This window comes from Manis pentadactyla, chromosome 5 (genome assembly GCF_030020395.1).
Source record: "Manis pentadactyla isolate mManPen7 chromosome 5, mManPen7.hap1, whole genome shotgun sequence".
In the NCBI taxonomy this organism is placed as follows: Eukaryota; Metazoa; Chordata; class Mammalia; order Pholidota; family Manidae; genus Manis; species Manis pentadactyla.
In genome coordinates, this window is record NC_080023.1 from 151,565,492 (window position 1) to 151,685,460 (window position 119,969).

A 119,969-nucleotide genomic window follows, 5' to 3' on the forward strand; every position below is an offset into this window, starting at 1 on the left:
TTTCCTGGTCATGCTGGAGTGGACATAGCCTGCGCTACCAAGGGCCTCAGCCTGCCGAATTTGGGGCAAAACTGGCACTAGTAGGAGCAGCCCCTCTGGCCATCCACCTCTAGCCTTCCAGAGCCCACTCTGGGGACGCCCACACTCTCAGGAAGTGGCTGCTGGACTGTCGCTCAGTCTCATTAGGACTGGCAGAAAGGGGGCCACCTCCAGGTGCTTGTGCTGGAGATGGGCCCTCTGGGAATGCACAGGGCTTGCCCTCCACAGGAAGACATCTGGGTGAATCAGGGATGCGGGGAGTCGGAGAAACCCGTTCTCAGTGCCGAGGTGTTCTTCTCTGCTGCCTGGCCTGTGGGGTCCCAGCCACATCTGATCAGACCAGCTTGGGGCCCCAGTCACCAGGCCCAGCTGCCCTTCTGACTGATGGAGGGACAAGGATCTTCCCCGCCATGCACCTGGGGACAAGGAGAATGCCTCCCCCGGCTGGGACAAAGTGGCTCGTAAACACCCAGGCCCTCCACAGCTGGACCCTCACACGCAGCCCATGGGTCCGCCCTAGCAGCAGGGGTGGCTGTCTACATTGGTGTGCTGGGAATGCACAGAGACTCGAGAGCCTGGAGTCTGTTTTCATCAACCAGAAGCTTCTCCTGCAGCCTCTCAGCCTCCTGCTTGCTCTGGGCTTCTGCCCACTGCAGCACCTGCTAATCCAGCATCTTCCTCTTGGCCACGGAGATCTGCTCCTTGGGAGACTCGATGGCCTGTGCCTGCCCCCGGTACTCCGCATCCAGCTTCTCCAGCTCGTGCACCCGCAGGTCGGCATCGCGGCACCCGTCCTGGGCCTCCTGCAGCTCCAGCCTGCACCTCCAGCTGGGCCCACCAGTGCTGATGTAGCCCAGCCACCTCATCCTGGGCCTCCTGCAGCTTCTGCCGCAGACCCTCCTTCTCCTTCATGTGCATGGCCGTCTCGATGCGGCGCTTGGCCCGCAGGTTGCCTGGCTCCAGCTGGTGCTCCATCTTGATGCCCTCCATTCCTACCTTCAGCTCTCCATTCTCCTTCTGCTGGGCCCCAGGGCCTGAGTCCAGCGTGGCCTTGAGGTCCTCCAGGGACTTCTGGTGGTCCGAGGCCAGTGAGTCCAGCTAGGACTTCCAGTTGTCCATGAGCCCCATTTCTCGCTGGTGGCCTGCTGGACCTTCCCCCACTCCTGCGTGTACTTCTCGTTGGCCACCCGGAGCTTTCCCACCTCTGCGTGGTAGGCGCTCAGGGCCTTCTCGTTCTTGTCCCGCAGCACCGCTCTCTGCTCTCCCTCTGGTACTCTTTGCTGGCCGACAGCAGCCGCTCTCGCAGCTGCAGTGTCTCGGCAGCCTCCGCGTGGGCGGCGGGGGGCGCGCCCGGGTGCGGCAAGCACTGCGGCAGCTCCTGGATCTCGCCGCGCCGCAGAATCAGCTCCTCCTCCAGCTGCGGCACCCGCGACTTCTCGGCCACTGTGCTCAGCCACCAGGGAGAGAGGAAGGCTGGGGTCAATGGGCTGTCTGAGGACTCCACAGGGGCAAGGCGGGGCCTCCCCACTCAAGGGCCCCAGCCCCAGTCGGGGTGGGCCACAGGAAGGGCGCCCACCTCCACCTGAGTGCCGGCTGTCTGTGGCCCTGCCTGCCACAGCCTCCAGGAAGACTTCCCTGGCTTATACCCCAGTGACTCAAGGAGTCAACTGTCCCTGCTGCCCAAGGTGGCTTGGACAAAGCAGCAGTTATGGCTTTCTCTACGTTCTTTCTCTTTTTAAAGAGCAGAGATGACAGGGAATTTTGCATTGTCCTGCTCTTGGAAGGTCCCCAGACAGTTGGGGTTGAATCACAGGAGCTGTCCGGAGGCCGTGGCCAAGGAAGGGTTTAATGCCTAAAGCAGAACAAAATTCGTGCTCCCAGACCCACCTTCTGATGGAAAACCCTGAGATGAGAAGCTTCATCCTCTAAAACTCCATCCTGACCTTGTCAATGGCCATCAATTTGGAAGCAATGTATTTAAAAGTTTTCAATCTTTTACCAGCTTAAAAAATTTTGTTTCTGAAAGTGATCTTTAGAGTTCAGTAAACCTGTTTTTGTTTTTGTAATCAGGTTGAACCCTAGCCCAACATGCCCGTGTGGAGGACTAACACCTGCTTACCGCCTCTCGGTCAGTTTCTGCAAGCAGCCTTCATGCGCATGCGTGTCTACTGCATGACACACCCTGTCACCCAGCAATGGCCAGTGCGTGCAAAGGGACCCAGTTGCCAGTGCATACACCATTCACTCGTGGGCTTAGGACGACCTACAGAAACTGACTGCTGCCCACCTCCCAGCCACATGCTGTTTGTGGTGATTTTTCCCAATCACTGCCTGCCGGCTGTTTGGCTGCTTTGCCAAGACAACTACAGCTGGGCTATGTGCTGGGCAGGGCTGGCCAGCTGTTTGGATGTATGTGCCTGCACAGGGGGCCTGCCCTGGCACATGAAGAGGTCAGCTGGGCCCAGAGCCTGGACTCAGAACCAGGCCCTGGCTTAGCAGGACCTCACCCCCAAGCAGAGCTTCCCTGGCCTATGACCCATGCCCTGACCCACTGTATCTTAACAGCCAGACCCTAGGGCTGACACAGAGCCCCATGTCCTTCAGGCTGGCCCCTCCTACCACCATATTTAAGAGCCCCTGGGCTAGAGAGACCTGGGTCTGCGGCCCCTGACTTCCCAGCCTGGGGAGAAGGCAGGCGTGGACACGCTGTCCCCATGCCTGCCCACATTTGGGGCAGAATGTGCCCAAGAGGTCCCCGATTTCTGGCCATGACGAAGCCCATCAAGGCAATGGATGGGGAGGGAGGAAGAGGAGGGTCTCACAGGACATTCCCAGCCAGTGGGACCATGAGCTGGCCCCTCCCCACAACAAGTACCATGTGGCAGAGAAGCCTAAGCACGTCCCTAATCCTCTACTTCCCTCCTGGAAGGGGCGCAAAAGAAGGAAACAATGAGGAGAGACGTTAACGTTCATAAAAACATGGTCAAAGTGCTCAAGGCAGCATAAGGGTGGGTGTGATTTTGCCCCATGCGCTGACTCCCACAGGAGGGGTGGGCACGGAGCCGCGAGCCCCGAGGCGGCCTTCGCGCGCCGTCTCCCGGCAACTTGGGAACGCGCGCGGCCAACGCACAAAGCTCGCCTCGCCTCTGGCCCAGGCGCGCCAGCGAAGGGAGTCAGTCTCTCAGAGAGCCTTGGGCTCCGCTCGCCCGGCAGATCTCGCCGATCGCCCGCATGGGAAATTTTCTCAGCAAGCTACGCCCCCCGCAGCTCGGCCCCGCCCCGGAGGCCGGGAGCCGCCCACCCGCCCGCCCCGCCCCGCCGGCTCCCGCGGCCCATCGCTATCCCGTTCACCCCTCAGTCCCCACTCCTTTCCTCCGATCCCCTTGGAGGCCTTCCTGCTGGTAAGATACGCTGACCCTCCCCAGACCGAGGACTCGACTTCGTTTTTTTGTTTTTTCTTTTTATTCTGTTTTATTAAGGTATTACTGATATACACTCCTAGGAAGGTTTCACATGAAAAAACAATGTGGTTACTACATTCACCGCTGTTATCGTGTCCCCGCCAAACCCCATTGCAGTCACTGCCCATCACCGTAGTAAGATGCCAGAGTCACTATTTGCCGTCTTTGTACTAAACTGTCTTCCCCCTGATCCCCCCCACGCCGTGTGTGCCCATCAGAATACCCCTGAATCCCCTTCTCCCTCCCTCCCACACCCCTCCCCTTTGGTGATTGCCAGTCCCTTCTTGGGAGTCTGAGAGTCTGTGTTGTTGCGTTCCTTCAGTTTTGCTTCGTGTTATACTCCACAAAGGAGGGAAAGCGTTTGGTACTTGTCTTTCTCCGCCTGGCTTATTTCACTGAGCATAATATCCTTCAGCTCCTCCCATGTTGCTGCAAATTGTAGAATCTGTTTGTTTCTTATGGCTGAGTAGTATTCCATTGTGCACATGTACCAACTCTTCTCTATCCATTCATCTCCTGATGGACACTTAGGTGGCTTCTGTATTCTAGCTATTGCAAATAGTGCTGAAATAAACATAGGGGTGCATATGTCGTTTTCAATCTGAGAATTCTATTCTTTGGGTAAATTCCTAGGAGTGGAATTCCTGGGTCAAATGCTATTTCTATTCTTTGAGGAACCTCCATATTGCTTTCCACAATGGTTAAAATAGCTTACATTCCCATCAGCAGTGTAGGAGGGTTCCCCTTTCTCCACATCCTCACCAGCATTTGTTGTTCTTAGTCTTCTCATACTGGCCATCCTTACTGGTGTGAGGTGATATCTCATTGTGGTTTTTACTTGCATTTCCCTGATGATTAGTGATGTGGAGCATCTTTTCATGTGCTTGTTCACCATCTGAATTTCTTCTTTGAAAAGTGGTCTGTTCATATCCTCTGCCCATTTGTTCATCAGGTTATTTGCTTCTTGGGTATTAAAGCATGTGAGTTCTTTATATATTTTGGTTCATAACCCCTTCTCGGATATGTCATTTACGAATATATTCTATACTATAGGATGCCTTTTTGTTCTGTTGATGGTGTCCTTTGCTGCACAGAAGCTTTTAAGTTTGATGTACTCCCATGTGTTCATTTTTGCTTCTGTTTCCCTTGCTCGAGGAGATGCATTCAGTAAAAAGTTGCTCATGATTATATTCAGAATATTTTTGCCTATGTTATTTTCTAGCAGTTTCATTGTTTCATGACTTACATTCAGGTCTTTGATCCATTTTGAGTTTACTTTTGTGTATGGGGATACACAATAATCCAGTTTCATTCACCTGCATGTAGCTGTCCAGTTTTGTCAACACCAGTTGTTGAAGAGGCTGCTATTTCCCCATTGTATGTCCATGGCTCCTTTATCATATATTAATTGACCATATATGCTTGGGTTTATATCTGGGCTCTCTAGTCTTTTCCACTGATCTACGGGTCTGTTCTTGTGCCAGTACCAAATTGTCTTGATTACTGTGGCTTTGTAGTAGAGCTTGAAGCCGGGGAGCATAATCCACCTGCTTTCTTCTTCCTTCTCAGGATTGCTTTGGCTATTCGGAGTGGAGGACTTGACTTTGAAATCCTTTTTTCTTCTTAAGTCCTAAGTGGGTTTGTGTGTCTCACATGCCTCTCAACACCCAAAAAACAAGGTGTTTGACCTCTTTAAGCACCTTGGTGTGTATCAGCCATGTCCTGCCTTCCTTTAGCCTTTGCTATGAGATGTGCTGCCAGAACTGTTCCCTTCCTTCAGTTCTTAAAGCTCTTAGCTTTAATACAGTATGGGTTTAGCAGAATACTTGGTAAATCACTTAAAATATCCCTACTTCAGGTGAAAATATCGTCTGTCTTTAAAGCATAGTACTATAATAGGTTTTGCTACTTTATTTCTTTGGGCCAATACATTGTATCAGCGGAGCTCAAAGAGGTGTACCCAGGAAACCTCCTTGATGGATATCACTTGGGATAAAGATGATTAGATTAAAAGACTTGAGTTTTCATTTGGTCCCAGGAGCTGAGTGATAACAACAAAATTCAAAACGTGGGTGGCAGCACTAGATCCTTGATAAGTACATCTATTTGAAAAGGTGAACATTCAGGTTTTTAAAACATTTGACTTTGGGTGTGTATTTCTGATGACTTAGCATAAAAGATTGAAGGATTCTTGTGGAGGTCAGAGAGAAAATTACTATTATTTTGGTCCAAACAGGTTTCTCATGTTCTCCAGGTTGGTAATTTTTCTAGACCCCAGTGAGCCTATAACTGAGGGCTCTGTATTATCTTTCCCATAATTGGAATAAACAGTGATTATGTGCACCATGCACAGGCCCTTATGTGTAATATGTGAAGTTCTTCTCTTACAGACTGAACTAAATGAGAGCACTGGGGGATGTGTGTAGTTGGGTCACTAAAGTGTTTTTTGGTCTTTAATTTATGGGTGGGGGGATATTAAATTTGTGATTGAAGTGCTTTGGGGAGAAGTTAGCAAATAATCAGTACACCTCAATAGTTCAAAAGGTCTTGAAGCATTTTTATACTTTTCTTATTAGTTTAGGACAGGCCTATAATAAATTTACCTTCCTGAATCTTTGAGATTTGAAGCAATCTTTTCTCGTCTACCATGAACCTATGTTCCATAGAAAGAGTGTAAGATCTCAGGAATATGAGTGTATGCTTTAAAGAGAAAGTCATATCATCTAACTGAGGGTTTGTGATTTGTCACAGGTACCAAGACAGCAGTGTGAGGTCAGCTTTTACGCCCGTGCTGACCAAAGGAGTCCGTACTCCTTTTGTGCCTAAGTAAGTGAGAATCCATCTGGGTGGGATTTCCTATTTGAAAAAAGGTCATTATCAGAGTTATTGTCCAGTAAATTTTCCTCTTTCAAATCAGAGAGGAACATTTTGATGAACTAGCCACAATAACTACTTTGTCTAAGTCCTTTTACTATTTTTCATTAATATGCATAAAATATGCTAAGGCTAAGAGGGTTTGTAGATACATTGAATAACCAAGTATGTAACAAAAAGATCACAAGGTTTGTGCAACGGATAACATGCAACAGTACAAAATTTAAGAAAAATGTCAGATTTCTGCAGTTGAGCTTCATTATACTTGAGGGAGAATTGGCTGGGAGAGAAAGAGGCTGCAAATGTGCGTGAAAAGACTTGGGGTAACTTACATCTTTAATTTGGGTCAGCACAGTGTCACGGCTGCCAAGAAAGCTTAACGTGCTCCTACTCTGTGCTGATAGAAGAACAAAGACGGGGAGGAGGCCGGTCAGTGGTAGTGCTGAATGCCTTAGTCCCGTGGTCCATGGAGCACGGTTGGTGGGCTGTGCTGCCCTGCAAGACGAGGCAGACACAGACCGAAATTCACTGTGAGAGAGGGAAGCAGCGCAAGATGTCCCGGGGTGGCGGTGGCGGGCAAGGGGCTTCCAAAGGTACGTAAGTACTGGCCCAGAGGAGAAAAACCTGAGGGGCGCAAGGAAGTGAGGGAGGGAAGGACAATGGTCTGCCAGAGTCTGAAGGGCTATCACAGGAAAGGAGGACAATTGGCCTGGTTTGGCTCCAGATGGGATCCACAGGTGAAGTAGGTGAAGGGGGAAGTATGTTTCCATCCAGTGTAGGAATAAACTGGCCTCTGGTTGGCATTCATCAGCCAGGAGATAGTGAGCTGTCTGTGCTGTCACAAAGGTTGAATGACTAGTTCACAGGAAAGATGTTTAGGAAATTTCTGTTTCAGTTTGAATCTTAGAAAAAGTGGTTGGTTCCTCCTAATTTTTTTTAACAGCTTTATTGAGGTACAATGGACATAAAATACTGTGCCTCTTTAAAGTGTACAATCTGATAAATTTTGATACGTATCCTTATCAGAATTATTGTCCTATACATTTTCCTCTTTGAAATCAGAGAGGAACATTTTGAGGAACTTGCCACAATAACTATTTTGTCTAATTTCACACCCATGAAACCATCAGCACAGTCAAGATAATGAACATCATCATTCCTGCCAGAAGTTTCCCCGTGCCCCTTGATGAAGCCTTAAAACCTCCCTCTCACCCTGCCTCTGTTGCCAGGCATCCCTTGATCCCCATTCTGTCACTATAGATTTGTGTGCGTTTCCTAGACTACACATAAGTAGAATGACACGTTTAATTTTTTAAATACTTAGCTTTCCCTTTCTGACTTTGTGAGACAGGTTTAGCTGAATTAATAGTAAAATTAACAACATTATCCTTTTTCATTACATTAGAATGATTTTGTGACCATGGGATAAAGCCCTAAAACAATGTTGTTGCCTTTCAGTAGCACATCTGTGTTTTTCCCTTTCATTTCCCTTTTAGGCCTGGGCCTCTGAAGAGTGGCCTCAATGTCCAGAGCTCAGATGGCCACCTAAATAAGAGATTCCGCCCCTACAAACGTGGCATCCCTATGTCTGGTCGCAGTCACAATGCCATTCCCAGCGACTACAGCTCGACTGGAGGGGTGTCTCAGGTACATTCACCCGGTGGTGTGGAAGAAGTGGGTTCTTTGCATTTATTAGTTGATTATGCAGAGTTTACTAGCCGCCTTCTGTCAGATGCTGAGATCACCTCTAAGGTAACAGCAGTACCAACCCTTGAATGATCGCTATAGACCAGTGGAACAAACTAGAAAGCCCAGAATGCTTATGTGGAAACCTGAATACAAGACACAGCCATTATTATAGATAAATGGACAAAGGATGAATAATTCAAAAAATGGTACTAATTTGATTAAAAAGGCAGATTGAGTCTGGATTGCATTGGGTCATAAATTAATCCTATAGGCACTGGGAATTTAATGAAAGTTTTTAAAATAAGTGGTTATAATTCTTTTTAGAAAGGATGTAGTGTAGACCGGAGAACAGATCAAGTTTTGCTACCAGAATGACTTGGGTTCAAATCTTGGCTTTGGCACTTAGTAGCTATAGATTCTTGGCAGGTAAATGACTCAAACTCTCTTTTTCTCATCTCTAAAGGACTGTTGTAAAGATTGAAGGTAATGTTTGAAAAGCACCCATTACAGTGCTTGTCAGTAAGTGGGCACCCAATATATAGGAGCTTGAAAAAAATAATGCATGTGTGGAGGAGGTTTTTGAGAGGAGAAAGAACTTGACATAAGTTTTCATCCATACAGAGGGCTCTTAGAGTAATATAAATGACATGTTAATGATAAATGACAAATATAGGAGATGAAGGCCCAGCCAGGCAGTTATGGCAATGCAGAGGACAATAGTATGAAGTCTTTATTCTGCACTAGGCCCTCTGATGAGCACTGTACATACATTTCCTCAATCACTGATCACAACAGACCTATGAGATACACAGTCATTGCTCCTCCTTACAATTTCACATCAAATGTCCTACATACACAAAAGGAAGGGAAAATATCATAATGAACCTCCATGTAGCTCCAGCAGTTAACTGTTTTATCAGTCCTGTTCGATCATTACCCCCACCCGACATTGGTTTTGCTCTTGTGTTTTAAAGTACAAACATGTTGTTTCACCTGTAGGTACTTCGGTGTACTTTTTTAACTTTTTGAACATTAATCACCACAATACCTTTATTCCTCTGAATAATTATGACTTAATGTTAGTTATTATCACTCCAATTTGCCCTTATTACCCTGTCTTATTATAGTTACTTTGAATCAGGGACCAAAAATCAACTCACTGTATTTGGTTCACATGTCTCTTATACTCTTTTTTTTTTTTTTTTTTGAGCATTCAAGGTATGTAATCAATATATGTAACAAAAAATCTGAAGGTAAGACTGTACACTTATGGAAATAATGATTCTGACCTACTTCATAAGGTAGTTGTGAGGTAGTACATATAAAGTGTTCAAGACTTTACACTGTCCATAGTAAACATTCAAGAAGTGCCACCTATTACTATTATTTTAAATAAGTACAGTCATTTAATTTCAGGGAACTTAATTCACACTCAGAGCTTCAGACTTAACATTATACAGTGCTATGTATGGTGGCCTAACAAGCAGGCAGGGTAACAATATTCTTAAACTTTTCAACAGGTTGTTTTATATTTTTCAGATGTACCCTTTTTGGCTTTTAATCTAATTATAATGCTTTGAAATTATGCATGTTTTCACATAGTGTAACTTCAGTCTTGAGCAATAGTTATGTTTAAATTATTATGATGTACTTTTGTATCACAACAAAATTACATTGTCCTCATGGGATTGAATTTCAGTCATAGAGAAAATGAAGGACTCATAATTGTAAATTATCTTCACTTTAATCAGTAGCATAATGTACACTATCATTTTATTTAAAAGGTTATTCATTGAAAATCATGAGGTATTTATTGTATAGATGCCTTTAAACTTGGGTTTTAAATATAGGTTTTGTTTTTTCTTATTCTAGAAATGTTCGTTAGTTTATGTTAATGTGAATTAATTGGAAATGGCGGTCACCTGGGGGAAAATGCAGACCTAAATGTAGGCTCGTCTCTGGGCTTCTCTTCTCTGTCTTGTCTCCGCAGTGTCTCACTGCTTTAGCAGCTCTTTCACACTGCCATGCCTCCAAACAGATGTGCTCTTCATCTTCCTCAGCATTTGCTGCTTGCCCTCAGCAGGTGGTTGGTGTGGAACACTGTACTAGGCCTTTGCCACATTTTGTTGTAAAGTTCCCATTACCAGTGGAGCCTGCGGCCTACTGCAAGATGTACACTCACTGACACTGACATTTTTTGGATATTCTGTTGTGAGTAGTTAGCAGCCCCCTATAGATGTGCGATGTTTGAAAATGTAAATTCTCAGAAGCAGGTCTCAGGAAGCAGAGACTATATATGAACCTTCTTTACACGATGCCTCACGGGAAGAACGGGCGGTGAATAGTGAATACAGTGCGATCAGCCCAGATGGCAGCCCTCATGTTTGGAGTGGTAGCATAGCTACTTGACTTAATTTGATTTTTCCAGAGGAACACTCGTAAACACCCAAATCTAAGCTGTGCAAATTAGAAGTTCTAGCTTTGCCATTGTAAATCATTACCAGCATTAAACTGGTACTGATTATGTAAATTAGTACCAGCATCAAACTGGTACTAATTATGTAACAGAGAAGGTGAACAGTCCTCTGACCTCTCTGTGTGTGGCATTGGTGTCTCCATTTGTCTTAACAGGACATACTGTTTTCCAAAGCAGAAGTATTTACAATGGCCTTAAATTGTCAAACCTCAAGCTTGCGTTTCTAACTTCTTATCCCTTTATATATACCCCATAATTAAGGCAAATCAAAATGGCTCCTAAGAGCTCCTAATACTGATACTTCCCTGCTTTCTTGCCTTTCCTTGTTCTGTTCTCTGTCCAGAATGACTACCCATCCCACTGCAAGCCTATAAAGTTTGTCTGTCTAAAAGTGTTCTTTTTTTTAAGTTACATCATGAAGGACCATCTCAAATACCACCTTCATCCACTGATTCTTCTAACTGAACTCTGCATAATCTCTTCTTAGGCTCCGGGCCAGAGACCTTCTTTATCTTTGGTTGCTGTCATCATTTTGTGTCCTGTCCTGTCTCTTCCAGATTGTAAATTTCTTGATGATGGAACCGCCATACTTATCTTCAGATTCTTTGTAGAGTTTGAAGGTATAGTTTGAATCCTTATGAAGCAGGAACTAGGCAAATAAAAATGGAATTCCAATGCAGAACTAACTGCCAGAGACATAGACTGTTTTTATGAGTAGCCTTGTTGCGCATTCCTTGCCCACTTTAGATTTGACACGTTCATTATATTCATATGGAACTGCGAGACTCCATTTTTACATGGTACGGATATTAATTCATCAGTTTAATGAAAAAGACCTGCCTTTTAATGTTGCTTATGGTTTTGTTTTTGTTTTGGGGTGTTTTGGTTTCCTATTTTCTTTATAGTTTATGGAAACATTAGTATGGTTGAAAATTCAAATGGCACAAAGGGTGTACAGTAAAGTCTCTTTCCCATGTGACAATATTTTTATACAGAAAGGTTCCTAGTTTTATGTAACAGTCTGTCAGCTTTCTGTCTTCTCTCTCTGGTACAGTCTCTCCCTACCCAACCTGATCTAGCAGCTTGTCTGTTTTGTTATAGTCCTTTTGTTTCTTACACTTCCAAATGTAAATCTTTTATCACGTCTGTGTTGTGTGTGCATGCACAGTCTATGAGGTAAAGAGAAAACACTTTTCCCCTAATTGTTGAACTGGATTATCCTGAACCCTGGCTAGTCACGGATGGATGGCTGTATGGATAATTATCATGGGACAGTAAATACCATAGATGTTGCAAAAGTCGCAAGTGTCACAATAGCATATTTTTAATACTTAATAAAATAAAACTGAAAATTTAATGAAAGCAAGACCAAACTAGCTTCCTGGTTTATTTTCTGAGTTCCTGAGTTTCCCTTTATCATGTCCATGGACTAATACAGTGACCTAGGATGCATCAGAGCTCGCCCTCAGCCACTACTGAGCATGACGTTCCGCTCTCCAGGATACGCAGAGAGCACGCTCATTCCTCTGCCATTTATTAGCATTCCATTACTTTTTCCGACTTCATTCCCCATAGTTAATACTGGCAATTAACTCACTTTTCAGAAGCCCCTCTTCACAAAGAAATGTTTTTTAGTCACTTGGAGAGGAGACTTTATATACAGTGATGGGTTAGAGCCACAGAATTATGCTGAAGGTCAGCTCCTAAGTTATTACATAGGGTCAGTCACGTGACTTGTGTTTGGCTTTTAGCTCCGTAAGAGAAGAGGTTCCGGTGCCTCATCCTTCTCCATCCCCACCTCGTGCTACATGAAGACAATAGAGAGGCCAGCAAAGAAAATGAGGTAATTGCTGATTTGCTCTGTGGATTAATGAGAGGGTAGGAAAGGAGGGAATTCACTTGGCTCTCAGGCTTTCTGAGACTCCAATTTGGAGAATCAAAGCACTTCACATCCAAAGGACAGCGACGGTGCCTCCCTGAATCGCTCTGTCTCTTGCAGTCGTCACATACTGACCACACCGGCCTCTGCTCCCCCTCATCTTCAGTGTGAGGGGCTGGGGTGTAAGAGGAAGGGCCGCACGGGACAGAGTGAACAGAGTGACTGATGGGAGTGGGCAGCAGGCTTCACATTCTAGACCCCAGCTGACCCTCTAGGAGCCCGACTAGAATGCTGCTTTCTTAGAGAGAGAGCTGTGACTAGAACTCTCAGAAATTTGGCAGGATGTATGTAAGGTTCTGGAGATTGTTTTGTGCTTGTTTTAAGACAAAGGTGTCTCTGTGGCTTCTCTCAACTGCCTCCCTTCATTTCTTTAGGAATTCTCTTTGATTTATTTTATTTGTTGTCTTGACACACTGAGATCTTACTCATGGTTGTTCTAGACTTTGGCCAGTTGGTAGTTAGGAGGGTGTAAGACGTTATCCAGCACTTTTCTAAACTTAATTGTGCCTCTTCCTCCTACAGAGAAGAGGAGCTTCCTCCTAACTCTGGCTCCTCAGCTCCCTTGGGAAGTGACACGCAGTCCCAGGGAGAACAGGGTAAGATGACGAACGCATGGCATGTGTTGGCGGTAGTGTGTATGGAGGGCGCATGGACTACAACCCACCAGAAACATGTACTAAGCGTTGATTTGTGTGGGGCCTGGTAGTTACAGAGATAGATGTTCCTCACCTTCGGGCTTTATGGTCTGGTAAGGGAGAAAGGTGGCCCAGACTCATATAGCATAACCCAGGCCACATGGGGGGTTCAGGGTAAGGTAAGCCTAGGTGGGGTAATCTGCGCAGTCCAGGCAATTTCTGTCCAGTAAGCAACCATGTGCACGCATTTGGAGCAATTACCACCTCATGGCTTCTTGACTGTTAGAAATAATCTTGCCAACACCATCCAAGAACCCACACCATGGAAGATAGAATCTCAGAGACACCTAGTGAAAGTTCAGTATTAAAAACTAGGCTGGCAAGACAAAGAGAAGAGGAAGAAAGTAAGTCTGATATTTTATTTGCAGCTACAACCACATCTGGGAAGGCCAACTCCAGGGATTCTCCACCCAGCAGCACCCGGCCACGCAAACGCAAATTCCAACTGGTGCCCTCCAGGCGAGGGATCCCGCTTATCTTGGTATGGTCTGTCCACCCGCCCCTGCCCACCCCAGCCTGGCTCCCCTGAGTCCCAGGAATGGAAGGGTCAGTGCAGGTTTCTTTCACTGCCTTCTGACTGGCTCGGCTTCTCCTTTTCCTCTTGGTAGCCTGAAACACCCATCCTCGGCTATCCCATCACAGTCGAGGATTATGAGCAAGTTCAGACTGACTGGGTGAAGACCATCTTCGAGGATAAGACTGGTGAGGAATACGGGTTAATTTCACACCCCAGAGATGGTTCCCTTTGGTTTTATTTTGGTCTTTCTCCACTGAGAAATCCAGCTCTTGGGTTCTCAGTGGACTCCGAGCACAGTGAGCACTGACGTTGAGATGAAGCATTTCTACACGAGTTCCCCTGAGTCCCTGAGCCTCCCCGTGCCCTGCGAGGCCCCTGGAAAGAATTCTCCCACCAGGGAGGACAAGCCTTTCTTTCTTTCTTCCTTGGAAACTGCCCCAAACTCGGAGAGTGCGAACCCTCCTGGCCCTCCACCTTCTAATCTCATCCTGCCTGCTGCAGGGACTGCTGCTTCCTCAGCCTCCCTCCCAGCCCCAAGCACTAACCTGCTGCTGGGCAGCTTGGGGGAGTTGGCAAACTCCCTGGGCCTACCATCTTTCCCAGGTGAGCGGGACAGCTTTCTGGGGAGCACAAAGTGTCATCAGCCTCTGCTTAGGTGAAAGCAGCATGCCAGTCAGTCACTGAAACGGTTGAACCTGCTCTGGCTTAGCACACCTGAGCTGGTGCAGGCCTGACGGCTTCAGAACCCTCTCATCAGGAGCGGATTGTAGGGAAGGGGCTGCCATCCTTAAAGCTGGAGAAGGCCGCCTCGTTTTGGTAGTCAGAGGGCTGCTGGCTTGCAGCCCCGTTCCTTAGCTGCTCTCAGCTGTGCTTGGGTTCAGATGATTGGATTTTCCTTAGTGTCCACACATTTATCCCCTGGTAGGCCAAGTTTTATCCCCTGCTGTCTGTCTTATGATCTGTGAAGGGTAGAAATAAAGAGCCCTTCCCTGATTTTCAGCAATGAATACTTTAAGAACCTGTGGTAGAGATGAGTCATAGTTGCTGACACCTGAATCCCTGGCACAGCAAGGCTTCTAGAGCACCAATACCATCACATTTGAGATACCAGAATTCACGTTTTCTGTTCTTCCTAGAATCTGCTGCAGTGGCAGTGTTGGGGGGGAGGCATTGTGTATTTTCCTCGGTCCTTGTCTCCCCTGTGACAAGTAATTGAAAGGCGGAGACACAGTAGTGAAGCAGAGGAAAAGATTTATTTAACGTTACTTAGAGAAAAAGAGCAGGTGACCTCAGAGAGAGCGCAGCACCCTGCAAGGTTCAAAAGAGAGAGTTTACAGTGAAAAAGTCATGCACTTAGAAAGTGCGGGCGACTTCAAGGAGAGGAGTGCCCTGAAAGGTTGGGGGTTCCCCCTTTTAAGGATTCTTCAGGAATGTGACTATGGGCTGGGGGTGCAGACCTGCTAGGTGGTCTTTCTATACTTAGAACTAATGTAGCACAGGGAACTTCCTGCTCTGATTTCTCCCTGGGAGCCCGGCATTTCTTGGCCTGGGAGCGTATCAAGACTGCCTGCCCGGCCCCCAAGGTGGGCTGAGTTATTGTCTGTTTGCTAAAGTGTAAGTTAAGAATCTTCTTAATGTCCTGGCTGTTAAAACCCAATCTTATTTTTAAGATGGAATCCTTCCTGCCTGTTACTGTGTTGTTTATGCTGGGCTTGCTTGTCATTATTAATTGGACAGATTGCAAACTACTTGATTAGGGAAAAACAGTATATAGGTAAAGTTAAAAAAATAAGCTGGGCCTGTATGATTAACACAATAAAGCCATGGGCTCTGCTGAGGTACCCTCCTCTCTCTGGGGAATATTCACACATTCCAGGCCAAACTGCTCCATGGCTTTTCTGAGCTGCAACTGATTAACTCTGGGTCTCCTTTAATGGGCTTTTTTCTGGCCTTATTCTCTTTCCATCCCACTCACATCTAGTTTCCTGCCTATCAGGGTGGGGTCCCTTCCCCTCTGGGAAAGAACAGGATCAGAAGCACGAGAAAGATCTGACCTCGCTGGCAGTCACCCACGACCAAGATCTGCAGGTAAGCAGCAGAGCTCCGAGACTAGCCGTTTCTGGCAGAACTTTTCCCAAACCACAGGAAAGCCAGGTAAAAATATCTTCCTGGGCCTCCTGCCTCCCAAGGAACTCAGCCTGGGAAGTCCTGTTGAAGCACCCAGTGTTCTGTTGGCCTGGCCCTCCACAGCTTAGGGCTCACAGAGAAGCACTTTCTGGTAGAAGCCGTGCGCTGATGAGGTCTTTTTCCATTGGTACAGGATGAAAGCCCCGAGGAGCCTGAGGGAAAACGCACGTGTTTAGATAACGACATCGAAGATAACGACATCGAAGACATCGACATCGGCAGGAACTAGCATACGTCCCTTGCCCCCACCCTGGACCCCTTACCCAGATGGAGACTTCAGCTCCTCCTGGGAAGAGCCTCTGACCTGTTGCATAAAGCAAATTGACTACAGCAGATCTCTGGCTTCAGCTTGCAGGGAGGGAGGGGCAGCCCTGGAGGCCACTGCCCTCTCCTGGAGGAAGCAGTGCCTCTGGCTTTGTGCAGGAGGGGAGGCAGGATGTGGCAGAGCAGAGCCTGATTGATACCTTTGTTTACTTGAACGGTTCCACTGGTGAGGCTGGACAGAATCAAGAAACATCTGGACCACCAGCTAAAAAAATGGCGGCGTGAGAGGTGAGACAGAGGCCTCCTCCTAAAACCACATATAATATGAAAATGTAACTAATACAACTACTCCTGAAAAACCAACAGGAAAGAGGACTGCGCCAAACTACAAACACCTGGAGAAAAGAATAAATCTCACAGAACAGGGTAACATACCAAAGCCGTGGCCCGGCAGGACCCAGGCCCTACCCCCACCCCAGCTCTCAGGCAGGAGGAAGAGAAATGGAGCAGGGAGGGAGTGGAGGCCTGGGACTGCTGAACACCTAACTCTGGAGATTTGCTCTGGGAGCACAAACTTACATTTCATGGTGTTTTCATGGTGCTCTCGTGATTAGGGGGTTGGAAAGCTAAGACAGGCAGAATTCCTGGAGACACTGAGACTCCAGCCACTTGTGGAAAGCAGGGATCCATATCTGGCAGCTCTGAGACAAAAGAAAGGTGGGCAGTCTGAGAGACTTCCTAACAGGAAGAGGGCTGCTAAAGGGTCAAGGATGACACAGAGCTTACTGCTCAGGAGAAAGGACAGGTAGACAAAATTTTCCAGGGTCACTCTGCCCAGCAGGTTGGGAACTTTCACGATCTTCAGGAACTCCAGCTCCCTGGCTGGCTGCACAGCTCCAAGAACCCCTCCGTGATAAGCAGCCTACTGCGCCTTTCTCCCGGCCAGACCCACCTGGCTCCCAAACCGACAAACCGTACCCTGGCATTAGGCCGATCAGAGGGAAGCTGTGTCTACACCAACTACAAATGCAAAGCATAGAGGCTTATACCTGTGTGCTCGGCCCACTGGTTCTGGCAGTGGAGACAGGCACAGCAGCCAGGAAGCGGGAAACAGCTCTTTCCTCCCTCCAGGCATCAATACCACTCCCCTACAACCCCTGACATTGCTTCAGGGGCTGAGCAGCTACAGAGAGTACAGCTTCTGAGCACTAGAGGGCGCCAAATACAAATATGAAACGCCAAAGGAACCTGAAAATTATGAACATGAATACAACCCCTGAGAAAGATTAAAATGAAATCAACCTCATGAATCTGCCTGAAAGGGATTTCAAAATAAAAATCATTAACATGCTCATGGAGGTACAGAAAAATATTCAAGAACTCAGGGAGGAATTCTGGTTGGAGATCCAATCATTATGGAACACAGTATTAGACATGAAACATACAATGAAAAGTTTTAAGAGAAGATTAGATATGGTGGGGGACATGATAAATGAAATAGAAATTAGAGGAGAGGAATAAAAAGAAGCTGAGGCACAGAGAGAAAAAAGGATCTCTAAGAATAAAAGAATATTGAGAGAACTGTGTGACCAATTCAAATGGAATAATATTTGCATTATAGGGGTTCCAGAAGAAGAACAGAGAGAAAAGGGGATAGAAAGTGTCTTTGAGGAGGTAATTGGTGAAAAATTCCCCAATCTGGGGAAGGAGACAGTCTCTCAGGCCATGGAGGTGCACAAATCTCCCAAAACAAGAGACCCAAGAAACGCAACAACAAGACATATAATAATTAAAATGGCAAAGATCAACGGTAGAGACAGAGTCTTAAAAGCAGCCAAAGAGAGAAAAAAGATCACATACAAAGGAAAGCCCATCAGGCTATCATCAGACTTCTCAACAGAAACCTTACTGGCCAGAAGGGAGCGGCATGATGTATTTAATGCAATGAAGCAGAAGGGCCTGGAACCAAGAATACTCTACCTGGCAAGATTATCATTTAAATTTGAAGGAGGGATTAAACAATTTCCAGATAGGCAAAAGCTGAGAGAATTTACTTCCCATAAACCATCTCTGCAGTGTATTTTGGAGGGACTGCTATAGATGGAAGTATTCCTATGGCTAAATAGCTGTCAACAGAGTAAAGAAAATAAAACCAGAGTAAATAAAACCACAGTAAAGAAAGTAGGCCAATTAATTACTAAGCCGATGCAAAATCAGATCAACTACCCCCAAAGACGGTCAACGGACAAAGAGTACAGAATACGATACCTACTATGTAAAGAATGGAGGAGGAAGAAAAAGGAGGGGAAAAAAAGAACCTTTAGATTGTGTTTGTAATAGCATACTAAGTGAGTTAAGTTAGACTGTTAAATAGTAAGGAAGCTACCCTTGAAACTTTGGTAATCACAAATCTAAAGCCTACAATGGCAGTAAGTACATACCTCTTGATAATCACCCTAAGTGGTGATTATGCACCAATCATAAGTGGTCTGAATGCACCAATCAAAAGACACAGAGTCACTGAATGGATAAAGATACAGGACCTGTCTATATGCTGCCTACAAGAGACTCACTTCAAACCCAAAGACATACACAGATTAAAAGCGAAGGGATGGGAAAAGATATTTCATGCAACTAATAGGGAGAAAAAAGCAGGAGTTGCAGTACTTGTATCAGACCAAATAGACTTCAAAACAAAGAAAGTAACAAGAGACGAAGAAGGACATTGCATAATGATAAAGGGGTCAGTTCAACAAGAGGATATAACCATCATAAATACCTATGCACCAAACACAAGAGTACCTACACATGTGAAACAAATACTAACAGAATTAAAGGGGGAAATAGAATGCAATACAATCACTTTAGGAGACTTCAACACACCACTCACTCCAAAGGACAGATCAACCAGACAGAAAATAAGACACAGAGGCAGTGAAAAACACATCAGAACAGATGGACCTAACACACATCTACAGAACATCCCATCCAAAAGCAGCAGAATACACATTCTTCTTAAATGCACATGGAACATTTTCAAGAATAGATCATATAGTAGGCCACAAAAAGACCCTCAGTAAATTCAAAGAGATTGAAATTGTACCAAACAGCTTCTCAGACCACAAAGGTATGAAACTAGAAATAAATTACACAAAGAAAACAAAAAAGCCCACAAACACATGAAGGCTTAACAGCATGCTCCTAAATAATGAATGGATCGAAGACCAAATAAAAACAGAGATCAAGCAATATGTGGAGACAAACGACAACAATAACTCAACACTGCAAAATCTGTGGAACACAGTGAAGACTGTGCTAAGAGGGAAGGATATTGCAATACAGGCTTACCTCAGGAAAGAAGAACAATCCCATATGAACAGTCTAAACTCACAATTAATGCAACTAGAAAAAGAAGAAATGAGGCCCAAAGTCAGTAGAAGGAGGGACATAATAAAGATTAGAGCATAAATAAATACAATCGAGAAGAATAAAACAATAGAAAGAATCAATGAAAGCAGCAGCTGGTTCTTCAAAAAAATAAACAAAATAGATAAACCCCTCGCCAGACTTATCAAGAAAAAAAGAGAGTCTACACAGGTAAACAGAATCAGAAATAGGAATGGAAAATCACTACAGACAACACAGAAACACAAAGAATTATTAGAGAGTACTATGAAAAATTATATGCTAACAAACTGGATAACCTAGGAGAAATGGACAACTTTCTAGAAAAATACAATCTTCCAAGGCTGACCCAGGAAGAAATAGAAAATCTGAACCGACCAATTACCAGCAACAAAATCCAACTAGCAATCAAAAAACTACCTAAGAACAAAATCCCTGGACCAGATGGATTCGTTGCTGAATTTTATCAAACAGTTAGTGAAGACCTAATACCTATCCTCCTTAAAGATTTCCAAAACAGGAGAAGAGGAGAGGGAATGCTTCCAAACTCATTCTATGAGGCCAACAACACTAATACCAAAACCAAGCAAAGACATCACAAAAAAAAAAATTGGAGACCAATATCCCTGATGAACATACATGCAAAAATGCTAAACAAAATACTCCAAATCAAATTCAAAAATACATCAAAAAGATCATCCTTCATGATCAAGTAGGACTTACTCCAGGAATGCAAGGATGGTACAACATTTGAAAATCCATCAACATCACCCACCACATCAACAAAAAGAAGGACCAAAACCACATGATCATTTCCATAAATGCAGAAAAAGCATTCAACAAAATTCACATTCATTCATGATAAAAACTCTCAACAAAATGGGTATAGAGGGCAACTACCTCAACATAATATAGGCCATATATGACAAACCCACAGCCAACATGACACTTAACAACAAGAAGCCGCAAGCTTTTCATTTGAGATTGTGAACAAGGCAAGCACTCCCTCTCTCCCCACTTTTATTCAGCATAGTTCCGGAGGTCCTAGCCATGGCAATCTGACAACACAAAGAAATAAAAAACATCCAGATTGATAGGGAAGAAGTCAAACTGTAACTGTTTGCAGATGACATGATATTGTACGTAGAAAACCTGAAAGAATCCACCCAAAAACTACTAGAATAACTGAATTCAGCAAAGTTGAAGGATACAAAATTAATAAACAGAAATCTGTTGCATTCCTATATACTAATGATGAACTTGCAGAAAGACAAATCAAGAAAATAATTCCATTCACAATTACAACAAAAAAATACCTAGGAATAATCCTAACCAAGAAGTGAAAGACCTATACCCTGAAAACTAAAAGACACTCATGAGAGTAATTAAAGAAGATGTCAATTAATGGAAATGCATCCCGTGCTCATGGATAGGAGGAATTAATATTGTCAAAATGGCCATCATGCCTAAAGCAATCTACAGATTCAATGCAATCCCTAGCAAAATACCAATGGCATTTTTCAGTGAACTAAAGCAAACAGTTATAAAATTCATATGGAAACGCAAAAGACCCCAAATAGCCAAAGCAATCCTAAGAAGGAAGAATAAAGCTGGGGGGATTATGCTCCCCGACATCAAGCTCTACTACAAACCCACAGTTATCAAGACAATTTGGTACTGGCACCAGAAGAAACCCATAGATCAATCGAACAGACTAGAGAGTCCAGATATAAACCCAAACATATATGGTCAATTAATATATGATAAAGGAGCCATGGACATACATTGGGGAAATGGCAGCCTCTTCAGCAACTGGTGTTGGCAAAACTGGACAGCTACATGTAAGAGAATAAAACTGGATTATTGTCTAACCCCATACACAAAAGTAAATTCAAAATGGATCAAAGACCTGAATGTAAGGCATGAAACCACAAAACTCTCAGAAGAAAACATAGCCAAAATGTCTTGAATATAAACATGAGCAACTTTTTCCTGAATGTATCTCCTTGGGCAAGGGAAACAAAAGCAAAAATGAACAAATGGGACTACATCAAACTAAAAAGCTTCTGTACAGCAAAGGACACCATCAGTAGAACAAAAAGGCATCCTACAGTATGGGAGAATATATTCATAAATGACATGTCTGACAAGGGGTTAACATCGAAAATATATAAAGAACTCACATGCCTCAACACCCAAAAAGCAAACAACCGATTAAAAAATGGGCAGAAGATCTGAACAGACACTTCTCCAAAGAAGAAGTTCAGATGGCCAACAGGCATATGAGAAGATGCTCCACACTGCTAATTATCAGGGAAATGCAAATTAAAACCACAATGAGGTAACACCTCACACCAGTTAGGATGGCCAACATCAAAAAGACAAGGAACAACAAATGCTGGTGAAGATGCAGGGAAAGGGGAACCCTCCTACACTGCTGGTGGGAATTTAAATTAGTTCAACCATTGTGGAAAGCAGTATGGAGGTTCCTCAAAAAATTAAAAGTAGAAATACCATTTGACCCAGGAATTCCACTCCTAGGAATTTACCCAAAGAAACCAAGTTCTCAGATTCAAAAAGATATATGCTCCCCTATGTTTACTGCAGCACTATTGATGGTAGTCAAGATATGGAAGCAACCTAAGTGTCCATCAGTAGATGAATGGATAAAGATGTGGTACATATACACAATGGAATACTGTTCAGCCATAAGAAGAAAACAAATCCTACCATTTGCAACACCATGGATGGAGGTAGAGGGTATTATGCTTAGTGAAATAAGCCAGGCAGAGAAAGACAAGTAACAAATGACTTCCCTCCTTTGTGGAGAATAACAATGAAGCGAAACAAAGGAGGAACAAAACAGCAGCAGACTCACAGACTCCAACAAGGGACTAGCAGTTACCAAAGGGGAGGGATAGGGGAGGGATGCGAGAGGGTGGGTGCGGAGGGAGGGAGAAGGGGATTGAGGGGTATTAGGATTAGTACACGGTGTGGTTGGGGCATCACGGGGAAGACAGTGTAGCACAGTGAAGACAAGTAGTGACTCTGGCATCTTTATTTTTAATTAACTTTTTATTAAGGTATTATTGATATACACTCTTGTGAAGGTTTCACATGAAAAAACAATGTGATCACTACATTTAGCCATATTATCAAGTCCCACCCATACATGTCCCAATGCGGTCACTGTCCATCAGTGCAGCAAGATGCCACACTGTGGCAGTGACTTAAGGTAACCCAGTGGTGTCTATCTCGTGGTGTTCAGCGCCTCCGTGATCCCCTCCCCTTGAATGTGGCAGAACTTCTGACCTGCTTCTAACCAACAGAATATGGGAAAGGTGACAGGATATACGGAATTATGTGTACATGATTACATTATAAGACTGAAGCACACCACATCTTGCTGGAGTTTCCATTTCCCTAGCTAGTTTGAGCCTTGAAATTAGCTATGTTGCTGAGTCCCGTGTGACCAAGAACTGTGGGCAGCTCTAGGAGCTGAAGGCAGTCTCCAGCCAATAGCCAAGAAGAAACAGCAGCCATCAGCCCGCAGCTGCCAGGAACTGAATTCTTCCAACAACCTGAGTGCACTCAGAAGCGGATCCTTCCCCAGTCAAGCCCCAAATGACACAGTGACTACAGCCTAGTGAGACCCTAAGCAGAGGAGCCAGAGAAGCTGAGCCCAGACTCCTCACCCACTGGAACTGTCATGTAATAAATGTGTGTTGGCTTAAGCCACCACGTTTGTGGGAATATTGTTAGGCAGCAATAGATAATAAATCAGACATATGAAATCATTTGGAAGAAAATATACTGAAATGATGATAGTGGTTACATGTGGGTATTGGGATTAGGGGTATCTTCCTAAGGAGGATATAGCCTCCAATATGCTTATAATACTTAGATAACAACAGAAAGTTTTAAAGGAGACACCAGGAGAAAAACTACTTGCCACATCGAAACCGCCCACACACCCAGGGTACTGGGGCACCCGCTGCACAGAAGCCACAGAGACTAAACCTCCAGTGCAGCTTTACCTGCAGGAGAGTGAGTGTCCTCCTCAAACACCTTCTCCATCTCAGCCAGGTGCAGCTGGGCAAACAGCTGGGACTCTTCTTGGAAGTCAGACTTCTGGCTAAGAATGACGGATGGTGTCCGGGAGCTAAGAACCTCCTTGCACTCCTGGGATCCACCTGTGGGGACATCTAGAACAAATATGACTACAAGAACCAGGGACTGAGAGGGTTGGTTTCCTGAACTGAACATTTTAAAGCACATCTTACTAAAAGAGAGACTCTTTGGGGAAGGTCAGAGCATGGTGTATTACAGAGTGTTGCTTACCGATGCAAACACCTAAGTCTTTATCACTTTTAGACCTAGAAAGACGAAGGAAGATCTAAACTGCTTCTCCTTCCTTTGGAGAGTTAACTACTCTTCCCCTTTAACAGACGTCACAACTGAGGCTCAGCCAGGTTAGTGGACACAGCTGAAGTCCCACCTCACACTTAAAAGGACTCTAATTTATAAGGTGCTTCAGTTCAGTAACTGTATTTTTTCAGATCTCCAGTGCTCAGAATTCAAGACCCCAAAGAATCCAGCTTCATCTTCCCAGCCAGGTTGATTTCATCCTGACCAGCCCAGATTCCCCTGGGTCAGATCTGATCATCTGTGCAGACCCCACCACCACCCCCGTCAGGGGCTCTCTGCTGCCTCCTCCTGCTCACCGCCCCACGTCCCCCATGTAGCCTTCCCACCCCTCCAGCCCTCAGCAATGTCTCCACAGCCCCGACACCTCACTTAGCACAATGCTTTAAGCCGCTAAAAGCTCAGCTCTTCAAAGGCTGCCTCCCCCAAAAGACTCCAGGGGTGGACGACGGGATAACCACTGAGTGTTGCTCACTCTTCCACCCCAACTCCACCGAAGGAGAAAATGTGCTCAGCTTCCCAGGAACTGTCATTCATTCCCTCATGGTCTATACACACTTGCTGAGCACCAGGCACTGTGGACACAGGGGGGAACAGAGCGGAGACCTGCCTTCACGGAGCCCAACAGATGAGCTAATTAATGGTCTCATCATCCATGTGCGCCCCTGGCTTAGAAATCTCAGCACCATCTGTTTCTCTTCCCTCCTCCCCCTACGCATTCCTACTGCCGCTCCTATTGATTCTGTGATCCATCTCTCATGTCTAAAACCTCCTCTCCCAAATCCCTGCCCTACTCCAAACCCTGCCCTGTTGCTGGGACAAGCATAATGACCTCCCCTAACTGGGACAAGAGTTTGGCCTTCCCTTCCATCCACCTCCCAACACTGGCACCAGCCCTCTTTCTGAAAGGCAAATCTGATTACCCTGGCTCTGACGCATTCCAGGTGATCCCTGCACCCCACCTCCTGAGCTAGGCATGCAAAGCCCTTTGCTACACAGCCCTGACATGTCTTTCTAGTTGCAATGCACACACCATGGCCCATGGACAACAGCTGCTCCCCACCATCCTGGACACAGCAAACATTCCACTTTACTCACGTTGTTCCCCCTAATACAGACCATCTCCCCCAGAGGTGAACGCCTACCCATTCTTCAAAGTCTGGCTCATATGGCACCTCCTTCAAGGAGCTTTTCCATTAAGTTTCAGGTGAGAGTCCTCACTATCACCTCCATGCTCCCAAACTCTTTGTTTCTATCTGCCAGACATACATACTTGTGCATGTCTGTCCATACGTGTAGACAGCAAGATGTGATGGGAAACCCATGCTGCTGAGTCCCAGAGCTCTGGGTTAGAATTCTGCCTGGCTCTCAACTTCCTAGTTAATTCATCTTGAGCATATCACATCACTTCTCTGAGCCACAAGTTTGCTCATCTGCAAAAGAAAATCCACAGTACCCACCTTACAGGGTTGTGGTGAGCCCTAGATGACACCCGAACACAGGTGAAGCCCCAGCAAACTGGAGTTGCACCATAAATGATAGCTCCTGGGAAGCTCCCAGCCTCAGAGAGAACTCTCTGAAGGCAATGGCATGTTTATCTTAATTTAATCCTAATTTAATTTATACCATTTATCTCTAATAGATAGTATCTCTAATAGATAGACAGCCTCAAGCATGTCATAGACACTAGATACTTATCTGGCTTGATGGTAATTTGTACAGCCCACCACACCATTATCACAACTTGGCGGGACGAATTAAGTATAGTCCATGTGGAGACTGTAAATTGGTAGCCTCAGACTCATTGCATTTGGCCAATGCAGTGTTTTAAAAGGAAAAACCAGCCTGCTGCATGGCACACTTAAGTTACCTACATGGTCTTGTAAACATGGCAATATGCAACCCCTGGCACAGAGACTGAGAGCCAATAGACTTCTATGCTGATGAGCAATTGGGTAGCTCTAGAATGTTTCCTCTCGTCATCAACTCAGACAATTTTCTTACCGCTTTAGGTTGAGGGTTCTCTTTCAACTCCTTGGAAGACACTGGTTTTGACCTAGAACAGAGAATCAGAGTTGTTTTAACTCCAGTTTTGTAAGGATTATGTGGGTGGCTTACCTACTCCGGTCACACGGGGGTGGAAAAGAAGTCAGGGTCAAGGTGGGGGTGGGGAGTGCCGCCACATACCCATGGACACCCAGAATGCATTTGATGAGCATCCCTTTCCCAGGGGCTTCACCAGCAGGGAGCTTTTTCCAACCTTACACCTGTGAGACTCCTTTCCCCTGATGGAGTGAAGGTGTCCTGCTGAAGCCCTGGGGCTTCTCCAGTTACTATACTCCCGGCTTAATGCCAGAGGCTTCCTAAAAGACCACAGGTTTTACAGAATTAGAAGCAGCTTCGAGGCCATGTGGTAGTCCAACTATATTCAGATTAGGAAAACAAGGTCCCAGGGCAGGCACGTATCCAAAGGTTTTAAACACATGCTCTGCGATGGGGCAGGACAGTACAAACACCCTCACCTGCCCTCCAATACCCCTGGAGACAGGAGTGCTTTGGGAGAGCTGGCAGAACCCTGCGCACAGCAGCGGGAGAGGTCCATGCTGCAGAACTCTGCTCTAGGAAGGGCATGCTCCTGGGACAGTGGCACCTCCATATGAGATGGAAGACAGGATCTGGTTAGAATTATCGGACTGTCCATCCACCTCCTCAGCGAGTCCCACCAGCAAGCATGGAGAGGGCACTCTAGGATGGCAGGGGATGGCCAGGAAAGAGTCAAGCCCAGACACGCTCAGGACACAGAGAGAATGAGCCAGCTGGGTGTGACACAGAGCTCCCGGCAGTGGGGGAAGGCCTAGTGAAAGAGAAGAGGGAAAAGAGAAGTGGAAGCAGAATGTAGAATCTTATCTTTCACCAGGGAGTCTGAGCAGGCTGAAGGGCATCATGAAATTCCTCAGTGCAAGATGCAGAGAGGAGGAGGAGGAGTGCTGACGAGGGCCAAGGGCCTCTAATATAGCAGTGCCCCGGCGGAGCTCCGGTGCGAGGACCAAAGGAGAGAGCGGGGCCAGAGGAAAGGAGATTCGGGAGCAAGAACCAGGGCAACCCAGGGAAACGCAGGAAACATTCCCAGAGAAGGGAGCAGAGAGGGAAAGTGGCCTGACGCCTGCGATGCAGGGCTGTCCAATTAGAAACAAAGCACAAATACCTGGAAATATGGGAACTGAAACTTGAGGATTGGCTACAGTTTAGGGGATAGAAGAGGAGGAGGTACATACAAGACAGTGCGTCACTGAGGAGGGCTGGGTGTGTCCGGGTGGGCCCCGATGGTAAGAAGAGGGCCACTAAGGTCAGCAGTTAAAGACCACCACTGAAAGAAGCTGAAATGAATGCGTAAGTCCATCTCTGTTAATATGTGCACGTGTATGTTGGCACATGCATAGAAAGAGAGCTTGGAAAAATATACTCCAAATGTAATGGAAGTTATCTTTGGCAGGTAAGATTATGGAAGGTGTTTCTACAGTCTAAATCATGCATTTCTCTATTTTTCATTCAAAAAAGATTCATGGCATTCGTTAGGATTTATTTCAGTGGAATGGGTAGAGTGGTGGGTAGTGACGTAAACTGCTCATCTATGAAGACCATCTATGAAGACTAGAAGAATCATTGCGATAGCATTGTTCATAGAGGCAAAAATAAATGGCTATCAGAATAGGAACGGCTGAATTAATACACCTGCACTCAAACATCACCAAAGCACTCAAGGGGAGGAGTCTGACTCCAGCAATTAGGAGGGATTTCCATGAAGTACTAATAACTAAGGAAAGATACAGCAAAGGGTACACAGAACGATGCCAGTTTTGACAGAAGTGACAGGTACGTGTTTACACATATAAGAACACGTGTGTATGTATATACACACACAATTGCAAATAGGACTACCTTTAATAATTATGGGCTGAGGGCAAGAGAACAAATATAGGTCCACATCAGTAAGTCTGGTTATTTTAAATGTTTATAAATCTAGTTAATATACTACTACATAAAATTCATTCTATTGTCTATGAACATGAGCAGTTTTTTCCTGAGCACATCTTCTCAGGCAGGGGAAACAAAGGAAAAATGAACAAATGGGACTGCATCAAACTAAAAAATTTCTGTACGGCAAAGGACACCATCAGTAGAACAGTAAGGCATCCTACAGTATAAGAGAATATATCTGTAAACGCCTTATCCCATAAGGGCTTAACATCCAAAATATATAAAGAACTCACTCACACACCTCAACACCCAAAAAACAAATAACCCAATTAAAAAATGGGCGGAGCAGGGCATCAATCTGCAAAGAAGTAAAAAGCTAACCTTTTCAAAGAATATTGCTTCTCTCTCACTTACCAACTTCACATTTCCCTGTATGGCCCCGGAAGATGGCTGGTTAGCCAGAGACGGGTAAGATTCCTCAAGGGAGGAACAACCTAAGACAGGCACAGTCGCAGGGGGGCCATCAGGTGAGAAATTGGGGATCAACAGAGGTGAGGCTTAGAACCTCACCCCGCGTTTTGAGAGAAATCTTCTGCATCCGTGGATGTTCTGTTGCACTTGTCTAGCTTGGATTTATACTTAGTCTATAGGCACAGACCTGACCATCTATCTACATTTGCCCTCTTACAGCACAAAATTATATTTTCCACCTTTATCTTGCATCTACCTACCACTTCAGCATTTTATTAAAAAAAAAAATAAGGGAGAAATGTGGGATTCACATGTAAATCAAGTATAAAAATCAAATGAATAATCATATCTGCCTTGTTTATAGTTCATGATACATGATCAAAACCGAACATTTCTGTGATATGACTGCCCTTGCACTGTTCACCATGTAAGAACTTATTCACTACGTAAGAACTTGTTCACCATGTAACAACTTGTTCGTTATGCTTCAAAAGATTGGAGACTGTTGAGAATTAGGCTTGGGGTTGATTAATGATTGTGCATTGAGTCCCCTATACAGAATTTTATTGTTCTTAACAACCATTTGATCAATAAATATGAGAGATGCCTTCTCAAAAAAAAAAATGAGTGGAGGACCTAAACAGACATTTCCCCAAAGAAGAAATAAAAATGGCCAACAGGCACATGAAAAGGTGCTCCACTTCACTAATCATCAATAGAGATAAAAAAAAAAACCAAAACTGGTTCTTTGAAAAAAAAATCATTCAAACTGATAAATCTCTAGCTAAGTTAACCAAGACAAAAAGTGAACACAAATTACAAATTTTAGAAATGAAGGAGGGATCATTTTTACTGAAAAATGGACAATGAAAGGATAATAAAGGAATTTTGTGATCAGCTTTATGTTCACAAATTTGATAACAGATGAAATGGACCAATTCTTTCAAAGACACAAACTACCAAAACTCACAAAAGGAAAAATAAATCATCTAAATAGGCCTATATCTATTAAATAAAATCAAGAATTAATAATCTTGTATTAGTCATTGATGGTTTCAATGACTAATTCTAACAAACATTTAAGGAATAAATGATACCAATCTCTTCCAGAATACAGAAGCAGAGCGATCACTTCCTAACTCATTCTGAGGCCAGTGTTACCCTAAAACTAAAACATCAGATTAAGTCATTTATAAGAAAGTATATTACAGACCTTTCATAAGTGTAGATACAAAAATCCTAAAAAATATCTGCAAATCAAATCCAGCAATGTATAAAAAGAATTATGTGCCACGACCAAGTAAGATTTATTCTAGGTATGAAAATCTGGTTCAATGCTCAAAATCAATTAATGTGATTCATCACATCAACAGGCTAAAGGAGAAAAATATATGATCATATCAATAGATGCAGAAAAAGCATTTGACACAACCCAACAACCATGATAAAATTCTCAGTGACCTAGGAATAATAGGGGATATTCTCAAACTTATTGATAAAGGGCATTTACAATAAACCTACAGTTAGCATCACACTTCATGGTGAGAATCTGGATGCTTTTCCCCTAAGACCAGGAACAAGTAAAGGATGCCCCCTCTCCTCACTCTTATTCAACACTGTACTGAAGTCCTAGGTGATGCAGTAAGAACAGGAAAGATGTACAGATTAGGAAGAAAGAAATAAAACTATCTTTATGCACAGATGATATGATTTCCTATGTATAAAATCCCAAACACTTGAAAACTCCTGGAACTAATACATGATTATACCAAGGTCATAGGATATAAAGTTAACATGTAAAAGTTAATTGCTTTCCTGTATGCCAGCAATGAACAGTTGGAATTTGAAATTAGAGACACAATAGTGTTTACGTTAGCACCAAAAACAATGAAATACTTAGGCACAAAGTAACAAAGTATGTATGGGATCTACATAAGGAAAATTATAAAACTGATGAAAAATATCAAAGAAGATATAAATAAGTGGAGAGACAGTCCATGTACAGGATAGGAAGACTCAATATTTTCAAGATATCAGTTCTATCCAGTTAGATCTATAAATTTAACACAATCCCAATCAAAACCCCAGTAAGACTTTTTTCATGGGTATTGACAAACTGATTCTAAGTGTGTATAAGAAGGCAAAAGACCCAGAATGGTCAACATAATACTGAAGAAAAAGAATAAAGTGAGAAAAGTGGCACTACCCGACTTGCCATAGAAACTATAGTAATCAAGCAGGGTGGTATTCATGAAAGGATAGACAGATTCACTGATGGAACAGAATACAGAGCCCAGAAACAGACCCACACAAACACAGACAACTGATTTTTGACAAGGAGCAAAGGCAATTCAATCTTTTTAACAAATGGTGCTAGGACACTTGGACATAAAACTTACAGAAGATAACATAATGGTAAATTTAAGTGACCTTGAGTTCGGTGATGAATTTTTTAATTCAACACTAAAAGCACAATCCATAGAAGAAAAAATTAATTACTTTGAACTTCATTAAAAGTAAAAAGTTGTGGTCTGTGAAAGAATGTTAGAAGATTGAAAAGGTAAGCCGCTTCTCCAGACTGGGTAGAGTGCAAAAGCAATAAGGAACCTACTAAAAGTTGACCTGCTTTTTATATTTGCTAACCGAAGTCAACGATTACATTGCCTTCCCCCACCCCTCCACCCCCAGGAAACTCCTTTGTTGGTCTAAATTCTACAGAATCACTGTCATTACTGTTACCCTTTAATATGATATGAGCACATTTTAAAACTGTCCTGTAATAAACACTATGTTCTACATAGAACCTAATTCAGGGAATTTCATTATACACTTGGCTCCCAACACACCCAGACTCAACTACAGGCATCTGTTTCAAGTCTGTCAACAGCTTGGAATGGTTCGACTCAGCCTCAGACACGGTTGGTACTCCACCCCATGCCCCACAGGCCTGCATTTAAACAGCAAATGTGAGATAAGCGGTGACTGCATGGAGTGTGAAGGGCAGGAACAGCATGTGAGTGACTGCCCTGTCCTTCCATGTGCAACTCCCACTCCGAGTCTCCCAGATTCACTCTTTTGCAAGTGTTTTCTAATGGGGTGTTTTCCTTTTTGGGGAAAAAAATGTGACTTAAAAGTATTAGTTCATTACTGTTTTTTAATACTGTAATATTGCATTGGTTTAGTTCATTATTTTTCTCTGCCACAATTATTTATATGCAAAGTTCAATAAAAGAAAATTGCCACTATCTGCATTTCTTTTCTGGCCATTCTTATTATTCATTTTATTTTGTGATTATTAATGTCAATAAGTATGTTGCATGGGTGAGGCGGGGGAGGGAAAAATGGCTGCTGCATGAAGGTGAACTCCGTGCCAGGTGCTGGACTGTGTTCAGCCCTGACCTCACTGGAAACTTCATACTGACCCTGTGATAAGAGCTTTGGTAGCTCATTTTACAGGTGCAGAAACTGAGACTCAGTGAAGGGAAAATGAACCCAGGATTACAGTTAATAAATGGCAGAAGGGACTCAAACTCAGGGCTGGCCTGAATGCAAAGTGCATTTCTGAAATGCCAGCAAGTGTGGGGACCCTGCCAGAGCAAGGCACAGGAATGTGGGCTGGGCTGCTCAGGGCTTCCTGGATGTGAGGAGTCAGGGAATGGGGGTCCAGCCTGAGCCCTGTCGCTCGCTGGCTATACAGCTTTAGACACGTCCTTTCCCTCCTGGGGACTTATGTTCCTTCACTGGGGTTTTCAAAGGCCCAGGATTCCACAATCAAGTAAAGAAAGGTCTGGGCAGTGGGTGTGGCTCGTGAGCGAGCATAAACTTCCCCTTCCCCATGTCTAAGAACTTAACCCCCAAATTCCCCAGGGGGGTTAGGAGCCCAGCCTCTGGCTGGAATCCAGATGGGGTCCACTACCTCCTTCCCAGATGAATGACCTTGGACATGCCCCTTGTCACTGATCTCAATGTGCTAAACCATAAAATAGTATCATGATATTTACCTCAAAGGGTGGTAGTTAGAATGAAACAAAACAATAATACCTCATGAACTGGGCACTTCTTTTTTTTTTACATGGAGAACAAATTCTTTTTTTTTTTTGTAGATAATTATTTTTTGAACAAATTCTTACATAGTGAATAGGTTACATAGTGAACAGTACAAGGGCAGTCATCACAGAAACTTTCGGTTTTGCTCATGCATTATGAACTATAAACAGAGTTCAAATATGAATATCATTTGATTTTTATACTTGATTTATATGTGGATACCACATTTCCCTCTTTATTATTATTATTTTTAATAAAATGCTGAAGTGGTAGGTAGATACAAGATAAAGGTAGAAAACATAGTTTAGTGTTGTAAGGGAGCAAATGTAGATCATCAGGTGTGTGCCTGTAGACTATGTGTTAATCTAAGCTAGACAAGGGCAATAAAACATCCACGTATGCAGAAGATTTCTCTCAGAATGGGGGGGGTGAGGTTCGAAGCCTCACCTCTGTTGATCCCCAATTTCTCACCTGATGACCCCCCTGCGACTGTGCCTGTCTTAGGTTGTTCCTCCCTTGAGGAATCTTACCCATCTCTGGCTAACCAGTCATCATCCGGGGCCATACAGGGAAATGTAAAGTTGGTAAGTGAGAGAGAAGCCTTATTGTTTGAAATGGTTAGCTTTTTAGTTCTTTGCATATTTTTGCCCTGTAGCTTCTATGCCCAGCATTTGTCTTGAGGTATCTTTACCACTTGGAAGAATTATGATACTCGGTAAATTTGATATGAGGCACGAATTCTATTTAAGGGTTGTAATTAGGAAGGAAGAAGAAAAGCTATAGAAGTAGCAGGCGGAAGAAAACATGGGAAGATTGATTATTTCTTTGACATATCTTCTTGTAGAGTAACTACAGCATGTATAGGTTTTAAGCTACTACTTAAATTGCACACACACATTAACATAATATGAGTATAGTTACATAACCAAAGCATATCTGTAATTAACAGCCAACTCCAGTGAAACCAAGAAAACCAGTTAGGCACCTTAGGCATTTGTGAAAACTTATCTATGATATGGTGGATATTGTCCAACTGAACTTGAACAGTCTGAGAGAAATCAGACAAATTAAAACAACCCATTCCTGGGGAATGTTCACATCCCTTATGTTCTTTTAACAGTAAATAGTCTGTAGTTGTAAGATATTGGAGCGCTACAATTTGCACTTCGCCTAATTCTTGGTTGAGTTCCAACATTATAGATCCAGTCAAATTTGTTTTACTGTATGCACAGGCCGGCTTAGATATCTCCTTCATTCCCATGGCAAGTCCGGGAGCTGGTGAGATGAGTGCATCTACAGCTGTAGCAGTGCGTGGATCTTTGTTGGGGTTTTTTGATGATCATCTTCTGGCATGAGTCTTCCAGAGACTGCTGATGTTGGAAGTTCTTTTTCATATCGTATCTTAGTTCATTTTCGGGGTAGCCCAATTAGGCTTTGATCCTCTGTATAAACACAAACAGACCCTTTGCCTACACTTTTATATGCCCTTTATACACTTGTGTAGGACTCATTGGAGGTTACCACACAGGAACTGCCCTTTTTTTGTTTTTGTTTTGTTTTTTTCTTTTTTTTTTGTTTGGTTTTTGGTATGACTAATCTACATTTACATGATGAATATTACGTTTACTAGGCTCTCCCCTATACCAGGTCTCCCCTATAAACCCCTTTACAGTCACTGTCCATCAGCATAGCAAATGTTGTAGAATCACTACTTGCCTTCTCTGTTGTACAGCCCTCCCTTTTCTCCTACCCCTCCATGCATGCTAATCTTAATACCCCCCTCCTTCTCCCCCCCTTATCCCTCCCTACCCACCCATCCTCCCCAGTCCCTTTCCCTTTGGTACCTGTTAGTCCATTCTTGAGTTCTGTGATTCTGCTGCTGTTTTGTTCCTTCAGTTTTTCCTTTGTTCTTATATTCCACAGATAAGTGAAATCATTTGGTATTTCTCTTTCTCCGCTTGGCTTGTTTCACTGAGCATAATACCCTCCAGCTCCATCCATGTTGCTGCAAATGGTTGGATTTGCCCTTTTCTTATGGCTGAGTAGTATTCCATTGTGTATATGTACCACATCTTCTTTATCCATTCATCTATCGATGGATATTTAGGTTGCTTCCAATTCTTGGCTATTGTAAATAGTGCTGCGATAAACATAGGGGTGCACTGATCTTTCTCATACTTGATTGCTGCATTCTTAGGGTAAGTTCCTAGGAGTGCAATTCCTGGGTCAAATGGTAAGTCTGTTTTGAGCATTTTGATGAACCTCCATACTGCTTTCCACAATGGTTGAACTAACTTACATTCCCACCAGCAGTGTAGGAGGGTTCCCCTTTCTCCACAGCCTTGCCAACCTTTGTTGTTGTTTGTCTTTTGGATGGCAGCCATCCTTACTGGTGTGAGGTGATACCTCATTGTAGTTTTAATTTGCATTTCTCTGATAATTAGCGATGTGGAGCATCTTTTCATGTGTCTGTTGGCCATCTGTATTTCTTTTTTGGAGAACTGTCTGTTTAGTTCCTCTGCCCATTTTTTAATTGGGTTATTTGTTTTTTGTTTGTTGAGGTGTGTGAGCTCTTTATATATTCTGGACGTCAAGCCTTTATTGGATGTGTCATTTTCAAATATATTCTCCCATACTGTAGGGTTCCTTTCTGTTCTATTGATGGTGTCTTTTGCTGTACAGAAGCTTTTCAGCTTAATATAGTCCCGCTTACTCATTTTTGCTGTTGTTTTCCTTGCCCGGGGAGATATGTTCAAGAAGAGGTCACTCATGTTTATGTCTAAGAGGTTTTTGCCTATGTTTTCTTCCAAGAGTTTAATGCTTTCATGACTTACATTCAGGTCTTTGATCCATTTTGAGTTTACTTTTGTATATGGGGTTAGACAATGGTCCAGTTTCATTCTCCTACATGTAGCTGTCCAGTTTTGCCAGCACCATCTGTTGAAGAGATTGTCATTTCGCCATTGTATGTCCATGGCTCCTTTATCAAATATTAATTGACCATATATGTCTGGGTTAATGTCTGGATTCTCTAGTCTGTTCCATTGGTCTGTGGCTCCTATCTTGTGCCAGTACCAAATTGTCTTGATTACTATGGCTTTATAGTAGAGCTTGAAGTTGGGGAGTGAGATCCCCCCTACTTTATTCTTCTTTCTCAGGATTGCTTTGGCTATTCGGGGTCTTTGGTGCTTCCATACGAATTTTTGAATTATTTGTTCCAGTTCATTGAAGAATGTTGCTGGTAGTTTCATAGGGATTGCATCAAATCTATATATTGCTTTGGGCAGGATGGCCATTTTGACGATATTAATTCTTCCTAGCCACGAGCATGGGATGAGTTTCCATCTGTTAGTGTCCCCTTTAATTTCTCTTAAGAGTGACTTGTAGTTTTCAGAGTATAAGTCTTTCACTTCTTTGGTTAGGTTTATTTCTAGGTATTTTATTTATTTTTGATGCAATTGTGAATGGAGTTGTTTTCCTGATTTCTCTTTCTGTTGGTTCATTGTTAGTATATAGGAAAGCCACAGATTTCTGTGTGTTGATTTTGTATCCTGCAACTTTGCTGTATTCCGATATCAGTTCTAGTAGTTTTGGGGTGGAGTCTTTAGGGTTTTTTATGTACAGTATCATGTCATCTGCAAATAGTGACAGTTTAACTTCTTCTTTAACAATCTGGATTCCTTGTATTTCTTTGTTTTGTCTGATTGCCATGGCTAGGACCTCCAGTACTATGTTAAATAACAGTGGGGAGAGTGGGCATCCCTGTCTAGTTCCTGATCTCAGAGGAAATGCTTTCAGCTTCTCGCTGTTCAATATAATGTTGGCTGTGGGTTTATCATAGATGGCCTTTATTATGTTGAGGTACTTGCCCTCTATTCCCATTTTGCTGAGAGTTTTTATCATGAATGGATGTTGAACTTTGTCAAATGCTTTTTCAGCATCTATGGAGATGATCACGTGGTTTTTGTCTTTCTTTTTGTTGATGTGGTGGATGATGTTGATGGACTTTCGAATGTTGTACCATCCTTGCATCCCTGGGATGAATCCCACTTGGTCATGGTGTATGATCCTTTTGATGTATTTTTGAATTCGGTTTGCTAATATTTTGTTGAGTATTTTTGCATCTACGTTCATCAGGGATATTGGTCTGTAGTTTTCTTTTTTGGTGGGGTCTTTGCCTGGTTTTGGTATTAGGGTGATGTTAGCTTCATAGAATGAGTTTGGGAGTATCCGCTCCTCCTCTATTTTTTGGAAAACTTTAAGGAGAATGGGTATTATGTCTTCCCTGTATATCTGATAAAATTCCGAGGAAAATCCATCTGGCCCGGGGGTTTTGTTCTTTGGTAGTTTTTTGATTACCGCTTCAGTTTCGTAGCTGGTAATTGGTCTGTTTAGATTTTCTGTTTCTTTCTGGGTCAATCTTGGAAGGTTGTATTTTTCTAGGAAGTTGTCCATTTCTCCTAGGTTTCCCAGCTTGTTAGCATATAGGTTTTCATAGTATTCTCTAATAATTCTTTGTATTTCTGTGGGGTCCGTCGTGATTTTTCCTTTCTCGTTTCAGATACTGTTGATTTCTGTTGACTCTCTTTTCTTCTTAATAAGTCTGGCTAGAGGCTTATCTATTTTGTTTATTTTCTCGAAGAACCAGGTCTTGGTTTCATTAATTTTTGCTATTGTTTTATTCTTATCAATTTTATTAATTTCTTCTCTGACCTTTATTATGTCCCTCCTTCTGCTGACCTTAGGCCTCATCTGTTCTTCTTTTTCCAATTTCGATAATTGTGACATTAGACCATTCATTTGGGATTGCTCTTCCTTTTTAAAATATGCTTGGATTGCTATATACTTTCCTCTTAAGACTGCTTTTGCTGTGTCCCACAGAAGTTGGGGCTTAGTGTTGTTGTTGTCATTTGTTTCCATATATTGCTGGATCTCCATTTTGATTTGGTCATTGATCCATTGATTATTTAGGAGCGTGTTGTTAAGCCTCCATGTGTTTGTGAGCCTCTTTGCTTTCTTTGTACAGTTTATTTCTAGTTTTATGCCTTTGTGGTCTGAAAAGTTGGTTGGTAGGATTTCAATCTTTTGGAATTTTCTGAGGCTCTTTTTGTGGCCTAGTATGTGGTCTATTCTGGAGAATGTTCAATGTGCACTTCAGAAGAATGTATATCCTGTTACTTTTGGATGTAGAGTTCTACAGATGTCTGTTAGGTCCATCTGTTCTACTGTGTTGTTCAGTGCTTCCGTGTCCTTACTTATTTTCTGCCCGGTGGATCTATCCTTTGGGGTGAGTGGTGTGTTGAAGTCTCCTAGAATGAATGCATTGCAGTCTATATCCCCCTTTAGTTCTGTTAGTATTTGTTTGACATATGCTGGTGCTCCTGTGTTGGGTGCATATATATTTATAATGGTTATATCCTCTTGTTGGACTGAGCCCTTTATCATTATGTAGTGTCCTTCTTTATCTCTTGTTACTTTCTTTGTTTTGAAGTCTATTTTGTCTGATATAAGTACTGCAACCCCTGCTTTCTTCTTGCTGTTGTTTGCTTGAAATATGTTTTTCCATCCCTTGACTTTTAGTCTGTACATGTCTTTGGGTTTGAGGTGAGTTTCTTGTAAGCAGCATATAGATGGGTCTTGCTTTTTTATCCATTCTATTACTCTGTGTCTTTTGATTGGTGCATTCAGCCCATTAACATTTAGGGTGACTATTGAAAGATATGTACTTATTGCCATTGCAGGCTTTAAATTCGTGGTTACCAAAGGTTCAAGGTTAGCCTCTTTAGTATCTTACTGCCTAACTTATTGAGCTGTTATATACACTGTCTGGAGATTCTTTTCTTCTCTCCCTTCTTGTTCCTCCTCCTCAATTCTTCATATGTTGGGTGTTTTGTGCTGTGCTCTTTCTAGGAGTGCTCCCATCTAGAGCAGTCCCTGTAAGATGTTCTGTAGAGGTGATTTGTGGAAAGCAAATTCCTTCAGCTTTTGTTTGTCTTGGAATTGTTTAATCCCACCGTCATATTTGAATGATAGTCGTGCTGGATACAGTATCCTTGGTTCAAGGCCCTTCTGTTTCATTGTATTAAATATATCATGCCATTCTCTTCTGGCCTGTAGGGTTTCTGTCGAGAAATCTGATGTTAGCCTGATGGGTTTTCCTTTATAGGTGACCTTTTTCTCTCTAGCTGCCTTTAAAACTCTTTCCTTTTCCTTGATCTTTGCCATTTTAATTATTATGTGTCTTGGTGTTGTCCTCCTTGGATCCTTTCTGTTGGGGGTTCTGTGTATATCCATGGTCTGTTCAATTATTTCCTCCCCCAGTTTGGGGAAGTTTTCAGCAATTATTTCTTCTAAGATACTTTCCATCTCTTTTCCTCTCTCTTCTTCTTCTGGAACCCCTATAATACAGATATTGTTCCTTTTGGATTGGTCACACAGTTCTCTTAATATTGTTTCATTCTTGGAGATCCTTTTCTCCCTCTCTATGTCAGCTTCTATGCGTTCCTGTTCTCTGGTTTCAATTCCATCAATGGCCTCTTGCATCCTATCCATTCTGCTTATAAACCCTTCCAGAGTTTGTTTCATTTCTGTGATCTCCTTTCTGGCATCTGTGATCTCCCTCCGGACTTCATCCCATTTCTCTTGAGTATTTCTCTGCATCTCTGTCAGCATGTTTATGATTCTTATTTTGAATTCTTTTTCAGGAAGACTGGTTAGGTCTGTCTCCTTCTCTGGTGTTGTCTCTGTGATCTTTGTCTGCCTGTAGCTTTGCCTTTTCATGGTGATAGGAATAGTTTGCAGAGCTGGGATGAGTGACGGCTGGAAGAACTTCCTTTCTTGTTGGTTTGTGGCCCTCCTCTCCTGGGAGAACAGCCACCTCTAGTGGCTTGAGCTGCGCAGCTGCGCGCAGACAGGGTTTCTGCTTCCTGCTATGGAGTTTATCTCCGCTGTTGCTGTGGGCGTGGCCTGGCTCTGGCAGCTGCTCCAAATGGTGGAGTCGCGTTGGAGCAGGAGCGGCTGGGAGGCTATTTATCTCCGTAAGGGGCCTCCCTGCTCCCTGCAGCCCAGGGGTTAGGGTGCCCAGAGATCTCCGGGTTCCCTACCTCTGGATTAAGTGTCCCGCCCTGCCCCTTTAAGACTTCCAAAAAGCACCCGCCAAAACAAAACAATGACCACCAAAAAAAAAAAAAAAAAGTTTTTAAATTAAAAAAAAAAAAAAATTTTTTTAATTAAAAAAAAAAGGTGGCCGCTCGTTTTTCTTTATTCTCCAGCGCCAGCCTCAGGCATTTGCTCACCGGTCTTGCTGCCCTGTTTCCCTAGTATTGGGGTCCCTATCCCTTTAAGACTTCCAAAAAGCACTCGCCCAAAAAAAAAAAAAAAAAAAAAAATTGGTCACGCGCTTTTCTTATGTCCTTCGGCGCCCAGCTTCCGGTGCCCGCTCACTGTTCTTGCTGCCCTGTTTTCCTAGTATCCAGGGCCCCCTGGGCACGTACTGTGTCTGCGCTCTGGCCCGGATGGCTGGGGCTGGGTGTTCGGCAGTCCTGGGCTCCGTCTCCCTCCCGCTCTGCCTATTCTTCTCCCGCCGGGAGTTGGGGGGATGGGCGCTCGGCTCCCGCGGGGCCGGGGCTTGTATCTTACCCCCTTCGCGAGGCGCTGGGTTCTCTCAGGTGCGGATGTGGTCTGGATATTGTCCTGTGTCCTCTAGTCTTTATTCTAGGAAGGGTTGTCTTTGTTATATTTTCATAGATATATGTGGTTTTGGGAGGAGATTTCTGCTGCTCTACTCACGCCGCCATCGTCCGCCTCCCCTGTGCACTTCTTATGTACCAACACTGTTCTAAGGGTTTACATTGCTTTTTCAGATTGGAACCCTAACTACCACTTAAAGTGACTTCTAAAATGATGGCACATGGAAATAGGTTGGAGTGTACAGAAAGCTGCCACCAGTCAGGCAATGCAATTACAAGTAAAAATTGCCAAATTCATTCAAAGAAAGTTTAAACTCTGAATGTGAAGAATGTTGATAAAAATCACCAAAGGAGACCATGATATGCAATTTTATAAATGAAAACAAACTATTGTCAGCTTCCTAAAGGACACACTGGAGATGCTTTTTCACCAAAAGCTGTTATAAAATATATTTTCCTTTAAAAAAATCATCTTAATCAATGGCATCAAGAAGCAAGTAATCTCAACAGAACAGTCAAGATTAGTCTGCTTGTGAGCAACAGAAAACACAAGTCAAACTGCCTTAAGTGAAAAGGTGTGATTTGCCCAAGGTCATACCTCTGCTATCAGCTCATTAACTGTCCCATAGGAAATAGTAACTAGACCGTAACTAGTTCTGACATACTGGTCTCCCCCCCACATCTTAATGTTTCTGGAATGAGGATGTGCCCCACAATTGATGTCCAAGGAACATGCCTAAAGGGAGGCATTGGCTTCAGGCTCAGCAGAGTTGGAGAGATGAAGCTATGGCAGCAGGCCCTCAGCTCTCGGGCCCCCAGCTCCATCGCGTTTCCGACAGCCCCCCTCCCAGTAGAGGCAGGATGGCTGTCAGCAGCTCCAGCTGCCAACCCTCCCAGGTTTTATGCTTCCACACTCCTAAACTGGCCTGCTGTTGGCTGGAATTGGGTCACATGACTACCACTTGGACAGCTCCATGGAGGCTCAGGGAATGGAATGCAGGCCTTTGTCCCCAGGTCACCCTCCTCCCCTTGGAGTCCACGGTATAGTCAACTTCATCCACTGTACCTGGCTGAGGTGGAGAAGGGAGGCTTCCCCTGAGAAAACTTGTGGCTGCTACCCTAAGAAGGTGAAATGCATGCTGGGTGGCCCCCAAGTAACAGCCATCCGTTAAGATAATAACGGGGGGCACAAGGACGATTTACAGAAGGGAATTCTACTGGATCATCCACCGGGCAGCTCAGGTGACCCCACAAGGGAAGCATCGTTGTTAAGAGCACCCGACAGCGAGAAGAGTCCTGGATGATCCCTGGTGTGGCAGGAGTGGGAAACTAGAGGCGCAGAGAGGGAGAGTGACGCCTTTGCAGTAGCCCGCAGTTGGGAATGAAACCGGAACACAAATCTCAGATATTTAGCTCCCATCCAGCGCTCCCAGCTGGCCTTGTAAGGGCCAAAGAGGCTCTCGGAAAGGGGACGCCAGCTGGTTCGTCACTCTTGGAGGAGAAGCCCATCAGCAACCCCCAAAGGAAAGGGATTTCTTCCCAACAGCTGTAGTGGTGTCTTTAGCAAGTCTCTAGCCCACACCTGCCCCCACTGCACTGGGGTCTCCCGGTCTGTCTCAGGTGGGAGACAAGTAATAAGTGTCCTAGATTCCTACAGGCCTACCCAGTCACTGGGGGCCCCAGTCTAAGGCCTTAATCTTACGTAAAATGCAGTAAATTTTACGTAATTTACTGGCCAGCGCTTCTAACCTGCTCCAGCTGCCCCATCCATACCTTCTGGAGATTCTGGAGCTGTCACCACCTGGCCAGGCTGGGCTTTCCTGTCTTCCGTGACCCTGGATCTTCACTCAACCAGATTCTAAGAAACCCACAGTTTTTACACCTTGTGTTCAAAGCCCAGAACAGCGCAGGCGTGAACCCAGCAGCGGGGCTGTCTCTGTAGTCTCTGGGGGAGGGGCTTGGGTGCTGCAATCTGATTGGATGTGAGAGGAAGCCTGTCTTTATAAAGTTTCGTTTGTGTAATAAGCACATTATTTGATCTAGAAAGTGTGTAATTTAGGTGGCAGAGAGGCTGCAGATGGATATTAGAAGGGGCTTAAGCACCCTCCAGCACCCCCTTGGTGTCACTAATGTCATCACCAATTTAAATTAGAGGAACATATCTTAATGATAGTACCAGTAGGGTTTGAAATCCAGTCCTCTCAGCTGGTGGGAAGACGTATGGGGTGAGAGCAGAGCACATGGATGAGAACTTCCCAGCATCGTAGGACTTTAAACAAGGATGTTAACTGAGGACTATGCTATGACATAGAAAGTCAATGATATAAGTGAAAAAAGAAAATTATGAGAAAGCATATATAGCATGAACATGTATATAAATACGTGGTGGTTAAGAGCACAGGATCTGGAGCCCGAATGCCCAGGTTCAGATAACGCTTCCACCGCTTACTCACCTTGGACATTTTACTTAAACTCTCTGTGCCTCACTCAGTCTCTTCATCTGTAAAATGGGGCTAATCATCAAGGGTAAGGTGAGGATCCGTGATATAATCCACCTAAGGCGTTTACTGCAGGTCCTGGCACACAGTAAGTGCTCAAACGATGTTAGTCGTTAATCTTGTTAGTCTCCTGCGCAGGGACCTCTTTCCCACTGGCTCTCTGGCCGGGAGCCGGCCCCACCCTGGCTGCAGAACCCAGGACCGGCCGCTGCGGCTGCCCATTGTTTCGGCCTTCCTCTCTGGCTGCTCGGGATCCGGCGGGAGCAGCTCCAGCCCAGGCGGGGGAAAGCATCCGGGCTCCAGGCCACCTCCCCAACGCAGCAGTGGGCGCTCATCCAGGCGCCTCCCCCACCCGGGGGTGCGAGCCCTGGGGCCTCAGTCGCCTCGGGGTCCTCTCTGGAAAAATAGGAACAGGAAGGAGCCCACATCTCCCTGCGGCCTGAGGGTTAAGTGAGGTCACACGTGCACTAAGTCCAGCACGGTTCCTGGTTTCCTGCCTTGGGCACCTGTGTCCCCAGAGCTGTTGTCTCGCTGGGGTGGGCTTTCAGAACAGGGTGCGAGGGAGACCCGTTCAACACCTAATGTCTGGGCCTGAGGGATTCTTCACTCATGCTGCCCGTCCCTAGCAGCCTCATGCTTTCCTCCAGCAGGCAGCCAGCAGCAGGTGAAAGGGCTGGGCAGCTTTCCCAGGCTGGCAGCCACAGGAGACCTCGGTCTGGAGGCCTTGCATCCTGGCTCTACTGCCCAATTGCTGTGTGACCTTGGGCAAGGCCTTCCCAGTCTGTGTCCTGGTTTCCCTCAGATGGTTTGGAAGATGGGGGTGGCTCCTCACCCTGGCTGTACCACTGATTGTCTGGGTCACTATGGGAAAGTTGTCCCACCACTCCAGGGGTCAGTTTGTCTTATCTGCAAAATGGCATAGCCAGGCAGATTAATGAGATAATCTCCGATGTTTATCTCTCTGCCACCCTTTCCCCCATTTCTCTGCTCAGAAGAGGAACCGTGCCACCAACTGGGGCTCTGCAGAGTAAATCCAAGCCTCAGCAGCACGTCTTTCTTCACTGGGCAGCTACCAGCACGTGACTTTTGCTACTCTCCCTTCCCACCCCAACGCTAAGGAAGCAGAGAGGGCCTGAGTGTTCACAGGTTGGCGTTGACATGCATGACCCAGGGCAGCATGTCCGGTGCCCATGGTGCAGGAGTGAACCTCCTGTCAGCAGAGGGAGCTTACGCAGTATTTGAGGAGTGAGGAGCTGGGGCCTTTTTCATATCAGTGCTTCAGAGCCTATTCTTGGAGTGCCCCCCTGTCACCTTCCCTCCCCCCGAGATGACTCTACCGGCCAGCCTCTACCCATCATGCTGCCTTCCTGCTCCTTCCCTCTCTTTTTGCTCCCCAATCTTGTGAACTGCCACAGGAACCCCCAAATTTTCTGTTACACAGAACAGTGGATCTGCTCCCAGTTTCTGGGGGTTGGGTGTAGGGGGCTTGGATGCTCCCATAATCTCCACCAACTCCCAAAATCATCCCAAATAGAGTTACCTCCAAAGAAATCTTAGGGAATATGTTGTTCTTTTGTAAACAGTCTTAAAATAAACCTCTCCAACCTGCCCCTTTTTGTCAAGCTCCTGCTCTCAATTTGCCTACCCAGATTCATCAAAGGGCTCTCAGCAGGACAAAGCCTCTTCCATCAAAAAGTATCACCTTCTGTGGAAGGCTGCTGGGAGTAAAGGCACGTTTCCATTCATGTATTTCAGTTAATCGTCATTGAAGTTCCGCAGGTGAGGAAATACTGCTCCCATTTTACAGAAGCGGAAGCTGAGGCTTCTGGCAGCACAGCCCAGGCTCCGGACTGTCAGCTGTCTTTCCACCTCTCCAGCCCCCTTGGGCCCCAGGCAGGTCCCAGCTGGCCCAAGGCAGCAGCCTCCCAGGACACGGCTGCTTCCCCTGCCCCCACGCAGGTGACCACCAGCTCCTGGCAGACACCCCCGAGGCCTGGGGTTCTTGTTAATGTCATTCTCCATATTATTTCCCATACTCTGCCCTCCAGGCCTGTGGTAGGATGGCACCTCCCTGTCCCCTTGTGATTGGGTGAGGTCACTGACTAGCCCTGGCCACTGAAGTATGAGAAGGGACAGTTGTCACCTTCAGCTGGAGCACTTAATTGCCAGATGGAGACTCTCTCCCTCCGCCATGGCTACTGACAGCCTTTCACATGGTGGCTGACCCACTGCCCTGGGCTCTGGAGTGGGGACATGGAGAGCCTGGGGCCCTTCATGGACATGCCTTGTGCGAGAAATACTGTCAGGAGCCATGGGATTTGGGTTGTTACCGCAGCAGGGCCTAGCTGGCCTTGACTAGTACAAATCTCCAGAAAGCAAAACGAAGGTGGAGCTGAGAAGTGGTGTGGAGGACGTTGTGTCTGGAGACCTGTTTTGTATTTTTTCACGAGATGGCCAGCCAGGTGCGGTCCCACAGGAGACAGAGAAGAGGCTCTGGGCTACGGTGTCTCACACTCACAGGGCTGAGACAGGGGCATTGGTGGCATGGTGGCGGGTGGGCGGAAGACAGGAGTGGGGGCCAGGAAATGCTTGCGCACTTTTGTTCGGGTTTCCATGGTAAAGGCAGGGCAGGGCGAACTGTTCAGGAGGGGCTAGTTTGAATAATTTCAGTGGGCCCTGGGCTACAGGGGTGGTCGTTCCTTGCCTGGTATCTGGCCCTGGGATGATTATGGAGCAGAGTATTGCCTCCCGGGGTGCACAGCAGGGAGGCAGTCTGGCCCTGGATATACAGTATTGAATGCCCAAGCTGGGTATCTGTGGCATCTCAGGCCCAGCAGGGACTGGGGGGACCCTGAATTTGCCCTTTGTTGGATGTTAGCACATCTTGGCATGAGTGGCTGAGACTGCTTGTTACCCCAATATCCACGCTCCCATTTTTCCTTTATAACAGAACCCCCATATTATATGGCAAAATGCCCAGCCAACAGACTCCATTTCTCAGCCTCCCATGCGGCTGTGTGGCCATGTGAGGATATCTTGCCACCTGTGAGTTGCAGTCTACCTGGACTTACCGGTGGGCTTCCTATAGGATCCCGACTCAGCTGGGGGTTTACTTTGTGGTCTCGCTTCCTCCTTCCTGCTGCCCGGAATGTAGTTGTCGTGTCACAGCACCAGCAGCCGTCTGGGGTGGTACAACAAATGTGAAAACTGTCAAGCCTTGGAAGATGTTTTAGTACGTAATGAATGCTTTATAGCCTCCTATAAAAACAGACTCCCCATGTGCCACGAGTCTCACATGGTTTTGTGCTCAGCTAGAGAGAAGCCCTGCTGTATCAAGTAAGTCACAGAAGGTCCTGGAAGTGATCTTTTTGGGTGAGCTTTGGGGTCTAGGAACATTTCTCAGCCGCAGAGGAGGGCAACTCTTGGCCAAAGTGACTAACTGGAGAAGTGGGGCCTTGAACACACACCTTCTAGAGCTTCCATTGTGTTCCTTCTCCTGCGCAGGTACTGCCAGAGCCCGCACCCCCCGATTCCCAGCCCCGGATGCTGGCTCTCTGCCAAGCAACGGTAGGAAGAGGGAGCTCCCCCACCTGGCTCCCCTTGCAGCCTTCCAAGGGACAGCCACGACTCCCCAAGCTGAGGGCCAGAGAGGGAGAGAAGACCAGTGGGGAGACACCCCAGCCCTACACTGACTGACAAGCCCCGCAACCGGCACTCAGGTTCCCCATTTATAAAATGGGGCAATAATACTGCCTCCCTCTCAGGGTGCTTGGGGGTCACACAGGAGGCACAGGAAAGACGAGTGTGCAGTCTGGCTGTGTGGGCTAGTCCCCATCACAAGAGGCTGAAAGCAATGACATACGTCTTGTTTGGTCTGGAGCCCTGGCTCAGGTGTCTGATGGACCTGGGTTCAACAGTGTGACCCACCGCTATTGTGCCTTGTCAAGCTGGGCCTGAGCTCTCACCCATCAACTGGGCATTATTCCTGTGGCTAATGAATGTGAGCCACCTGGCACCATGCCTGGCTCATAGCAGCCCTCAGTAACTGGCGGGCCTTCCCCCACCCACTCCTGGGCTCTGGGGACATTTATTGTTCTTACTGGCTGTCCTGTTTTCACACCTCCTTCCTATGTCTGGTGAGTCCCCACCTAATGAGGCTTCCAGTAAAGACGGCCATGAAAAAGAGAAAGCACATGACCCAAGCCCCACCTACCATGTGCCCCCAGCACAGACCTATGGGTGAACCCACCACCCAGCGAGGCAGGAGCACAGAGCCCCATTCCGGTGGGGCCCACGTCCAGGGTCGGCAGCCACCAGGGACAGTTTCTGCAGGGACTGACAAAGGGACAGATGACACTCCCTTTCAAGGCTCTCCTCCAAACGGCTGACCACCCTCCACTCCAAGTTGCCTATATGTGTTTAGATGCCTCTCCCGTGCATCTGGCCAAGAAGGCTGGCGGGAGTGACCAGCTTTTGCCAGGGATGTAGAAAATTAGACCCAGGCCCAGATCCAGGGAGGCACAAGCTGTGTTTATGGGATGTGTACACATTGCAAAGGGAAAGCAAGAAGGCTCTGGGTAAGAATCCCAGCTCCCCAACTTACCATATGTCCAATCACGGCCCACAGCATACTTCTGAACCTGTTTCCTTATCTGGCACAATACTCCCAATGGTCATTTTTTGTGTTTTGGGGTTTAAAGGAGGTAAGGGATGGAAAGCCCCTCGCCTCATACTTAGCACGTTGTAGGCACTGGATTTGAGAAGACACTGGGTCAGGAAGACGCAGAACACCAGTCCTCACGGTGTGGTTTGCATCAGAATCACGGGAAAGGATAAGTCAGATGCAGATTCCTGGACACATACCAGAGTTGGGTGACGTGAGGCTGGGTGGGCCCCTGGGACCTCTATTTTTCAAAAGCATCTCCTGCCTAGAGGTCTCTGCTGCAGGTAGCTGGGGCCACTGCATTTGGAGAAGGAAAGGATCTGAGGAGGAAGGTGAGGGCCCAGATGGCTGAACCACCACAGCAGAGGAACCTCTCGAAACGGTAGCTTCTCTCTTGCTGGAAACTTCTAGAGCAACCTTCTCTGTGAGAGTCCAACCTGGACTTCTGTTCCAGAACGATGCAGGTAATTTGTGTTTGATCTTAGCTCACATTTAGAGCAGTAAGGGACACATTTTTCTCACTTGGATACTGTAATAATCCAGTAACATGGATATAGTAGTTCAAATTTAGTTAGCACTTCCCATGGGCCAGGCATTATGTGAGTGTTTGTGCTAATAAATACCAATAAAATCATTTTCCCCTTCTCACAGGTGAAATAATTGAGGCCCAGAGAGGTAAAGTCACTTGTCCAAGAGTAGGGATTAGAATCCAGGCAGGCTGGGATCCCACAGCCTATGCAGTAAGCTCTGCCCCCTCCAGCATATCACTTTGGGGTACTGTGAGGACATTGCACGGGTCTCTGCAAAGTGCCTGCGCCTCCAGGCATAAGACTAAGTGGGGTAGAAGTGTGAGGAGTGTGGGAATGTTAGGCAGGCCCCTGGGCCTCTGACTCACTGGCCCTCCCTCAGCTAACACCTGGGAAATCTATGACTCAGCTGCGCAGGGATGGGACAGACCTGGAGCCTGGGCCGCTCCTTACCACGCAGGCTGTGTGGTGTTGGGCAAGGTGCTTCTCTCTGTGAATCTGGGACCACTGTGAACAATATTAGATGGGTTGTGCTGCGCCCAGCAGAGTGCCCCGAGTGCAGGAGCTCATCACAGATCTTCCTGCCGGCATTCAGTGGTACAGGTGCAGCTGTGGTGACATAACCTGGGTCTTGCCACACCATCTGGATTCCTTGCTGAGACCGTAGTACACGGCTGGTGCTTCTCTCTGCCCAGAAGCCATTCCCCCTTCTTCTAGAAAGAGCACCTCCATTTTCACTTGAACCAGAGGATTGGTATCTCTGTAACCTGTAGCTGGACTGATTCCAAGAGGAAGTTGGAGACTCACATTTATTGAGTGCCAGCTGTGTCCTAGGCACCTATGATTAATTCACAATTCTCGGGACGAGCCTGCAAGGCAAGTGTCACTCCTCCTCCCACTTGTAGATGTGGAAACAGAAGCTCAAGAGAGGTTTAGGAACCTGTGCAACGTCACAGCTCAGATGCCCTAGTGCAGCCCATCTTTTAAATAAGAGTGAGGTCTTCAGTTCATAACAGCAATCAATTTTTCTAGCAGAGGCAATCATTCATTTATTCAATACTTAGTAAGAGCATCCTCTGTGCCAGGCATGATACTAGGCCCCAGGGGTAAGAGGCCCATATCCAAGCCCCTGCCCTCAGGGAGCACCATTCCAGATGGCACAGAGGTTTCACCTCATAGGCCAAATCCAGGTGGCAGTCACTGCCTGTGACATTGCTGAGAGGACTCCGAGCTTCCCAGCAGGAGGGGTGTAGTGGCTGACTACTCAGGTCTGCCAAGGGCAATGTTAGGGAGTTTCTGAGTGTTTGCTGCCTATTGGATACCCATTTTAGACTTCTGAAGGTCGTTTGTATAAATGTGTAACAAAGCAGAAACATCCTGGTTGGAGCACAGGTTCCAATTTTTATTTGAAAATGGCCACTGTAGACCTAACTAGGCCCTGTCCTCAAGGCAGCCTAAGGTATACAGTACATAGAACAGGAAGTCTGAACCAGAGCTCAGAAGCCAAGGAGGCCATATGGACGGGGATGATCAGGGAGGCTTCCTGGCAGTAGAGCTCCAGGACTTGGCTAGGTGGAGTGGGTAGGGGGGCTTCCCAGCAGCGGCACAGGCATGGGAGTGTGCAGTGGGTTGGGGTGGGTGGGCATGGAGAGGACTCCTGCCCTGCTGGAGTGGAACAGTAGGGGGAACAAGGTTGAAAAAGTAATAATGGGATGAGCCATGGAAACCTCAATGTCAGGCCTGATCTTGACCCTTCAGTAGGGAGCCAATGACGACTTAGAGCAAGGGTATGCCCAGTGAAAGGTACTTCTTGGTGGCTGGAATAAGGGGAGAAGCCAGAAGTTGGAGTTAGTTATTACACCATGGAATGGAAGACGCTCCTGCGTGTATGTGGGAGTTAGGGGCCTAGGTTCTAGTTCCAGATCTATGCTGACGTGCTGCATGACCACAGGCAAGTCCTTTACCCTTCTGCGCTGCTTTCCTGCTGCTCCATCTTCTTTTTTTTTTATTAGGGTATTATTGATATACACTCTTATGAAGGTTTCACATGAAAAACAAACATCCTGGTTTTTACATTCACCCATATTATCGTATCCCCCCACACCCCACTGCAGTCACTGCCCATCAGTATAGTAAGATGCCACCGAGTCCCTATTTGCCTTCTCCGAGCTACACTGTCTTTCCCGTGACCCCACACACACCATGTGTACTAAACATAATACCCCTCAATCCCTTTCTTCCTCCCTTCCCACCCCCCCTCCCCCCCTCCCCTTTGGTAACAGCTAGTCCCTTCTTGGAGTCTGTGAGTCTGTTGCTATTTTGTTCTTCAGTTTTGCTTCATTGTTATACTCCACAAATGAGGGAAATCATTTGGTAATTGTCTTTCTCCGCCTGGCTTATTTCACTGAGCATAATATCCTCCAGCTCCATCCATGTCATTGAAAGTGGTAGGATTTCTTTCTTTCTTGTGGCTGAATAGTATTCCATTGTGTATATGTACCACATCTTCTTTATCCATTCATCTACTAATAGACACTCAGGTTGCTTCCATATCTTGGCTATTGTAAATAGTGCTGTGATAAACATAGGGGGGCATCTGTCTTTTTGAATCTGAGAACTTGTATTCCTTGGGTAAATTCCTAGAAGTGGGATTCCTGGATCAAATGGTATTTCTATTTTTAGTTTTTTGAGGAACCACCATGTTGCTTTCCACAATGGTTGAACTAGTTTACATTCCCACCAGCAGTGTAGGAGGGTTCCCCTTTCTCCACATCCTCACCAGCATTTGTTCTTCTTAGTCTTTTCGATGCTAGCCATCCTAACTGGTGTGAGGTGATATATCATTGTGGTTTTTATTTGGATTTCCCTGATAATTAGTGATGTAGATCATCTTTTCTTGTCCCTGTTGGCCATCTGAATTTCTTCTTTGGAGAATTGTCTCTTCATGTCCTCTGCCCATTTTTTAATCAGGTTATTTGCTTTTTGGTTGTTGAGGCATGTGAGTTCTTTATATATTTTGGATGTTAACCCCTTGTTAGATATGTCATTTACAAATATATTCTCCCATACTGTAGGATGCCTTTTTGTTCTGTTGATGGTGTCCTTTGCCGTACAGAAGCTTTTTAGTTTCATGTAGTCCCATGTGTTCATTTTTGCATTTTTTTCCTTTGCTCGAGGAGATGCCTTAAGGAGAAAGTTGCTCATGTTTATATTCAGGAGATTTTTGCCCATATTGTCTTCTAAGAGTTTTATGGTTTCATGACTTACATTCAGGGCTTTGATCCATTTCAAGTTTACTTTTGTGTATGGGACTAGACAATAATTTAGTTTCATTTTCTTGCATGTAGCTGTCCAGTTTTGCCAACACCAGCTGTTGAAGAGGCTGTCATTTCCCCATTGTATATCCATGCCTCCTTTATCATCTATTAATTGATCATATATGCTTGGGTTTATATCAGGGCTCTTTAGTCTGTTCCATTGGTCTGTGGGTCTGTTCTTGTGCCAGTACCAAATTGTCTTGATTACTGTGGCTTTGTAGTAGAGCTTGACGTCGGGGAGCATAATCCTCCCAGCTTTATTCTTCCTTCTTAGGATTGCTTTGGCTGTTTGGGGTCTTTTGTGGCTCCATATGAATTTTAGAACTATTTTCTCTATTTTGTTGAAGAATGCTGTTGGTTTTTTGATAGGGATTGCAATGAATCTGTAGATTGCTTTAGGCAGGATGGCCATTTCGACAATATTAATTCTTCCTATCCATGCTGCACCATTTTCTCTTAAAGGCCCTTTCAGACCATGACTGAGTAAAATGTGTGTGTATGTGGGGTCACTTGGTTCAGTCCAAATTTCAATTTCCTACTTTTTATTTGGCCTAGAAGTCCTGGCCTAAGGTCCATCACCCATGGTTCACCTCATGCTTCAGGCCCATATAGCTCAGTCCTCAGGTATGTCCATGCCTCAGCTTCAAGTTGCATTTGTCTAACAGAAGAGAAAACATGACCTTGGAACCCTGTTCCAGCTGTGTAACTTGAGAGATGTACTTTGCTGGTCACAGCTCCTTAGCAGCAGGATATGAGCCATTGTGATGAAGCCTTTAAAGCACATGGGGCAGGTCTTACTGTTCTTCAGGCAGTAAGTGCTCAGTCAATGACAAGTGCCTTTCCTGCTATTGTTCCATTGTTTCCTGTGTAGGAATCTTGGCTTTAAGTTCCTCACAAGCTATCAGTGTCTCCTCCATGGGACTGACCCCACCTGGGCTCCTGGTCAGGATCTGACACCGGAGGCCAGTGCAGCTCTGGCCAGGCTCCTCCCCCAGACTGTGACGTAGGGCTGGCTGCCTGACCTGGTGAGCAGTCCCAACCCTCACCCCTCCCTGGGTGGGGGCCCTGTCATTCCTCACAGGGCTGCCAGCACACAGGTCCCCAGTCTCTCCCCAGACACCAAGTGTGACAGGCACCTCTGTCCAACCAAACCCACCAGGACCTAAACTAAATTTCTCTTCCAATTCTGTTCAATTATATCTGATTACTTTGGTAATGGGTTATACATTCAAGTTTTTCAAAATTTAAAAGGCACCACAAAGTGTGCTGTAAAGAAAGTCCCCTCCCACCCAGCACCCACACCCTTAGTTCCCCTTCCTGGGGACAACCAATCTAAATCCCTTCTTAAAACAAACTTAGTCGGCTCCTGTCTTGTAAAAATCATAAGCATTTGAAGCAAAAACTGACTTCAACACAAAACAAATCCTACCACCTGGAGCAGACACAAAAGTACAAACAAAAGCCCACCCACAACCCCCTCAAGGGACCGCCAGCATTTCAGTACATGCCCTCCCTGCTGCCAGTGCACATCCACTTTCCAAAACGCAAAACACAAACTCAAGAGCAGAACCACAGTATCGATTTTTCACTATCTTGCCAATGTCTCAGGAACATTTCCTCATGGCTTCTTCCTTGAATGACTCTGATAGCTTTGTGATCTTCCAGAAATACTGCTTATTTAACTAGATCCTAGTGAAGGGCATTTGGGATTTCCAGTGTGGTGATGGGCCCTCAGACCCCAATGCCTACTTGTTTGTTGTAACAAAGTCCTAGGAGAGAAAATGCTGGGTCACAGGCGTGGCCATTTTTAAACACCCTGGATACCCACCAAACTGTCCTCACTTTGCTCAGCAGGCCTTGGTGTCTAACCCAAATCTGATTTCCTCAAGGCCACAAGGTCCTGGTTCATATATCACTCAATAGTAGGTGTGTGTGCCCCTAACCCCACCACCACATCTAGACTAGGGCTGGGGCAGGTGACCTGATTTGTTTACCCAGGCAAAGGGCCTCACCTGGGCTCATCCCAGTCCCAGGTGAGTCAGCTGACCATGGCACCACCCTTCCCCAAGCAGGAACCCAGCTGGGACAAGGGCCACCACCTTCCAAGGAGAGAAACAGACTCGGCAGTGGCTGGAGAAGGACGGGCAGCAGCACCTGGCGCAGGTAAGAGCCCAGCCTCCTTCCCTCACTGTCCTGACCCTCTGGGACTTCCTGGCAGTTTCCTTTCAAGGCGCCTCACTCTGGGAGCCAAGTGTGAACTGGGGTTTCTCCTACGACCCCAGCCCTGGGCCAGGTCTGAGGGTCGAGTGACCTTCTTCCAGTATCATGAGGGCGCCAGGCTCCTGACTGCTGGTGACAGTGTTCACGGAGATGGGACCCACACCTTGCTCCCTGAAGCGGGCCCATGGAAGGCCAGGCAAAGAACTGATTGTCCTCAGAAACTGAGTGCAGGCCTCAGTTTCTGTTACTTCTCTGCCTGAAGCTATTTCTACCAACAAGTTCTCTACCAGGCAAGGAAGCTGGGCCAGGGGCTTAGCCACTCTCAGAACTGGTTTCTTCATGTGGAGACTGGACACATCCCCCCAGTCAGAATTGAGTGAGGTAATGGACACAGGGGGCCAGTGTACGCAGCAGCCCCAGAAGATGGTGCTGAAATGGGGCTGCTGGGGGCTGGGCAGCAGGCAGGGGTGTTACATGTGGCAGCCCAAACTAATGACCCTACCTCCCCAGCCTTCTCACCTGGGCTCCTGCCCTTGCCCTCTAGTCCACTCTCCAAACATCAGCCAGAGGGAGCTTGTTAAAATCAAAGTTGGGCCATGTCACTCTGCTGCTCACACTTCTCCAGGGGACCCCATCTCACTGGAGGAAATGCCACGTCCTTCCCATGGCCCACAGGCCCGGGAGGATCTGGACCTCACTGCCTCTCCAAGCTCCTCTCCTGTTATGCGCCCCCTGAATGACTGACTTCAGTCTCACTGGGCAGACGTTCTGTACACGCAACGGGCCCTCCCATCTCAGGGCTGCTGCAGCGCTATGCTCTCAGCCTCAAGGCACTTCCCTAGTCCTTAAGGCACCTGTCAGCCCCACAGTGAGGCTCTTCTGGACCTTCTGACACCCGCTACCCTCCATCCCGCTTTCCTTAGCCCATCAATTCCCACCAGTGGACACAGCATTTGTTCCTATCCATCCAGCTAGAAGTACCACTCCTCCAGGACAGACTGGTCTGCTCACCCCCTTCTCACCATCCCCAGAACAGTAGGGGGACTTAGTGCTCAGTAGATGCACTGAAGGAAGGAACCAAGCTAACGATCCTGCACACCCTCTGTGAGTAGGTACTGTGCCACCTGCTTTCCACACACTTCCTTCTAAGACTCTTTTCATCTCCATCATAACTCTGTGATACAAGTATGGTTACCCACAATACAGAGGAAGAAATGACACTCAAAAGGGACTTGTCCGTGCTTGCTCTCACAAGGCAGAGGCAGCAGTCTGAATCCAGCCCTGCCTGCTCCCAGGGTCTTTGCTCCTGCTCTGCCCCTCCAGGGCCTGGATCCAGGGGCATCTGCATTCCCTGAAGCAACTCACAGTTCTTCTCCAGCAGGCAGTACAGCCCTGAGAGGAGAGGCACATGCTGGCGGCCTAGCAACAGCTTCCTCCTTCCCCACTTATCACATCCCTGGGCTAATCTGGCCTTCCAGTTCTTCCTCTGACATTCTAACCCACGATTCCCTCCCATGTGCTGTCTTCTGAAGGATGGATGAGTTGTCCCCAGAAACAAGTAGGAGTCCCAGAGTTTCAGCTCTTTGGAACAAAAAAGTGACCTCATTACAAAGTCCAAAGATGGGGGCTGACAACCTCTTTTCAGCCCCACTCATCTCTGAGGCCTCGCTGCCAGTTTGCTGTGGGTGTTATTACTTATAACATCAAAAACTACATTGGCTCAGGGATAGAAATTCTGGAAAGTGCAGTGAGAGAGAAAAACTCCTCTAGAACGGATCGGTTAGGTGGCTCTTTTCCTGCCAGAGGAGCCGGTGGGCTGTGGGAGCCATGATCACTGACCTGAGCCCTCCTCCACTGTCAGATTCAGGAGCCCGCCTTTCAATCCGCCTCCTCAGGATTATGTTTCTTCACTTCAGGCCTAGGTTTTTCTTCAAGGGATTTTTTTGGATTCTCTCTTCCCTCTGTCTCTGTTCTCCACTCTTTTAAGAAATAGTAACCAGACTCCTGTTGTGTGCCAGGCATTGGGCCCAGCACTGAGGATTCAGAAATGAACAACATTCGCAACCAGAGAGGGAGACAGGCAAACGAATACAGCACAGTGGAAATCTAACCCAGGAAATTGCTCACAAGAGGTGCTTAATAAACATTAGTGGAATGAATGACGAATAGGTGAATGTCATGTTCTGTGGTCTAGAGAAGGGAGGCTTGCCTAATTCTGTGGTGTGTGGGTGTGGAGATTTTGGGGAGAGCTTAGTACTGAAGGAAGAATGGTTCACCAGATGAGCAAGGGGGAGAAGGCATGAATGGTATTAGAGACTGGGAACAGCACCTGCAAAAGGAAGGAATCAGGAACTAGCAGGTGAGAACTAGAAGAAGCAAAGAGTCTGGAATGAAGGCAGGTGGAAGAGTGAGGAGGTGAGACTGAAGATGGTGCCAGGAGACAGGACACGGAGATCTGAATGCCAAGTTGAGGTTTGAGATTTATCCTGAGCACAGAGCTGGCTGTGGCTTCAAGAGCAGGAGTTGAGGATAACCCCCCGATTTCTGGCTCAGACCTTGGGGTAGGTTTGCTGGGGCCACTGCAGAGAGGCAGTAAAGCTGGGTGAAGATGAGTTCAGTTTGAATAACCTGCAAGAGGTGGTAGAGACCTGGAAAGCTGATGGACTCAGACCTGGGCCTCCCTATCCCTGGAGGAGGACACTCCACCCCCACCCTCCCCAGCTGCCCTAGCCATTTGTCCAGCACCCCAGAGACCCAACTGCCTAACAACTCTTATAACCAGCAGTGGGTCCAATTCTGCTGTGGCAGGTGATGTGCCCGGCCAAGCACAACACCCCCACCCTGAGCAGCAGGCTCTCTCACTCGGGCACTCTTGGGTGAGATCCCAGGGTCAGTCTGCGTGGAACGGGGCGGGGCCCTTGCAGCTCAGCACCGTGTCAGGTGTCAGCGCGCAGCAAGAAACCGTTGAGCGGGAGCCAAAAAGTGGGAGGAACGGTGACGTCACGACGGGCAGGACATACTCAGGGCCTGAAGGCGTTTCCGCACCGCCCCGAGAGCGAGGGGGCTTCCTTTTCAGTTCGGGCAACAGGCAGCGCAGAGCGCAGCCGCGTCGACTTTGCCTCCTCGACCCCCAACAGCTGTCTCAGCGCATAATCTTATCAGGCAAACAGGGGGCCGGTCAACCTCATCATCCTTCCTTCCGAGGCCGTAAATGGCCCTCAGAGGTCAGGGTAGTGGGCAGGCGAAGGGACACTCGCTCCCTTTAAACCTCGATTTGATCCGCGCAACCTCCAGTCCGGCAAAGAGGGGACGCGGACCCCGACCGAGCCCCCATCCTCTGCTCTGCTGCTTTACCTGATCTCTTTTTGTGGATACCGGCGCCAGCCGCAGGCGCCTGCCGAGCGCGAGAGGCTGGGTGGGCTCCAGTCACCCACCCGGCCGACCATCGGCTTGAAGAGCGAACCGCCGTTTCCCACCCGGCAGCCGCAAGGCTTCCTGGGGCCACCGACGCAGGCGCTCTGGACGCCGCAGCGCCCCGTAGCGTCCTTGCTGGGTCTCCGCACCGGCGCCGTAGCCCGCAGCGACTGGAGGCGGGTGGGAGTCCTCGGGGGGTTGTCGGGCGGTGTGACAGATTGGAAACTGAGGCCTGGGGCTGCAGAACGGAACAGACCCCAGGACCACTGCGGCTCTCTCTGCTGCCCCAGCGCGTGGAGTGCTCCCATTTCACAAAGCGGGAAGTTGAGTCTGAGGGAGCGGGCGGGTTCGTCCAGAGCAAAAAAATCAATATGACGCCCCAGTCTTTATTATAGAGGAGAAATGAGGGCAATAAAAGTAATTTGTAAGGAAAGACGGCGCATTTCATTATGTAAACATCAGACTGGATTACACTCAGTCACGCTTGTACATAATAAAACGAGCAGTTTAGGTTTAATACAAGACAATATTCAACTGAATTTTGCCGAGTTTATATTCGACATCTTGGGTCGAAGGCTCATGTATTTGTATACACGCATGGAGTCGCTGTGACAGCTACAAATGCAGATGTACGTGGGTGTGTTTCTGGTGACTCACCAGTGACCTATCCTCACCTGGTGAGGATAGACTGATTTTCCAAAAGGGTGAACTTTCCCCCGATTAGCCTGATATGTGCATTTCTGGATAATATATTGTATATTAAAACCGGGGGAAATCTCATTGTATTTGTATGTAGAACAGGTTATGATGAGGTTTTTGCATACATTTTGGGAAGATACTGGAAAGTCATGTGAGCCGTACAAGTCATGAGGACAGTTTGTTGTGGTGAACTGTTGTGTGTGCATTCCAAGATGTCCAGTTCTCCACGCCCTGCTTCATAAAGGCTAGTTCTGTCCCCTCAGTCTGTGGCATCCAAAAATGTTCACACAAATTTCCAATCTGTTCTGATTTATTCAGCCAAATAACAATTTATACCACTTTCGATGGGGAAGCATAGTGTGGTGAACAGAACATAGCCTCTGCCCTTGTGAGGTGGGGTCCAGTATGAGAAAAACCCAGATATTAATCAAATAATATGATAAATAGCTTGACAAAAGAGGCAGCACAAATCAGGGTTAGGGAAGCACGAGAAGAACCAGCCAACTAGCAGGGTTCCCATTGCCTGACAAAGCCAGGCAGAGAGGTAGCATTTGAGCTGAGACTTGAAAAGAGCCCCACTGTGTTGCCGGGGCAAGTTCACTATGGATTCAGTGAGACCAAAGAAATGACAGTAGAACATTCTTGGGGTGAAAGGATTATACCCAACTTTATTTCCATGGTGGCAGGTCAGTCACTAGAATCCTGTCCACTCAGAGCGAGTCTGCATGCAGCAAGCCGGTCTCTGCCTCTGGGCCTCTCTACCCGCTCAGTCATCTCAGTCTCTGTCTTCGTCTTTGCTCTCCTGCAGCCTTGCTGCGCCACCATGTCACCCAAAGCACTGGGTGGAGCTCTTTATATAGAGTCAATAACAACGTATTGCCCACATGTGTGTAGTGAGCTAGCCAACCAGGGCCAGGTGAGAATCCTGGCCATAGGAACCTTCACTTTATCCACACCCACACAGAGAAGGCTGGTGTGCCAAGCAGAAGGACCAGTATGAGAAAAACAGGCCCAGGGGCCCTGGCACTCAGTAGACACTCAAATGTGAACAGATATAAATGGATGATTGAATGAGACTCAGAGCATATTTGCTGGCTGGGAGCCCTTCCCGCTATGTGATGAGCCGCTGAAAGGCAGGGGAACATCTGCTTTCCTATTCTGCCCAGAATTGAGTTGGGACCCAGAGAAGGTGACCGTAATGAAGGGGTCCCAGCCATCTGGTCCTGGTTTCCATCCTAGGAAGGCAGGCGTCCTTAGGACGTCAAAGAGCATTTGCTTTACAAAGAGCAGAGTGGAAGCCCAGGTGGAATGCATGGCTTCCAGCAATATTGTTGAGTTAGTATCCATGCAAGGGGCTCCAGGTTCTGCATTAAATGAGAAGGCTCAGTACTGCCTGTGACCTCTCAATCTAACAAGGTAAATGGACAAAGTAAAGAGACAAATACTGGAGCAGTGAATAACATTAGCGTTTAGAACATGGGGCCAGAGTTAAGGGGAGGTAGGAAGCACAAATCAAGGCAAGCTTCCTGAAAGAAGTGTCTTTTGGTTTGGGGCTTGAAAATGATTAGGAGTTAGCCAGGCAGGAAGTAGAGATAGCAGAGGGGAAATCCAGATGGAACAACACATGCAAAGGCCTGGTGACATGAGAAAATTCAGTTAATTTAACGATCTGAAAGCAGCTCTTTGTGGCTGGAGCTGAGAATGGGGGTTGGAAAAGGACCCAAGGCAAAAAATGAAGCTGGAGAGTTAGGGAGAGGTTGCAAACAAATGTTGCGACTCAGTGCCAGTTGGGACTCAGCTCCAGTGAGTAAAGTGTCTCTGTGTAAGAGACTGAATAGAGAGTGGTGGGGTCTGTGGCATCTGGGAGTTTGCTGCAACTCAACTGCAGCTACTCAGCTGCATCCAGGGTTGCCAAAGCCTCCTGTGTTTTAGGAGCAGTACTCCTAATAAAACAAGATTATTAAGGCAGTGTCTTGAGTTTTGCATTTAGGCTGCTAATTTGAATGTATAACGTACTGTGCTAGGTCAGATAAAATCTGTTTGCATCTGGCCTGTGAGTCACCATTCCTTCCAGTCTCTGGAGGAATTATGTAGGCCTTGAGGGCTACTTTAGGGAATGTGGGGGAGATTGTGGGAGTGGGGAGCCATGGAGGGCTTTAAGCAAGGGCACAGAATCCCAGGCTCTTGCAGAAGGGCCTGTTGGCTGCCATCTGGAGAACAGCAAGAGAGGAGGCAGGGCCCGTGGGGGGATGTTGTGGCTCCTGGGGAGGGACAGGGCGATGATGGAAGCCTGAACACAGCATGGGGATTAGGGCTGGGATGTGGGACAGATGGGATTTGATGGCAGATTAGAAGGAATGGTGTGTGTGTGGGTGTGGGTGTGTGTGTGGGTGGGGGGTGTCAAGGTTAACACAAGGGTCAAAGCAGCAGCTACAGAGGAAGGAGCAGGAGCAGTGATGGATGAAGATGACCTCGGCCCCTCTGGGTCACTCAGAGTAATCTGGACCTTGGGCTGGAGTCATATCACCTGCCACAGCCCCTTGGTTCTTTGTGGCACCCAGGCATCCCTTTACTGTGTTCACCTGTCACATGTAGGCCCAATGGGGTGAATAGGGCACCCCTTGACCTCAAGGAACTGCAGTCCAGCCAGGAAGACAGACTGAGGATAACTGATGAGTCCGGGGTGGGAAGCTGGCCCAGCATCTCCCGGAGAGCAGGGCCCTGGGGGGAGCTGCAGGGACCTCGTCACCTGAGGAGCTGGGGAGGCCTCTCCAGCAGGAACCAAAGGTGATGAGGCATGGGGCAGGGCAGGGCATCTGGCTGGAGTGGACTGGCCCAGCAAAGGCCTTGAGATGTGACAGGGCCAGTGGGTTAGTGGGTGACCCAAAAAGAACCCAGAAAGACAAACTGCCCCACCACATTTCACCTACAAGGGAAATTCAGCCTTTCTTCCAAGGTGCTTCCTTTGCATTTCTTCAGATACCTTGCTCTGAGGTCCCACTGATTCTCCCCTGGGACAGAAGGTATTCAATAAATGTTCCCAATGCTCCTCCAGACCCCTCCCCTCTGCCCTTTGGAGCGATGCTCTGATGAGTGTTTGAATTCTGCTACAGACTGTGTGCCTGTTTAAAGAATTTCCATTGGTCTTCACTGGGGCAAAGATCAAGGCTGCATGTAAGTGGTATATGGTACGAGTGCAAGTACCCAGAGGTGAAGTGGGGTGGGAGGCAGGGAGGAATTCCAACGTGTCTCACTGCCTTTCTGTTGTAATATTAAGCCCCCACCCTCTTGACACTGGACTGAATTTTGTGTAATTGTGGGATGATGCTGTGCAAACCTCAGACATAGGTTGGGTATGCAGCAGGTGCTGCTATACACCTGCTGGTTGAAGTTAGGTCTCAAGTGATCAGATCTTGTAAGCCCTTCCAACCTTTCAAACACATCAGGGAAGGACATGCCCCTTGTCCTGCCTTTCCTGGCCAGCATGTCCGCCTGGGTGGAACCCTGGGTCCAGATTCTAAAGCCCCAAGTCAGTTAAACATGGTGGGATGGAATGAGGGTGGAGACCATGGACTTGGAACCAGACTTGGGTTCAGGTCCAGCCCCCCATCTCCAGATCAGGGGCAGCAATGCCTCCCGAATGTCTTTGTCATCCTGAGAGTGTTGAGTGGCACGTGGGCAGGTGGTGGATGTCCGTGCCTTCTCAGCCCTCACCCCTCCTCACGCTGTGTGCCCTGCAGGGTGTTAAGGAGCAGCCATGTCCACCCTGTACCCATCTCTGGAGGACCTGAAGGTGGACCACGCCATTCAGGTAAGCAGCCGCGGCAGCCTTCGTGATTACCTCAGCGTAACCCATGGAGGCTTGTCTTGCAGGGTGCTGGCTGTTGGGGCCAGTGCAGGGCCCGCTGGGTGGAGCAGGTGCCCGGGGGCCCAGGCAGTGGAGTTGCAGCAGGAACAGAACAGACCCAGCAGCTGCAGACAGGCGTCTCTTGGGCCTGCTCTGCCCCGAGCTTCCTCCATGTGGGTTTGGGTGGACCCCACACCATAAGGCCAGTTCCAGAGCACACCCCATGACAGCCCATGGCATGGTACTTTTGCTCAGCCCCTAAAAGACCCCTTCGCCTTCCATCCCACCTGTGGACCCATGGGTTTTGAGAATTTGAGGCTCTTCAACTGAGCATTTAGTTGTGAGCTGGGCCTCAGTGTTCTGGCTGCTTCGGGTCGTAAAAGGGTCATGCCATGGGGTAGGTCATGGGCCCAGGAAGAACCTCCCTGCAGAAGCATAGACATCTACAGAGGTTACATTTGCACACCACCTGGAAGATGCATGGACTCGCCTCCCCAGCATACTGATGCCCTGACCGTCAGCCTCAGGGAGCCCCAGGCTCCAAGTGTTTCAGGGTCCTGGCCACAGCTGACCAGCATTCTCCACCCCTTCCCAGGCCCAGGCCAGAGCCACACCCAGGATGCCCGCTGTCTCCCAGCCTTCAGGTGAGTGAGCTGTGGTGGGGTGCTCCTGACTGAGAGTGGCCTCTCTGGCCATTTCCCAGCACTTGTATCTTGTGTGCCACTGTGCTGAGCATTGTATGCACATTTAAGCCTTACTAGAGCCCTTTGAGGGGGACACTGAGAAAGCTGCGGCTCAGTGGGACACTAATGTCCCTGATTTGGGGTCACACGAGGCGACTAGGATGTTTGGTCCTTAGAGATGTTCGCGGCAGTCTCAATACAGGCCAGTGAGCCCTCAGGTCAGATGCCCGCCTCCCACAGCCTATGGATTTCTTAAGAGCAGGGCCTTCATGGTCTCAGCACTAGTCCCGCTCTCTGTGTTGGATGTCTTGCCAGTGCCAAGTAAGGTCAGTGGAGCTGACCACCAAAGTGGCACACGAGGGACTTGGTGTCTCACGTGCTCCTGGAGGAAGCCAGGCCCACGTCCCCAGCAAGCATCCCTGCCCCCCCTCCTGCAGGTCCCATGTCCCTGGGGTACACACGCTCTCAGGGATGTACTGCAGCCGTGGAGATCCCAGGGCCCAGGCTCTCAGTGAAAACGAGCGGCCACCTGGGAGCCAGGCAGGCATGGCTCCGCTCACACCCTGTATCACCTTTCTCCTTCCTCTTTTCCTTCCCATCAGTTTTATACCCAAACCTGGCAGAACTGGAAAATTATATGGGTCTTTCCCTCTCCAGCCAAGAAGTCCAGCAGAGCCTGCTTCAGACTCCAGAAGGCTGCCGTGTAGGTATTCGTCTCCTGCCTAGTGTGGGCACAGAGTGTTCCTTGGTCTTGACATTTAAACAGACCTCAATCTCCTCTTTCCCCAGCATGCCTGCCCCTGTTTCTGGCAGCATTTCTCGTTCTGAACCTTCAGCACAAGTGCTGTGGGGCTTTGTGGTTTCCCGAGGGCCTTGGGGTTGGGGGGCCACTAGCTGCCCTCTGACCTCTGGCTTCAGGCTGTGGGCCTGAGCCTGCTGGACAAGAAGGGAAGACATTAAACACAGCCTGAACCCGGGGGCTTCTCAGGAAGGGCTGCTTGTGCCTTGAGAGCAGCAGCGTGGATGGCAGAGCCAAGCAGAAGGACCTTGTCACCCAGCTCTGGTCCCCCAAATTAAACAGCGATGGTCGATTCTTGCTCTCTGTGGCTTCAGGGAGCCAAAGAACGGGTGATGCAGAAATATTCACTCTGGAAAATGTGCTCACTTATGGACTCCATCCCCACTCAACAGCCCCCTCCCCCAACCCCAGCATCCTTGTGGGCCATTTGTCAGTGTCCTGGTCTGCCGCCTCTCCCTGAGCCCATGAAAACGGGTGGCAAAGGGCAACTGCAAATCTCGCTAAAGCGGGAGGGTTTCATGAAGTTGACGGAAGTGACGATGAGAACTGCCACTGTCACATACAAAGCTGATGGAGGATCTCATGGGAGGAAACGGACAGGGACAGGGACCTGTGGGACCCTGAGAAAAACTGGTGACACCCTGGTATATTTCTCCAAAATGATCCCCTTAATAGTTATGCTGTGAAGTGCAAACACATAGAAAAGAACATTGTGTTGTCTATAGTTACATTAGGACATACGTGCATTTCACCTAAATTTTGATGAAACTATGACAGATATATTTATAAAACATTTTATTTAAAATTTTTAACTTAACTTTTAAATAATCATGGATTCACAGGAAGTCACAAAGATAGTACAGAGAAGGGTATAGAAGATTGTACCTTCACCAAATTTTCCCAGTGGCTGCATTTCACGTAGCTCAATGTATCACAATATTAAAAGCAGGCATTTTCCATTGGCACAGCCTGTGTCTGTAGCTCTGTGGGTTACTTTAGCACCTGAACAGACTCATGTAACCACAGGTATAATCAAGAATAGAACTATTTCATCTCCACAGAGGTCTCCTCACACTGCCCCTTCATAATCAGGCCACCCTGTCCCCCTCACACTCCCTGAGCCCTGGCCACCAGGGCTGTTTTTTGTCTCTATAATTTTGTTGTTTCAGAATGTTATGTAAATGCAGTCATATATGTTTGACCTTTCCAGATTGGCCTTTTCACTCACAGCACCATGCCCATGGGATGCCTCCCAGGCGCTGTGGGCATCGTGGTTTTCCCTTTTCACTGTGGTGTAGGATTCCGCGGTGGGCCCTGCTGTATTTTCAACCTGTTGCGGGACATCTTGGTTGTTCCCAGTTTTTGTTTATTACAGACCAAGCTATCGGGGATGTTTGTGTGCAGCTGTTTATATGGGCATATGTTTTCATTTCTCTGGGATATATACCCAGGAGTGCAATTGCTAGCAGTTGCTAGGTCATGTGATAAATGTATACTTAATTTTTTTTTTAAGAATCTGCCAAACTATTTCCAGAGTGGCTGTCCCATTTTATATTCCTGCCAGAAATGCATGAGTGTTCCTGTTCCTCACCAGCATTTGGTGTTGTCACTGTTTTTAATTTTTGCCATTATAATTTTGTCAAAACTACAAATTATTTTGCCATAATAATTCCTGTCATTATGGTTGCCCCATCTTAATTTGCATTTCCCTAATGGCTAGTGGTGTCAAACATCTTTTCATGTGCTTAACTTACCAGCTGCAAACTCTTACCATAAAAATATTTCTTCGTATCTTTTGCTTATTTTCTAAATGGAATGTTTGCTTTTTTAAGTCAAGTTGTGGCAGTTCTTTATTCTAGAGTCCTTTATCAGACATGCAGTTTGTAAATACTTTCTCCTGGGGTTGTAGCTTCTCTTTTCAACCTATGAAAAGGGTTTCTTGCAGAGCAAAAAATATAAATTTTGCTGAGGTCCAATTTGTTCTTTTTCTTTTGTGGGTCATGCTTCACTGTCCTGTTTGAGAAATTTATACAAGACCTAGGACCTGAAGATTTTCTCCTTTCTTTTCCTCTAAAACAGTTATTGTTTAATGTTTTACATTAAGTTTATAATTTCATTTAATTTTTGTACAAGGTGTGTGAGGTTTCGGTCAGGGTTCATATTTTTGCCAATGGATGTTTAGTTGCTCCCCACCACTTGCTGACAAGACTGTTCTTTCTCGTTGAGCTGCTCTTGCACCTCAGTTAAAAAGCACTTGGCCCTAACGTGTGAGGCTGCTTCTGGACTCTCTCTTCTGTCTCACTCACTGTGTGTCTGTCTTTCACCATCACCACACTGTCTTGATGACTGTAGCTATAAAGTAAGTCTTGAAATTTAGTAAAATGATTCCTCCCACTTTACTCTTTATGTCAGAATAGTTTTCGTTAGTCTAGTTTCTTTGTCTTTTCATATAAATTTTAGATTAACCTTGCCTATATTGACAAAACATCTTGTAGAGATTTAATAGAAATTGCATTCACTCTGGGTATCAGTTTGGGGACAATTGACAGCTTTACTGTGTTCTTCCAATCCTTGAATAGAAACTATCTCTCTGTTGCCATCTTTTTATCTTTCATCCGTCTTTTGTTGTTTTCAGCATACAATTCTTACACATTTGTGAAATTTATACCGAAGTAGTTTTTTTTTTGAGTGATTGTAAGTGGCATTGTATTTTAAATTTCAGTTTCCACATGTTCTTTGTTAGTAGATAGAGGAAAAGTTGATTTTGTATGACAGTCGTTTATCCTGTTACCTGCCTGCACTCATTTATTAGTTCTAGGCGTTTATTTGTAGATTTCTTTGGATTTTCTAGTACACCATCATGTCATCTGCAAATAGAGACCATTTTATTTCTGGTCTGTATGCCTTTTATTTCCTTTTCCTGCCTTGTTGCTCTGGCTAGTACTTCGAGTACCATGTTTGACAGCAGTGGTGAGAGTGGACATCCTTGCCTTGTTCTGGGTCTTAGGAGAAAAGCATGCATTCATTTTTACAATTTTACCTTAAGTTTTTTCAAGACAAAAATCAAATCAAGACCTCTTTTCCTCATTGCTACTTGCTGTGAAATCTTTTTCATCTTTAAGTGAATTTTAATGGGGTGTTCTCCTAATACCAGTTTATCTTAGAAAATGAGGGTCCCCTTTCTGTGCATACCCACCCTCTCCCCATTTTCCTCGCTGTTTTTCAGGGGGACTTTGGCGCCCCCTAGTGGCTTCATGGAACCCTGTTCCCTCTCTGCCCCTGAGAAGTGTGTGGTGCGCGGGTGGGATAGGGCCCAGGGATCACTCCATCCGCCTTTTCCCACCCCAACTCCCCCGACCCCCCGTGCCTCCCTGTTCCCCTGGTGTCTGCAGACAGTGGTCTCGGGCCCCTCGCCGGGCATGCTGGTGGCGCCGGCTTCTGGGAACAGCCTGGGCGCGCGACGTGCGGAGATCAAGCCTGGGGTGCGCGAGATCCACCTGTGCAAGGATGAGCGTGGGAAGACCGGGCTGCGGCTGCAGGCCATTGACCAGGTAGGGCCGAGGGCCGGCCAGAGGGGGCGCTCCGCCGAGGGCAAGCGTGCGTCTGGACAGCGCCCCCTCCGCCCCCCGCAGGCCCCAGCTGCTGGCGCTCCCTGCTCCCACTACGTCCTGGGCTTTGCCCTGAGCGGCGCAACCGCGTCAGCTTCAGTTCCGGCAGCGCGGTGTGGACCGGCAGTGGCGGCCGTCCCCAGTAGGGCAGGTGCAGAGCCGCGTGCCGCCTAACTCCCAGGCGCTGGCTGTTCCTCTCAGTTGCCTCCCCCAAGGCCTGGGGCTGGCCTGGGTTGCAGCAGCAGGGATGGGTTGCCCCTCTGGGGGCTCCTGTGGCTCAGAACCTCCCTTCCTCCCTACCCAACAACTGACAGGGATCTGGCTTCCAGATGGCTGTCTGTAGCCAGAAGCCAGGGACACTGATGCCTCTGTGAGAGGCCTGTACAGTCCAGAGCTTGAGGATGCAGCCCAGGGTTGAAACCCTGCCTCAGTGGCGGCCCAGTTGTGTGGCCTGGAGTGTTTCCTCCCCAGGAAAATGGGGTAACCATTGTGCCTGCCATGTGGAGCTTTATCCTGGTGCCCTGTAGGCTCCCAGAGGATAAGCAGGAAAGTGACAGCTTCGAGGAGAACCTGGGCTCGGTGGGCCAGGGGCTCACTGTCTGGTCCTGCCTCCCCCAGGGGCTCTTTGTGCAGTTGGTCCAGGCCAACACCCCTGCATCCCTTGTGGGGCTGCGCTTTGGGGACCAGATCCTGCAGATTGATGGGCGAGACTGTGCCGGGTGGAGCACAGCCAAGGCCCACCGGGCGGTGAAGAAGACTTCAGCTGAGAAGATCGTCATGGTTGTTCGGGACAGGTGAGTGGCCGGGCCCCAGGAGCCTCTCCGTGTGCCCCCGGCAGCATCCCAGCCCAGCTCACTGCCTCTGCCCGCCAGGCCGTTCCAGCGGACCGTCACCATGCACAAGGACAGCATGGGCCACGTGGGCTTTGTCATCAAGAAGGGGAAGGTCACCTCTGTGGTCAAAGGGAGTTCTGCAGCCCGCAATGGGCTCCTCACCAACCACTCCGTGTGCGAAGTGAATGGGCAGAATGTCATCGGGCTGAAGGTAGGCCGGCGACCCTGCTCTGCCCTGGAAACTTCAGGAGCTGGGGGACTACTGGGTGGTGGGAAGGTTCACGTCTGTGTGGGGGCTGCTGCCACCATCTGAGCCTCAGCGTCCTCATCCTCAGGATGCTCCGCAGATCAAAAAGACAAGGTGTATAGAGCTCCAAGCACACTGTAATGCTCAATAAATACTAGCTAATGTCACCAACATATAGAGGCCAGAGATGTGGCAGAAAGTGGGAGTGTGCCAGGATGTGGCACCCAGGTGGCTGCTGGCTACAGGGACACCTCCCTGCTCTGCATGACTTATTTGCATCCTGGACCACATTCAGCAATAGGAAAATTTTAGAAAATTGCTCTTCAGAAACTCATTTCTGACCTCTGTTCAGTTTTTGAGGTGTGTGTGGTAAGTTTTGTCTCGTAAAGACAAAAAGGAGCAAGTGGTCGGGGGGCAGTGCTGTGGTCGTCGGCCGAGAGGTGGCCGTCTTCAGGGAATGGGCCACAGAACATGCTGAGTCATGTGGCTTCTGGTCCCTGCACAAGTGAAAGTGCCTTTGTCCTGACTCAGTGCCCCTTGGAGCCTGAGTGGTTCTCAGTCCCCTTGGGACTTAGGGTCAGGGTCCCGTCCCCTCCTGCAGCCAGGGCTTCAGGGTGCATGTGGCAGGGTCCCCCCAGCAGGAGTGGCATCTCATGTCACAGCTGGTGCAGTTTTTTAAGCCAGTTTCCCACCCCTTCCAAGGGCCATCACCGAGCCATTCCTGTCACAAATCTGTGTCCCTGTGCCTGACAGTCTCTGCACCCTCCCTGGAGGCTTGCTCTGGTGGTTCATGAATATTGTGAGCAGGAAGCTCTTCCTAATATCTGTCAACGATCCCTTCTGCTAACGTTTGCCCCTCCTGGGGGGTCAGGCATGACAACCCAGAGGGAATCCTTTGAACCAAAAAGCCAACCATGTTCATACCCCTCCTGAGGAGTGGGCCCTCTGAGTTCATTCCTGCCAAAACAGTGCAGGTCGTTGATCTTAACCCTCCTGGAGAGCAGTTGTTCTAAAACATGCTGCATAGTCTCTTATGCTCCCTGATAGCTCCAGGCATCATTATGAACTTGTCAGTTGTCCTGCCAAACCATGGCCTTGTGAGGCTCTGAGCACTGGGTTTGTCCCTTCACTGAATGGCCCTGGAGAGCCATGCTTCTTGAGGGCATTTATCTCTTCAAAGCTTACCTATTTCCTCTCTGTGGCCATCACTCACCCTGCTTGGCACATCTCCCACTTATCCTGCAACAACTAAGAAAGCACATAATCAAGTTAGAAAGATGTGTGAAATAAAGGCCACCCTTCTCTGATCAGAGGCCGGAGGCTCCTCTGTTTGGCCCCAGCTTTTAGCATTTGGACTGTTTGGTGCACTTGGCATAGAGACTTTTTGTTTCTTGTTCTCGCCGTGATCTGGATGGTGTCTGCAGGTCTTTTTACTTCTCCACAAGATATAAGAGGAAGAGGTCCCATGCAGGCTTGGCTCAGGGTGGCTGACAGGAGCCCAGTGGGTGGGCTCCTAATGTCCCCACTGTGTGCTTTAGAGCAGAACCTGCATGTGACCAGCGCCAGGAACATGGGATAGAAAACGTGGGCTTGGGGAGCCTCTGGGAGGTCTTGGGAGGAGGGGAAGGGGAGGAGCGCTCGTGAGGCCCTGTTCTGGGTCAGCCCAGCACGACTGGCCTGCAGGGCGAGGCCTGTGAGCGGTGGCTCATTTACAGAGGAGGTCCTCAGGTGGGGGCCCGCGTTCTTGCTGGAGTAAGGCCTCCGCTGTGTGTCTGCCTGGGACCCTCCCCTAACAGGCAGCCCTGCCCTGCAGTCAGGGGCTCGTGGCATCTCCAGTAGGAGCCGTGCTGACCCCCACCCCTGCAGAGGTTGCCCTCGGCCCCCTAGGATGACTGCTCACTCACCTCCTTTCCAGGACAAAGAGGTCACAGGGATTCTGGCCACAGCTGGGAATGTTGTCACCCTGACCGTCATCCCCACAGTCATCTACGAGCACATGGTTAAAAAGTAAGGCTGCTCCCCTGCTGCCTCGCCTCGCCCTGCCCAGCCAGCCCGGCTTCCGCATAGCTCCCACAAGGCACAGCCCGGCCTGCCCTTCCCTCCTGTCCTTTCAGGGTGGCTGGCGGCTCTGGACAAGTGAAAGTCTTAGAAGTGAAAGTGCAGGCCCCCGTGTGGTGCACAAGCTGGTGGGCGGGTGGGGAGAAGCTGCTGCCAGTTTTGATGACCATTGTTCCTGCATCTAGGTTGTCCCCAACGCTGCTCCACCACACCATGGACCACTCCATCCCAGATGTCTGAAGCCCCAGGAAGGCAGCTCGGCCCTCCCCACTCCTGCAGCAAAGGGCAGAGGTCTCCCGAGGAAGGTTGCAGAAGCCTGCTGCCTGGGGCGGGGCTGTCTTGAGTCGGGGAGTGTTCTAGGTGGGGCGACACTGGATCCCAGGAGTGTGTCATTACTACACACAGGCCTCCCTGGAGGCTCAGACTCCTAAGGGGCAAAGGCCCCCAGACAGCCGTTCTCTCTGCTGGTTTCCATGCTGGCATATAGGCAGGCTGGCTAAATATTGCTCAAAGCTACCGTTGGGTCCTTTTCAAGATTTTTGACTCTACCAAAAACAGTTTCACATTTTGAGAGAGCAGCAATACATTCTTTGTGAGAACTTGTTTTCCCCATCACTTGCTCCTTGTCACCAACTGAATATAGCTATGACCCTTCTTTTGAATAGCGATTTGATTTTAAATAAAATCCCTTCCTCAAAGGTAGTTGAAACTTCCAGAATTCTTAGCCCCATGACAAGCAAGGGAGAGCTTGTTCTCTCCTAAGCAGTGGTGAGACAGAGGCCTTTTTTCTACCCATTGCTTCTGAGAGCAGTGGCTTGGCTCTGCCACTGTCGCGTGCTGCCAGCCAGGCCCAGGCAGGGGTGACTGGGGCTGGGGACGGGGTGGGCTCTGCATGAGGGGCCCTGGCTTTAGGGCAGCCTCTCTTGGTGGCTGTGGCCTGCTTCTGCAGTTGCAGAAGGTAGGTGAGAACCACCCCGGGAGGGCTGGAGGGGTGCGATGTGGTGTACTCACAGGGCCTCATGCTCTGGGGCCCCCGGGGAGGCACTTCTAGGTCCAGGAGGGGAGTGACCCCCAGCTGCCATACAGGTGCGTGGGAGAGCTCAACTGGCACGTGGCTTCCTGGCCTCAGCAGTGACCCCTGAGTGCGCAGCTCTTTCCCGCGTGTGCACGATGGCTTCCCAGCTGGGGGGGACCCGCTGAGCCCTCTTCACTCCCCCTCAGAAAAAAGACACACTGTCAGAGAACAGGCCGAGGGGCTGGCTGTGTTTTCATGCTTTAATTCAGAGCTGTCTGCTGCCAGTACAGCTCTGTCTTAACAAAAGGACAAGTGACAGAAGTGAAGACCCCCTCCCCCCGCCTTCCTGTATCCCCTGAGTTCTCATCAAGGGGATGGCCGAATAGAAGAGTACACTGTCCCCCAAGGTCAGAGAGGGGCCATGAGTTCATGGGGCTGAGGCTCCTCAACAGGCCTTAGCCCCAGAACCCTGTCATTGCCCACCCCTCCCCAGGGCGCCGCCAGATAGTTGGGAAGGTGTTCAGTGAAAAGTTAAGTTATCCCCTTGGGAAATAATGTGGGATAAACGCCACTCGGGGCCAGCATTCGGGGCCAGCTCTAGGTGCAGAGCCCCAGCCTTTGCCTCTGGTTCCTGCCCGAGCCTGGACAGGAGGAGCAGAGGGCCACTCTGGCCCAGACCCTCCTACGAAGGAGAAGCTGCTTACTGCTGCTGGGCTCCAGGGGACCAGCAGTTCCAGAAGATGATTCCTGGAAACATGTCCTTTGGAATCTACTGAGCTCCAGGGGAGAGGGGCGGCCCCAAAGATTTCTGCTGCAGAAACTGAGGACAGGAGGGAAAGGTCACAGCCTGACAGGAGGCAGTATTAAGCAGGAGGGAAAAGGGGAGCTTTGGAAGTTGACACTCAACAGGGGGCCCTGGTCGCTGGCCTCACCCTCCAGCCCCCCATCGTGTGCCCCGCAGAGGCCGGGTTTCGAGCCTGAGCCAGCTCTACCCCCTGACGCTGCATAGGCCACCTTGTACCTTTTGCATAGATGTGGACGCTGAGTGCACATGCACGTGTACAAGAGCCTGGCTGCAGCCACTGGCCAGCGTGGTCCCAGGTTTTGTCCCGGGCTGGGGTGGTGAGCCACTGCCCCCCACTAACATGAAGAAGAAAAGCTGGTTGAAGGCCCCACCAGACCCCCAAGGAGAGGACCCTCAACGCTGTGGGCTAGGGCCTCTGTGACCCAGACAGGCAGGTCTCGGGTCACAGCAGCAATAGAGGGCAGCCGCTGGCCCCACTCACCTCATCCACAGACCCCAGGTCGAAGCCCAGGCCAGCCCTTCATAAGTGGCTTCTTCAGTACCAGGGACAGTGTGGACTAGGGCCCCAACCCTGACCACATCCACCAAAACACAAGACACACTAGGAAGGCCACAGAGAGCAGGACACAGGAGCAGTGGGGCTATGCAGCTCACCTAAATTCCAATGGTGAAAAATATATCGATTTTATGTTGTCAAATATAGTTGTACATTTATTTTCGTGGCAAAGCTTCGACTATTTCTAAAGAGACACTACGCGGCTCCATGAGTACATGGCACAGAAGGCTGGGTCCTGGCCACTCCTGGCTTGGCTTTGGACTGGGCTTGTCCACTGCCCCTCCATGTCATGACCCCAGTGTCCTGTGGGGCAGCCCCAGCCAGGCCCCAGGAGATCAGGTTTGGTTTGACTGAGGCGGGGGTTGCTCCACAAAAGATGGCTGGTGTGAGGCCCCAACCAAGGTGGGGGGAGCTTTGGAGGCACAAAGCGTGTGGCAGAGGGGGCTCTTGCCCCAGTAGCGGGACTGGTCACCCACTCAAGTGCATGCAGGTGCTCCCCTGAGTGGAGGGCACAGAGAGGAAGGGCAGAGCCCACGAGTCAGGCAATGGCTGTCAGAGCAGTAGGGATGGGCAAGCAACCTTGGCAGAGAATCGAGTGCTCCCCGGCCCCCTAGGCCAGAAGGGTAAGACACAGGGTCCCACCAGTGCTCCCCAAATGTGGGGCCTAACCCCTGAAGAGGGTGGAATGACCAAATGGGTGCAAGTTCTGCAGGGGAAGGTGGAAGTGGGTTTACTTTGTAAATTAATAATGCTAATGAAATGTCAGCAGCTTTGTGGGGGGCTCTGGACGTGGTCCCAGGCAAGGAGGGAGGCAGGGAATCTTCCAAGTGTACTGGGCTCAGGCTGGAGCAGGGAGGCTGCAGGGCTCCTACCCATCCTGCCCCACCCACCCCTGCCTAGGAAACCTCCCAGGGCACCCTGTTTTGGCCTGATTGAACGTCATGGCTTCACATTCATCTTGCCATTCTTCCTGCTGGAATTCTCTGCCAGGGGCAGATAGGTCTAAGATTTAGGAATTCTCACTCTAAAGTCAAGCAGCCATCTATCTCACTAGAGATCCTGGGATGCACGAGAACCAAGCCCCAAAGTGAACATAGTGCAAAGTGGAAGTTGGGCCTGAGACTCGCCCCAGAGAAGCTTGGGTCAGGCTCTAGGGGCAGCCATGGCCTCTGGCTTTTCAAGCCAGCTGAGGATTGCTGAGTCCATCCCTGGCTCCCAGACTGCAGGGCCTCATCTCAGAAGGCTGCAGGACCCCCCTTGAGCTGCCAGCCCCTGCCTCCTCTTCTTGTGCTGGCAGTCTCCAGACAGGTGCTAGGGCCCAGGCACGTACTGCGTCCCCCAGCACCAAGCCTGCCTGGCTCGGGTCTCCCAGGAAGAAGGACCTGACAGGCCCAGAAGTGCCAGGAGAAAAATGGATCACAGAGAAGATCTGGGATGAGCAGACATGGAACCCACACTGCCCTCTGCCGCCTCTTGCCCATCACTGTCTCTCCCACAGCCCGTGGCCTTGACTGTGCTTCTGATTCCCAAAGCAGGCAGCAGCCCGAAGAGCTCCAGCCCAGGTCGGCGGTCCCAGCCTGGCACAGGGCCCTGGGCCAGGTGTTTGTACTTTGGGCTACAAGTCTAAGCAGCAGGGATTAGCTCCGTCTGAGGAGCTAATACTGGCTCAGAAGCCGGGGCTGAGGGCAAGGGGTAGCTTGGGAGAGAAAGCAGGCAGCGAGCAAGGGACTGGGCAGGCTGTGGGGGGTGGGCGGGGCGGCTCCCCAGACCAGCACGCAGGGACTTCCTGAGTAGGGGCTGCCCCTTGTGAGGGGCAGGTGGACAGGGCTGAGTTGTGGGGCCTCACTGCGCTCTCTCTGGTCTATCCAGGCAGCACGCCTCCTCACCCCTTGTTCTCTCTTCCCTTCTCTCCTGCAGATGTTTTGGGATACCTTCCCCCAGCTCCTACTTCCAGCCCCCAGACACTGTTAATATCCTGAAAAAACCACTTCCAAACCCAAAACTAAATAAATAAGATGATGCCCCACGGGAATGTGCAAGAGAGAGAATGGCACCCCTACAATCAGTGGTCAGGCTGCCAGAGCCGCAGGCCAGGCAGGGCCCCTCAGAGCTGGGCGCTGCCACCGGCCTCGCTCGGGCCCTGCTGGCTCAGCGAGCGGCAGCTGATCCTGCGGATGGAGTGCAAGGCCACAGTGCAGCAGCCCCGCAGCAGGGAGCTGATGTTGTAAATGGGCTGGCCCTGGCGCCGCTGCGAGCGGCACAGCCAGGCCACCGTGGGCACGGCTGGCACCACCACGGCCAGCAGATCCACGATGTAGTGGCGGCTCCAGTAACTCTTGGGCTCCTTCTCGGCCACGGCTGCCTCCTCCTCCTCTTCCCCCGGGCATGCCACACTCACCGACAGGCTGGGGTTGGGGGTGGCCGCAGGCTGGAGTGGGGTCGGCCCTCGGACAATGGGCTCCGGTGCCTCAAGCTCATCACCCACCGTCACCACCACTGCTGAGTTGGGGTCTCTGGGCCCTGGGGGGTGGGGATCCAGCTCTGGATGCCTGTCCCCTGACTCGAGGACTGTCCCGCAGACCTGGGCCTTGGTCACTTTCTCCAGGATTGTGTCCAGGTCAGGCTGGTACTGCACAGAGTCTGTCTGGATGGCACGCTCCCGCATGCAGCTGGCCTGCACGCCAGCCTCCATGCCACACAGCAGCTTCTCATAGGTGGTGCTGGCAGGGAAGCGGGGGCCCAGGCTGAAGGAGCCATGCAGTGAAGCCTCCTCGGGGCCACAGTCCACCCCCGAAGACAGCAGGCTGCTGGCCTCCAGGGCATCCGTCCGGCTCAGTGTGTCGTCGGTGGCCGCAAAGCCACTGTCAGCCCTGTCCTCAGCAGAGGCACCGGGGTGGTCGCCAGGGGGGTGGTCACCGCAGACAGCTGGGTCACTCAGCTTGGTGTAGGTGGAGCTGCGAGTGAGGGAGCGGGCGGGGGACCCGCCAGCCGACTCCCCGGCGCCGTCCTCCTTGGCTGTGCCGTTCTGGGCCACCTCCATGCTGTGCAGCAGCGTCTCCAGCTTCTTGTTCTGAATGTTGATGTCCACAAAGTACTTCTGCAGCCCCTTGTCCTTGTCAATCAGGTTGTTCTTGACGGTGTCGATGACCTGCTTAAGCTGCTTGATCTCCTTGCGGGCCTCTTTCAAGGCCAGCTGGGCCTCCACGCGGTGGCACTCCTCCTCAATCCAGTCCTCCTGCATGCGTGACAGCTGCGTCTTCAGGTCATCGATCTCTGTGTCCCTGTGAGCAGAGGAGACACACATGCTCACTGCCTGGCCTGTCACGGCCACCAAGGACAGGCAAGGCAGGGGCTGTCACCAAGGACAGAGGGCCTGTGCTGCTGTGGCTCAGAGTAAAACAAAGGGCATGACTCAGTGCCTTTCCTTCTTCTCTTTACTCCACAGGGGGAGTGACTGGGGACAGAGGGGCCATGGCAGGAGAGGCCTCCTCCTGGGGGGAAAATGTCCCCACACCATGGCACCCTCACTCCTAGAGGCCAAAATGCAGATGACCAGCCATATTTAAATCCATTACCTAGAGAAGAGATTAGACAATAGAAATTCTCAATTGATACATGCCACTGCTATAAGAACTTAACATGTCCATTAGAGAACCCTAACATAAACAATAGAAACCAAGCCTAAAACCTCTGCTCCACAGAAAGGGACGTGACTTCCTTTACTAAACCTGGTTGTGAAAAATTTCAGTGGAGGGATATTTGGCCAGAGATACCTGGGGAGAGGGTGATGGATGGTTTTATTTTTATGAAATTACCACCTTCAATGTTGGAAGGGTGCTGATAATGTTATTCCTTCCCTCAAATGGGAGATCCAAGGAAAATGGTGGAAACAGAAGGTGTCCGAGGAAAGGATACCCCCAAAAGGAGAGCAAGCCAGTGGAAGACTCTCGTCCAGAAACTCTCAGGCTTTTAAAAATACCTGAATCTGGGGGCTCTAGGGCAGGGAGACGAGCTAGAAAAATCTTCTATCAAGTCCAGAGGTTAAACCAGGGTGAGCCTGGATGGGATGAGGTAAAAGCAGTGAGAAAGGAGGAAAATCATTCACCAGACTGTGCCTCGTGCATTCCTTGGCCAGCACGCTTCTCAGGGATGTGGCCGCATGCAGCCAGTCAGCCCAGCATTCGTGGGGATAAATCCAAATAGTTTGCCCGTCATGTTCGGTTTATGAGTCCCGCAGAGGGCCTGTCTCAGGTCAAGCACCATGTACTTTTCAGTTAGATTGGAAATTCATTTCAGGAAGTAGGGGGGGCCAAGAATCTCCCCAAAATGCTGAAGGGGCTGGGCTGAGGGGCTGCCGTGGCCACGAAGGTCAGCTATGGTATCATCTGGAAAGGGACAACTGTCCAACAGAACACCCCTCAGCACAGGCAGTGGGATGGCAGCAGGGAGCCGGAGCTGCTCAGAGTGGCACTAACACACGTACCAACAGGTGTGGGATGCCTGTTCTACCTGCCTCCGGGTGGGAGGCTCACTCTAGGGGGTCTCCCTCGCCAATGCCAAGCCCTGGGAGGGAGAGTGAGTCTGCAGGAAGGAACTGGGCCCCTCCACTTAGCTGGTCCTTGTCCCTCTCTCCTTGGAGCGGGCAGGACCCCAAGGAGCTATGGCTTCTCACCTTGGCTAGGACATTACACCCGAATGAGTCTTGAAGCAAGAGTTTGCCAGGCAAGCAGATGGGGGGGGGCATCTCAGGAAGTGGGGACACAGCGGACAAAAGTACCAGGGATAAAAGCTTCTCTAAGGAGCAGGAGGTAGGCTACCGTGGGAGAGCAGGCCTCAGCGAACGCATGGGGAGTGCAGCGTGGGACAACGTAGCAGGGGAAGAACTGCCTCTGCTTCCTGCAAGAGTAACAGGCAGAGACGCCGGGGATTGAGGGGTAGGCACGGCCACCACAGGGCATCCTGTCCAAACCACACAGGGCAGACAGCCACTCTGAGAGAGGAAGGGAGATGGGTTGTCTGCTGCACATGGCCGAGCAGAGCCAGGGCATCACTCAGGAGATATGGGGAAATAAAAATAGATATCCTAGCTCCAAGTCTCGGAGGCCCACAGAATGCCACCTGTAACTTCCCGCAATTCAAAACCACAACAAATCCAAACTGGATGGGCTACTTGGCAGAGCTCTCAGCAAGGAGTACGAAGCATATTTATGCTTCCATTTATATGCAATTTCCAGAAAGACAAATCTACAGAGACAGGAAGATTAGTGGTTGCCAGGGACTGGGGAGTTTGGAGCAGGATGGCCCCTAGGAATGGGGCTTCTTTTTGGGGTGATGACAACATTCTGGGATTAGGTAGTGGCGATAGTTGCACAATTCTGTGAATAGCCTAAAAATCGTTGAATTATATGCTCCAGCTAAGAGAATTGTATGGTATGAGTATTACACCTCAATAAGGCTGTTATAGTTAAGAAAAGAAAAGATAAAGGAAGACACGGTCATGGTGGCCTGCCCTGCCCTGCAGTGCCCCGCACCGCACCTTGTCCACCTCACAGGTGGCTTTGAATTGACACAGTCTAGGGGAGATGGTTAAGGTGATGAAGAGGTCAGAGGGCAGCCCTGAAGCTGTGGTCATGAAGGTGACGTCACCGGCCTGGACAGGTGGAGGCTCAGAGGGTCAGGACTGGCTCTCAAGTTTGCAGAATGATCTCAGACAGGCCTGTGGGGGCTCCTATGAGACCCTGGGCTGGGGAGGAGCTCTGCAAAAGGTTTCTCATGCTCTTACGTCATCTATGAATAGCTGAGGAAGGAGCTGGTGGGCCCAGAGCTCTCTGGTGACTCCCTAGGCGGAAGCCAAGGAGGCCAACCTCCCCCACAGAGAAGGTTAGCCAGGAAGACTGCCGTGTGCTCCCACTTCCCAGGTAGAAAGGTGTCAGGGTATAAGAAGTGGCCAAAAGGGGCTGCCGGGCTAAGATGGGGTGAGCACTGCCATGCGGGTGGGGGCCTGACAGGCCATCAGGTGAAACTGCTCCCTGCCTGGCCCCAAGCTGAGGGGAGAAGGGAAGGGTGGGGGCTCTGGAAAGGGGCTCAAATGGGGCTTTGCTGGAGAGGAGAGGGTGGGCTGGGTGCTGGGAAGCCCTCAGCCATTTCTTCCTCCCAGAGTGCCCCAGGGTCCTAGTTTGTCAGTATGAAGTGGGTGGTGTGTCCCCAGGGCTGCCCAGGGATGTCCCTGGCCATCCGCTCACCGGTCCTGGAGCCGGTCCTGTGTGTCCTTCAGCCGGGCCTTCAAGTGACGGATGCACACCTCCTTCTGCTGCAGTGGGGTCAGGTACTGCTCAGGAGTTGGGGGCTTGATGCCATGGTTGTCACTGCACAGTGTGTACTTCATGGAGCGCCTGTAGGAGACGTTGGCCATCAAGAAGGGAGGGAGGGAGGAAGAGGCTGGGCAAACACAGCACTATGCTTCCAGGGCGCAAGGGACACCAGCTTAACCATCTGGGTCCCATGGCTACCGGTGGCTCCCTGCCAGCTGCCCTCACAGGGCCTGTGTGGGCATGAGAACACTCTGGAAAGCAGTTTTATTAAAGCTCTTCTGAGTGATGACCACAGTGGGGCGCTCAAGGCTTCTCTAGTTAGGCATATTGCAGAGCATGTGCACAAGGCTGGCCCCAGGAGGGTTACTCTACCGACACCATCTCCATCAGTCCAGTCCAGTGGTATATCTCAGAACTCTGGTGTCTACTCCCCAACCTAGGAAATGAGTTTGGGGGCTGGAGGGTGCGTGGAGGAACTCCCACACAGAGCTGAGAGCTCTCAGAGCCTGGTCTGTAGGACCAGGAGGGGGACCAGGGGGAGCAGACATGTGTATGCAGGCATGGCTGACACTCTGACACCCTCCTCACCCATCCTCACATATACATGGGTTTGTAGGATCCGCCCACATGCTTACTTCCTGGAATGCACATCAGAGTACACCGATTCCCAGTCCGTGTGCCTGCACGCCTGCGTATGTGTACCCAGCCTGCACCTGTGCATCCCCACCATCTTCCTGCTGCCCTCACGGGCACCCACAGGTACTAGCACACTAGCCCATGCACGTGTTCATGCAAATGCATGCAGACCCTTTCCAGTCACATGTGTGAGCACCCTTGGTTCTGGGCACTGACCGGTTAACAGCTGCACCAGAGGTGGTACCAGGCTGGGCATGCAGTGCTCCCAGCACCGGGAGGCAGAGATGTGCGTGTGTGGCAAGCACACCCTGGTGCCGCCAGCACAAAGGTGGAGAAATTCCCAACCAGTAGAAGCAGTTTTCACCCAGGGAAGGACAGCACCCCAGTTCCACCAACAGACCTCCATTCACAGCTTCCTGCCTGCTAGTTGTTCTATTCATAGGGAAACCTGCTTGGATCTTGGCTTAACCTGGGCATGTTCTTGTGCAACTTGGCGAGGCCATGCTGCCATCCAACTCTGCCCTTTAGGGGATGGGGACTCACAGGTTTAGGAGAGGGCAATGATATTTTAGGGCCTGGAAAAGACGGACCCTGGCGAGGCCCATTTGCTGAAGCAGCCAAGTTAGCAGCAGTTTTAAAAGCTTTGTGGAAGCTGCCTAATGTTTACTGAAGGAAAAGTATTTGTAAATTGTGAACTGTTGAAGAGCAGGTGTCAACAGAAGTGGAGAGAAGAAGAAACGATTCTCTTCTATCTACTCAACTCACGGTCCCTGGGTTTAACTCAATTCAAAGCATACCCTGGCCTGTTTTCTGCACGGCAAGGGGCAGAGGAGTGGCATGGGCTGGGAGCTGGTGGATTCCCCCACTGGTGGGCTCTGAGAAATCTCCCTCCAAAAGAGAAGCCAGCCAGCCAGGGCTATGGACCTCAGATGGCCCTGAGGCCCCCACACTAGTCCTGTAGACAACCTGGTGCTCCACAAGGCTAGATGGACACAGATATGTGGTGAGTAAAAAGTGGTCTTTCCCCCATGCCCAGGGGTGGAAGAACGAGGATTAAACTAGTAAGAATTGAGGGGGGGAGAGGAGGTATCTATTTCCACGTTTTCCATTTGCTTTCCTGAGTGTTTTTCCCAATATAACATTTAACACTCATATATTTTTAGTCACTAGCTCCATCTTTGTGGAAAAAACATATTTAACTGAGAAGAAAAATATACTATACTTCATGTCTCTCGGCTATTTGTGCCTTGGAATGCCTGGCTATTTGCCAGAAGGCCAGAGCTGAGGCCAAACACTCATGGTGGGCAACGAGACCCTTCCAGGGAAGCAGCTGCCAGTCTTGGGGTCGGGACAACCCCTGTGGGTGCAGTTATGATACATGTTGCAAAAATCTGCTACTAATGAAAAAGTATGAAAGTTGCCAATTGAATACTTTTTAAAATGTAAGAAATATATTAATCTCACGGATGTCTCTGTCTTCCAGGGTGGGGTTTCTGCCAGGATGCTGGGCCATGAGTCCTGCACACCTGTGTCACCTGTCATGCACGTCATGGTAGAAAACTCTGAGAACTGATGCCTTAGCGTGATCTGGACGTTACTTCACACAAGTGACACCTCTGCAGGAAGGGACAAGAGTAGCCTTCCCGGGAGGTGCTCTGGCCACGGGAGCTGCTGGTCAGAGTCTCCGGGCACTCCCTTGCCCAGAACTTTTAAGTTGGACCAAAGTCCTAGCGATGGCAGTTACCAGTTACCAGCCACCTGCAGATACCAGCTCACTGAAGGGTCCAGTTGTTAGCTCCATCCCATAGATAAGGGAACGGAGACTCAGGGCTGGGAAATGACAGAATCCCAAGCCTGTGCTCCCCTGACTGCACCTGTATTTCGATGCTGAGAGGCAGGATATGTGCCCATTACAGCTCTTACTTCTTGGTCTTTGAGGACCCACAGCTTCCCTTAACCTGCCTCCCCAACTGGTCCTACTTTTCAAATTTCTTTCCGCCTTCCCTGAGATTACAGACTGGCATATACTGCATTTTAACACCCTTCACTTTCCAAGCCAGCTCCCCCTTTGCCGCTGTCCAAGGGTTCCCTTGGAGGAGCAAGGTAACAGACACTGAAAGTAGCCTCCTAATGCTCATTCTTGCCTTTTCCCCAACAGAACTCCATCTTTGTTTGGGGTGGTGCTGTACTGGGGGAAACACTAATTCCACTGTGTTACCTGGCCCTGCAGCCAGACTCAGTCACATCACCCAGTTCCAGCCAGCAAAGGGTGGACAGAATTTCCTGGGGAAGTTTCTCAGAAAACATGAACCTCTGGCTGGGGGAGGAGATTTTGGCCTTTCTGCCTCTTCCTTCCTGGACCTGAAGCAGCCTGAAGCCTGGTGGTGTAGGAGCCATCCTCTAATGACGAGGACAAAAGCTGCACCTCATGGGTGCTGGAGCAGGAAGATGGGAATTAGGCCCCTGGTACTCTGGGGAGACGCCTGCCTCTGGGCCTGGCTCTGAAGCATCACCCCGAGCTTGTGTAAGCTGCTCCCTTTGCTTCTGTGCAGTAGGGTGTTTCCATAGCTGCCTTACAGACAGGAATTGAGGCTCAGAGAGGAGTGAGCTGCTCTAGGTCACACAGCCAGTGAGTGTGCTGGTCAGGATAGTGGGAACACCCCCTCCCGCCAGCCCCAGGGCACCCAGGTTCTAGCCAGCTGGGCAGACCAGGCCGCAGAGAAGGGCCGTTACCTGGGGGTGGGGCTGCTGTCACTGCCCTTGCAGGAGCCCGAGTTGCTGCTGCTGCTGAGAGAAGAGGTGCCGTAGGCATCCCGCATGCTCACGGGGGGAGAGGTGCGCCTGGAGGCAGGGAGAAGGGGCAGGGGCTCGTTCTGGTTGGTGGGCAGCTGCGGACACTGGGCAAACACCGCCAGGCCACTGCGGCCCAAAGGGCCCCCACTTTGGGGTCACCACCAGGGAGAGAAGCAGAGGGGAGAGGGGGACACACAGACAGGGCGACAGAACAGACAGTGCAAATCAAGATGGAAAACCAGGAGGCCAGTCCTCCCGGCTCCCCAAAACAAGAACAGAGGCTGGGCAGGGCTGGGGGCTAAGGCTGGGGTCTCATCTGCCCTTACCAAGGGTTTACAACTTCCAGGGTCCCCTATGTCCAGGGAGGAGGTCCCTGCGTGCCCGGACTGAGATGGAGGTGGGAAAGAATGGGGCAGGCGGGAGCAGGGCCAGGCGGAGGGCGCAGGGACAGGAAAGGCCAGGGAGGCCAGATGGGCCTGCGCGGAGACCGCGCTCCAGTAACTGTGACGACCAACCAACAGTCTCGCTGAGGGTGCGAACCCAGCAGTCAGTTCTTCAGGACACTTTCATACCTCGTGTCATTTGAGCCCTTGAATGGTCCCAGGAGGAGGCCAGGGTTAGCAAGCCCATTTTAATGTTGGGCAAATGGGGGAAACGACTTGCTCAGACATCCTGCAAGTTGGTGGCCGAGTGAGGACAGAGGCCCTCCTCGCTCCTGCGCCCAGAGGCCGAGGTTCTGGGCAAGGGAGACTCACCTGCGGGATCCAGCAGAGGCCCGTCTACTGCCCGGCAGGGACATGGCCATGAGGCTGCGGGTCCGGGTGAGGGGCGGGATGGTTGGTGTCCCCGGGGCTGAGGAGAGAGGGCGCGTTGGGGAGGCCGTGGGGAGGGCCGGGCCGGGCCACGTCATCCTCTCGTTGGGGCCGCCGCCTGGCATGGCTTCTCCTCTCACCCTTCAGCAGGACACCCCCGGACTGAGCAAGGGCCTGGTGGGCAGGCTCTGGCCGCAGCTGCCTCCAGTGAATTTAGCAGGCTCTTGCCACCTGACTTAAAGTCACGACTGTCAGAGCCTCAGGGGTGGCCAGATATCAGGGGCCCACCCCTGTGTTCTCCAGACGCGTGAGTGTGGAGAGAGCCAAGGCCACTCGAACTTCAGGGTGGTGCCTCCTGACCCCAGAGCGGCACTGAGTCCTCTACGCTATGAGCCAGGTCTCCTGACCCCTGACCCCTAGGCCCCCACCCCCGTGCTGGCCAATCCTCCCTCCTCGGTGGGGATGCAGGCTGGAGGACTCCTGGAGCAGGACCAGGAACCCCGAATTAGGCTGGGCTAGTCTTGACGTCACCTTCCCAGAGCGCCCGTTGGCACATGGCTTCTGTCTATAGGGGAGACAAGACAGACCAACATACCAGCACACGTGTAGAAAGACATATGGATACATATGAACACAAAAGGTACCATGTCCCTGCTATTATTCCAAGACATGCCACACAGGTCTCAGTGAACATGCTCAGGGGGCCTGCCTATGACACGGGACATGCAGCTGGGCCCTCCCACACATGTGCTGCACGCAGGCACGCCCACACCCCTCCATGCAATCGTGAGTGCTGATTTTGGTATGCACCAGGAGCTCATGGTACAGGCCCAAAGCAGAAAGGAAGGGGACAGTGCGAGCAGAACCCCTCCCCTGGGGATGTCTCAGTGGGCTGGCTCTGGTAGGAAGGGACTGTGCCTGCAGAGATGTCTCCTTGGTCCTCTTGACAAGTGGGTAGGGGGACTCAGGCTCTCTGGTTTCTGCCAGGAAGTCCCTAGGCCCCTTTCCTGGGTAGGAGCTTGAGGTCCAAGGGCAGCTCTTCAGGAGTTTAAGGAAGGGAGAGACTCCAAGTGGGGCTGGGTGTTAGCTGTTGTGGGGACTGGCATCAGTCCAGAGCGCCCTGAGTCTGGGGTGGAGGGGCCAGGGCTCTTTGCAGCCAACATGCTAGTCGCCTGCCCACACCAGGACCCCAGTTCTCTTCTCCCATGTTCAGAGCAGGGACTAAGGACAGTAGCCTGGGGTACAGGACACTTGACCAAGCCCCACTCTGTGCCAGACCCTGCACCAAGCACGTTACATACATTACACCATCGACTCCTCCCAACCATCCTATGAGGAAGTGCTGGGATCAGTCCCCTTACAGATGAGGAATCTGAGCCTCCTAGAGGGAAGGGACTTGCCCAAGTCACACCCTCAATGTGTGGCAGGGCCACCCTCTGAACCAGGGCCAACCCCAGATGCTGAGGGGCTGGGTTACGCAGCCTGGAGTCCCTGGCTGAGGGCACCACCCTTCCCATACCAGGGTCCCGGGGGAGCCTGGTCGTCCTGACCAGTGCGGGGCTGCCTCCTGAGTGGACAAAGGCGCTGCTCAGGTGGCCTGTTTCCTGGCTGTGACACAGAATGCAGCCTGTTCCCCTGGAGGGCCTGGACACAGCCAGCATTGTCTGTGTCTGGAGGTGTCGGGTGCCGGGTGCAGGAGCTGCCAACACCATGCCTGTCACCTGAGCTGCTCACCCCAGCTTGGTGACATGTCTCGCCTGTCATGCCCCACTCACCCAGGCAGGGCCTCCTGGAACTGTAGCGCTGGCCCTGGGGGAGGAACCACACGCAGGGCTGGGCAGACAGTGGCGCTCCCTCACACTTGCCAGGAAGGCCTCCAGTGGCTTACCACCTCCCAGGCATGGGAGGGCCTTGACCAGGAGCAGCTGTGGGGGTGACGATCCTCCCTGTGGGTGGGCGGAGCTTCCAGGATCCTGTCATTGACTGAACCCTTCTGTGGCCAGGCAACAGCTGAATGCTTTTGTGTGCCTTAGCCCTTTACTTCAGATAGCGATCCTTCAAGATAGGATTTGTTACCACATTTAGGCCCAAGGTTGCACAGCTACAGGTCTGACCAGATCCTGGCTTCTAGCCCCAGTCAGTGGGGCTTCACTGGCCACCTACCCCACCACCACACCCAGCCTCACTCCCTCCTTTCTTGCTTTTGGGAGGATGCAAAGAGGAGGCTGTGACTTTGGGAGGACTTCTGAGCAAAGGCAGGACTCAGACCCCAGGACAGGGCAAGCCAGCTGGGTGAGTGTTGCTAAGGAGCTAGGAAAGTCCAGTTCAAGGTCGAGGCCTAGGTGGTGGGAGGCAGGCAAGATGCCCGGTTTGCCTTGGAGCTGCATGTGGCCTTGGCACAATGAGGGCTTTGTCCCCACTGTCTCTGCTCCTACCTTGCTTGGCAACCCCACACCCCCCTCCCCTTGGGCTCCCCCTTCCTTCCTCTCTGGCCCCAGGGGTAGGAAGGGGACTGCATTTGTACTCAGATGGAGCCGACGGTCTCCTGGGAGGCCAGAGCCAGCCATTCATCTGGTCCAGAGGTGGAAGTGGCATTTCCCCTGCTGGGACAGGGCCTTGCAGACGGGGTCCCCCATGGGAGGGCAGAAGCCACCCAAAGGGAGCCACCTCTCCGGGATCTTACTCGGAGGCCTTGGTGTACACTCCATGCCCTCTCAGGTCCTCCTTCCCCTCCAGGCCCCAGAGAGGAGGCAGGTTGCCATGGCATCTGTCACCATGCCACCTGCTTGGCCTGGAGTCCCACAGCCGGTCCCCAGGTGGCCAGAGGCCACCACTTGGAATGGAAGGTGGAGAGGAAACCCTTCACCATGGGGAGCTAGGCTGCGAGTCTCATCACCTCAACTCCAGAGTGAGCCCCGCACCCCTGCCTCCAGCCTTCCTCCATTTCCCCAGGCCGCCCACACCGTGGACACCCTGCTGTACCTGCCCCTTTGATCAGTCCCTCATATGCCCATTTCCTCAGGGCCTACAGTGGGGGGCCAGGAGATACAGCCGGATCCAGGCAATGGGGGATGGAAGGATGCAGTGAGAGAGTCAAACATGTGGGCTCAGCTCCCCGCTTTGCCACCCTCTGGTGCCCCAGGCAGGTCATACCACTCCTTGTAACTTCCTCATCTGTAAGTGGGGCTATGACAGAATGAACTCAGGGGGTGACTGGGATGGGGTAACACACACACAACTCAGTCCAGTGCCCGTCATACAACACACACTCAAAAATAGGAATTGTCAGTATTTTGAAAGTAGGTAATTGTAATGCAATGTGAGCTTCAAAACAAACACATTCAAGGTATAATGGTGGCCTCAGAAGGATCAGGGAAAACTCCAAAAAGAAATTTAAACTGGGTTTTGAAGGATGAATAGGAGTTTACCAGGCAGAGACAGCAAATGGGAAGGAAAAAGAAGCTTGGGCAAAAGCAGTGAATAATTCAACAGCATGGCTGATCAGGAAACCAGGGGGCTGGGGAGGGCAGAGGACAGTGTGGGTGGGCTGCAGAATGAGGCAGGGCTGGGCTGCATAGAGCCACAGAGCCAGGATCTCAGCCTGCAGGGAAGGGCTTTAAAATGGGGACGGACACAATCTAATGTGCAGTTTAGAAAGCCCCTGGGTAGGAGGCCTTTGTGGACTATAACCTTCAAGGGACAAGAAGAGAGGTAGGGAGACCAGTTAGGAGGTTATCAAAAACTCCAGGTATGAAATTAGAAGGGCATGTTCCAGGGCCACAGCAGGAGCAAGGGAGGAGGGGGCCTGGAACCTCCGCAAAATTTACAGAGGCCCCAGATAAGTGAAAACTGGGTAAACCTTGATGTTGGCATTCCAGGCCTGCTCATCTATACCCTTTCCAACCTGCCTCGGCAGCCTGCTGACCCCCAGGAGAGCCCTGTCAGTCATGCCCATGTCCCCGCTTGGGCTGTCTGCCCAGCCTGCGGCACCTCCCTGCCCCATCATCATGCACACATCACGTGCTTTCTGCCCCTGCAGGTCTTTCCTCCTGGGACTTCTCCTGTCACTTACTGTCTTGACCATTTAGCATGCCATGCCTTGGGTTGAAACGCAGGGACCACCACCCTCTGGGGGATTTCATAAAAATAAACACAACCAACATACAACTGTTAGTAACATAATGGTTTGAACAGGCACATTTGATAGACTAAGGGATTGGATTAGATGGACTCTCAGACACTTCTGGGCACAACGTGCTCTGATTCTAGGGCTGTGAACAAGATAATGGGTTTCCAATTGATGCTTTCTTCCCCTTCAAAACCGTGGGCTTCCAAGTTTCAGTTTCCATCTCTGTAAAATGAAGAAGCTGCATACTTCAAAGAGACACGATGGTATTTTATTCAATTAGCAAGTTGTGAGGGAGAAACCAGGTACTTGGGTCAATCTAATATTCTGGCTAAGTGAACATCCTTGTATGCACTATAAATTATCTTTTTTGAAAACACTTGGCCATCAACAAAAGAAGAAAGACATCTTAAAACCCAAGGGAACAGAACAATCTGTGTCTGGCGACTCAAGCCTCTGACAGCTGTAGAAAGCGAGTCCCACAACCAATAGGACAGAACTTGGGAGGGGCCCTTTCTGCCAAGGCAACACTAGAATACAGAACATTCCACCAGGCAAACCGCAGAGTGCGTGGTGCTCCTAGAAAGCCAAGGCAGACAGAATCAGGAGATGGGAGTCTGGTCCGGGAAGCTTCCAGCAGCCACACTCTGGGTTTCCAAGGATTAGTGTTACCAGGGCTGTTCACGGTTGACGAGTCCAGTAAATGTTCCACTGGCTTCACTATCTCATTAGCCACTGCCGTCCTCTGCACTGTCAGTGAAACCTGGGACATTTCTTCTTGGACTTGGGAGTAGAAGCATTCGCTAGCTCCATTCCCGTGTCCTGCACAAGATGCCCTCAGAGCTGGAACCACAGATGGGAGCCACAGGACTCCACACTGTGGCAACCCCAGGACAGTGACAGGGCAGACCCATGACCTGGCCAAAGGCTGCAAGGGCTTTCCGAGGCAACCGGGAAGGGATTGAAGGCTGAGGCAGCCACCACACAGGACGTCTTCAGTGACTAGAAAATACCAGAGCTTGGAGCACATTGAACCCAGTGGTCCTCAGACCTCCCTGAGAATCCGCCTCTGGGGCTGCTGAGCAGGTGGACTTCCCCCTTTCATCTGGAGAGGCTCCTTGGTATCTGTTCTACATATGGAAGGTCTGAACAAGGCTGATTTCTCAAGAGGGTTTTGCAGTTTAAAATCTACGTACTATATATATTCTACAATGAGGCCCTCCCTCACATTGACTAGGATGGTTTACAGTCACAAGAACAGACAGTGAGTATAGGTGAGGGGTGGAGACTTCAGAACTGTCATGGTTGCTGGCAGGGACATAAAATGGCATAGCCACTGTAGAAACAGTGTGGCAGTTCCTCAAAAAGTTAAACATAGACAACAGAACAAAAGGCATCCTATATTATGGGATAATATATTTGCAAGAGATTTACCCAATAAGGGGTTTTAACATCCAAATTATATGAAGAACTCATACACCTCAGCATAAAAAAAGCCAAATAACTTGATTTAAAAATGGGTGGAGGACTTGAACAGACATTTCTCCAAAGAAGAAATACAGATGGCCAATAAGCATATGAGAAGATGATCCCCATCGCTAATCATCAGGGAACTGCAAATCAAAACCACAGTGAGGTATCACCTCAGTCAGAATGGCCACTATCCAAAAGATAAGAAATAACAAGTGTTGGTGAGGATGTGCAGAAATGGGAACCCTCCTGCACTGTTGGTGGGAATGTAAACTGGTGCAGTCACTGTGGACAGAAGTATGGAGGTTCCTCAGAAAACTAAAAACAGAAATGCCATATGATCCAGTAACTCCACTGTTAGGAATTTACCCAAAGAAGACAAATCCCTGATTCAAAAAAATGTATGTACTCCTATGTTTATTGCCACATTATTTACAGTAGCCAAGATGTGAAAGCAAACAAGGTATCCATCAACAGACAAATGGATAACAAAGAAGTGGTATATATACATGAGGGAATATTACACACCCATAAAAAAGAAAAGAAATCCTGCCATTTGCGACAACATGGATGGACCTAAAGGGTATTATGTTCAATGAAATAAGCCAGGTGGAGAAAGAAAAATAGCACATGATTTCACTTGTGGAATCTAAAAAAAATGACCAAAACAGCATAGTCCATAGACACTGAGAAGTGACTGGTGGTTACCATGGGATAGGGGTTGGGGTGAGTGGGTGAGGAGATAAAGGGGGACAAAAATTCTCAATCACAATATAAGCTGGTCACAAGGAGGGTAGTACAGCATGGAGAATATAGCCAGTGATTCTGTAACATCTTCCTATGTTGACAGATAGTAACTGCACAAGCAGTGGTAAGGATGTAATGTGGGTAACTGTTGACCAATCTGTTGTATACTTGAAACCAATATAAGATTGTATATCGACTACAATTTTAAAAAATGTTAAACATAAAATTACCATAATTTCACCAGTAGTTACATACTCCAAAGAATAGAAAATAGGTGTTCAAACAAAAACTTGTACAGGAAGGTCTATAGCAGCACTATTCACAGTAGCCAAAAGGAGAAACAATCTAAATGTTCACCAATGTCCAATGAATGGATAAATAAAATATACACACACACAATGGAATATCATTTAGTCATACGAAGGAATGTAGTACAGATACATGCTACAACATGGATGAGCCTTGAAAACATTATGCTAAATGAAAGAAGGCAGACACACAAAAAACGTAGATTGTATGATTCCATTTGTATGATCTGTCCAGAGTAGGCAGATCCATGGAGATAAAAAGCATATCAGTGGCTGCCAAGGGCTGGGGCAGGAGGACTAGGGAATGGCTGTTAAGGGACATGGATGAGGAAAATGCTTGGAATTAGATAGTGGTGATGGATACACAACTTTGTAAATGTATCACACCACCCTGATTGTACATTTTAAAAAGGTAAATTTTATAGTATGTGAATTATATTGTGGTGAAAAGCAAATTTAAAAAATCTGTATAATGTATCTTTTAAGTGAACAGTTATAAAAGGACAGGCATGGTCCAGAAAGGCGTAGGGGATTGTCCAGGATGGCTCAGCAAGTTGCCTCAGGGCGGGAACTGGAAGCAGCCCTCCTCCTTCCACCCGACTTCAGGTGGCCAGGCCCAGGGCTGGGCCCAGGGCACATCCTGGTGCTCCTGACTCTGGGCCAGCCTGGAGGAGACAGGAGACTGAGGCTGCCCCTTTGCAAGCATTTGCAAATCCACAACCGCATCTGATCCTCGCAAGTTCCCCATGGAGGGAGGCCAGGTAGAGACCAGTGCATCTGACCCATGGGAAACCGAAAGCTTGCAGAGGTTGTGAGACTGGCCAAGGTCACACCTTGGACTTCCAGGTCATGGGTACCTGTGTTTCCACTGCACCATGAAGGTCTTGTGATACAGTAGGACTGGGATTATTAGGTTGCCCATGAGAGCAAAAATCCACTTTCTCGGGAGACTCTAAGACCACGGGGGAGAGCCAGGGGTTACAGCCCTGCATCCTGGGCTTCTCATGCTTCCATAGAAGCAGGACACCACAGAAACAGGAGGTAAGTAGGTAAGAAAGGCTGCTTAAAAAGAAATTCTTCATGTGCCGTCTCCCTAACCAGTGGAAGTCTCTCCCTGTTCCTCCAAGAATCAGCCGTGTGGGCAGAGGAGAAGCCCTCACCCTGAGGGTCGCTGTTGTCAACCCTTCCAACAGTTGTTGCTACCCACCCACCATGGGAGACCTCTGCCTCCTGGAGCCTTGGGCCCTTGAACTCTTTGAGTCTCATCTGCCTTGTGCTTTCAGTGGGAATCACGCTCCTGACCTGCCTGTCTCTTCGGGCTCCAGCCACAGCAATGAATGGAAGCATGAGGAAGTTCTTAAAACAATTGGGATTACTGCCAGAACCTCTTGAAGGGAATCTCTCTTTCCCTTTCATCAGAGATTGTCCCTGCTTTATCACTACCTCAGGGCAAGTCAGAGCACACCCAGAGGGTGACTCTAAAATTCCTAGTACCCAATGTCAGACCAAGTGCCCTGGGGCATCTCTCCAGGGCCATGCCTGCAGGCTTCCTCTCTGGTGAGGGGGCCATGGGAGGAACACGGTTTCCATCCCTCCACCACCCCAGCTGCTCCAGGGCTTCCCCTCTACAGACACCCATGGTGGGGTGTGGGAAGCCAAGGGGCTGTGGTTCCAGCCCCAGCTCGGGGCTGCCTGGCAAGTGGCTCCTGGCAGATGGAGGCCTCTGTCTCTATGGCTTCTTTCTTTTTTCCAGATCCCTGCCTCGGTTCTTAGGACCCTTGAGTCAGGGCCCCACCACCATCCCTGCATTTACCCCCAAGTAGCAAGAGAAGTTAAAACACTCTCTTAATTCTAGAATAGAGAGGATCTTCAGTAGACTTTGTCACAACCTGTCATTTTATAGAGAGAAACAAACCCAGAGAGTTTGTGATTTGTCTGAGGTTGCTCATCAAGTGGGGGACAGAGCCTGGGCTGGGAGCTCAACTCCTGACTCTAGTGATGAGACTTCTGCGCTGCAGTGCTCGCCTCCTGCCTCCATTTGAATCCAGAGAAAAGGCCAATGAAATAAGAACAAAGGGTAGCTTTTTGAGTAAAGGAGTTGTGGAAGGAAAGTCTAGGGGTAAGATAGGAGGAGTTCCACCAACTTTAAGGCAGCTCTCAAATGACATGTAATAAAATATACATTGAAATCAAGGCCCAGAGAAGAAGGGAATGCCACAGCCTGACCACAAACACACACATGGCAGCAGCAACAAGGTTCAGATCCAACTCCAAGCTTCCTCTGGCCACCAGTGTAAAATGACTTATGCCTAGTCTCGTTCTCATGGTTAAGGAAGAGCAGGAAGCAGACTAGTTCTTTAGGAGAAATAAAGGTCTCCTCAAATGAATGCTAAAAGAAACGTTTTTCCTTGGGATTTGCTGTAGGGGAAGAGGACTGTCCACTGGAACCTGGAAGGAGCACCTAAGAGGGAAAAGGCAGTGCCCGCAGGGCTCACCTCCTCCCTGCATGGGCTGTGCCTCACTGACATGAGAGTGAAGGACCCGAGGAACAAAAGGACCATAGGGCAAAAGGCATGTGGAGATGTTGTCTGATCTGCCTGGGACAACAGCCCCTTTTCATGGAGAGAGCTCTCCACCCAATCTGAGATCAGAGCGCTTCCATCTTCCTGGGAATCCAAATAAGGAACCAGTGAACTCCCTCTCCCTCTCTCTCCCCCTGCATGGCATTTCATGACAGTCTAGTCCAACTGCCACATTCTATAAGCAGAAAACCGAGGACATGCCGAAGGCTACTACGTGAGCTACAGGAGCAGAGGACGTGAGGCTGAAGGTGGGCCAGCTGATTCCAACCCCCTAACCCTTCTGGGCATGCTGCTCCTGTCGGAAGCCAAGAGTCATCTATCTCTTTGAAGTTCCTGGAGGCTCCGCATGGAGGTACTAGCCCAGCTCACCCAACCATTCCCGTTTCAGCCCAGGAGCCATGCACATCAGCATCCTGCATCTCTCCTCCCAGATCCCCATTTTTCTCCAACTGCCAGCTTCCCTGCCATCCTCAGCAGCTGATCCCTGTCCAGCTGATCTCCAAAGGCATTTCCTGTGTCAAGTTGAATTCTTTCACCTCCGCTAAGACCCAGGGCCTTTGACAGGGCCCAACATGGCTTACACTTCCTGGAGGACGATGAGTAATTATAAGCCCCCTCCTTTGGGGCTTCTTGATCTTCTCTCTGCAGAAGCTGCCCCATCCTGTAATTTAATTAATGTGATTTTAAAAGGCTTTAAAAGGGAGACTCTGCAAACATTTATGTCCTATTTCGAAAGTCCTTTGTCTCAGAATGAGCTTTTCCCTCTGTCGAGAAGCCAACCAACTCAACAGAAAGAAACCATGGCTTTGGGCTCAAATATACCTGGATTTTCATTCCAAATTCCATCACCCACTGTTTTTATGACAATAGGAACACCACTTTACTTCTCTAAGCCTTGGTCTCCTGCTCTGTAAAATGGGGCTAATGATAGTTTCTGTGCACGAATATGGTCATAATCAACAATAATGCATATTAAATGTGTAGCAAGACCCTGGCATGGGGAAAGCACTTGATGAACAGTAGGAATTATTTATTTACCTAAATGCATTCTTACTTTTAATGTTATTCATATTTATTACATCTTTATCCCAGCCCAAAATCTTGATCTGAAATATTGTAATAATTTATATCTCAGGAATCCCTGACTTCAGAATCATTTATAACTACTGAGGTCTGTGGGCAAAAAAAAAAAAAGAAAAAAAAAGAAAAAGAAAAAGAAAAAAAACTTACAAACCAATCATTGTCTACCCAACAACAGAATGTCAGGACATTGTCACTTTGATCTAATGTTTTAAAATGAGCACATCTGAAATATGAACTCCTGATCCCTTTAGAATATGAATCAGACCATGTAGTGATTCTGCTCAAAACCTTTTCCAATGGGCCCATCTTGGAATAGAAGCCAAAGCCCAACCTTCAGCTGATGCAGAGCCCTGCATCCTGCCCCCACCCCCTTCTCTCTCTGACCTCACCTGCCACTCCCCCACATTCATGCTAATCTGGCCACACTGCCTCCTTGCACAGTCCCACGCAGGGCCTTTGCATATGCTGTTCCCTGTGCCTGGAATGTTCTCCCAGATCTCTGCCCAGTGTGTTCTCCGTCCCTCTTCTGGTCTTTGCTCAAACGTCACTTTTTCAGTGAACCTTCCTCAACCACTTTGTCTAAAATGTACCTTTCCCTCCCCCAGCACTCCCTCCCTCACTCCTCATGCTTTATTTTCTCCACAGTCCTTAGCAACAGCTAATATATTTATGTGTTTATCTATTTTGTTTATTGTTTCTAGAATATAAGCTCCAGAAGGTTAAGGATATTTGTTCATTTTGTTCTTTATTTAATTCCCAGAGCCTAGACTGGTGCCAAGTATACCACTGGCCCTCATTAAATATTTGCTGACTGGATAAGTGGGTCTGCACTCACTTGGGTTGATGTTACTACCCAAGTAAGCATGCGCTTCTTAACAAATCAAAAAAGGGGCTGAAAAAACTCTGTAGCTGTTTATAGTTTATAGTTCTTTTTACACATGGTGTCTAGGTGGGCTTGTCACCCTACTAGATTATGAGCTGGAAGGGTTTTAGTCCTTTCTGAATCCTCAGTATCTAGCAGGGACTGGAATAAAACTCTCTACGGTGTCTTAAGGGGAAGGATGAAAACAGCAGTTTTAAAGCTGCTGTTCAATCAGTATCTTGCCGGGCACTGTCCTGGGTGCCCCACATCTATTCTCTTAATTCACCCTACATCCCCCGTAGGCTAGGGAGTGTTCCCTCCACTTTGCCACTAAGGAAGCTTAGGCTCCAGAGGCCAACTGGTGGCAAGTAGGTGGGAACACTGGGAGTAGAACTCAGAACCAACCCCAGCTGCCTCCAAATTACATCTCCATGCTCAGAAAATCCAGTTAGTTGGGTCAACAGCTCCAAATCCTGACAGCTGCCTCCAAAGAAAGATGAAGATACACAGCTACAGTTGTTTCTCATTATTTGCAGATTCTGTATTTGTAAATTCACTTACTAAAATTTATTTGTAATCTCCAAATCAATATTCTCAGTTCTTCCATGGACATGCACGGAACAGTGATGAATTTGAATTCTCTGATATGCACGTTCCCAGCTGACGTTGAACACAGTGGCCTGGTTTCACTGCTCATAGTGTGAGCAAGTGTCCTTTCTGCAGCCTATTCAAAATTTTAATAAGTTTGTGTTTTCTGGCTATTTTACTACTTAAAATGGCCCCAAGCACAGTGCTAAAGCACTGTCCAGTGTTTCTGTGTATGGGGAGGCTGTGATGTGCCTTATGGACAAAAACATGTGTGTCGGATGAGGTGTGAGTTACAGTGCTGTTGACATGAGTTCAGTATGAATGAATCAACAATACACATCAAAGAAGGGAACTGTAAACAGAAACACACATAAAACAAGGTTATGTATCGATCAGTGAATGAAAATGTTGTGACCCAAAGCTCTCAGGAGCCTCGCCCTGTATTTCCCCTTGGAGCAAGTGCAGTATCCGCTAATTCAGGGTTTGCCGAGGCTTTATCAAATGCAACTATTGCAAATAATAAGTATCAATGGTACTAAGCACAGCTATCCAGCACACAGACTTGCACACAATAGGTGTAGTTGTGTTTACACACAAGCGTGCACACGTAATTGCATTCATCTATGTGTGCTTGGCTCCACATAGTAAACACTGCCACCAGCACCAGCAGGGCCCCTCCTGGAGGTGAGATGACAATGTGCAAGAGCACCAGGGGTAGAGTCAGACACCCCTGGATTCAAATCCCAGTTCAGCTGGGAGTTGTGTGTCCTCAGGCTAGTCACACTCAGGACCAATTTCCTTATACATATGTGAGGTTCATCGCTGTTATAACAAGAAAGTGAGGCTGTGCAGGTCAAGCTGCCAAGTGCAGTACCTAGCACATGACAAGCCACAGCTGGGATAGTTCCTGGCAGACAGTAGGACAGCCTTTTAAGGCCTATGTGTTTGTGTAGGGCATGTATGGGAAAGCCAAATTTAGGGCTGCCTCCTCCTTAGCAGACTGACCTTCCTGCTCTGTAGGCCTGGGCCTCCTGCTCAGTGCCGTCTCCGGCAGTATTTGTAGACCAGGAGTTAGGGACCCAGTGGGTCAAATCCAGAAGGTGCTCAGAGGCAGGTCCTTTGGGACTCCACAGGTCCCAAACTAGTGATCGATAGGCCATATTATGCCTGTGGACTACTTTCCTTTAGCCTGCATGTATATATATTTTAAGTCAACATTTATAAATTGAGAGATTCCACATTTGAAAAATCCAGATTTCTGGCTTTTCTTAAACCCAAAGATCTTGCAGCTCTGCGTCTGCATTCCTGTGTGGCAATGACAGGCTGAGGCTGAGAAATGGCTCCTTTTTGCCAGTGTTCTTACTAGTGTTCTTGCTCTTATACCTGGGCTATATTGTTTGTTAGCTACCTAGCACTAGAGTTTGGAACCTCTGGACTAGTTCAATCTCATTTTAAAGGTAGAGGATTTAAGGTCAGGGGGTATTTGGCACTTGTCCAAGGCCCCAGGTAAATCAGTGGTGGTGCTGGGATTCGAACCCTAGACTAGTCCAGCTCTGAATCTGGGGCACTGGGATGCACAAGGAGGTTGGGAACACAGAACAGGGGACTTGGGCCAAGGGGAAATCCTGTTCAGGAAAAACATACTGGAGCCTGACAGGTAAAACAGAGAACACTGGCTCTGGCTGTAGTTGGCCAAAATCTCTCATCTTTCCGTCTGCTGGCAAACACTGGCCTCCCCCATGGTGTAAGACAAACCCCGGCACGGGCTATTTTGACACAGGCTCTCGGGTGTCCCTCTTGCCTGCCTTTTCCCTGGAGCAGGCAGAGATCTTCATAATCATAGGGCCTCTTGGGGTGGTGTGCAGAGCAGGGGATTTTTCCTAGGGCAGAATCCAGCTGGAAACCTAGTTCTTAGCAGAGAGTTGACCAGGGGTTTTAGCTTTCTCATCTGTAAAATGGGGTTTCAACAGTGAAGATGTAATTAGATAATGCATGTGCTTGGCCTGGCACACACTGCCCGGGAACACTAGTTTTTTCCCCTTATTTTATAAATCAAAGCCTGAGGCAAGTGAATAATTCATCCCAAATTGGTCATGGGATTAAAAAGGGCCCCCCTTAGCTTCAACTAGGGAATTTTTAAATGTTAAATATATTTGTGAAAGTAGTTACTATAGTTATGAAAGTAGCACATGCCTTTTTTTAAAAGAAAACCCAGTTTTGCTACTCAAAGATGAACCATTGATTAATATGCTGCTCCTTCTAGTTTTTTTTTCTAAGTACAGAAAAATCCTGTTTTGCGGGGGGGAAGGGTGTTATTTTTATATAGTTATAACCATGGTATATGTGCATCTTTATATATCTTCAAAAAATTTAACGTGGCTTAAGAATTGCCCATAATATGGCATATTCTTTATAAAAATTATTTTGGGGGGCCACAAAATACTCCATTTCATGGATCTGTCATGGTTAACTTTCCCCCTCTGTTGATCATTTCAGACTTTTTCACTATCAAAGAGAATGCTACCATCAATACCTTTGCCCCTAATTACATTTCTGTATTTAGAATTATTTCCTCAGGATAGATCCCCAGTGGTAGATTTATAAGGTCAATGAATATGCTGCCAACCTGCTTTCCTAAAGAGTTGAGTAGCCAGTTAATTCTCCCTCCATAACATGCACACCAACTGTTTTCCACTAGACCAAACAACTGGCACTTAGCTTTGCTTCCCAAAAGGCAGAGTCCAAGTTCAAACACAAGAATCATCCAAGATGACTTTTCATAGTCTCTTCAGCCTTGTGGCAAGTCATCTTCACTCCCATGTGGCAAGGGGGGAAACTGAGGGCTCCTGGTGAGACCTTGCTCAAAAGTGGCCTAGCTCCAAGATTGAAAGCACGTCTCTCAAAGCTTCTCCCCTCTCTTAATCACAGCATTTCCTGTCTGTGGGGTGGCTCTGGCAGGGCCCTTTCAGCCACTATTTACCAAATGTCTATTGCATTCTGGCTTCTCTGACGTCCCAGTCATCAAAGCGCACGTTGGGGAGAGGTTGGGCAGAGGAGGGAGGGGTTGATCTGCAGAACTCGGGAGGAAGCACCCTTGAGCAGGGTTCTGCGGGACAGATGCAGTGCTGTCTGTGAAGGAGATTTCAGATCCAACTCAAGGGACAGGTAGTCACATCATGGAGAGAAGGAGGAGTAGGAGAGCTATGGGGGGCTGGGTACCACTAGGCTGTACAGGAGAGGGGCTGCTGGGATGTAGAGAGGAGGACTGGGCATTGGGGGATCACCTTTTGAGCCTGCAGAGAAAAACCTCTGAGCAGAGGAATGGCAAGGTCAGGCTTCTGCTACAGAAGATACCTCTGCACTGGCTTTGCTGAGAATAGAATGGAAAGAGATAAGGAAAGGAAGTGAGAGAAGCAAAGATGGCTTCAAAAGAAGTCTAGGAGGCAGACTCTTCAGGAGCTGGAAATGAGGGAGAGGGAAGAATGGCAGAGATGCCCAGGCCCCTGGCAGGCTGGGGGGTAGATACTTGTCGCTGCCTGCTTGATGTTCAGTTGCCTCTTTCCCCTTAACAACAGAAGCCTACTTTTGCTGAGGTGTGGTGATATACCCAGCTCAAAGCATACAAATGTCCAGAGTGGCAGTGGCAGATCTGGCCTGTGTGCTGTGAGCAGCAACACCCTGCCTGGACTTGAGAACATGGCTGGCTGTTGTCTAGGCTGCAAAGGCGAAAAGAGAAATGGGCATCATGCCGTTAGTGGCTTGGAGTCTTTCCAGGTGCCAGGGACAGGGCTGCATTCAGAGCCAAGGCCTAGCAAACACTTGCTGAGGAGGTCAGGCAGCCAAACAGATGAGCTAGGAGTCCTGAGAACCCCAGGCAGACAGCAGGTTCCAGGAAAAGTGGCCCTGAGAGACCTCCACTGTCCCTCTCTCCTGGGGCATGATCTGGCTCAGCAGAGAGAGCGCAGTGCTAGGGCCAGGACACCCAGCTCTGCTACTGGCTCTCAGGCCTAAGGGCACACCTCTCTTGACCTCTTTGCAACTCTGTTTCCCAGTCTCTAAGATCAAGATAACCACACCTCCTATGGAGCTGTCTTGACAACCCAGCCCCTGCCTTCCTTGTCAGCCTCACCTCCCATCCCCTCTTGCCAAACACCTTCACTGAGCTCACCTGCACATTCACCTTGCTTTGCCCTCTGCCTAGAAAGCCCTTCCAAGCTTCTACCTACTTTTCTTCCAGGCTCAGTTCCAGCACAGATGCCTGTGTGTAGCTTCCCAGGAGACAGAGGTCATGGCTCCCTTGGTGGTGACCCCATTGCACATGTTCCTTTTGGAGCATTTCTTAAACCAATAGGACACAGGTTTTTATGCACACCTCCACCTGTGGACCCCAGTCTTCCATCTTCTGAGGGTTTCTATGCACACACACACAGGTATCTGGCTGAAGCAGCCTGCTGGTGGGCTGTGAAAGGGCTCTGGCAGAAGAGGTGATGGTGCCCTCAGCACACAGCATCCCCAGCAGAGCATTGCTTCACCTGGCACATCCGCAAACCTGGCCCAGTGTACAGCTCAACAAACCCTCCTTAATGACTGCATGGCTCCTCCTCCTCTGCCCCCTAAAGGCCTTTTGATGGCAACAGATAGCGCCAGCACATACTCCTCACCCCTGGAGCTGGGCCGGTCCGCTGGAGTGCTCTGTACCATCCTCTCACCCATACGTAGGCCTTGCTATGCGCCTCTTACAGACAGGGGAGGGAGCCTCAGAAAGATTATCTGACTCATCTGGGGCCACAGAAATAAAGGATATTGAGGTACCCAGACATGAGCCCTTTTCCTCCAGAGGTCAGTGTGGGCTCTGATGATATACCCTATGGGATCTCAGGGGCTCAAGCTCCCTATTTGCAAAATGGAGCTGTGGAGATATGTGGACTTTAAGTGTCTCTAGGTGCTTCCTTCTGTGATCTAGATGGCAGCAGAGGAGGAAAGAATTCAGGAGTCTCTCAGGAAGCCAGTCTTTCCGAGTCTCCCTCTCTCAGACTCTCTCTCATACCCACACACATACACAACCACACTGAGCCTGCAACTCCCACAGGGCCCTTGAGGGCAAGACACAGATCGGGAAAAAATATTTGCAGACTATATATTTGACAACCTCTATTCAGAATGTATTACAAACTCTTACAACTCAATAAGACCAACAACCAAGTGATGAAATATTTTACGGTGGACAAACTATTTGAACAGATATTCACTAAAGAAGATGTATGGATGGCAAATAAGCACACAAAAAGATGTTCAACATTTGTCATTATGAAAATGCAAACTAAAGCCATAGAGATACCACCCCACACCTACTGGAATGGTTAAAATTAAGAAGGCCGCAATACCAGTGCTGGTAAGGATGTGGGGGAACTGGAATGCTGGCACACTGATGATGGGTTGGCTTCAAGGGTTACCCTCTGTCAAAATTGAACAAACTGTACATTCCAAGTGTGTTCAGCTCTCTGGTGTTGACTGTACTTCAGGGAGTTGGAAGGAGGGGCAGCAGCAGGAAGCAGGAGGGGCCTTTGTTAGGAAGTCAGGCACATACATGCATGTAGACAGACACTCAGACAGACAGATACATACACACGTGTTGGGTGAAATTGCCACTTGGCCTCTAGGGAAGAGTCTCTAAACCCAGGTTTCCATCTGAATGCGATACTACTTGTGATCTGCTCCTTATCTTTCCAGGGTTCTCCCTGTGTGCCTGGCTTGGGCAGCGCAAGCCAAACAGAAGGCTGCGTGGCCAGCATGGCTTCCAAAGAACAGGAACTGCCCCTCCCACAGAGGAGCTGCTCATGCCTGTCTTGGAAGGGTGGATTCTGTGCCAGGCATCACAGGCCATCCGCCAAGTTCCCTCTTCTGAGCTGCCCCTCAAGCTTCCAGAGACCCTTCAGTAGGAGGCTGGCTAGAACCAGCTCCAAGGGAACACAGAGGTATCTGGAGGCATCAGGCCCTACTGACTCAGTCCTGACGATGCAGCTGAAAGGCTCGGGGCACAGTTACAGCCTTTGAAGAAGGGGCCCAGTAACAGAGGGCCAAAGCTGCCAGAGCAGTGTGTTACCTGGCCTCACAGGCAAGGCCTGCTCTGGCCCAGGCCCACCCTTCCAGCCTTGTCTCCCTTCTGTGTCCTCAACCTCAGGCAGCACTACTGCCCACTGCGGGCCTGGCATCTGGGACTTTACTTCAGAGAACACAGACTGATGGCCTGCTGCAGAAATACTTTCATATGCGCATTTAAAAATGCAGCTTAGTTGACCACATTAAAAAAATCAAGAAATGTCACAAACAAACATCCACGTTCCTGTCTTATAAATCAGAAGATCTGACAACACTGACAATATTGGGCCCACATTCCCGCAGGGCAAGAATGATGGGAGGGGGCTAGCGGCTGCCTCTTTCAAGCAAACACTTTTCAGTTTACTATAATCCCTAAACAGCCCAACCAACCTGGTTTGCCTCTGTACACAACTGAGTTTGAGGTCTCTTGCTTTATGTTTTATTCTGGCATATGAACCTCCCAATGACTTTCTGAGGTAGACAGAATCACGTCCCCATTTGACAGATGAGAAAACAGGCTCTGAGAAAAGTAACTTGGCTAGGACGCGAACACAAGCAGCTCAGCTCCAGAGCCAAATACAAGGACACTGGCCTGCAGTCAAATGAGGAAAATATGGACTAGTTAGTTTTAATAAAGCAAAATGTATTCGATTTGAAGGAGCACCTATTTTTTTTTTCTCCTGATATATAGTCTTCTTGCTTTGGGGATAGAAGTACTAAAATGCTCCTTCGCTCACTATATGAGAGTGATAGTAAACAGAAATACATTTAAGCATCATTTGAATGTCCTTACCTGGCAAAATAAAAAGTTGGCCAACCTAGGATAGAATCCCAAATGCACGGATCTTTGAAATCAAAGTCTGAGAACCACTGCTCTGATACACAGCCTTCTTGTCCCAGCATGACAGAATGACAGCATGCTTCTGCTACTCATCCTGGTTCCAAAAAACCCCTTTATCTGCACCTCATCCTATCTTTGAAGAGGTGGCTTTTGAACTGAGCCTTTCCCAAGCCCTCTCCCTCCAGCAAACCCACAGAGCATTTGTTCATGCCTCTTGTTATATTTATCTCATTCTTCCTCAAGTTATAGTTATCTGTATCCGATCCATTCATGTACCCCCTAAAGTGGTTACAGAACAGAAGAAAGAGTTGCTGAATTATTAGGCAGTCGGAGCTTGAAGAGCCCTTGGACATTACCACCTCTGGCTCTCATTTTGCAGGTGTGGAAAAGCGAAGGGCTTTGCCTCAGGCCACCCAACGAGTTGATGGCAGAGCCTAATGAGGACCCGAGTCTCCTGACCCCCCTGTGCTGGCTCTTTCCACTGTGCCAGGCTGCTTCCCAGACACTCCCTGTCGGTTGGCTCTGCATCTCAATTCAGAGGACAGTGCCAAGCATGTGACCAACACTTCATAAATATCTGTCCATTAAGAGGTGCAAAGCAGTCCCGGAACACAGGCCTCCCCCTGTCTAAGGGCCCTCAGCCCTAGCTTCTTGCCACCACATCAAAACTTTATGCAGTGTGAGCTTCCCATCAAATGAAGCAATGACCCCTCAGGCCTCTGATGAACTGGATATGAAAAGACCCCATATGGCTCAGAAATGCAATCCCAATTAGGCCAGAGTTATGAGTCCAGACTTGCTGAGTAATCTTGGGCAAATGCCTTCATCTCCCCAAGTGTTAGATGCTCCAAACAGGTAGAATGCTGAGAGAATAGATATGAGCAAGAATTCCCAGGCCTACTGGATGGTTATTTAGTGCTCCATTGGCTGTATTTCCAAGAGGAGTTTCAGAGTCCTGCTTCTAGAAGCCTCCAAGGACAGGAAACGTTCCAGGACAAATGAATAGTTCGACTGGAACTCTGCCACAGCCTGAGCTTGAATGGTCCCTCAGACTCTGTGGCAGCTTTCTGGGTGCTGGGGGAAACAGCCAACAAGTCTTGAGAACTGTTAAGAAACATCCTCAGCTGGGTAGATGATACTGATGTGATGATGATAATGAAGATGATTAGTCACAGACTCAATGCAGAAAGTCAGAAGGTGACAGTGGCATTGCATCTCTAAAGCCTTCCTGACCCACTAAGTAGGAAGACCATCCACCTCCCTCTGTCTCCCGTTGTACCCCACATTAGTCACATCAGTATGTATCACAGCTCCTAGATGGCTTATCACAACTACATGTTTAGATATTTGTCTCCCTCTTAGATCGGAGCCTCTTGAAACTAGGGATCAGTTCTTACTCTTCGCTATATCTTGTGCGCTTAGGGATGGCTAATGAAGGGTCTGGTTAACAAAGAAATGCTGATCAATGATCAATGTTCAGCTAGACTAGGAATCCCGTCTACCACTTCTGGCACAAGGTGGAAGCACGCATCCCTTTTAGAGCCAATGGACGCATCCACTCCCTTTGCAGGATGGTATCACCAACTTTCAGAGGGCAACTGGCTTACCCAAGTTACTCAGTCAATGAAAGGGCTGAAACTAAAAGCAACCCTTTTGACTCCCAGTACAGTTTACTTCCAGCTAACCTTTTTCAGGTTCTACAACACATTAGCTATGCAACTCTGGGCAAGACCCTTTGTCTCTCTGCCCTGACTTTCTCACTTGTAAAATGGGTAAAATTATAGGAGCCTACATAATGGGATTGTCTGAGGAGTAAATAAGTCAACCTGAGTAAGACAGAGCAAGAACATCGGGAGCACTCAAAAAGTGTGTTTACTGTGATTGTCATTCAGGTCCAGCCATTCTGCTTGGCAAAGGGGCACCCACCTCCCATCAGCAAAGCAGAGCTCCCAGAGAAAGGAAGACTCTCCAGCCCTAACTGACACACTCCTGGACCCAGCAAGTCCCTGCAGCAGTCACTTAGGGGGAACATCTGGTCTCTTGCCATGAATCCTTTGCAGCTTTCCCTTCTCCAAACCCCAACGCATGTGTTCAAGTACACACACAACTCACTGTGATGACAGCAAGGCATGTATGGGGAGGCAGCAAAGCTTTTAGATCAGCTTTTGAGTCAGACAGACAGGTGTCAGATAGAAGTTCTGCCACTTCTAGTTGTGCAGTCTTAGGCCAGTCAATCTCTCTAAGCCTCAGTCTTCTCATCTTTCAAATAGGTGTAATTTGTTTGAGGATTACCTGAGAGAGTAATGATCTGGTACTCCATAAATGATACTGAGAGTAATAATAAAGGCCCCATTTTTAACAAAATCCACTTGACAGAATGTCAGAACCAGAAGGAGCCTTAGAGATCATGTAGCCCAGTCCTCTCGTTTTATAGTGGGGGACCCAGAGGTCTTCAGAGAAGGTGTGATTGGCTGAAGGTCACACAATGAGGTGGTGGTGGAACAAGACCTAGGACCTGGCTCTTCTGATTTTCTACTTTGCATCCACTAGATTCTCCTTATCTGTCCCAACCCGCAAACACAGCAAGTGGTCAGAGTCGCTATCTCCCCAATCTCTTCCCTTCAAGATCATCTTCCACTAGTCAGCACCATCTGTCTGCCAACATCACCACTCTCCCTGGTACATCTAACCCCTTCAAGCCTGACTCGAGGGGAAGGCAAAACAACTTTGATCACTAACAATAGCAGTAATAACAGTATTAGTAATAGCAATAATAATAATAATAATAATGGCAACCAGCAGCCTGCACAGTGCCCTGTATTTAGTGCTTTTACCTGCTGTCAACACGGTCTCTAGTTTCTAACCTAGTTAGGGGCATAATATCCTCAAATGTACTCAATGTAACACTTACTGAGCACTTATTTTGTGCCAAATCACAGGCTAGCAGTTGGAGACACAGAAAAAAGAGACAGGGCCTCTGTTGGGAGAAGCCCACAATCTCATGGGGATTTAGGGTAGGTCGGAACATAACTTATTTTAGCCCAGATGGTGCATCAGCCAAGTGCCCTGGCCCACCTAATCAGGAGGCTTCATTGCTATCAAGAGTCAGAATGTATCTGTGCAAGAAATTGGAGCAAGAAGGACTGAATGCAAGGCTGAAAATGACAGCAGGAGGGAAGGTAAATAATAGAAAATGCAGACACCCAAAACATGACTGCATTATCTCAGGATGATTCTAGTGAGAGGCTCCAGGGAGGGCAAGGGAGCAGCAGTGGGACCAGGAAAACACCCCGCCTGCATGCAAGATTCTGGTGCTTCTGCTATTTCCTGAGGGACTCTGCCTTCGGCTATCAAGATTTTCCAAACCCAGTGTTGGGCTATATATGCCTCCTTGGGACCATCATTTGCGAGAATGATGTCACAGCCTCTCAGTGGAAACGTTTGTACCTCCTCGTTGCTTCTTAGGCCCTCAGCCCAGCAGCCCAACACACTCCAGCATTCATTATTCCCTGGCAGAGACACCATCCGCAGGGATGTGAAAGGGGCTGGCAGGCAGCCAGCCCTCCCTTCTCCCCGGAGTCTATCTCCCAAGTCCTGCATCCCTGAAAACCTACTATGTGCCAGACACTGGCACTATTTTCAGAGCTTAATCCTCATATCAACTCTCCGAGGCATGAACCCCTCTTCCCAGATTTACAGATGAGGAAACTGGAGCTTGAGATGGGAATTAGCTTGACAGAGGTCACCCCCGTGATGGCACAGGAATGCCAGTATAGGACTGTCAGATGTGCCAGTGCTGTGAGATTCACAAGGTCAATGTTTCACTTGAGAAGTCCAGAGTTGAGAGAGATCAACTGAGGAAACCCTGATTATTTCACAGAATCAGGTTTAAATTCCAGGTTGTTTTATTTTAGTAGAGGGGTGGCTCTGACATGTAAGAGCTACTTGAGTGGCATACTAAAATTGTACAGACCATCTAATCCAACTCCTGCATTTAACAGATGAACAGACAGACGCCCACGCCTGGAGAATTTTAAGATGGCTACTTGTGGCCCACTAGCAAGCTCAGGGACTAGAACCCCAGTCTCTGGCACCTCCCCTATACTACCCTGCCTGCAGAGATCACCTTTTTCTGGTAAGCTCCTCTAGCTCATCCCATACCACCAGATGGGCAGAGAAGGCAGAGGAAACAGGCAGCATTTGACCAGGGCTTTCCTCAGTCCACAGGAATGAGGAAGGGGAATTGGGGCCTCCCAGGCTAGCAGGGGTTCCAAACAGCCCAGCTCCCTGCTGAGGAGCAGAAGGAGAAAACATTATATCTATGGAAGCTACAGGGAGACTGAGGCTCAGATCTCCCACTCCCAGGGTCATGGGCATGTTTTCCAGATCTACTGCAGGGCTTTGCTGCTTCTCAGGGGAATGTGGGAAGGAAGCAGTAGTTGGCACTTGACCTTGGGTTGGGTGTGGGGTTCCATCTTTCTCCCAACCCCAGGTATACCCCACTCCTCCCCCAAGAAGGAAAGAGGCTTAAATGTTTGCCAAATGCCAGAAGACGAAGACAAATAGGAATAGGGTGGTCCCTAAAACCCTCTTAATCGCCTACCTTGGGCATCCTCCCCGCTTCAATCAGCATCCTGTAATTAGTGAATTTCACGGTGTGTGTGTGTGTGTGTGTGTGTGTGCGCGCGCGCGCGCGCGTGTGTGTTGGGGGGGCGCTTAGAAGGATGTTGGGGAATGAAAGGGGGGGGATAAGAATGAGTCACAGCCAACCCTCGGCCTGTGCACTCTGAGGGATTCTGCCGCAGAGACTGTCTCTAGCTACTCCCGCCCGCCGCCGTGTAGCGCAGGGCCCCCGCCCGGCTCCCCGCGGCCTCCTCACCTGAGTCCACTTGCTCCGCAGCCCTGCCGGTCACACCGCTCCGGCCCCGCTTGGCGCAGCGCCTCTGCAGTCGCCGCTGCAGCTGGCCCTGATCAGCAACCTGCGGCGGCGGGGAAAACAGACAGGGGCGGTGAACGCGGGCGGGGACAGCCGGGCAGCCGAGCCCCCAGTCACTGACAGCTGGGCCGCCGCAGCCAAAACGCCTGGAGGGCGGGCCGCCTGCCGGGCACCGGGTCAGCTCCTCCGCCCAGCCCGCGCCTTTCTTCCCCCGAGCCCGCACTGGGCACTCTGGGCTGCGGTGGACGCAGCTCGTGGGGGGACCCGGAGGTCTCCAGGTGCCTGTCATCACCTGCCGAGGCTTTCATGGCTTCGGCTGCCCAGCCCAGGCCGCCGAACTGCTCTCCGGAGCCTCTGCTGGAGGCGGCTAGCAGGGTGCTCGCTGGGGCTGGGACTGCCGGGAGGGCGGGGAGGGAGGGCGAGGTGGATGGAGGATACCAGCCAGTCGGCGGCTCGCCGGCAGCTGCGTAAGCGGCCCGTCTTCTTTTTCCTTCTTAAAGAGATAGTTGGCATCTTGCTCCTGAGGGCGCGGGAGAAGAGACCTGAGCACCCACACCAGCCTGTACTCTGAGCTGGGCGATGAGGCATGGCAGAAAGCACATTGGTTCACTAACAGGCTGTGTGAACCTGGGCAAGTCCCTTCACCTCTCTGGGCCTCAACTTTCTCATCTGTAACGTGGAATGATGATAACAATCTCACTTCCTGCCACATAGTCAGCTTATGTTGAATAGTAATTTTATTTGAATTCCTTTAGGAATATTTTTCATTCCCTAAACCAAGTACCGCTAAGTACGAGTTATTTAAAGCGAATGGTACTTGGACTACCAAGAAAAATGACGGGAAGAATCTTAAATATCTGAAAACGAAAATGTTTGTCTTTGAAGTATTAAGGAGGTGAATCTTTGGAAAGATAAATAATCACAACCTAGAGTAAGTGTTCATTATACACCATTTCCCTCTGTGTTCCATCTGCCATCACAGTTGAAACAAGGGGACCATGGTCCAGAAAACTGGATTCTCTGCCTAGCTCTTCTGTTACTAGCCATGCAACTTTAGATAAGTTAACTCACTCTCTGGGCCTGGTTTCTAATCTAGTCCATGTGTGAGAAGTGGGGAGCGTGGAAGGGGCTCCCTCCTGAAGCAGCCTTAACTATCTGCTCACTCATTCCTCTGCTCAAAACCATCCCTCACTTCCTCCATCTCTCTCTCTCTGCTCAAATGTCTCAGGGAGACTTCCTTGACCCCACCCTACATAAAGCAGAATTCCCTCTTCCCCTACTCCTTTTGCCCTAGTTTTGTATATTTCACCAGCTAATATATTGTATATTAAATATTTGTCATTATCACTCCCACTAGAATGTATACTCTGCAAGGGAAGGAAGTTTGTTTGGCTCCTGCTGTATTCCCAGTGCCTAGAATAGTGCCAAACACATATTAGGTTCTCAATAAATACTAAGAGAGCAAGCATGCATTGTGCTGGTCCTAGTCTTTCATAAGAACACCAGGCCAGATGTCACATCATTCCTTGTCCCTTAAGACTCTTAAGTTTCTGTGTACTCTTGGCAAGGCTGCACATGGTACTCTCTACTCTCCAGTCAAGCTGAAGGAGAATTTGTACAGTGAAATAGTTAATATTGAGAAATCGTTAATATTTATAATGTACACAAAAAGTTAATTATCTTACATTTAGTGTTACTCTTCAAAGTTAAATCTTTTTCTCTAGCTCTAATTCTGATATATCCATCACTCTATAACAATGCCTATAATTTTGTAACACATGCCTACAATTTTTTTTGGCATTGGTTTTATTTTCCTGCTATTAATTAAATTGAATTCTTCTGTCAGATGGCCATCATTATATTATGCTCTATGGAAAAACATGGCCCAACAATTGTAGCAGGAATAGGAAATTGTAGTTGAAAAGCTGTGTGAAACAAAGCCTGCTGTCTAAAAAAACCCTACTGTATTAGCAGCTTAATGATGAAATGTTTTATCTGCCCAAGGTCCACTTAAATTTTATAAATGATTTCTTTACTTAAAGCAAAACCAAAGGAAACCGTGTAATTATTATTTGTTTATTAGGAGATAATTTCTGAGATTCTCATTAAAAAAAATATTTTTTTGTCCTTCCCCCATGTTTTTCTGTTTCGCACTTAGAGGACTACATTTCCCAGAAATCTCCACAAGAACTTCCCCAAAACATGAGAGACCCTCCACCCACATTAATTCCAACTGGAATGATATTAGCTAGTAAAGAATTCGCTTCTCAGCATTTTGAATGTTATTGAGAAGACAGCCAATGTTTAGTTATAATGTGGATTACAGCAAATGAGAATTTCAAGCATAAAACAAAAGAATTCTAAAGAAATTAGTATTTTCATTTTGTACTAATTGGGAAATACTTAAATTTGTTTAGTTTCAAAAGCAATTTTGTTTCCAATTCTGGGTAAGCACACTGAATGCAGCAATAAAACCTGGACAAAATGCATGTAGCAGCTACCAGAGGTCTTTGAAGAGAAAATACTAGCAAGCAAATGGGGAAGAAGGCTACAATTTGATGTATCACTGAACTAGTAAATTTACCATTTTTGTTTCTTCTGGTATCCCCTGGCCTGGTGTCAAGACAGCCCAAAATCCAGAAGTGGGGAATCAACACAGAGAAAGCTCCCAAAGAATCTCCCTAGTTCAGATTTGAGGATCAGGACAGGAGACCGGTAATGCTCAGAGTGAGTGATAGAGATAATCTTTCATTTTCTTTTTCAACCTTTTCTCCATTGTCCCATGACCCAGGCAGGCCCCAGGTAATCCTGCAGTGATGATTACCACAGTCAGGTATCTAAAACTCTGAAGGAGGAGAAACTTCTCCAATCAGAGTAGCTGTGGTATTGAGTGAGCCTCTGTTGTTTTTTGTCTCTTTCTGTCTTCCCACCATTTGGATCAGATGCAGGTGCAAGTGTGGGAACAAGGCAGCAAGAGAGCAGAATAAATAAAGCTCTAAGCTTCAGCTTCTGGTGAATCTGAAAGAGGATAAACTGAATAATAATAATGATAATAATAGAAAAATAATTATTTTCAGTTACTATTAAAAACTAAAGACAGAGAAAAAAAACTTAAAAGCAATCAGGGATATGTATGTTAATTATATAGGAATAATGATTTGAATAGCTGTGGATTTCTCAACTGAAACCATGGAGGGCAGAAGAAAAATGGAACAAAAATTTTATATTACTGAAAGAAAAGAACAGTTAATAGGAATTCTGTGTCAAGCAAAAATATCCTTCAGGAATGAAGGTGATATAAAGACATTCTCAGATAAAGGAAAACAGAACTCATTGCCAGCAGACCTGCTCTGAAAGCACTGCTAAAGAAAATTCTTCAGACAGGAGGGAAATTATATTAGAAGGAAACCTGGATTATCCAGGAAAGAAGGACAATAAAAATGGTAAATATCTGGGTAAATGTAATACATTATTCTTCACTCTTTGAGTTATTTAAAATATGTCTGTCTGACAGGTTGAAAGCAAAATTTGGAACATTGTCTGATGAGGTTTCAATGTATGTAGTGTAATACTTAAGACCATTACAATTACATATAAAGGATGGAGTGTGAAGGAACTTATATGGTGCATAGTTTCTATACTCCACTTGAAGTGGTAAAACACTGATTCTAAGTATAGCTTGAAAAGCATGTATTTTGTAATCCTTAGAGCAATTATTTGAAAATATCTGTAACAAAAAATATAGTATAAGAAGAAAAACAAGGGTAAATTAAAATGGAATTCCAAAAAATGTTCAAATATTCCAAAAGAAGGCAAGAAAGGGGAAAACACAGGAATAAAAAAGAGGGAACAAACAGTAAACAAATAATAAAATGGTAGATCTAAATCCAAACATATTAACATTTACAGTAAATTTAAATGGTTTAAACACATCAATTAAAACAGATGATCAGACCAGATAAAAAATGACTTAATTAAATGGTGTCCACAAGAAACTCACTGTAAATATAATGATATAGACAGGCTAGAAGTAAAAGATGGAGAAATATATACCATGCAAATACTAATCAAAGGAAAGCTAGAATGGCTTAATACGAGAAAAAGTAGACTATAGAGCAAAGAAAATTACCAGAGATAAAGAGAATCAATATGTACAAATTAAAGGGTAACTTTACCAGGAGGAGATAGTAACTGTAAATGTGTATGCACTTAATAAATGAGCTTCAAAATACATAAAGCAAAAACTGTCAGAACTGAAATAAGAACAGACAGAGTCACAGTATAGCTGCAGATGTGAACACTCCTTTCTCAGTGATCAGTAGAACTAATAGAAAATAAGTTAGGATGTGGAAGAACTCAGTGGCACTATCACCAGCTAGGTTCAGCTGACATTATAGAACACTCTACATAACAACAGCAAAATATATTCTTTTCAAGTGCCATGGAACATCCACCAAGACAGACTTACACTAGGTCATACAACAAACCTTAACAAACTTAAAAGAATCAAAATCATTTAAAGTATGTTCTCTAATCCTAAAGAATTAACAAGTTTCAAAGAGGAAGTCTGAAGGGACATTAGAACATATTTTGAGCTGAACAAAAGTGAAAATACAACCCATCAAAAATTCATGCAATGAAGCTAAAGCAGTGCTTGGCAGGAAATATATACTATGAAGCATTTATATTAGAAAAGAAGGAAGGTCTTGAATCAGTTAGACTCCATCTTGATCAACTAGAAAAATAAGAGCAAAATAAACTAAAAGCAAACCAAATGAAGGAAATATAAACATCACAGCAAAAATCAGTGAAATTGAAAAAAGAAAAAACAGAAAGTAAATGAAATCAAAAGCTCATTCTTTGAAAAGACTAATAAAATTAATAAGCCTCTAGTACAACTGAAGAGACAAGACACAAATTAACAGGATCTGGAATGAAAGAGGGGTTATTACTGTAGACCCAGCAGCCATTGAAAGGACAATTAAGGAATACTCCAAACAATTCCACATGTGTAACCACAAATTTAGATGAAATGGAACACTTCCTTGAAAACCACAAGCTACCAAAACTTACCAAAATGAAGTAGATAAATAAATAGCCCTATAACTATTTTAAAAATGGAATCATAGTTTAAAACCTTCTGAAATATAAATCTCCATATCCGTATGGTTTCATGGGTGAATTCTACCAAACATTTAAAGGAGAAAACACTGATTCTACACAGTCTCTTACAGAGAAATAAAATAGGAGAAACACTTACCAAGTTATTTTATGAGGCCAGTATTACCCTAATACCAAAACCAGAAAAGACAGTACAAAAAAAGACAAATACAGCCCAATATCCCTCATGAACACAGATGCAAAAATCCTAACAAAATATTAGCAAATCCATATGAAAAGATGCTCAATATCATTTGTTATTAGGGGCATGCAAATCAAAACCATGAGATATTACTTCACAGTTACTAGGATAGCTGTAATATGAAAAAGGGAGAGTAACAGGTGGTGACAAGCCTATAGAGAAATTGGAACACTCAAAGGTGAGTAGTGGAAATATAAAAGGGTACAGTTACTTTGGAAAAGTGTGACATTTCCTAAAACATTAAATGTAGACTTATCATATTCTCAACAATTCCCCAAGAAAGATGAAAACATGTATACACAAAAACTTCTACACTAGAGTTCATAGCAGCATTGCTCATAATAGTAAAGAAGTGGAAACAGCACATGTCTACCTAGCAATGAATGGGTAAACAGAATGAATGTCCATATAATGGGATTCTAATTTGGCCATTAAAAGGAATGAAATACAGATACATTCTACAACACGGTTAAACCTTGAAAACATCATGCTAAGTGAGAAGAATCAGACACAGAAGTCCATATATTGTATGAGAAACAAAGTGGATTAGTGGTTTTCAGGAGTTGTGGGAAGGTAACTGCTAATAGGGGGTGATTGCTAATGAGTAAGGGATTTCATTTTGGGTGATGAAAATGTTCTAAAATTAGATGATGGTGATGGCTGCATAACACTGTGAATGTACTATAAACCATGAATTGAACACTTTAAACAGGATGAATTTTATGGTATGTGAATCATATCTCAATAAAGCTGTTAAAATAAATTAGCCAATTGCATTCAATGATACCTAAAAGAAGTAATACAACATGACCAAGGGGAGTTTATCCTGGAAATGCAAAACTAGTTAAAAATTCAGAAAACAATTGGTATAAACCACCATATTAACAATCTAAAGAAAACTTCACTATTAAATCAATTCAGAAAAAGCATTTAATAAAATTCAACATCAATTCATGATTAAAAAAATACTCAGCAAACTAGGAATAGAAAGGAATATCCCCAATCTGATAAAAATTGCCCCCCCCACAAACAAAACCAGCTACAGCTAACAGAAATGAAAGACTTACTGATGAAACAGTGACTGGTTTTCCTTGAATTGGAAACAGTTAGCCAAGAAAGAAACAAAACTGTCCCTCTTTGCAGAAAACATGATTTTCTGTGTATAAAATCCCAAGGAATATACAAAAAATAAACTCTTAGAACTAATCTGTGAGTTTAGCAAAGTCCCAGGACACACAATTAATTCACAAAAGTCAATTGTATTGAGGGGATGGAGCCAAGATGGCGGTGTGAGTAGAGCAGCGGAAATCTCCTCCCAAAACCATATATATTTTTGAAAATACAACAAATACAACTATTCCTAAAAGAGAGACCAGAAGACACACTACAACAGCCAGACTAATCCACACCTGTGAGAAGCCACGGCCTGGCGGGACCCGAGAGCCCCTCACTCCAGCTCCCGGTGGGAGGAGAGGAGTTGGAGCGGGGAGGGAGAGGAAGCCCAGGACTACTAAACACCCAGCCCTAGCCATCCACACTGAGAACGCAGACACACAGTGCATGGTGTGCTGGATACTAGAGAAACAGGACAGTAACACCTGTGAGCGGGTCCCCGCAGCTGGCGCAACTGGGACAAAAGAAAAGTGAGTGCTTTTTGAAAGACTTAAAGGGACAGGGGCCTCACAGCTGGATGGAAGCATCCCGGCACAATCAGCCCAGTAACTGGGAATCCCAGGGAACTCCAGGTGCCCGAAACCCCTGGGCAGCAGCACAGCTTGGAGGCCCCTCATGGTGATGAACAGCCTCCCACCCATTCTCCCTTTGGCGCAACTCTGCCATAGTGGCAGCAGCCAGGCCCACAGCAACCGGGCAGAGCTTCTTCCACAGCAGCCAGGCAAGAATCAGACACCTCATCTGCATGCAGCTGCCAAACACAAGCCGCTAGGGGTCACTGTTCTCCCAGGAGAGGAAGACCACAAACCAGCAAGAAGAGACGTTCTCCCATCCAACACACACGCCAGCTCCCCAAAACTACCTCTATCACCATGAAAAGGCAGAAGAAGTTGATCCAGACAAAAATCACAGAGTCAATCCCTGAGAAGGAGATAGACCTAACCAATCTCCCTGAAAAAGAATTCAAAATAAAGGTCATAACCATGCTGATGGATCTTCAGACAAATATGCAAGAGCTGAGGGATGAAGTCTGAAAGGAGATTACAGAAATGAAACAATCTCTGGAAGGACTTAAGAGCAGACTGGATGAGGTGCAAGAGGCCGTTAATGGAATATAAATCAGAGAACAGGAACACAGAGAAGCCGACATAGAGAGAGATAAAAGGATCTCCAGGAATGAAACAATATTAAGAGAAATGTGTGACCAATCCAAAAGGAACAATATCCGCATTATAGGGGTACCAGAAGAAGAAGAAGAGAGAAAAAGGGATAGAAAGTGTATTTGAAGAAATAATTGCTGAAAAATTCCCCAAACTTTGGGAGGAAATAATCGATCAGACTACAGAGGTACACAGAACTCCCAACAGAAGGGACCCAAGGAGGACAACACCAAGACATATAATAATTAAAATGACAAAGATCAAGGATAAGGACAGAGTTTTAAAGGCAGCTAGAGAGAGGAAAAAGGTCACCTACAAAGGAAAACCCATCAGGCTATCATCATACTTCTCAACAGAAACCTTACAGGCCAGAAGAGAATGGCATGATATATTTAATGCAATGAAACAGAAGGGCCTGGAACCAAGAATACTGTATCCAGCACGATTATTATTTAAATACGAAGGAGGGATTAAACAATTCCCAGACAAGCAAAGGTTGAGGGAATTTCCCTCCCACAAACCACCTCTACAGGGTATTTTAGAGGGACTGCTCTACACGGGAGCACTCCTAAGACTAAATAGATGTCACCAGAGAAAATATAAACACAGCAAAGAAAGCAGACTAACCAAACACTAACAAAAGGCAAAAAATAAAATCAACTAACCACAAAAGCAGTTAAAGGAAACACAAAAGAGCACAGAATAAAACAACCAACATATAAAGAATGGGGAAGGAGGAATAAGAAGGGAGAGAAATAAAGAATCACCAGACAGTGTTTATAATAGCTCAACAAGAGAGTTAACTTAGACAGTAAGATACTAAAGAAGCTATCCCTGAAACTTTGGTAACCACGAATCTAAAGCCTGCAATGGCAATAAGTACATATCTTTCAATAATCACCCTAAATGTAAATGGACTGAATGCACCAATCAAAAGACACAGAGTAATAGAATGGATAAAAAAGCAAGACCCATCTATATGCTACTTACAATAGACTCACCTCAAACCCGAAGACATGCACAGACTAAAAGTCAAGGGATGGAAAAAGATATTTCATGCAAAATACAGGGAGAAAAAAGAAGGTGCTGCAGTACTAGTATCAGACAAAATAGACTTCAAAACAAAGAAAGTAACAAGAAATAAAGAAGGACACTACATAATGATAAAGGGCTCAGTCCAACAAGAGGATATAACCATTATAAATATATATGCACCAAACACAGGAGCACCAGCAAAGGTGAAACAAATACTAACAGAACAAAAGGAGGAAATAGAATGCAATGCATTCATTTCAGGAGACTTCAACACGCCACTCACTCCAAAGGATAGATCCACTGGACAGAAAATAAGTAAGGACACAGAGGCACTGAACAACACACTAGAACAGATGGACCTAATAGACATCTATAGAACTCTACATCCAAAAACAACAGGATACACATTCTTCCCAAGTGCACAGGGAACATTCTTCAGAATAGACCACATACTAGGCCACAAAAAGATTCTCAGTAAATTCAAAAAGATTGAAAGCCTACCAACCAACTTCTCAGATCACAGAGGTATAAAACTAGAAATAAATTGTACAAAGAAAGCAAAAAGGCTCACAAACACATGGAGGCTTAACAACATGTTCCTAAATAATCAATGAATCAATGACCAAATCAAAATAGAGATCAAGCAATATATGGAAACAAATGACAACAATAACACAAAGCCCCATCTTCTGTGGGTCGAACTGAAAGCAGTTTTAAGAGGAAAGTATATAGCAATCTAGGCATACTTAAAGAAGGAAGAACAATCCCAAATGAACAGTCTAATGTCACAATTATCGAAACTGGAAAAAGAAGAACAAATGAGGCCTAAAGTCAGAAGGAGGGACATAATAAAGATCAGAGAAGAAATAAATAAAATTGAGAAGAATAAAACAATAGAAAAAATCAATGAAACCAAAAGCTGGTTCTTTGAGAAAATAAACAAAATAGATAAGCCTCTAGCCAAACTTAATAAGAGAAAAAGAGAATCAACACACATCAACAGAATCAAAAACAAGAAAGGAAAAATCATGACGGACCCCACAGAAATACAAAGAATTATTAGAGAATACTATGATAACCTATATGCTAACAAGCTGGAAAACCTAGAAGAAATGGACAACTTCCTAGAAAAATACAACCTTCCAAGACTGACCAAGGAAGAAACACAAAATCTAAATAAACCAATTACCAGCAAAGAAATTGAAGCGGTAATCAAAAAACTACCCAAGAACAAAACCCCCAGGTCAGATGGATTTGCCTCGGAATTTTATCAGACATACAGAGAAGACATAATATCCATTCTCCTTAAAGTTTTCCAAAAAATAGAAGAGGAGGAAATACTCCCAAACTCATCCTATGAAGGCAACATCACCCTAATACCAAAACCAGGCAAAGACCCCACAAGAAAAGAAAATTACAGACCAATATCCCTGATGAACATAGATGCAAAAATACTCAAAAAAATATTAGCAACCCGAATTCAAAAATATATCAAAAGGATCATACACCATGACCAAATGGGATTCATCCCAGAGATGGAAGGATGGTACAACATTCGAAAATCCATCAACATCATCCACCACATCAGCAAAAAGGACAAAAACCACATGATCATCTCCATAGATACTGAAAAAGCATTTGACAAAATTCAACATCCATTCATGATAAACACTCTCAACAAAATGGGTATAGAGGGCAAGTACCTCAACGTAATAAAGGCCATATATGATAAACCCACAGCTAACATCATACTGAACAGTAAGAAGCTGAAAGCTTTCCTCTGAGATCGGGAATAAAACAGGGATGCCCACTCTCCCCACTGTTATTTAACATAATACTGGAGGTCCTAGCCACAGCAGTTAGACAAAACAAAGAAATACAAGGAATCCAGATTGGTAAAGAGAAAGTTAAACTGTCACTATTTGCAGATGACATGATATTGTACATAAAAAACCCTAAAGACTCCACTCCAAAACTACTAGAACTGATATCAGAATACAGCAAAGATGCAGGATACAAAATTAACACACAGAAATCTGTGGCTTTCCTATACACTAACAATGAACCAATAGGAAGAGAAATCAGGAAAACAGTTCCATTCACAAATGCATCAAAAAGAATAAAATACCTAGGAATAAACCTAACCAAGGAAGTAAAAGACCTATACCCTGAAAACCATAAGACACTCTTAAGAGAAATTAAAGAGGATACTAACAAATGGAAACTCATCCCATGCTCTTGGCTATGAAGAATTAATATAGTCAAAATGGCCACCCTGCCCAAAGCAATATACAGATTTGATGCAATCTCTATCAAATTAACAACAGTGTTCTTCAACAAACTGGAACAAATAGTTCAGAAATTCATATGGAAACACCAAAGACCCCAAATAGCCAAAGCAATCCTGAGAAGGAAGAATAAAGTAGGGGGGATCTCACTCCCCAACTTCAAGCTCTACTACAAAGCCACAGTAAATCAAGACAATTTGGTACTGGCACAAGAACAGAGCCACAGACCAGTGGAACAGAATAGAGACTCCAGACAGTAACCTAAACATGTATGGTCAATTAATATATGATAAATGAGCCATGGACATACAATGGGGAAATGACAGTCTCTTCAACAGATGGTGCTAGCAAAACTGGACAGCTACATGTAAGAGAATGAAACTGGATCACTGTCTAACCCCATACACAAAAGTAAATTCAAAATGGATCAAAGACCTGAATGTAAGTCATGAAACCATAAAACTCTTAGAAAAGAACATAGGCAAAAATCTCTTGGACATAAACATGAGCGACTTCTTCATGAACATATCTCCCCGGGAAAGGGAAACAAAAGCAAAAATGAACAAGTGGGACTACATCAAGCTGAAAAGCTTCTGTACAGCAAAGGACACCATCAATAGAACAAAAAGGTATCCTACAGTATGGGAGAATATATTCATAAATGACAGATCTGATAAAGGTTTGACATCCAAAATATATAATGAGCTCACATACCTCAACAAACAAAAAGCAAATAATCCAATTAAAAAATGGGCAGAGGAGCTGAACAGATAGTTCTCCAAAGAAGAAATTCAGATGGCCAACAGATACATGAAAAGATGCTCCACATCACTAGTTATCAGAGAAATGCAAATTAAAACCACAATGAGATATCACCTCACATCAGTAAGGATGGCTACCATCCAAAAGACAAACAAAAACAAATGTTGGCGAGGTTGTGGAGAAAAAGGAACCCTCCTACACTGCTGGTGGGAATGTGAATTAGTTCAACCACTATGGAAAGAAGTATGAAGGCTCCTCAAAAAGCTCAAAATAGAAATACCATTTGACCCAGGAATTCCACTTTTAGGAATTTACTCTAAGAATGCAGCCCAGTTTGAAAAGATAGATGCACCACTATGTTTATTGCAGCACTATTTACAATAGCCAAGAAATGGAAGCAACCTAAGTGTCCATCAGTAGATGAATGGATAAAGAAGATGTGGTACATATACACAATGGAATATTATTCAGCCATAAGGAGAAAACAAATCTTACCATTTGCAACAACATGGATGGAGCTAGAGGGTATTATGCTCAGTGAAATAAGCCAGGTGGAGAAAGGCAAATACGAAATGATTTCACTCATATGTGGAGTACAAGAACAAAGAAAAACTGAAGGAACAAAACAACAGCAGAATCACAGAACCCAAGAATGGACTAACAGTTACCAAAGGGAAAGGGACTGGGGAGGATCGAGGGAAGGGAGGAATAAGGGTGGGGAAAAAAAGGGAGTATTACGATTAGCTTGTATAGTGTGGGGGTGGCACGGGGAGGGCTGTGCAACACAGAGAAGACAAGTAATGATTCTACAACATCTTACTACGCTGATGGACAGTGACTGTAATGGGGTTTGTGGGGGGGACTTGGTGAAGGGGGGACCCTAGTAAACATAATGTTCTTCATGTAATTGTAGATTAATGATAACAAAAAAAGGTCAATTGTATTAATGACAAAATTATAGAGATGGGGGATAGATCAGTGGTTGTCAAGGGCTAGTGAGGTGGCTGTGGCTACAAAAGGGTAGCAAAAATAATCCTTGTGATAAAACTGCTATTTCTTGACTGTGGTGGTAGTTACATGAAGGCACATATGTGATAAAATTGCTAAGTATAAAAGAACTATATACAAAAGTATATAAAAGAACTAAGTATACACAAACAAATGAGTGCATTTAAAACTCATGAAATAGGAATAAAGTGAATGGACTGTATCAATGTCAATTTCCTATGATACTGTGTTATAATTATGCAAGATAGTTACATTGGGGAAACTAGGTAAAGGGTATTCAGAATCTCTCTGTATTATTTTTTACAACTGTATGTGAACCTATAATTATCTGCCAACTGGAACTCTCATACATTGCTAGTGCAAAAAGGTACATCTACTCTGGAAAGTAATTTGGTAAATATTTAGAGCTAAACGTGCACTTACCATATGACCCAGCAATCTCACTCCTAGATATGTATCCTAGAGAAATAAAAACGTATATTCACACAAAAACTGTATTCAAGTGTATATAGCAGTTCTATTTATAATTGTCAGAAAGGCCAACAACGTAAATGTCTTTCAGGGGGTCAATGGATGAATAAACTGTATATACAGACAACAGAATATGTACTACTCAACAATAAATAGGATCGGACCACTGAAACATGCAACAACTTGGAGGAATTTAAAAGACATTATACTGAGTGGAAGAAGTCGGTCTCTAAAAGGTTCCATATTATATGATCCCATTTATATGACGTTCTTAAAAAGACAAAACTATAGTCATGTGGAAGAGTGGTTGCCAGGAGTTAGAATGGTGTGTGTGGTGTGTGCGTGTGTGTACGTGTGTGTGTGACTTCAAAGAGACAGCACAAGGGAATTTTTTTGGGTAATGTTACAGTTGGTATCCTGATTGTGGTGGTAGTTACAGGAATCTATACATGTGTTGCAACTCATAGAACTGTGCACCAAAATGGGAAAGCCAATTTTTCTGTATTTTAATCTTAAAACAAAAGAAATATTTAAAAAGGTAGTTTTGACATTTAAATTTTATAGTTAATACA

General features: G+C 47.4%; 4 protein-coding genes across 27 annotated transcripts; 2 read left to right on the plus strand and 2 right to left on the minus strand.

The window, feature by feature from the left end:
* The first annotated feature begins 5,938 nt into the window (after positions 1 to 5,938).
* LOC130683992 (nuclear envelope pore membrane protein POM 121C-like) lies at positions 5,939 to 13,997 on the plus strand. The gene is made up of 6 exons (XM_057503284.1): positions 5,939 to 6,326; positions 7,871 to 8,021; positions 12,291 to 12,382; positions 13,001 to 13,074; positions 13,542 to 13,654; positions 13,782 to 13,997. The coding sequence occupies exons 2-6, from the start codon at positions 7,959 to 7,961 to the stop codon at positions 13,995 to 13,997; spliced, it is 558 nt and encodes a 185-aa protein (XP_057359267.1). The 5' UTR covers positions 5,939 to 6,326; positions 7,871 to 7,958.
* Positions 13,998 to 14,924: 927 nt separating this feature from the next.
* Positions 14,925 to 56,872, minus strand: LOC130683873 (EF-hand calcium-binding domain-containing protein 8-like). 8 transcript variants are annotated; one of them, XM_057502846.1, is made up of 4 exons: positions 56,735 to 56,872; positions 25,976 to 26,027; positions 23,584 to 23,728; positions 14,925 to 16,029 (listed from the first exon to the last, which is right to left on the minus strand). In XM_057502846.1, exons 1-4 carry the CDS (start codon positions 56,824 to 56,826, stop codon positions 15,884 to 15,886), a joined length of 435 nt encoding a protein of 144 aa, XP_057358829.1. In that variant the 5' UTR covers positions 56,827 to 56,872; the 3' UTR covers positions 14,925 to 15,883. The 8 variants fall into 8 exon arrangements, with proteins under 8 accessions (XP_057358829.1, XP_057358831.1, XP_057358833.1 ...); XM_057502848.1 differs by having other exon boundaries at positions 23,584 to 23,751; XM_057502850.1 differs by lacking the exon at positions 14,925 to 16,029 and adding an exon at positions 16,487 to 16,842 and having other exon boundaries at positions 23,584 to 23,751.
* On the plus strand, positions 53,194 to 70,270 carry SDCBP2 (syndecan binding protein 2). Of its 10 annotated transcripts, none has more exons than XM_057502840.1 (10): positions 53,210 to 53,323; positions 54,352 to 54,492; positions 61,234 to 61,304; positions 61,936 to 61,984; positions 62,626 to 62,726; positions 66,215 to 66,373; positions 67,049 to 67,224; positions 67,303 to 67,474; positions 69,426 to 69,517; positions 69,754 to 70,270. In XM_057502840.1, the coding sequence occupies exons 3-10, from the start codon at positions 61,251 to 61,253 to the stop codon at positions 69,806 to 69,808; spliced, it is 858 nt and encodes a 285-aa protein (XP_057358823.1). In that variant the 5' UTR covers positions 53,210 to 53,323; positions 54,352 to 54,492; positions 61,234 to 61,250; the 3' UTR covers positions 69,809 to 70,270. The 10 variants fall into 10 exon arrangements, with proteins under 10 accessions (XP_057358819.1, XP_057358825.1, XP_057358823.1 ...); XM_057502839.1 differs by having other exon boundaries at positions 54,352 to 54,484; XM_057502838.1 differs by lacking the exon at positions 54,352 to 54,492 and adding an exon at positions 60,473 to 60,667 and having other exon boundaries at positions 53,229 to 53,323.
* Positions 70,271 to 71,888: 1,618 nt separating this feature from the next.
* SNPH (syntaphilin) lies at positions 71,889 to 106,536 on the minus strand. Of its 8 annotated transcripts, XM_036924820.2 has the most exons (7): positions 106,431 to 106,536; positions 106,082 to 106,181; positions 84,272 to 84,305; positions 82,440 to 82,536; positions 81,625 to 81,831; positions 78,187 to 78,336; positions 71,889 to 75,225 (listed from the first exon to the last, which is right to left on the minus strand). In XM_036924820.2, the coding sequence occupies exons 4-7, from the start codon at positions 82,487 to 82,489 to the stop codon at positions 74,049 to 74,051; spliced, it is 1,584 nt and encodes a 527-aa protein (XP_036780715.2). In that variant the 5' UTR covers positions 82,490 to 82,536; positions 84,272 to 84,305; positions 106,082 to 106,181; positions 106,431 to 106,536; the 3' UTR covers positions 71,889 to 74,048. The 8 variants fall into 8 exon arrangements, with proteins under 8 accessions (XP_036780715.2, XP_036780717.2, XP_036780714.2 ...); XM_036924822.2 differs by lacking the exon at positions 84,272 to 84,305 and having other exon boundaries at positions 81,625 to 81,732; XM_036924819.2 differs by lacking the exon at positions 84,272 to 84,305.
* Between the last annotated feature and the right edge of the window lie 13,433 nt (positions 106,537 to 119,969).

What these genes read in the sequence shown, in the direction of transcription:
- SDCBP2 (XM_057502836.1), top strand. Translation starts at nt 53,209, where the DNA reads ATGGCACCACCCTTCCCCAAGCAGGAACCCAGCTGGGACAAGGGCCAC. An exon ending in AGAATGTCATCGGGCTGAAG is followed by an intron (nt 67,475 to 69,425) that starts GTAGGCCGGCGA and finishes CCTCCTTTCCAG; the next exon opens with GACAAAGAGGTCACAGGGAT. An exon ending in TACGAGCACATGGTTAAAAA is followed by an intron (nt 69,518 to 69,753) that starts GTAAGGCTGCTC and finishes TCCTGCATCTAG; the next exon opens with GTTGTCCCCAACGCTGCTCC.
- LOC130683992 (XM_057503284.1), top strand. Translation starts at nt 7,959, where the DNA reads ATGTCTGGTCGCAGTCACAATGCCATTCCCAGCGACTACAGCTCGACT. An exon ending in GCAGTCCCAGGGAGAACAGG is followed by an intron (nt 13,075 to 13,541) that starts GTAAGATGACGA and finishes TTTTATTTGCAG; the next exon opens with CTACAACCACATCTGGGAAG. An exon ending in GAGGGATCCCGCTTATCTTG is followed by an intron (nt 13,655 to 13,781) that starts GTATGGTCTGTC and finishes TCCTCTTGGTAG; the next exon opens with CCTGAAACACCCATCCTCGG.
- SNPH (XM_057502828.1), bottom strand. Translation starts at nt 82,621, where the DNA reads ATGCCAGGCGGCGGCCCCAACGAGAGGATGACGTGGCCCGGCCCGGCC. An exon ending in GCCTCTGCTGGATCCCGCAG is followed by an intron (nt 81,832 to 82,439) that starts GTGAGTCTCCCT and finishes GTGACCCCAAAG; the next exon opens with TGGGGGCCCTTTGGGCCGCA. An exon ending in GACAGCAGCCCCACCCCCAG is followed by an intron (nt 78,337 to 81,624) that starts GTAACGGCCCTT and finishes CGTCTCCTACAG; the next exon opens with GCGCTCCATGAAGTACACAC.
- LOC130683873 (XM_057502846.1), bottom strand. Translation starts at nt 56,826, where the DNA reads ATGGTCGGCCGGGTGGGTGACTGGAGCCCACCCAGCCTCTCGCGCTCG. An exon ending in AGAACCCTCAACCTAAAGCG is followed by an intron (nt 23,729 to 25,975) that starts GTAAGAAAATTG and finishes GGTGGATCCCAG; the next exon opens with GAGTGCAAGGAGGTTCTTAG. An exon ending in GGACACTCACTCTCCTGCAG is followed by an intron (nt 16,030 to 23,583) that starts GTAAAGCTGCAC and finishes GTTTTCCCTCAG; the next exon opens with GCTCCTCGGGGCTTTCATCC.